The 144,179-nt window shown below is 43.2% G+C and overlaps 1 protein-coding gene across 4 annotated transcripts; it reads right to left on the bottom strand.

The window, feature by feature from the left end:
- Positions 1-28,255: 28,255 nt before the first annotated feature.
- Positions 28,256-124,430, bottom strand: BCL11B (BCL11 transcription factor B). Of its 4 annotated transcripts, none has more exons than XM_086748985.1 (4): positions 124,008-124,430; positions 110,175-110,543; positions 81,942-82,157; positions 28,256-35,433 (listed from the first exon to the last, which is right to left on the bottom strand). In XM_086748985.1, exons 1-4 carry the CDS (start codon positions 124,063-124,065, stop codon positions 33,422-33,424), a joined length of 2,655 nt encoding a protein of 884 aa, XP_086605111.1. In that variant the 5' UTR covers positions 124,066-124,430; the 3' UTR covers positions 28,256-33,421. The 4 variants fall into 4 exon arrangements, with proteins under 4 accessions (XP_086605111.1, XP_086605112.1, XP_086605113.1 ...); XM_086748986.1 differs by having other exon boundaries at positions 110,175-110,540; XM_086748987.1 differs by lacking the exon at positions 81,942-82,157.
- Positions 124,431-144,179: the final 19,749 nt, after the last annotated feature.

Below are 144,179 nucleotides of genomic sequence, written 5' to 3'. Positions count from 1 at the left end.
AACATTTGTTTCATATTCATCTAGTTTTGTTCTATTTATTTATTTCTTTAGAAGGAAGGTTTTTTTCTGATAAGGAATCTCTTACTTAAGGAACAGCTATAATTTTGTTTAGGGAAGATGAAAGACCTCCTCAGAGATCAAGGAAAAGAAACAGGGAAAGAAACGAAGCTGAAATCAACCCAGGTGATTTTTTCTCAGAGCCTTCCAATACAATGCCTTGGCGAGGAAAAGCAAAGACAGATATGAGACATCGATCACTGTATTCTCCCACAGATCACAGAAAAAGATTTCAGAATCAAAGAGCATTCGGCTATCTTCCAGGCAAGAGATGGCTGCTTTGCTTAGATGGTCTCCACTAAAACAGAGTGTGACAACTTCTCAGGTACAAAATTGGCTTGTTATGTGGGCTTTAAAATAAGCCAAAAGGAGAAGCTTTTACTTAATCCAAAGAATCAAGTGTGTGCTTTTAACACACAGAATAAGACAGAAGTTGAGGATCTGAAATAGAAGATGAATAATAAAAGTACTAAAGTCATAAAGTGGCTTTATGTGGATGGAAATGCTGTGTGGGAAACAAGCAAGAATAACTAGAAGTATCACTAAATAATGGAAAGTATGAGTGTGAGTAAAACCTTGTAAAATGATTCTCATAACCAGAATATCAGTACAGACAGGTTCAATTTATATAGAAGAGATACAACGGGAAGAGACAGAGGAGGGATGGTTTTGTATGTGAAAAACATCTCCAATGCCAGCAGACGACAATATGAAAATGGAGAATAGGGTAGTGAAATTCTTGGATAAAGACAAAAGGAATGAAAATCAAAGGGGAACCTACAGGAGGTAAATGCTATAGATCACCAAGACTGGAGGAAAGCAAGAATAATAATTCTTGGACCAACTCTCAAGATACTTGTAACCACAGGATACCCTCCCCATTGGAGAGTTTAATTTCCCAGATATTTGCTGTGCAGCTAGAGCAAGATACAGGCTACATCAAAGGGATTTTTAAATTGTGTGGGAGCTTCATAATCCTGACAGGAGAGATTCCAACCAGTGGAAAAGTCAACCTGGAAGTAATTCTTCCTCAGAGGCTTGAATTAATCATGTAGAAGCAACCAGTAAAGAAACTTAGAACCAGTTAACTACCATCTTCTTTCCCTGAGAGGAAGGGATTCATGGCAAGGCATACATTTTAAGAAGCCATATTCTGGATAGGAATGTTAATTTAAACCCAATCCTCTTACCTTCAAATCAGTGACAAAGCAACCATTGATTTTGTTCTTTGATGCTGGTTTCATCTTCATCTTGATATCAATTCACATTGAGGCAATAATTTGCAGCACACCAGCAATTCTGCACAAAGGGAAAGGGATTCACCTATGAGATATTACAGAGGCATCATCTGAGACACCAAACCCAGGTGCCAAATCACGCTGCCTAATCAAGAGAGAGACATCTCCCCAAGGTGCTTCAACCCGCCGAAGATCTGATTGCCCTCTGGGTACGACTAGGCTTCTATGTGAAGCATCTTAGGCACCTACAGTTAGGGAGAGTTAATCCCCTGTTCGATCCTCACGTGGATGCTGTTATGCTCCCACTAAGAATATTTTCATGTGAAGTAGCTTACTCTGGCAGTATCCATATGGAGAGCGGGTAGGAAATAGTTTCAGTGTTGCATACTGTATGCTACTTTTCCTACCTAAAGAAGACTGATGGATATATTAAAATTCATCTGTGAGAAAGCAAGCTATGAAATCTCAAAGAATACCAGAAGTTATTGTTTTTCGGGTCTACACGTAGCTTTCAGCCGTTGTTTGACCACAGAATCGTGGTCTGGGTGATCCTGATACCATTTTTGCTTGTGAGGTTAGAAATAATGCCCTCAGGAAGGAGGGCTGAGACAGAACAGTAGCTTCTCTTGACGAGCTCTTTCAGTCTCTTTTCCTGAAACAGGTTGCTTCTCTGTCTTCTCCCCGGTAGATTCCCCTGTACATTTCCCCTCCTCCCCACCTCCGTTTAAATTAATCTTGACTCAGTAATAGTGAACAGAATTGCATTGTACACCCAGAGATTGTTCTCGTGCCATATGCAGCATCAATATTTTGCTGTTTCTACTAGGTGTGTCTTACCTAGGATTTCATGTGCCTTTTTCACAGCCACATCATTGCCAACGCATTAGGCACACCTCTGTGTGTTAGTCTGCAACACCTGAGATGCAGACATTTGTCTTCTGTCTAAACGAGTCTTCTTTTTCTAGCAGAAATTCTTGTTATTGTTTCCTAAGTGAAGTACTTTGCACTTTGTACTACTAAATTTAAACCATTTTCTAGTACTGATATTCTCCAGACCATTTGTATTTCTCCTTCTCCTAGCTTTTACAAGCATAGTGCCAGTTATACAGCGATGATGGAAACTCTCATGGTTTCTTGTAGCATGAAATCTGGGGCTAGCAGTAAAGCCCAGAACACAGAGAAAAATCTTCAGACTGTGTAAATCAACAAAGCTCCTTTGATTCAGTTTTTAGAAGGATGTGGCTCCAAATCTCTAGCATGTGTTCAAAAAATGTAGTCCAGTTAATGTGGAAGAAAATCCAAGTGCTATTGTTATTTTGAAGACTTAAGATTATTATTCATGAAATGCATTGGGGCAAGAGAAATCTCATAAAGAAATAGCAAACCAAGGGAAAAAAAAAAACAAAACAAAACAAATATGTAACATTTAAAATTAACTTGAAGATTTTTATCTTAATATGAAAAACAATTTTTCTACCATAGATTTGAGATGTTAACAAGTTTTCCTTTATGCAGACTAACTTGAAAAGAATACAAATGTCATAATCTGGGTTAAAATCATTCCTACTCTATTTGAGATATACATCTCGTAATCAAGAACATCCAGGTCCCCCTTTGACAGGCACTGCTACATTCCCCAGGGGTTTTCCATGCTGAAGTTAACTTATGCAGGTAGAAAATTTAGACGCAGTGAGACTTGGAGCACCAACATGCAGGGCATGAATCTGTATACCTGAAAAATGGATGAACTCATTTTAAAACTGATTTTGCTAGATGCATACTGCCTCTTAAGGGCTGTCTCTGGCCTCTCCCGGGTTCTCAGAGCTCTCTGTGAGTTCAGAGTTGCAGTTCCTTACTGGATAATCACCAAGGCAGCTTGTGATAAGTATCACGCACAGTGATGGAAGCAGTTCAGAGTTTCTGAAGGTAAGGTAAATACTTTTCCATTAATTGGAAAGAGCACTCTTTAATTACTTTTCTAGTCTGGACTAGCCTATTCTAATATATATCATAATTCAGAATACAGTATACTAACTAATGTCTACAGAATTTTCATTACAAAGGGTGAAGAGCTAACTCTTTTGGAGCCAAAGGTAGCTATGCCATTGATTTTAACAAGGTCAAGAATTCACCACAGATAGATAAAATTATCTCTGACTAGCACTCTGTGCTTGTGTGAACAAGAGCAAATCACTTCTCCAGGCTCCAGTGGTCTCTCCCACACCTTGTTTTTATGCTCAAGCCCATTAGCACAGGGACTGTCTCCCAGATTTGTTTGACTGGACCTAAGAGGGTGGGAAAGGCAGCGCATAAAAGGTCTCAGGTGGTAAAAAAAAACCTAATAAAATAATAAAATAAATCTAGTATAAGACAAGATGTCTAAGCAGCAGACACCTAAGAACATAAAACCCATCCTGGATCAGACAGCAATCTGCCCAGCCTGTGCCCAGCTTGGGGAAACAGCAGAGGTGGGGCTCCAAGACGGACCTTGTTTACCTTCCCAGCTTCCTTCAATCAGTTTTAAAGACCCCATGAAGCAAAGTTTACTTCTAAAACATATGGTTTCACAACCACCACTGGACTTCATTGAATAAGTCTAATTCTTTTTTAAACTCATTTTTACTTTCCGCTTCCACTGTATCATATCCCATTTTCCATTTTGATTATGCACAGCACAACAAAAAGGGAAAGTTTTGTTTGTTTTAAACCTAATAATTTCACTGGACTGTGAAGAACAGAGCCCTCCCTAATCACATTCTCTGCAATGTTAGTTATATTATAGGCTTTTGTCCTATCCCCTCGGAAGTTCTCTTCCAAGCTGAAAAGTCCAACTCTTTCCCATCCACAGTGTATGAAAGGCATTCCTGCATCTGGTAAAACACATCACATTTCTCCGTATGGTGTTCAGATACCTTTGTCTCGTTTGAGACAGGATTACCAGAACTGCATTGTGTATTTAAGACACAGTAATGTCATGAACATGCATAATAATATAATGGTGGTTTACATTTTTTCCTCCATTCTTTGCCTAGTTGTTCCTAATAGTCCTTTTGCCTTTCTTGAGCTGATCCTTTTACACCCAAATGATTTCAACATCTCTGGGTACCTATACCATCCTGTCCATAGATATAAACAGACAAAGATTTTAGGAGGGATTCCTACTTCTGCACAACCACTTTGCAGTTACCACCTCTGAATTTCATTTGCCATCTTAAAACACAATCTCTCTGGATCATGGGATCCTTCAATCAAAGCTACTAAATGAATGCTAGTCAAAAATTACTTTTTGCAGATGAAACTTTTAATAATTTTCCTTTATAATAATTGATACTACTGTAACCAACTCAACTCCAAGTTATTCAGGAGTCTGACAAGGTTGCAGAGTCTCACGAGAGTTCCCATTGAAAATGAGAAGTAATATTGATGGCACAATGGATCATACTGAGGCAATCTTATAGGAGCAGACAGCGTACAAGAGGACACAGTTGATGCTCCATGTGGCAATTACAGAATTTAGCTGTAACACTTCGGTTGAATACTTGTACCATCTCCTAATTAAATGATTCCACTTCACAGGGCAGCCATACAGTCCTCTGATTGAGTAAATAAAGGATTGTACAAACACCTACCATCTTAGCAAAGTTTTTTTCCTTTTCTTCTTTTCCATTTGGTCTAAGATGATCCCTCTGCTTCTACACCTATCATAAGGTAGGAAATATAAGAACAGGAAAGAGTTCTGAAGAATAAGTAAGATAAGATGTTATGGAACTCAGTGTCCCTGTGGCACGTAATTTTTTTTAAAAAGGCACCCCAAGATATCCTTACTTAATTATATGTTAAATTTTTCCTGCTTCTGATTAAAGAAAGCTTACATCCTTTTCCAAAAATTAAAATATTTTATATATATAAAATATATAATAGATTATATATATATATGAGTATAATCTAGGATAACTGACGGAGAATATTCTCCCAGCACTGAGCCAAGGAGAGAATCATTGGGTAAGTATCAGCAGGAGCCTAGTGCCATCCCTCCACTGCATAAGCTACCAGCCAAAGAGCACCACACAGCTGCAGTTTTACAGGAGGATTTTTGGAGTTCTGTGACAATAAAAATAAAAAAAAAAAAAAAATTTGTTTTCCACTTGTACTCTCAAGAAAGCAAGAGCTTTTCTGACATTTTATTATATTTATAAAGATACATTCTAAACTAACATAACCACGTTGGTTTTTACGAATATAGATATAATAATATACACATAAAATAGATGGTTATGCTTTTGTAGATATAAATAAGTCTACAGGGATTCTATAGGGCCTCTATGAAAACATAGGAAAATTATCAACTGCAATGCAAGGGACTAAAGAAGTTATGCCCATGATATCCTGTTATTTAATAATTTTATATGGAACACATCAGTTATATAGCTAGTGGAAAAATATGAAGGGATCACAGCTCTTAACTTATTTAGAAACTACCAACATATATGACATCCCATCACTCTTAGGCTGTTACTTTAGCACGAAAAAAGAGTGAGCCAAATTCACCTCTTCTGGCACATCACCGAATTGCATGATGGGTGAATGTTTGTAGCTTTTGCTATGCTTACACATCACACAAGGTTCATAGCTTACTGGCAATTTTATTTTAAAACAAGCCTCATGATCTATTTAGAATGCATCAGTAATTGCAACTTTTAGTGCATAGCCTGAGACTGGCTTTTGCAAATTTGCAAATTTACCTTGCAAATCTGGAGAACCCCAAAATTAGGTTCTCCTCCTCTGTTTACAGAAGAGAAACGACACATGTGGTTTACAAAATGTTTCCCCAGAAGGAGAGTGCTAAACATCTGAGTAATGCATGAGATTTACAAACTAAAGCCTATGAAAGTGGTTTTCCAAGAGCAGCAATGATTAACACAACCCGTCAGAGCTTTATTTATTAGTTGGGTTCTCTGTGCCAACTCCAACCACAGAGTTGGAGGCATGCGCATGCGTACACTCACACACGCGTGCACACGCACACACAATGCACTTGTTGTTGCAACATGCTATTAAGATATTTCCTTCCTTTTGTATAGAAAGCATTATAGAATATTAACCCGCTCTCCCCTTTTCTTCCCAGCACATTGTGATTCTTCAGGCTCAGAATTCGTGTAATTCTGAAATTCAAACTGGAGGAGGTTTTCCACATTCTTTGCAGATCAAAGGCAAACAGGGAAAAAAACCAAAATTACGCCTCGTGTACAATGCAAGGGCCTCTTCATTTCTAAGTTATGCAGATGACCCCTCTGCAAAAATTACAATCTCTAGGAACTTGGAAGAAGAAACTGTAGTCCCAGTTGCTTTGACCTAAATAAAGTGTCTGTGTAATTATCTTCAACAGGGCTTGCCAAAACATCATTTTATACTGTTCAAATGCATATTCTAAGAGGGGATGGAAATTTGAGGGACAGGATGGCAAGCAAAGTACATTTTATTTCTCTGAACAATTAGAAAGATTATAATAATACAGCAAATACTGTGCATCCTGCCACTATATGCCATCTTCTGTCCCAAAGGATCTCAAAGCGACTTGTCACTAATTCCATTTTTCTCGTTCCAAAAAATAACATGTCAACTTTTAACTATTTTGTTCCATACAGTACAATACATGCTTAAATTTCCTACTTCCCTTTTCATTCTCATGAAACTGACAATGTGCATTTGTTTGTATTTTTTTTTCCGGTGACTTGGGATTCCATGCAGTCGTGATAAACAGGCATCTTTGCTCAAATACAAGCCAAATTTTGCTCATAAATCATACCTTCCTTCTTCATTGCAGACATTTTGCAAACCTTTTACTCAAATATTGGAGACAATTAGGCAATTTTAGTTAGGCAATAAGAAAACTGATAAAATCTTATTTTGAAAAGATTTGCATGAAAACAAAATCTCCGTTCAGTCAGGGAAAACTGAGGAATGAGAAGTGAGAAATTTTTTTTTATAAATACCTTTTTTTTAAATTGAACTTTTGATCAAAATGTCTATTAAACAAACAAACAAAGCTATTTTAAATTGATAATTCATTACACTGGAAAACATTATTTACAGAATGATGTAAGAGTTCAATACCATAACATCTTTTTTCATGATAGAAGTACAGATTGATTTGTGAGATACACACCCCAACAGCTGCCTGAAACAGAGGATATGTCAAAAAAAAAGCCCAGGAGAAACATATTCAGCATTCCAAAATGTTTTGCAGATTTTTAATAAAACCTGAAGTCCTATTTCCTCAAAATTTAGGGGAAAAAAAATAGAAAAAAGAAATAAACATCTCAGGCTTTCCCCTCTTTATCTTAAGCTGACATTTCCTTAACCTGACAAATTAAATTCAAGAGTCTTTAGGACTTGACTGTTTATAACTTCGACAAGGATTTTTATAGACAGAAAATTATTCCCTGACTTGGAGTCTGGCCAGGGCACTGCAGAGAGCAGCATCTTGAGAAAAAGAGATCTGGTCAAAACAAGGGATACGCTCATGCTAAATTGTTTAATATAAAACCCTCCTCCTGGAAATGAGACGAGCTGTCAGACACTACCACAGTGACCATCCCAAACAAAGCAGTAAAGCATTTCATCACAAGTGTTATCCCATACTGTGTAATTTCAGACAAAAGGCACTGGTTTGTTCACAATGAGCTTGAGCAATTTACCAGGAAATGTGAAAGCTGGTCAAGTAGAGAAAGGAAAAAGTTTCCAGCCTATTATAGAAAACCTTAGTGAGGAAAAAAATAGAGGGAGAGGATCTCTCACATGCAAGACCTTACTGGATTGATACCTAGGTGCATGCCAATAGTCCCTGTGTTGTTAGAGCTTTATTAGAGCTAACAGCGAAAGGATAAGTGAGACAAAAACTGAGACTTCTGGAGTTCAAAGCACACAATAGCTGATGATCTAGCGACATCTCAAAACTACCATCACGAGACCCTGTTGGGATCAAATGTAACCTCAGGAGAAATAATATATTTGTGAGAAAGATACATGTGTTGATCAGATAAAGCTTCAATCATGTAGCACAGCAGTGGCTGGGCATATTGTTCACAAATATCACAGATACACGCTCATTACGAACTCAGGATATTAGCATGAAGGTGGTACTGAGACTCTGTCAGCAGGATGTGGAAAGGAAGATAGCAGACAAACAACCAGTAAATATCAGAGCAGACTTTCAAAATACCCCGGTAACAGAAGAACCAAGTACAAGCCAGTCTCTTATCATCACAAGAATAAATTGCATTGGCACCAACATCAAGATGCCTGCAAGGTAAACACAAGACTTTGTACAATACTGGCATGAAAGAAGTAACTCTCTTAAACCCAGAAGAAAACACCTTAATTCTCCAAGCGAGCTGGAAGCTCACAAAAACTATAAAAGAAAGAACTTGGTGTGAAACAATGTTGAGTTATATAATTGATGAGAATTTTAAGTGTATAAGAAAGTTGTGCTAACTGCATTTAATGTTGCTATTTTAAGTATTGCAAAAAGTACATTGGGAAAGTTGGCTTCCCAACAAGGGATATTCTGTTTTGATACGCTGCTTATGTGATACATTTATGTCTGATATCTTCGAAAACTCTGCTTTCAAGAAGTGCCTCATGAGAGAGGACTGTATGTGTAGGGAGGACTAAAATCTGACCTATGCACCGCTTTGGCTCTCACTCTTTTTGTGCTTGAACATCAAACACCAAGGACATCACTTCACTTTTAGTTCACCTTTTTAGCTTACCCGATAACCCTTAACACTTCCTTTCAGGGAAGTATATCTTCTAGGTGCTGCCTCTTCTCCTTCCTTCCCATGAGTGCAGTAAAGATGAAGCTACTAATGTCCTTCAAATGAAATGACAACAGCTGTAAAAGAGAAGGCATTGTCTGGGGTTCTGAAGAGACATGTTACTTGTCACCTTTGTGTGTTACCTGTTAGTGCTGTGCTGACTTATTGCTTTTTTCCTCTTTAAAGTGGATTTCACATTTTTCTCTAGTAGCTCCTTTGGCTTCTGCAGGCCTTTGTTTTGTTGTTTATTTTGTTTTTATCTACAGGAACAATGCATGCTGTTTTTCCCATAGTGTTTTTGTACACAGTGACCCAAAATCTAACACTTCCACTTCTTATTATCTGCAACAGAAAATTCCAATATTTTGAATTAACTTTTCTGTTGAGACCAACCTCTTCCCAGCATAGGAATAATCATGTAGCATATTTATGTACTGATGTGCTGTATCGTGGGTAGACATGAACACTCTACCTGTGTGCTAAGCCAACCACACTCCGCTCAGCCACAGCTAGCGAAGCATTAAACCTGACATAATAATTCCAGCTGATAATGAACCCAAATATGCTGACTGCAAGAAGGCAGATGACTATCCCATTGCTTACAATGTCCCATTCTTTCAGCTCAGCAGGGTTATGTCCTCTCACATGTCAAATGAGTGTGCAGCTCACGCACCGCATCAAGGCATCCACCTCTGAGAGGAAACCAAGCCAATGGATTCATTCTGTATATCTACAGCCACTAAATATTTGCAGTCAGCTAAAACACACATTCAGATTACAGCTTTCCTCTGCTACGACTCATGTTTAAATAATTTTCAACTTCCTTTTTAATTATGTGCCTCAGAGCCCACTTTCCAGATTGAATCTTGATGCTATGCAGACTGGATCTATGCTGGAACAGTGTCTTATTTCAGCAGGTGTCTGGTTGGAGGTGTCACCCAGAAAGCCAGCTGTCTTCTGCAGGGGAGGATGAAACACAAAAGAACAAAACTGGGGGGCTGAGGACCCCAGTACAAGCAAACACAACAGGCAGATTCAGATACATGTGGCATACCTGCCCAGCAGCCTGGGCGAGCAGAGCCTCTGATTCTCAGCCCCAGGCAGCAAGGACACCTTGCAACGAGGAGGGAACTAGAGCCAGGCTCGGTCTTCTGAGGCCAGACCTTGCCCTGTTTCAACTCAAATACAAAAAGACCAGCAAGGAAGCTGCTGCAGATGTCCTGATTTTTTGGCCTGTCCTTTTAGAACAATGTAAATCATGTGAGAGGAATCATCTGAGGAAGTGAAGGAGACAGGCGGCTCCTGTGCTAACCAATAACCCTCTCAGGCCTTCCCAGTACACATCTCCGCAAAACCCACCAACTGAGGCAATGCTCAGAGGGACAAAGAAATTCATTAATTCTTTTCCCCAGAATATGTCACAAACATCTCTTGCCCAGTGAATCACTCTCTTGTACACCTTGAAAAATCACAAAGTCTGATCATCAGAACCTGTAAAAAGCATCACGTTCAGCAATCTCAACAGTACCACCATGGCTGAAGATTGGATCTGATATGTCTGATGGTTATAGGGAGCAAATTCCAAAAACCCTTTATCGTTTCGGTTCTCCCTGTGTGATTTATGTGAGACTGTATTAATTGATGGCTGTTGGTTGTCTGAAGTTTGATTTCCAGAAGGATTCTCATCAAAGCTCCACTTCCAAAAAGCAAGTAAGAAATTTGTTTTCCCCACTGAAAACACCTCCTGATTTGGGGGAGTATTGGAATCGGTTATTATTAAGCCTTCTGTGTGAAAATTGTCTCCCATACAGAAGTAGTCATATCAGGTGCCAACAATATGCACCCACATACTTCCAGTCACTCAGTATGGGAGCGAAACTGAAGAACTTCTTCCTTCAGTCACAATAATTTTTTTCCCTCTGCCTAACTATAGCTTTCTCTGTAGGGAAAGTTATATTTGCTGTCATAGCTTTAGCCGCACTATGTAAGTTAAAAACATGCCTTGTCTCCATTACATGATTACAGGCAGACTTTCAAGTCTGATAGTCTATGAGCTAAAGTCAAGGAACGTGCGCCAGCTGTTACAAAACAGTTTTCCTGGAAAATAGCCACCGGACCAGCAGTCAAACTAGGACATTCTACATACAAGGAAGAATAAAATTAAAAAAAAAAAAGCACAGCAATACAACACATGATTTTAATAAAGTCAGGAATGCCATGAAATGTCCAGAAGAAAACATGTCTATACTAACCACTAAATTTGATGATCCATGAACATTTGCTGCAAGAAGAGTACTGGGGCGCTGAAACACTCACCTCAGCATCTTCACTTTCCATTGAAATCTGTTGCAGAAATTCAGGTGTCTTTCTGTCCTGTCGCAACTTGGATATTTGCTCATCTGAGTATCTGAGGACATCACATTATGTGATGTGTCTCACATCCATCACATGTTCTTTGTTCTCTCATCATCTCCCCATGGAGGAGGAGTATGTGGCGCCAGGCCTCTTGTTTTCCTAGGGATTTTTTTTTTCTGGTTTTGTCTGCACATGTTGCTGCATACTGGATAAAGCAAGGTCACAAAGCATGTCTCACACTTGGAGTGGAAGACTGTGAGGTTTGTGATGGTCCTTAGCTTCTTAGGTTTTTGTTTTAGTTGACAGAGAGCTTTCCTAAGGCTGTGTTTCCTTCACAGACAAGATTTACCCAAATGGAAGTGTGCTCTCTTGATCCAGAAGAGCAAAACTATCAGTGTCCACCAGCAGAACGCCATTTATGTAGCTTCCTACAAACTTCAGTGGATAAATCACAGGTGTACCCAAGAGAATTCAAGTGAGGAGTTGTGTCTTGGGCCTATTTCTGATCAGAAATGGCTAAGCCTAATGATCCTTATACTATGAACCATGACAACAAGAGGAAATACAGGTACTGTAACTTTATTTAACACCTGGAGCCAGCTCTGCAACAAATGGTCACACCATTTAACTTCAGGAAAGAGCTTTGGTGACTAAGTTAAGACTGAACACCCATGTGTCCAGAGGCTAGGGATTCAGAGCTAGGAGCCTACTTGTTCTTCCGGACGCCTGGGCTCTTACTAGACTCGGCTCTCTCCAGACCATAATGTTATGTAAAACCCAGCAGGAGCAGTCACAAGATGTGACAACACTGGCATGTAGAGAGGAACGAGGATGTTTAGTCAGCTTGTCCAGGATGTATTGAGAGCTGTTGGCAGCTGGGAAGGACAGTTTTGGGCAGTCGTCAGGGAAATTGCAGATGGATTAAACATTTTGGAGGGTCTGGGTATCTGAGTTGCAGGAGGATGAACAGCTGGGAGGAGAAGGGGCCTGTGAGGCTGGGAGGTGCTTCTGTGGGACTGTCTCCGGTTGACCCTGTGCGTTTTGATGGCAAAGCAAAACCATTCTGCCATGCAGGAGTGACGGTGCAGAAACCAAGGCGTACAGGAGGGCATTGCTTCTTCTTTGGGTTTAGCATTTTGGTTTTTCTGTTGCAAAATTACCCAAAGGAACTGCTGTTCCTAGTGGCTGAGGTTCACAGCGTGGGACTGAAGACCTAAGTAAAGGAAAAGGAGGAATGTGTGTGTGTGTGCGAGTGTAAATATGCATATTAGCTACCCTGAAGTTTCAAAACAGAATTAATTGTTCTAGAAGCAAGAAAGCTTACATTTAAGACAATGAAAACAATGTCAGGCCACCAAGAAAAAAGAGAGAATCACGTTTAGCATATGCATATCAAGGTTTTTAATGTTATCAGAAGGGAAGTTCTTTCAAGAAATGCAAAGTATCCTGATTTAGCTTGAACATAAGTATTCCCTTAGAAATGCTAATCAGTTAGGTAAAAATCTACAGAATATTTTGTACAGATCTTTTGTCCTAGATATGGGTGAAACAGGAATGATTTCATTATGAGATATATACTGTGTTCCCAAACAGGGCTCAGTATAGCATCAGTTCTAGCTCTGCCTTCATCCATGAAAGTATCCCTCATAGTTTTTTTTTATTAGTACAGGCTTGAGCATTTCACTGTACACTGCAAGCATCGTTTCAAGGCATCGTATTCATGTTGTTCTTTGAAACATGCACAGACATGTTTGGACAAGGCAATACGGGTTAATTGTAACTTTAACAGTTATATCTTGCAAACAAAACACTGACAATAAAACAAGAGACAGAAAATCAATATGGTGTCAGACAAATTAATTATCAATGGTATATGGAGTTAAAAATAATGGAATGAGATCATCCACTTAGTTATTTTCAATGGTCTGCCTCTCTGCGATCCGCTTCTGAGTTTAGAAAATTCTCCATAGGTTTTCAAAAGCAGAATAATTTCCTGTTCAATCAAGCTTCTTTCTCCACCTGCTTCTGCAGTGAAAACTCAAACGCACTCCACCAGCACCATTCATAGCCCTTTGCTTCAGATCATACCACTGCCGATCTTGCTGGGGTCTCCTAGTGCTCTTACACATTATTGTCCCAACTGGGCAACGAGTACTTCCAATTTCCAAATGTTTCCCGAACTCCCACTTCCCACTCTGATGCCCAGCACTGAAACCCACCTAACCACTCTGCTGATCCTCACCTCCCACAAAGCCCTGCTCTTTCCTCAGGGCTCCTTGCCTAATGCCTCACTGTTCTCTCATTTCTCTAGCCTGGATTTTGTTCCCATGCATTCCTTGTTCTCTCCTTGCTACTTTTGGTCTGACTCCTGTTTTGCATCTTCCACATTGCCCAGGTTTTCTGAACCCTTTCTTCAAACATCGAGGTGACAGCATCGGTGGACAAGGGACGAGCAACGGATATCAACTACCTGGACTTGTGCAAAGCGTTTGACACTGTCCCGCACGACATCCTTCTCTCTAAACTAGAGAGGCATGGGTTTGATGGACAAACCACTCGGTGGATAAGGAGTTGGCTGGATGGCCGCACTCAGAGAGTGGTGGTCAACGGCTCAATGTCCAAGTGGAGACATCGTCCAAGTGGCGTCCCTCAGGGGTCCGTGTTAGGCCCGGCCATGTTCAACATCTTTGTCGGCGACATGGACAGTGGGATAGAGTGCACCCTCAGCAAGTTCACGGATGACACCAAGCTGTGTGGTGCCGTCGACACGCTGGAAGGGAGGGATGCCATCCAGAGGGACCTTGACAGGCTGGAGAGGTGGGCCCGTGCCAACCTCATGAAGTTCAACCAGGCCAAGTGCAAGGTCCTGCACCTGGGTCGTGGCAATCCCAGGCACAAATACAGGCTGGGTGGAGAATGGATTGAGAGCAGCCCTGAGGAGAAGGACTTGGGAGTGCTGGTGGACGAGAAGCTCAACATGAGCCGGCAATGCGCCCTTGCGGCCCAGAAGGCCAACCGCATCCTGGGCTGCATCAAGAGGAGCGTGGCCAGCAGGTCGAGGGAGGTGATTCTCCCCCTCTACTCTGCCCTGGTAAGACTGTGTCCAGTTCTGGAGCCCCCAACATAAGGACATGGACCAGTTGGAGAACGTCCAGAGGAGGGCCACAAAGATGATAAGAGGGCTGGAGGACCTCTCCTATGAGGACAGGCTGAGAGAGTTGGGGATGTTCAGCCTGGAGAAGAGGAGGCTCCGGGGAGACCTGATAGCAGTCTTCCAGTACCTCAAGGGGGCCTAGAAGAAAGATGGGGAAAGGCTGTTCAGTAGGGCCTATTGTGATAGGACAAGGGGTAATGGTTTTAAAATAAAGGGAGGTAGATTTAGATTGGATATTAGGAAAAAATTTTTACGATGAGGGTGGTAGAACAGTGGAACAGGTTGCCCAGAGAGGTGGTGGAAGCCCCATCCCTGGAAACGTTCAAGGCTAGGCTGGATGAGGCTCTGAGCAACCTGATCTAGTCGGGCATGTCCCTGCTCCTTGTAGGGGGGTTGGACTAGATGACCTTTGAAGGTCCCTTCCAACTCTAACCATTCTGTGATTCTATGATTCTATAAACCTGTTTGAAGGGCTTCCACAGCTCCATCCTACCTGCAGCTCCTATGATCTCCTGTGCTTCATGCCGTTAGACCAGATTTCCAGCTGGAATGATACAGTTACAGACTGTCCCTTTCTCAAGACAAAAGCAAATATCTTTGGCCCAAATCCTAAACTGATATGCATCAGTTTGGCTCCCCTGATTTCAGAGGAAGGGTGCAGGCTCAGGGCAGCTGAACAGCTCATTCGCAGCGTCGCCGTAGGGGATGGCTGCAGCACATCGCACTGAGAGTTGAGAAGGTTCTCATTACCCCAGTAATGGCTACAGCTAGTTCTGCCTAGAAGCCAAAGACGGGAGCTGGTATATTGTGTTTTTATAGTTGTGGGTCATTCACAGTTCTGTCAGATACATAATAATCACAACAGACTTTGGCTGTTTTCAAAAACTTGGAATTGCTTGAGGGGAAAGGAGTGAAAAGCAACAAAAGGACTTAATTAAAGCGCATTCACTGAGGTCACCAAGTTATGACACATACATTTGGTTAAACAATTACATTTTTGTTCATTGTCGCAAAAACTGGCAGTTCAGATTTACAAGGCCAGTGTCTGTCTGTTAACTCTGCTGTTCTGTCTGGAGATTCCCCTGGTGTCAGCATCTGAAAGCAGTGGCCTCCAATAGCCAACGTTTACATAGGACAAAATGTGATTTTTCAGGTCCTTCTCCCTCCTTGATTACCAACCTTTAATTAACAGGACTCAGAGGTCAGTTACTCAGACTTTCTGCACTGTGAGACCCTTTAATCAAAAAATTATGGCTTAGATCACACCTCCAGGCACAGCCCTGGGACGGCAGTAGGTGATGATGACAAGTCGGCCCAGGAGCAGCCCTGGGAGGCTGAGTGGCTCACAGCCAGCCCCAGCAGCACGCAGTCCCCCTCCTGCCCCTTCCTTGGAGTAGAAAGGGCTATCTACCAGCAGCCTCTTCCAGCAGCAGCCCATAGCCCTCCCGTGACAGCTCAGCCATCCCTTGGAGCCGCTGCCCACAGAGCTGCCCGTGGGAGAGGGAAGGAGCTGAGGAGCTCCACCCATAGCACCGCACACCTGGGCGCAGGCAGGTTCACCGTATCCGTCCTCCTCTGCACGGACACATAAATCTGCCCCAACAGGTTTCTCTCCCCAGCTGCAAAATGACTGAAATGTTCTGCAGATGATAGGTCTCTGAGCAAGATAAATGAATTAACAGCCAGGGCCAAACCCTCAGTGGGGGAAATTTAGAGCCATGCTGATTTGATGCAATAGGGAGATTTGCTCTTTTTTCTCCCCCCCTGCATTTCCCTGCAAACCAAAGGTGTTGTCCAGCAGCTTCTTCTTGCACTACACTTAGACTAGAGATTATTCTATTGCTTTGGTCATTCTTCTTTTTCACACCCTTCTTTTTTATACATTTTAACCTTATATCTTCTAAATAAAAAATTCAGTGCTTGCATAACTTCCTGTGTGCCATCCTGACTAATGAAAGCCAGCAAATGTCAGAGCAATACCCGTATAACTAAAGGTGCCACAAATGAAGAAATAGAAGACACTTAGCAGAAAGTTGCCAAGAGAAGCTGCGAGATGCCAGATAAAAGCCAGGGATGTATCTGAGGAAACAAGGCAACTGCAAGAGATAAGAAGGCAGATAGAGAGATTTAAGCCCAAGAAATAAAGCAGATTCTTTAAAATCAGGACAACGATATAAAGACAAAGATGAGAGAGGAAACCAGGAAGAACAATATTGAATTTATCAAGACAACAAAGAACAAACAAAACAAAACTTAAAAGTACAGTAGTAGGAAGAAAGCACAAGAGAGGGAAATATTTTATTGCAGTGCTGGGAAAAAGAACTGTGTAAGTGACAGGGCACAAATCATTAAAAGGAGTGGAGTATTCTACAGAGACTTAGAGTCCTGCGTTTAGAGCAACTAGCCAAGAAAAGAGTTTTTGCCTTCAAAAAGCACCTCTGAAATCACAAATGAATGAAATGCGTGACCTGACCAAAGCATACAGTAGGTCAAGGCACTGGCAGGCAGTTGCCTTTGATAATCCATGGAGCAGCCTGTCAGACAGCAGTGTGCCCTTTGTGATGTCTGTTTGGTGTCCTGTATAAAAAGAGCTGTTGGTTCCCCTTGCAGGAGATGTTTGTCTCTCTCACAAAAAAAAACACCAGGGCAGTTGGCGCGACTGATTCTCTGAGCAGAGATGCTGAGAGCTGACTGGACACAAAGGAATATTTTTTTTGTATAATATGGGCCAAGGAAGTAGAGATATTCTGAGTGAAAAAATACAACATCACAGTTGCAAACATGCAAGATGTGCCCAACTACTAGGGCTTTTGAAGATTTCTTAAAAAAAATTTCAGAAAGGTGCCAGGAGAAGTGTACACCAACCTATAACACTAGCCACATCGATGTGACCGTCAGCACCTGAGTATGACCGTGGCAGCGGTATGGGATCAAAACTAACGTCTGCATCTTCTTTGTTCAACAGTACCCAAAAACAAGTGTATATGAAGCATCTAAGATCAAAGCAACATGTATGGTATTTCTCCAAATAGTCTTCCAGTCTCCGGCCATTTGCAGCTCAGCAACTGTCCAGACCAGAGAGGATCTTTGTATATTCAGGAATCTTCACGGAGTTTCTCTTCTGTGAGCTTGCAAACCCTCCCCTTTAAGGCATGTGAACTTATAGAAACATACAGCAAGGAGTTCTGCAGCTTACCTGGACACGAGGTGAAAAAATACTTCTGATATTTCCCAGCTAGCAGCATTTCACCCATCTCAATCCACCCACATGATTTTACACACCTCAGATATCTCTTTCACAGTCTAAAGACACTTAGTTTTCTGAATTGTCCTCTTTCCACATCTTGGATCTTCCCTGTGGACCTTCTCCTAATAGGGAGATTCATGCTGAACCACTTAAAAAAGCAAGCACCATCAATGGTCTTTGTAGCTGATCTGTGGACCATTGGAAAACAATTTTGTATTGGAATTAATGTTGGGGTTTTTTTTAAGGATGGAAGGGAGCAGAATGGAAAACATTGTTTCTTTAAGGAAAAGAAGGCAAGGGAGAGTTGAGCGTACATTGAAATTAACTTAATTGGGACCAACACACGTGTAGATATGCAGTGCAAGTGTAACATAGAATTTCTGTGATAGAAGTGGCCTGTAAAACCAGAAGGGGAGAAGAATCCTCCTCGACCCTTTTGAAGCCACATGGCTCTGAAGCAGACCAGCAGAGTGGGCAGAAGGTGCCAGATCTCAGACCAGCCCTTCTTCCCTACTGTCTTACCACACTGGCCCACACTGCCACCGGACCAAAAGCCGAAACCCCTGAAGGACGTCAACAAAATATACGTTCCTCCTAATGAGCAGGAGGGCATTTCTGAGCTACCTGGGCAGCTTCATTCCTCCCCTTACTCTAATCCTAAATTATTCTCAGAGGAGGTGATTTTGTACTGCCCTCCTCTTAACCTCCATTAAACCATCTTTAACCCTACAGTGCCCCTTCGTTTTAGTGAGATCAGCCACAGAGAAAGACACTATACCTGCCCTCCGCTTTTGCCTCCGAGAAACAAAGCCTGGGAAAATATTTCAGAGCTGATACCTGTTACCTCTGCCTCCCAGGTATTTAAGAGGCCAGTCTAGCCTAAGCAATCAAGTGCTATCCTGCCTGGGGAGCATAGCAGCTCTGGCAGAGAACTCGTGGATGGCTATTCACAGAGAAATCAAGAGAAAACCAAGACAAAATGCTTGCAAATCCTTAAATCTCCTTTAACATCACCTACAACCCTCTCCCGCAAATGCCACAGTAATTACTAACACTATGGGTATGGGCTCCAATTAGGTGGTCTGCAGAGGGTAAACACTTGGGCCAGACCTTAGAGCTTCTGCTGGTTTTTAGCAGCTACAGATCTGGCTTGGGATCTGCTGTTTACCCGAGACAAAAGCAAGAAAGTGTATGTCTTATACGTCCTGTTAGCACTCGAGCAGACATTGTGTGTCTGTGTGTGTGTTTAATATTAGAAGCCAGTATGCATGTGGTTGCTTAGGAATGAGAAACATCCCTTCGATATGCTCTCCGATACGCACTGGGTTGCTGTGGGATGTTTTTGTGCATTCTACTTGAGCAGTTACCAGGGTCTGGAGTCCACGGGAACATGACATTGTAATCTTGGTCATGTTTTATTTATGGGAAGTAGTGCAGCAGATAGGGTGTGTTAACAAACAAAGATGATTGCTTCAGGGGCACTCTCTCGTCCTGAGGTAATTAAAACAAAGTAGTTTCACTGGTTGGGGGATTCGTGCTGCAGACAACCTTTCCCTTGCTAAAATGATCTGCAGCAACCAGGCCAAAAAGGCTAAATCAGAAGCAACACGGGTAATGTTTTATCTTTGGTTAAAGGTGCATCATTAAATGGCACTGGCATAAATTATACTTCTTAAAAATCCATATAACATTAAAAACTATTGAGAAGAAAATGTCAGACTCAGAGACGTGCAGATTTTCAGCTGGAGAAATACCCAAAGAATTGCTGCTGTGGCCATGCATCTCTTTCGCGGCCTGAACTGAAAACAGCGACTGTCACCAAGGCCACCCTAACCGCAAACCCTGAGAGATGCTGGCCTGACAAAACATGTAAACTCGGAGTCAGGCTCAGCTGTCAAAAAATCTCAGCATCACAAGGGAAATCTATTTCACCATCAAAGGTCACAGCTCAGAGACTTATGGCTGCTCACATTTGTTGGTTATTTGCAAACTGTACGACTGTGATCACAGCTCTGCAGTACTCACTCCAGAGGAACTCACAGAAATATTGACAAGGCACGGTGCAGGTTTCACCAGGAAATATGCTAAGACCCTCCTCCTTGCCCATCGCCTCTTCTCCCTTCTTTTGTCTCTAGCATCATTACTTCCACTGCAGCAAGTCCAGCAGGAAAACTCCATCCAGCTCCTTCTTGCTCTCCACGGCAGGTCAGGCTCTCCTGGTGATGGGCAGGTGTGTTGGTTGGCCCTTGTGGTCCAACATGGTCATGCTGTGCTCCTCCCCGACAGCGGAGGATGGCCTTGCAGTTTTTAGCTGACCCATTAAAACAAATGAGAGATTTTTTCACTGACTTGGACAAACTCTAGGTGAAGCTGATATGGAAAATCATATTTTCTCACACCTTCAGGTGTCGCTTGCCATAACAACACATTTACTGAAGGATGGATTTTCCTTTATGACTGAGGAACAATATAAAAACTCACCAGAGCTGGACTCAGGAGATCTGCACAAAAATTCTGGTTACTTCACAGAGTTTTTTGTATGACCCTGAACAAATAACTTGATGTTTCTGTGCTTCAGATCCCCATTCATAAAGCTACTATAATAACCATTTTTTTTCTTACTGTTTATATGTGCTGCCCAAAGATATTAAGTCTCTCAAAAAGCCAGAGGTAGCAAACTCCAGCATTGCTTTTCTGAGACCATGGAGTATTTCAGAACCATCAACAGTAAAGTATTTCATTTTCAGGATTCCCCATCTTTCACTAATAGGCTACATTTGCTATGTAGGATGCTTACAGCAGTGTTGCTGTCTTCTGTTACCATTAACCCAGAAGAGTGGTCTGCTCAAATGAGAGACAATTTGAAAGAAAATAATAAATACACTTAATGAAACCTGACAGGTACCTTTCACACCTTTCCAGGGAAAGACATTAATTGCCCCTTTTGCTTTTAACTGTCCTACGTTGATATTTTAAAATAGATCAATATAGTATAAAACCAGTATCTTGATTGCTTGAACTGTATGTTTAATTAGGCTAATTTGCATTTTTCTCTGAGTTAAATTAAGGGCTAAATTCAGGTCTGATGGAAGAAGGAGGAACTCTTTCAAAGGTTATGTTGCACTAGCTTACACCAGGTCTGAATCTGGTCCACAGGTCTCTACACATGTTTGAGAAATCCTGGGTGAAGGTAAGTGTTGCCACTGAACTCTGTTGTTTAGTAAACAGTTTAAAAAATCTTTCCTCTTTTAAGATGCCGATCAAGGGAGCCATGACCACTAATTTGTGAGGAAAGAAAGGTTTGCCAAGAAAAGGATTTGAGAGTTGCATAAGGTGAAATTCCTTGTGAAGGTGCAGTGGATATGTTTCTTCTTCCAGGTACTGTGGAGGCATATGAAAGTGTGGAGGGCGAGAACATCTTTACAACATGTTTTTCCCTACTTGAGAAGAGGTATCTCCCTCCTTCACTTTGGCTCCTGCTGCTTTTTTTTTTTAGAATGAACAATCAAAATTATTTCAATATTTCCTCATCAAACATACACTGTAGACTTCTGATCATTTCTTTCGTTCCCTTCAGGACAACCCTCCAACTGGCCTACTTTCTTCTTGAATTGTAAGAACTGAACTCACAACTGGATGTCCAAAGTACACACCAGTGCTGGCCGGAGTGTCATTTGCAGGCTACTCTTGTGTTGATACATCCCATGGTCGTAGCTGCCTTTTTTTTTTGCAACAGCATGTTGTTGTTGTGATCCTTTATACCCTTTTTTTCTGACCAATGGCTATTTAGAGAAGTTAGTGAGATATTAAAATAAGTTTGAACACCACCATCAACCTTCAACGCACTTTTGATGTCTCCTAACTTGATTTGGTGTGCAAATATAGTAAGTGTTGTCTCTAGCCCAACATCTCAGGCTTTAATGAAACATTGCACAGAACCGTTCCCAGTACTGACCCCTTAAAATCTGCTCTGTCTTGAGAGTGGCTCCTCCAAGATGGCTTTGTTCGCCTCAGGCTATACGTCTCTTTCTCTCTCTGAACAGAAACGGTACCCTGAACAGAAAATCAGGAGCATGTAGGAATTCAAACAAACTGAAATATGATATGTGGCTGGTAGACACAGAGGCAAGCCAAGCAACACTTTACTTGTAGGTATGAAGGTTGTTCTGGTGTCCTTTGTGCTCAGAGGGTCTGAATTCATTTTTGCTTAAGCTCCTATTTTGCTTAAGCGGCTGTTGTGTGGGAGAACTGCAGAAGCAGATCACCAGTCCTCTGGGCCAGGAGTGTTTCACAGGAACCAAGAAACTTCCCTTGGGGCATAATTACCTGTACAAATTAGTTCACTTAACAGTTTGGGGAAAAGTCAATGTCCAGTCTTGCCTGACCAGAGGAAGAATGACCAAGACCTCACCTGTGGGAAAACAGCATGGTGAAAAGAAACATGCTGGTTTTACATTGAGGAATCACTCATCACCAGGATTAAAGTGGTAACATGAAATCACGTCTGAGTAACAGCTAACAAAAGAAACAGTCTCTGAGTGTGGAGAATCATGTGAACTCTGTGGCCAGAGTTTCTGCATATGAAGACAAGTATATACTTCTGGGAAAAACTGCTTGAGAGATTACGTCAGACTGAAAGACAAAAAAGCTACTTAATTCTGCTGGGTGATCATTCACATACATCACAGAAGTTCCTACTGACATGCACAGTCTACTTAATTTACCGAGAGCTACTGCTTCCTACTGCTCTTTTTGAGGATTGACTTACAGGGGAAGTCACACTCAGTATCACAAATAAATCAAGGTAATTTTGTTTAAAAACTCACTTTAAAAAATCTGAAGAATATCTCAGTCTTTTTGAAAAGTATTTCAGATATTAAAACCATTTAACAAGCTGGGGTGGATAGCACAAATTTGAAAATAACTCTCAGGTGATAAGTAAGTAAACCTAGCTGCCTTGGCACAACAGATCAATGCTGATTTACACCAGGCAATGTCCCATTTTGGTTTGCTCCCTCACAAAGTAGAATTAGAAAATGCAGTTCTCTAACATGCTACTAAAAAAGATCTGCTTTCAGATCCATATCTGAGAAGAGAATCCATCTTCTTAAACATTTCTGCATCTCCATTTGTTATTACCCCTGTTCTGCATACATCTGCTGTGGGGTATCATAGCATTGTGGATGGACAAGACATTCTACAGCCATGGTAAAACATCCTTTGCAGAACAAGATGGGCCAATTGCAATTGTACTGCTGAGGTCCTCTCCTCTTCTCAGACTAGCTTGCTCTGTCAGCAGAGAACTGGTTATTCTACATGACTTTACACTAGAATGGATGAGGAGCACCTGTGCAAGATATCCTGCAACTTTTTTTACAGTTAATACATCCCAGAGGAGTAAACTGTAAATATTTCACATATCAAACTTCAAAACTAGCACATACAGAGAGACAATTTAGTCAGCGAACATTTTTCATACAGACACATGACTTTTTACTCAAAATGTGTTTTCCTCAACCAAAAAGTTCATGTTGTTAGTCAGTGGTAGTTTGGGCCTTTTAAATAGCTACAGTTTCATACTATTATTTCAAGATTCTTTGCAATGAGCCAAGTTAAGGATCCAAATTTGAACCTCCTGCAGGTAGAGAGGTTTCCACCAGGGTGTCATGTCCAGAGTTTCTCCATAGGACTACTGGAACACTTAAGAGCGTATTGACCTAGAAATGACTCTGCAGTCTTTCCTCTCTAGTGAAATGGTTAGACCACTGTCCTGGCCATGCGCTCTTTACCCTGAATTAGTGCTATCTGTTGGGTACAGTTACGGGTTTCCAGACCTGAAGTATAGGGAGTTAGGAGTTATCTCTCTTTTGCAAAGATGAGGCTAAACCATAAACTGAGATAGGATAAGTTTGGCATTACAGTTTCTCTATATTCAAAAATGTTCAGGTATTAAAAGTAATCATTTAAGCCATTGGATAATGAGCCAAATAATACCTATGACAGGAGATTTTTGTCCAAAAAAACTTTGAACCACTGCCTTATTTTCAAAAGTCATTGGGAAATGCAAGGCTTTTTAAAATCAGTAGGTCTTAGAACTCAAGTTACCTCTAAAATGTGATTTAAACTCCCATTTTACTTAGGTATTTTGAAATATCTAACAGGCTTGATTCATCAATGATCCTCCAACACATTCCTTTCATCTGAACATTATTACCATGTGAAACATGATTTTCTCCCTTGTTTGTATCTCTTAACATCTCCTTCCCTCTCCTCTTCTAATTCTGTAATTGCACCATTTCATGCTGTCGGTCATTTGGGGGTATTTTGCAGGAATAGTGCTTTTCTCAGTCAAGTTGCATTATGTTACATCATTGCTAAGAATTCAAAGTATTCTGTGATAAGTACTTGGTTTCTGATTAGATTGCTACAGCCACATCCTGAATAGAAACTACTATTGCTATCAATATCAATTTTCCCTGTTTTTGCTGATGGTTCACATCGGGAATATATCATATGAAGACTTTACTCCTTTGGCCTCCTTATTCACTCCAAAAATTCTTCTCATTGTCACACCATGGAGAGGTAAATTATGGTAGTTCGTTCTGGAGTGTTCCCATGTCTGCTCAGCTTTTGTAATTTATCTTAGTTTTGCTCATCTCTCCACATCTCACACCAGTGTGAAGACCCACGCAGCATGACAAGGGAAATCCCACATCCCCCAAACACACAGGTAGTTATATCCATCTTTTCATATAAATTAATTAATATTGTGAGAAAAAGAATTATAAACATAATATGTTTTTATGTTGGTACTTTGGTACTGTGAAAACTTCAAATGCCCCAGATTAGTCTGGCTAGTCACTTAATTTTGCTTTATGATCTATTCATTTCTAGCAAAAAACAGCATCTTAGGGATTTTAATAGTGCCTACTAGAATACTGTATGGGCATTGCCCGCATGCAATGGCTACTCCAGTTGCAATTTCTAGAAGGGAAGTGAGGGGTCTTCATTTATCACTGTAATATCCACTTTAAATCAGCTTTGCTAAAGTAGCTGGCAATCTTAAGGATATAGTGCTGTGGACTAAAATGAGACCAGTTACACTTGTCTGTTAATTGGGAGAAATTCAAACGAAATCAATATTATACTCTAGCTTTTTACAAGTACACTGGAAGTTTGAATCTAAGTTATGTACACGGGGATGTATACCTAGTTTTTGCACACTCACAGACATATACAGTTATTGTACATCCTTTCTTTATGTTTAAAACATTTTTGAAGAACAAAGTGTATTTTTTTTTTCATTATTGGAATTCCTAGCCAGTTTGTAGGAATCATTAAAACATGGTTGTTTTCCTTCACATTTTTGTTAGCTTTTATGTTCTCTGATGATACCTATGACTTCTACCATAATCAGTACTGGCACTTGCCAACTCCATATGAAAATATGTAAGTGGTCTTCACTTGCACAGGAGCTATTTCACAGGTATCCTGTCAGAATAAGAAATAAATAAAATGATACACGTAAAATGAAACCTACTTCTAACTTTTGTGTAGAACAAGTAGTCTGTAAATCAGTACATTCTCTGTATAACACAATGGGGTCCTGATTAGAATGAGAAAGAGAAGAATTAGAACGTCTTTTGGAACTAGCCTTATCCTCAAACTACAGTCCAACCAAGCCATGAAGCATGTGTCTGTTCTCAGTAAATGTAGTACCATATTATTATATCCTATGATTAAACCCATGGGGAAATGGACAGTGACAAAACTGGATGAAGAACCTTTTCTTACCAGCCAATTTTTTTTTCAGTGGGTAGATATAAAATTATATTTGGTTCTGTTCTGCATAAGGTTCTGTTAAGGAAATGTACTGAAAAGAATAATCAACATTGGTAGTGGATGGGCAAAAGGAGTGAATAAGTCTTTTCCATCTCTAACGCGTGTGATCCCAGAGACTGGTCTGTCATCTGTCAGACAGTGAAATGCCTGTTGTCATTGTGTAGCTAAAGGTCAGTGTTTAGCTGAGCTAGGAGAATAATTCAGAGCAAATCAACTATTAGGCAAATATTGCCTCTTTTTTGCTTACAAGTTGTCTGCAAATAGATCACAATTTTCTCAAATATATTCATTATTCAGAATTATTTCCTGAATGATTTTGGTGTATAATTATTGGTCTGTTCACAAGCCTTTCATTTTGAGTGCTCAGTTTTCAAGCTGTTATAATTGGACGTACATATGGTATCTTTCTGCCCTTTGATAGGGTAAATAGAACTTTTTTACACCACTTTCAGGTGGAAACACCTCAATTATGGAGTTAGAGTTCAATGGCCACTGCTATTCTGTTACATGTTCTTATCATTTATGTAAAGTTTTTGTACATAAAACCACTAAGCCAGATTTAGTCCAAAGTATATTTATGAGAATCTGGAGTAAATCTGTTGAATCCGAAGAAGTAATACAGTGCAGAATTAGTGTGAGGAATCAGGCCCTTGAGAAATTAAATCACCTTTATAACACGTTTCTTCATTATAATAATTGTAATGCTGACTTAAAGTTCTTCTTGTTTCATACCAAAGTTTGAACTCCATTGGTTTGATTTGGATTTCACAAAAGATTTTTTTAAACACTTTTCCTTTCCTGGGTATATTAAAGTTCTTCTTGGGTTGCATAAGCATGTGTGAAACAGGAGTATCCAGTCTGAGGATGCTGCAAAGAGACTCGTTTGGATTCAGTTGTTTGCAGCCTTGTTTGTGCGATTTCTCACATTTCCTCTGTCAAAAGAGCCTAATCCTGCTTTTGCCCTCATGCCAATGTGTGTGAGTAATCAGGGCCCTGACAGACAAGCTCTAGCAGATCCAACAGTGATTATTTAAGGCATTACCACTTCCAGGCGGCCGATGCTTCTCCATGCCAGGCAGATACCGCCTCCCCTAACAGAGGCAGTGGACAGAAAGAAAGTCCTCTCACGCCTCCAAACCCTCCCGGCCACAGGCCAGGATGCACAGCAGGGGCTGCGGCCGCATCATCTTCAAACACCACGTCAACATCTGCAAGGCCACGACGCCGTTAAAGCTGACAAAATGACACAGTGGTGTAAAGCTCTGCTAGAGTGAAGTCATGTTTATGGGGTGTCAAAAACACCCCCTTCAAATGCAAACTGTACGAAATTTAGGAGTAAAATGTGACAGCCTTTACAGCTCACTGCAGAAGGCATTCGAAACCAATGTGGCATTTTGGGAATTACAGCGTGAACTATTGCCCAATATAATTGTCAGCATCGGGTTCTGATTTCATTTTCACTGTTTTTTTTAACGAGTGCAACTTTTCAAAGCCTGTAACTTTTATATCACTCTGAAGTCTTGATCCAGCAAAGCACTTATACACATATACCTAAATTTAGATTCTAGATTCAGGGAGCCTGAGATCAGGAAGGGACCATCTGTAGGAGCTCTTCTGTAGCACAAACCACTTTGCTTCCCCTCCTGACTTCTGAGTTGAGCCAAATACTTTAAAGTCCAGGAGCAGTTCCTTTGAAATGAATTTCAATTACCCACCTGCTTTGAATCACAAGCCTGTTACATGGTTTGTTGGACCAGGCCTCCAGGAAATCAAGATCTGGTCTCCGACACTCCAAATCTTTCCTGAGCTTTCCAATAACGGTTTGAATAACAATTCTCTCATTTAGTATTTCCATGCATTTGTTAACAGGTTGGCTTGATAAAGAGTATCAGGACAGTGAACTGCCTGTAGCGTCAGCTCCTATCCTCAAACTGCAAATTGTGCAAAATTCTGCCTTTAACACATTTGTCCCTAGCTGAAGAGGAGGAGCAGATGTTTAGCTGAAGTTATATTTTGGTGCTTCTCATGTAATAATACACAGTCTATGGCCCAAACTCAGCTCCTGGTTAAATCAGTAAGTGTTCTCCCTGTTTATGTTGGCATCCAAGAAAGAAAGCACATTAACAAACGTAGGTGCATACAGCACACAGTTAAGTTTATGAGAATGGAAAGAAACACAAGACCAAGGTTGTTCTCACTGTCTTCAGAAAATGGCGCTAATCACCCCAAATGTCGCATCATTTCATATGAGAAATTTGACTGGTTCAAGCATTATTCTACCACTTCCTACTTAGGAAATACTTTACATTATATTTAAGTCCTGGGGACGTAAGCAGGACTTGAGCACCTGCTTAGCATCACTCAGGTGCTCACATGTCCTCCCCAAATAAGAATTGTCTCCTGATTGACTCTCATGGGAACCAACAGAAAATACTGCACAAACTCTGTCATCTGTACTAAAGCGTCAACTCCTCACTCCCTTTTTTTTTCATCTTCCCACCCCTCAATTAAAAAAAAAAAAAACAGGAAAGACAAGATTTGGAGATCAAGTCAAATGTCCAATTTATTTTTATAACTTGAAACTGGAACAAACGTTGTTTTGAACGAGCGTACAAATGAAATGGTAGACACATGCTGAACTCAACATTGTGACAATAAGGGAAAAAAAAAAAAAGAGGCCAAAAATCTTGTACAGAGAATAAAAGGAACAATAAATATTTCACTAAGCCATATTGAAATGACCTCCAGCCATCTCAACATTTTATCCATAATAAAAAAAAAGTGCTCTCGTTTTTTAAACAGAGCACAAATACCAAGCAATAATAAATAGTTCCAAACTTGTAGTAAAAGACAAAACCTCCAAGTAAACAACAAAAGCTCATACAATAAGTAATAGAAAAAGGTAATAAAAATATTTTGCCTTGCCGGTACAAATGCAAACAACTTAAATCAACGTTACTTTGCTTTGCAGTTCTAAAATACAAAGAGCACCATAAAAATGAGTTTGCCTGTGATAAACAAAACCTTGGACTGTCTTTTACATAGGACTGGGATGAAATGCTGATTTTTTTACCCTTTCCTTAAAAATCAGTATTTTTCTTTCTAAAACCAGGTTCTCAAACCTGTCCTGTTGACAAGGGAGTCAACTGGAGTTTTGCTCTGGACTTCAAAGGCAGCAGGATTAGATACAATGGAAGTAATAAACTCAATCTTATAATAATAAAAAAAATATTTAAATTGTGAAGAGAACTATGGCAGCATTCTAGCTATTTTATGTCTGTGTTGTATTGTGCTTATGGCCCAGTAAACTACAGTTCTTCTAAGCAAGAAGAAAAGGAGGGCCATTTCATTATCACTACAGTCTGCAGAAACACAATCCTTGTGCTTTTGGATGACTTATTGTTAGTTTCAGTGATCTAAGTCACAAAATTAGACAACTGCTGGTGTTAGCTATCCTGGATAATTAAAAACAACAGGGAGACCAGAGCTCCTAAGCAACTTCCATTAAAATGAAAGGTAAAATTCTTTCTCAGATCAACAAATTGTGGACTGAAAATACATGGGTAACCTCTGATCTTCGTTACACAGCTGCATGTCCAAGGCATTCTGCTGAGTTCTGTGACATGACTTTGGAGTCACGTGAACATCAGAGATCTGAATTTTCACCAAAAAGTGAAAATGTGCCTTTAAGGGACCAGATTCCAGCCTCAGCTATGCTGGAGTGATCCAGGGCTAAGAGTGATGAATAATTCCTGATTTGTATCAGTTTCACTGAGATCCAGAATTTGTCCAGAAGTCTTAAGGGTACGTTGTTCAAGCCAGGAAGACATGTATCTATCTGTTAGGTAGCTGGATCAAATTCTCCCTGCTGTCACACCCATGCCTCTCAAATTGCTCCAGCAGCTCTGCACCGATGAAAGCAGAAGAAGAATTTGGCATGGAAGTTTTCTTTTTTGTTGTTGTGTTTTAGTTTTACTGTCATTTCCTGCAAGAGCAATGAGCATTTTCTCGTTCTCCCCTTCACTAGAGCATCAGTGCCTCTTCTGCCACCTGTCTTCCCCTTGACCCAAAATGGAGAGAGCATGAGAGAGAGAGAGAGAAGAAGAACAGCAAAGAAGAGAGAAATCAAAAGGCACAGGATTTCATCCCAGTCCCTCAAACATTCAGAAATTTATGGAATGTACAATTAGGAGTGAACAGCAGCAAAGCAGCTAATAACATGGACTGGCAAGACCTGTACACGGAGTAGGTCCTGTTCTGACAGGGAAGAGGAGTGCTGTGCCTGGACCAATTTTACTTCAACCTGGTTACAGCTGTACCAACAGCAGCCCATTTTACCATTTTATGTCAAAGTGGATGCAACAGCTCTCACTGTTTGCTATAAAATTACTTTCTTCCAGAGGGCAGTGACAAGGTGCGGGGAGCAGTGAGTAGTGGGTGGCCAGGAGAGGGAAGATGTGTTGCACATCTTCTTGTTTGGAAGGGGCGAAAAAAATCTCCTCTCTCTCTCTCGAATCTGTGGGGAAGCTGTGGGATGTCACCCCAGACACCTTTATGGGAAGGCAATTTCATTTCACACATATAGGCAATAACCGTCCAGTCTGGTTCAACCATACCTGGTAAAACCTTGATGCAAGGGGTCCAGGCAACTTTGAAGTTATTTAGAACCCTGTGGGAACAGCACTTTTTTGTAGGCCATTTCTGACAAAAAAAAAAAATATAGCTACAACTAAAATTATTTGTGAACAACAACAACAAAAATAAAAATAAAAAAAGCACTTAATTATTCTGTTTTGTTTCTTTTACTCAAAGGTCGTCTAACAACCCCCTTTTTTCCTGTACAATAAGGACTTCACATACAAATTTTTTTTTATTTTTGCAATATTTTATCCTGCCAAATTAAAAAAATATATTATGGCAGCCTGTTTGTTTGTTTTTATTTTTATTTCCAAATTCACTAACAAAAAGGTACATTAAATCCCTTTAAAAGGACAAGCGTACAGTTAAAAAATTACAAGCTTCAGTAAAAATACAGCAAGTGCCTACATCATATGAATCAACCAATATCAATATCCATTCCAGAAGGGGAAGGGAAGGGGGGAAAGGGAGAAAAAAAAGAGAAAAATAGGTACAGGTCAGAAACGTGATTTTTTTTTTTTTTCTGCAAAGCAATAACAATATTAAGCACTTTTTTCTACATACTTTTTCTACATGGTGTAGCAATCACCTTTTAATCCCCAAATACAGGATTCTATACATTTTTTGAAATAAAAATTCAACACCCAAGGCAGAAAAAAATTTACTAAAACTCAAGACTTTACAGTTACAGTGACAAGAACAAATTTATAGACCCACCATTTAAATTTTACTGCAACATTTTCAAGGAAAAAAGAAAAGGGTTTTTTTTTTTTCTTTCTGGTTTTGTAAAATGCCCAGGCATTCTCCATTATTACAAATACTGGTCCACTTTTACAGTAATCAAGAAATTTTAATATATATAATATATACTAAAACCCCGTCACCAAAAGAAAACAATATACACATGGCCATTATGGCGTTTCTTTTAATAACCTATTAAGCAAACTTTGAAAAAAAAAAAAGATTGCTCAAACACACATACACACAATTTCTTTTTTACCCTTGTATGTATTCAATACTGTAAACGTATTTTAAGACAGAGTGCACTAAATTTAACTTTTAAAAAAAATTAGCCGTTGTTCCTGAATTGTTTTTTTCTCATTCAATGATAACAACTTGTAATTTGTGTCATTTGAGTTTTAATTCAGCAGTAAATCATTTCCATTCCATTTCCTAAGCAGCGTTGTCCTGAAAAAAAAAAAAAGGCTGAGAATAATTCAGCTAATGGATGTCCGAAGTTGTGCTGGGTATACATCTTCATTTGATTGGGTCTTATGGCATTTTCATGTCCACTATCTTCAACCAGTAATTTTTTTTTTTAAGTAAATGTGGCTCTTTTTTTCTAAAGAATGTACTTTTCTTGTTTTACTTTTTTTTTTTAAAAGTCTTTTCATTTCACAAAAACATTTTGCATTTGTCTCAAGAGACTCAAATAGGAAGATCAGTTTTCAAGGCACTCACATCAAATTGAATGGCAGTAGAAAAACTGTCCAATAAATTATTTTTATTTATTTTTCTTTATAGTGCCAGTATTGTGAATGCCATGCTTAGCAACACTGACACTTAATCTCAGCTGTTCCCTTACAGTTTAACCCACCTTTGGGCCAAGTAGAAGAATATGATGTAATTTCTTGTTGAGAAGCCATTTTTCTCTTAATCACAAACAAAAGCTTTAAAGTGCGGGTCAACATAATTAAAATCTCTAGCCATAATTGTCTACTGTTTGTTAATAGTAAAAGTTTTTTTGAAATTTGGAATTTCAAAGTAGAGCAGGTGCATATTCCTTTTCTTTACTTTTTTCTGTCATAATGCTTTTCTCTGAATACAATTCCATTCTGCTCCTAATTTTGTCAAGGGTAAAACTCTTCACGACTTCAGTAAGAGCAGAATCTTACCAAGACCGGTAAACCAACTAGAATTTATTTTTCCCTTCCTTATAATAACATCATTGTACATAATATAAGATAGTTCTAATACTTCTGTTCGTAAACCAAATACCTATGAGTGAGTGAGGCTTTTCATTGAGAAATTCACTTTCCCATCCTCTGGTAATTATTTTAACTACAACAAATCTGGACTAAAGTAAATGTACTGAACTCAGATTTATGAATAAAGATGGCATTTGGGTGCTCCAGGGTTTGAAAAGAATATTACAACACTCAAGATGTATTTTTACTGTCTCTGGGAAGAGTGGCAGGAGGGGAAGAGAGAGGGAAAGAAACCCCAAAAAGTGACAAAATGGCACTATTATGTTGGCATAGCTTTAACAACAAGAAGAAATCATCCAATGGTAATGCACAATTGAGAACGTTTCTGGGTTTTGGATGTAGCTGCCTTCTGCACCTATGTCTTTTTTGTTGCCATAATTTTAGTGATGAAATCCATCTAGAAAAGGCCTCTATCGTCAGCGACATTGTCAGTGCTACATGTTTGATCCAATTCCAAAAGAAAGTGCTAATTTTAAAGATTGTTATCCGCTGTACAATTTTGTTTTCCCTAAACTTCAGGGTTATTTAAGAAAAGGAAAGGAAAAAAAAAAAAAAGAAAGGAAATGAAAAAAAAAGAAAGATTTCTGTTGGAATGCTGGCTTCTTCACAAGAAATTACACACGCTTACCTTAAATTTCAACAAAGCAGCGGCCCAAAAATTATAATTTAAAAAGATATGTTTCTCCCCTACAATGCAAGTAATCTCAGGCTACGACTGGGTAAAATTAAAAAGGCATACCCAACAAAATTTTAAAAGAAATTTAAACAGAAAGAATAAAAAAAAGTACCTGCACATGCCAAAAAATTACAAAAACCCAATAAATACAGAAATTATTGCACAGTTAAAAGGCTCCACAATTTTTACTGCCTTAATCAACCCTTGGGTTTAATAGAACTTTGTAGACACAGGTTATATTTAAGTGCCAAAGTCTGGCACCTACCATAGTTATGCTAAGTTATGTTTACGGAGGCAAGTTAGGTCATCTTTTCTCAGTTGGCAATAGTTAAACTGTACAAATAAAATGTTACCTAGACCCCTGAAATTTAACCTAGCGGGGGCGGGGAGGGGAGGGTGGTGGGGGGCCTTAGCTTCTTTCTGCCTGCTCAATTTTGACGTCATTTGTCAGCAAATGTTCTCCATGCCACTTTTTCATGTGTTTCTCCAGGGTGCTGTAAACACTGAAGGGCATCTGGCAAATGTCGCAGCGGTAGACCTCCTTCCCTATCTGGCCATGCGTTTTCATATGGCGCGTCAGCTTACTGCTCTGGGCACATGCATAGTTGCAGAGCTCGCATTTGTAAGGCCGCTCTCCAGTGTGGCTCCGACGGTGCACCGTCAAATTGCTGCAGTTCTTAAAGACCTTGCCACAGTACTCACATGTATCGCTCCTGCGCCCTTCCTTCGAACTCGGTCGCCCGGGGCCGGGACCACTGATGTGGGGGGTGCTGCCTCCGCTCGCTGTGCCGCTGCGCCCTGAGAGCCCCCCATCCAGCATGTCCCCCGGTGGGGTGGAGAAACGCAGGCTCCCATTCTCTGACGAGTGCTCAGAAGAGGTTGCGAAGGGGGATTGTCGGGAGTCTGTGAATCCGAGAAACGGATCCTTCATGAAGTGCCGCGATGCTGCGTACCCTACCAGCCACTGGGAGTAAACGTTTTCAGAAGGTATTATCGTTGCTGGTGGCAAGTCCAAATCTTTCTCTACCTTTATTCTTTTAGAGGAATTGTTTAAACTGGGGCTCGTGATAGGTGTTGGCTTGCGGGGGAACAAGTTTGGGAAGGGTTCGCCTGGGCCAAAGTTTCTTCCATTGACCGTCCCTTCCTCAGTGCGGTCCAGCTCTCCTACTACTGAGTCTTCATCGCCTGGATCTCTCTGACAGAGGTCTCGAGGACACAAGTCTCGCTGGTCAGAAGACCTTTTCATGAAGCTACTCCTCTTCTGTTTTTCAGCTAGCATGTCATTATATTGCTGGATGGCACCTAGACTTACATTCTCGATGACTTTTCCCAGGACAAGGGACTTCTCGTCTGGCAGCGACTTGGAACCATTTTCTCGGTTACGACTCAGCTCCGAGTCCATACTGAAGCTCGACTCTGGCCGGCTCTCATTTTCGAGCTCCTCTTCCTCCTCCTCCTCCTCTTCCTCTTCTTCATTGTCATGGCCCAGGGAAGGATCACTCTCATTCCTGAAATCTGCCTCACTGGATTTCAGTCCCTCTCCAGTGAGCTCGCTTGTGCCCGGCTCAGGGGAACTAGTGGTGGACAGTCCATCGTCTGACCTGCCTGTCATGGAGCCAGCTTTATGCATATGCGTTTTCATGTGGCGTTTTAGTTTGCTGGCCTGGGAGCAAGCATGGTCACAGAGCTGACACTTGTAGGGCTTTTCTCCTGTGTGACTGCGCCGGTGCACAATAAGGTTACTCTGGAACTTGAATGTTTTCCCACAAAATTCACAGGACTTGCTCTTGGCCTGAGGCTGGGGAGGCGTAGTGCTGCTGGGAGGCATGGGGGGCAGTGGTGGGGTGCTCAAAAAAGGTGATTTAGGACTCGGCTGAAAAGGATTCAACAGGCGATGCATAGGGTTGGTGCGACTGGGCGAGACTGGTGGAGGAGTGGAACTGTTTCCTGCCAGCTCTCGAAGCCTTCTGGAGAAATCCATCGCTGGAGACTCAATTGCCATGGGGTTTAAACGCATAACTCTGTCAAAGGCACTGGGATGCTGGGCAACTAACCCCATTTCTTCGGCACTAAGGCGATGTGGATCCAGATGATGACGAGGTGGTGGGCTGAACAGCGGAGGCGTGTTTGGGAGCCGACCCTCACCAAAGCCAGGGTGTTCACGCAAGATGGGTCCTGTCATCCGCAAAAGATTGAAAGGGTTGTTGTCTCCAAGGAAATTCATCAGCGGGGACTGTGCAACAGTCTCCGGTCCCAGAGGAGGAGGGATGGTGATACGTGGAGTAAGGGAACTGTTTGAAGGGCTTGTTTCCAGGTAGATGCGGAATCCATGTGTGTTCTGGGCATGCTGAAGCAAGAACCAAGCGCTATTAAAAGGCTGCTTGCATGTTGTGCAAATATAGCTTGAAGGCTCATCTTTACCTATAAAAGAAAAACAGAAAGAACACTCAAAAAATAATACAGCGGAGAACATTTAAATACAGTTGGCATGCACTTTATTTTGCTAACACATTTCCTCCTTGGCATTTCTGAAAGAAGGACTTAATTGCAATGTATTGACTGATACAAATTGTTGAACAGCACATTTACTCACCACACTTATTCACTTAACATGTATGACAAGTATCACGCATACGCATTGGTGCTATATACATTTATATCCTCTAACTTGAAAATAAAACCTTCCTTTATGATGCATATGGATCCAAATCCTTTCACATGTTTATTCCACAAAAAGGAATTTGTTTCAAGGGATTTATGACTACAGACGAAAACCAAGGAAAAGGCAGTGTGGTAGGCTTTACAAGGCACCTGCAAGGAGCTTCAGTGTAATTTTCACTCTTTCATTTTATATTTTTATATACTTCATGCAGCAGTCCCCTGAGATCTTGCTGAATTTAATTTATACATGCTTCAGCCATGCCAGCATTTCCATTTTTAAAATACTACGTAGGTATTTAGCTGCACAAGTCCTATTCAAGTCAACAGGAGCTTGGAAAATGTACCCTTGCATGAACCACTTTGACATTCTTTTTGCCAAAACACCAAGAAGCCACTCAAATGAAACATCCGGTAATCAAAGCCGACAGCACAGTTGCAATTAACAGTAACAAATGTCGGGCCATGCTTGAACTGTGTCCCAAGAATTTCTGAGCCTGAGCCTGCCCTCCAATGCAGAAATGCTCACCAGAGCCAAAAACATTGTTCTGTTTGCCTTTCTAGCCTCTTTGAACGGCTGCATAAAGGTGGAAAGCATTCCTTTAACCTTGATTCAGCTTTACATAAAGGACAGGTGTGGACAAGTTTGCACTACAGTCATAATTTTGCTAGCTAGAAAATTCCAGCCCTGGGCACAATATAAAATACGTGCTATCTTCAAAAAGCACTTTCCCCCCCTCCCCCTTTTTTCAATGCCTCTGCAATACTCTGATAAATTCATAAATATGCATCAAATTGAAAATCATGATCCAGGATTTGGTTGTTTTTTGTTGTTGTTGCTTTTTTTAAATGAAGTGGAGGTTTCCAGAAAAACAACTACCCATTTTGGAAAACCTAAAATTAATTTCTTGCTCATTTGTTTGTTTATGAAAGCACATATTTTGGCTAGCAATGGCCCCACTGCACCTAAAGGCACTAAACTTCCTGAAAGTTCAAAGCCTGAACCAAGCTTCCCGTCTGACCCGTATCTACATAGCTGTCCTGGTTTCGACTGGGATTAAGCTAATTTTCCTCTCAGTAGTGGCCATGTTTCAGATTAACTATAGGATTTAGTATGCAAAGAATGTTGATAAGCACACTGATATTATGAGTTGTTGCTTAAGAGACCAAGGACACTGCCTGGCTTCCCAGGTCTCGCTAATTTGCAGATGCAGGAAGCTGGGAGAAAGACAGACAGAATAATTGACCCAAACTGGCCAAAGAGAGTATTCCATGCCATAAACATCATGCTCAGTATTTAAGTGGGGTTGGCTGGTGGGACATCTCTCTCTTGCTCCTTTGCTTGCTGCTCAGTTTTATTTTCCCTGATCAGTGCTCGGGACTGGCTGTGTCAGTCATTGGGACACTGGGTGGTGAGAAATCATGCATTGTTTATTTTGTATATTTTAGTATCCTTATATTGTGTTATTATTGTCATTTTCCTTTGCTATTCTAGTATTCTTTATCTCAACTCATGAGTTCTCCTCTCTTCCCAGTTCTCTCCACCATCCAGCTGGGGAGGTGGAGGCGGGGAGAGTGAGCAATTGTATGGTGACTAGGGCTAAACCACAACAATAATGACCCAAACGAAGCGCGATTCCAGCCCCTCCACAGAAGCTCAGACCCAATGCTGAACTACACAACCCCTTTCTAAACAAGGGGGACTGCGATTCACAGAAATCTGTTGCTTGAGCTTGAAAATGAAAGAGTTTATAAGGTGAACAGAACTGTATTACCGAAAACTACCTTTGTAAAGAGAAATGACTCATAGCAGTAGAAAAAAAAAAAAAAGAAAAAACACATAAAACTCAGGCACACCAGGCAAAACAGGATTTCTGCTGACCGAATTCCCCTCTTCTGGCTGTTGCAGGAATGGCTGCTGCTAACAAAACCTACAAAACCTTATAGAAGGAGGCTAGAAGATTATCTGCCTACCTATCAGCCTGTCAGTCTATCTAATCTTATCACCCAATGAACATCCATAAAAGCGTAAAGGGAAGGGAATCTATGAGACTGAGACTTATTTACAAAGGTAGGTGATAAATGTGGTGCAGCTCCTCACGCTCCTATTGATTTAGTAGGGCTATTGCTGTGGGTAGCAGCTTCAGACCCCAATTTCAGAGAAGCCGGCTCTCCACAGCCAAGAAAAACTGTACACAGTATGGCGGGCACTTCTGCTGGGCTGGCATGGCCCCCCTGCCCCAGCCCCGCGTGCTACATTGTACGGGGTGGATGCAGTTGCTTTGATAAATCTCTAACAACTGCTATTGGAAAAAAAACACAAGTTTGGGAACTGTACTCAGCTCAGAAAAACTGCCTGTGATTGCTATTGACATTAATGAAAGCCACACACAAACATGGAAAGGAACTGATACATTATCCCTTAAAAATCTACTCAGCATTGAGACAGTTAGGGAGTTTTATGTCAGCTCTGCAGCCAAAGCAACAGTAAATGCTCCCATTATTACTTCAAATATTTAAATTTCTGTTTCTTACAGAAATATGATGAAAATGTCTAGACCTTTAACTCTTCTTGCACAGCAACATGTGTAGTATAAAAAGTGACAGAAATCACTGAAGCAGACTAAAGTATATAACATACTCTGTCAAAAGCTTTTTTTAACAATATGTTTTACCTCAACTCACCCTAGAATAGATTTTAATAAAGCCCCTTCTGAAGTGTGATCTAATAGCAAATGAAGTGCAGCATCTTACAAGGTCATATATTTTCAAATAAAAGAGTGCTCTGCACCCTTCACCTTCATTTTATCCACTCTAATTAATCGATTTATTACCCACAGCTGTTCGATTCTTTCATTTTTAAAGTCACAGCATGCATTCTTTTTGTTGTGGGATTTTTTTTTCTTTAAAAAAATAAAGTTAGTGAGTGTGTGTGTGTGTGTGCATGCATTCTCCTTGCTTAGCTCAAGAGCTGTCAGGAGGAAGAAAGCAGCTGTGTATTAGACGACGACGACGACAATAACAGCAACACGTTTACTTCAGCAAAGGCACATACGTAAGGAGAAAAATTCCTGAGCAGGCTGAGGATCAAGGCCAATCTAAAACTGAAATGGCTGATTAAAAAAATTACCCTCAAAATGGCAGCTGGCTGGATGCTTGCTACTACATGTTACGTGGAACTGAGATGTTTTGTTTTGTTCTCCAAAACTTCACCTCCGTGAAATTCAAGTGAGGAAAGTAAATCCCCTTCCTTTTTAGTTTTCTTTCAAACACAGCAAGTTAGTGCTATTAGTGATAAGATTTACAAGCTAGCAGTCATAAAACTTCTCTTCCTTTTTGGTTTGTTTAGCTTTTATGCTCCTTAACACTCCTCTTCAGGAGACCCTGACACGACGGCAAAATTGACTGCAGGCTACCTAGCTACCAATCTCTGACTGCTTCAGGAGTGTTCATGTGTGCATGTGTCTGTGTGTGTATACATACTTTCACAGCCCTCTAAAATTCTCCCTAAACTCCCCGTTTAAAAGAAAATGAAAATAATAAAACAAAATGTTCATTTCCATATTATCACTTCATGGTTATCTTGCCTAAAAGTTGCCCTGAGCAGTGTGGATGCTCACTTTTAAGAACAGAACAATGTCAAAAAGTCTTTGAAGGTCTACTTCGAACATTTTTATATTCAAAACTTGCTAAATATTTTAAACATGCCCAGAAACAGCCATGTATTGCTCAGGAATGATCCTTATAGTTAATAATGCAGTGCACCTACACTATAAAACTCTTTGTTATAAGGCTACTTTTGATATATGGCTGTCTTAATCCCTTGCCACCTGCACTGAAGTCTGTCTAAATACCCACTTTATGACAACCAGCTATATAGGTTCTGCCATATGCAGTCTTTATCACTTTAGCATGTGCTTGACTTTGAGCATGTGAGTAATCAACATCAGTGAAACTTAAGCATAGGCTGAAGTGCTCTGTTGGACAGAGATGAAATTATTCATATGCTTAGAGTTAAGCACAAGCCAAGACTTCATTAATACTGTTCAATGAATTGCACATGGATTCAGCCCTACAGTCTGTATCTACGCATGATTTTCGGGGCTGATGGCTCAAGTATAATTTTTTATCTCTACATTAGTTTGTAGATATGGTGTATGTACTGAGATGAGACATCCAGGCTGCAAGCCCTGAGCAGTCAATAGTAGCTTCAAGTTTGCTCTAAAGCCAAACAAATATTGCCACTGCAGTTCAAACATAAGACATGTTTGTAGGGCTGGATCCTACTGAGACATAGGTGAATAGGTTCAGAAATACCGAAGGCTAGGAAGGACCTTGAAATTAAAGAATAAGAGGGTTGCCTTTGTCCAATTCCTCACCCAGGAGATATCCACATCTGTGCATCTATTAATGTCTATGGCAGATGCTCTATTATCCCACTTCAAAGGCCATTCAGACAGAGAATCAATGTCTACCTCACTCCTTCTCTCCTTTACCATCATGAAGGTATCCTGAATGCCTCATCTAAATCTTTCTTCCTCCAATTTAAGATCATAATATTTTGTCCTACCTACATGTACATGAAAAACATAGGAAACAATTTAGTCTGTACTGCATATCATCCAGCTCAGTGATTTGTAGTTGAACCACTTCATATCTTTTAGTACCCCCTTCTCCCAGGTCTACTTGGAAATGCCAAGTGAGAGAGAACTCACTATGTATCAGAGTAGTCTGTGGCAAGGGTTGACTATTTTCAGTATTAAAAAACCTGTCTTCCTTCCAATTTGAATTCCTGAGTTCAACTGCCAACCATTGGATCTTGTTATGTTTTTATCTGGCAGATTAGAAATCTCTCTGGTATATTCTCCCTAAGCAGGTAATTGTAAACTATGAACTTATTGAACACTCCTGCCTTTTCTGCGTATTATGACAAAAGATGGTCTTTTCCAGAAATATTAAAATGTGTTCCCTCCATTACTGCAGGACAGATTATGTTTCGTTCAAAATGTCAAAGCAATAATGAGCTTTTTTCTCTTTCACGAACAGCACGAAACAAAGCTAAATGCAGATCCTGCCTCCCACATTCTGCCCTTACAGGGGGCAGTGAGAAAAGACAGGTCAGTTTACGCAGCCCCAAACAAGAGTAGCCTGGCTCTGTGGACACTCATCCCACTTCAGCAGCCTGAATCCCCTGACTTATCTGTCCTCTGCAGTCTGACTTGTATCATTTAGTGATATGCAGATCTTCCTTGCCCGATTGGTACATGACTTTCCATACACCCTGAATGCTTAGCGCCTTTGCCCTGGAGATAAATTTCCCTCAAAATATCCTCAGTTATTCTGGATACCATCAAACAATAATCAGTGTGAGATAAGAACTGTTGAGAATTCATTATTTTCTGCTGGGCTACAGTGACATCCAGAGTCTTACGGATCCTCCCCTCAGCATGCCTGAATAATTCCATTAGCTGTAACAGAGAACGATCTCCCCCGCTTTTTAATCACCCACCCATAACCCCTGCCAAGACTGCGGTGAGGACCTGCAATCAGGTCCACATAACCACTGCCATTCTTTACCTCTAGCAATACTTTCCAGATAATGTTTCTGGTTCCCTTCACAAAGTTACAACAGCAGCAATAAAAATGTTAAGGAATTTTAATGCTGCTTTACTGCAGCTTTAGAAGTTCAGGAAAAGTAGAAACTTGCAAGCTTTAAAGAAAGGACAATTTTTATTGTAGCACTCAGGAACAGACATGTATCAGGTTCCTACAATCTTTCCATCACTGTTACTTGCTTCTCCACCACTCAATTTTTAATGAGCATTTAAATAATTACTCCTTGTTATTATGATGGTTGCTCTAATAATACCAATAAAGGTAGTGTGGATGCTCCATAAAAAACACACCTTTAATTGAATTATTATTAAATTAAAATGCCATAATTGAGAACACTAGTTTAACAAGTCTCCTTATAAGACCAGCTGACATTAAAGAGACGGGCATTAAATACTGGAAAGATTTAGTGTTTCACACTGAAGAAAATATATGGTTATATGTGGTTTGACAGGTCACCTAGACAAGGGCCAAATACTTTCCAGGTGTCTGTAGTGTGGATCTGCAGTGTGAACAGTCTCAGTAAAAAAGACAGAAGTGTGAAGTAGAGTCCAAGCCTGGGTGAGGATCACCACTGCCAGTCCAATGCTAGTCACTAGTTTTAAACACCAAATGCAGAAGAACCATTTCTCTTTGTACCTCTCTTCATTTTAATTTTGTTTTGATAGCAACACAAGCTGAATATGTAAAACAAGCACAGCTCCTCTCTCCGTCCCCAGAGCTAACACAGTGCATTCATCCCTGCACAGCCTTGTATAAAGAAAGGGCTCAAAGGAGTCTTGCAGCAGGTCCTGCTGAGGATGACGGGGACTATCACCAACAATTCGTAAAGTAAGCATTAACTGGCAACTAAAGTTGGTGTTTTATGACTTAGCAAGATGCCTGCAGTCTCACAACCTAAGCATCTCCAGTTCTTCACCCTCTTGTAAAAGCTCAGCTGACCTGAAGTGCATCTCAGTCAAGAAGAGGAGATGAAGGTTTAGGTGCAAGAGCCCAAGCATGAGGGGCCACAGAGCCTGTCATCATCTGGGAATGGGGAATGTCAGGATGCGGTCAGTGAAAGGAAAGAATGTGACAGGGAAACAAAATTAAATGTTTTTAAGAGGTGGATGGAAAAGTAAGAGTGTCTGAAGAAAGGAGAGGTAACCAAGCCGTGTTACTTCTTAGTGACAGAATCTTGTTTCCCCCCATACTATGCCCTCTTCTCTCTTTCTACCTTGCCTCTTCAATAGCCTGTCTCCTCCATCTGCAAACAGAAGAAAAATCACAACTTCATGCAGTATTCTTCTCCCACACACTGCCTATGTGTTTTACAGCCTTCCCCACCCTTTTTCTACCTTGACTAGTAAGACTGCAAGTTCTCTACAGAGATTATTCAAGAAGCTTTATGCCAAGGGAACCTACAAATCCACAAGACCCTCTCACTCCCAGCACTGATTTTAATTAGTGATGTGAATATTCTCGAGAGCATTTTCTACCTGTTGAAAAAGATCTACAATAGCACTGGTTGACACCAATATTACAATATGTTAATATTACACTACTATTAGTAATGCACCATTAATTCTTTCTATGCTAAAGCCAACTGCCAAACTCTGTCTTTGGTGGATTAAATGCTGCCCCACTTTTGGGAGCCTATTTTATTTTCTGAAGCCAATTGTGCTTTTCAGCAGTGTTCCTTTTTGATTAGGCAGGACAGCAAATTGTCTCTTTATCATTCTTGTAATAATAAATACAGTTTTTTGTCAAATGAACTGTTTTATCATACAAGTAGAAAACCAAACAGATTAACTACCAATCACATAGTCAAGAAGTCAGACCGTCATGCTGTTTGTCTACAGACAATCCTTTCATAATTCCAAGAACAAAGAGCATGAATCCTTGAAAGACTTAGAGATATCAATCCGATACCTTAAAAACATACTCTTAGCCAAACTCTGACTGGAATTAACCTGCTATGAATTCAAAGTAGTTCCAATGATCACCATTGCAAACTTCAATTTCTTCCAGATAAGCTATACCAGCTTATCACAAACAAGGATCTTAACTAGGCTTTTATGAATATACCAAATTGTGATTTTTTTTTTTCATTAAACTTTCCCCAGAAGCATTTTATGTGTCCTCTCTGGCATTTATACTTACAAAAAAGAAGGAGACTGCAGGCAGACTACAGCCATGCATAACACAAACAGATGCTTCCTGCTTCTTAATGGGCACAGGCGACCTTTGGCTGAAGATGCAGCTTGTGTTCAGTAGTCCCATTTTCTGTGAGACTTAATCATACCTCAGATCTGTGCTGCCAGATTCACATAAATGAGCCAAATGCACAGCTCAGTTTCATTTCTAGTGCATTACAAAATGGCAATGTTATATTTTTAGGTATAAAATATCAATAGTCATTTTTGGCAACTTCCTTCTGGATGTCCAATTTCTCATTCCTTAAAAGAGCTTGTGGCTTACTGGAAGTCAATGTTCAGCCTACAGAAGTATAAGAAGTGCTTTTACTTAGTGCAGAAAAAGAAAGAAAAATGCATGGCAAAAATTGGAACTCATGCTACAGGGATTTTGACCGAGAAGCACTATTAAAATGGAAGATAAAAAACATGTTTGTCATCTCTGAACACTTTCTTCTAATTGGTGTTAAATTCTAAAATACAAAGGCAATTTATAAAGCAGAGAAAGGGAGAAGTGTGAAAAGAAGCAAACAGGAAAATCAATATTAAAAGATCAATAGTGAATGAGTTAACTTTTAAATTAGCCCTTTGTGATACAACAGTTTCAATTGAATCCACCTTTAGCATCTAAACAGCTTTGTGTCTTTTAGTTAGTTTCTCTGAACCTAAGACATCAGCTAGCAGACTGAAAGGATGCTTTACAAACCTGCTGTATAAAACGGCGAAAACTATTAGTGAAAATGCGGAATGCAATACGGGTGGGAAGCATACCCACTCGTGAGATTAAAAGGCCATGGGACTACCCATGGCTGGTGGTTTCATATATAGGATCCCATTTATAGCATTCATGAAAAACCCTTGTACTGCTCAAGGACACTTTCAGGCCTTTTCTTTGCATAAGGTATTCAAATGCATTTGAAATAATGTCAGTCTTTTCTACAACATATGAAATATGCCAGCAGCTTCCCTTTAAATCGGTTTCCTGTAAGTAGTTTTGTTTGAAAACTGGCAAGTGCTGGGATTTTTTTTTTTCCACAGACTTTTCTAAGGTGCCATTTTCTCATCTTACAAGCAAGAATTCTCAGTAATCTGAATAGGAACTTAAAGGAGGATACATAAAGGAAATTGCCCATGTCATATAATGGAAAAATAAAGAGTAAATTAGGAAACAATAAAAAAAGCCAAAGGGTGAAAACAAATTTTCCTGTTTTCTTCCCTAGGAGTACTTCAGTCTGGTTTACTACAATTATTTCTTAAGGGTATTAGGTGCCTATTCATAGTTAGTAAATGAAATAGCATTTTTGTTTTAATTCATTGCTTCTTTAACAAATGCTAGCTCCCATCTCTGCTTCTTTAAATCCACAAAATCTCCACGTTCAATCCTAAGAAGTATTATAAAGGCTGTAAATCTTGTTTTAATGGAATGTACATTTAGCTATGAGGAGATAATTGACGTTATGGAGGGCCTAGATGCTGAATTATATAGGTTATCTAATACAAAGGGGACTCATTACTGAAGCACTACAAACAAGTAGTAATATATGTATATTGTTCTGAGTGGCGTTATAGCAAAAGTGTTCGGGTCTGCCGGGATTTATAAAACACAAGAAAACAGCAGACATGCACTTGTAAATTTGTCTCATTTGTCTCTGAAGTTAAAGGTTATTCCCTTGATCTGAATTTGTAATAAAAACATGCTAGACTAAGGTTTGTAGAGAATGTTTGAATATGTAAATTGTGTATAATGATAGGCAATTATAGGGTAAAAACTGGACCTTATGAATGTTACAGAATTGCATGGAGCATCAAAGTATTTTCCTTCAGATGAAATATTTATCTTTTATGCATGTTATAAGCACTTTTTCAAAGGTATTCAGCAACCTATTTGAGTGGAGAGTTGACAAAAATCAAACCATTACAACCAACTAAGACTGTGGGCTTATGCACAGGAGAAGCCACAGCTTTTTACAGAATATACATAATAAATCTCTTGAACTAATGGTTCCGGAGATGGATCCTCAAGGACAAGTTCCACTGATTTTCACTCCCTTAAATGAAAGCTGGTCAGATGTTTCTGGATTTTTTTTAAGAAGACGTTTAAGTGTGGAGAGGGAGACTGAGAAGAGAAAAACTAGGTAAGAATGGGAATTTTCTTGGACTGATTCAATGTAGCCACATTTCCCCTCCAGATCGTTGGCTGCTGTTTTCAGGGAATAATATACAAATATATTTTTAAAAAAAAAAAAAAAAAAGGATGCTGCATCGAGATAGGAAGGAGTAAAGCTGGGAGATGATACTGTAGTTTATGCTGCTGGAGATAAGGTTTTCTCCTTCTCTGAGCACGACAGTCTGTTCAGGTTAACCAACTGCAGTGTTAGAATAACTCCAGCCGACTTGTCACAGAGTACAAAAGTCATCAGCAACTGAATGTTCTTTTCTGCACCGCAATTAAGACGAATCAATACGACGTGCCACAAATGGTATTTTACTCTCAATAAGAACTCGGGCTGAGTTTATTCAGAATATTTTAGCGCTTCCCCAGGGGATTTTGGTCCGACGCAGATGGCAAATAAAGTACTCAGCCTAGGGCTAGAGCACATTATGCTAATTCTAATGTCAGATGTACTTTAATATACAGCTCTATTTAATCACCCCATTATTTCACATTTCCATATGAAAAACCTGCGGCACTTCTGCAGAGCTTTCACTCTGCGACAATGCCAGCTTCCTTCAGCTAGCTCCCTGCGAAAGAGAAAAGAAGACTGGTCATTCTCGCCAGTCAAAATGTTACAGTTTCAAAGTTTCAGTGTTCCTGAATTTAAAGTGGGTCTTCCAGTGCAATTAGCAAATCGCTCAGCTAGAATGCTGATATGTACAAAATGCTAAGGAGGTGCGATTGGAAAAAAAATAAAAATAACAGCCCTCCCTTTCTACCTCATCTGCTCACGCGCGCAGACATAGCTGGGCGTATATATCTCAAATCTGCTCGCAAATAATAAAAATGATGAAAATATTTTCATAGTGCAATTCAACCAATATTCTCAGCACTTGTCACCGAAGCACTGCGATTCCGGCTGCATGGCTTCCGTTACATTAGAAGAACAGACATGGCTGGCACAGCTGCCAACCTACAGATGTCTCCGAATAAAACCTTCCTTGTGTAACAATAATTTTTGCCTGCCACAAACTACACCTCTAATTAGGTTTAGAAGCCTTCAGCATGGGCCACTATCCAAATTATCTGCAAATTTACCTTGATACCTCATCTCTGGTGACCATAGTATTTAAACCTATGGACTTGAAGGTAAAATAATTCAAACCTGGATTTTCATTGAAAGGAATGAAGGAAAAAACTCTGCTCTGGGGCTGTTTTTCAAGCCACGAAGGCTCTTGCTGTGCAAACAGGAAAAGCAGAAGCAGTCCTTGGAGCACCTCTTCAGCATTCCAGCTTTCCCTTCAAAGTAATTCTGTGAAGGACCCTTAATTCAGCATTCATGTACAGTCACCAGTGAAATGAGTTTCACAGTCTCAACAAAATCTTCTGCCAGTCTGGCATAACTGGGGCTCCATGACAACTAGTACTGCACATCGGGGGAGCCAGGACAGGACCAGATTATACCGAGCTGCTATTAGAGGAATGTACGAAGCTTAAGTCGATCATTTTTTTAATCATTGTGTTAAACTTACAACATATTTCACACACACACACAAAAAAAATCTATTTAGAAAAAGACCTACTTTTTTCCTCCTCCAGCCACCCAGTCTGCATCCTTTAAAAATTGTTCAGCAATGCATGCAGCAGCCAGCACCTGGGGCCAGATCTCACCTGGTTTCACTGTTATGCATCCACATTTAAAGATACAGAACTGTGCTGCTGTGTCTTTACACGGCATATGCCACAACTTCCATGTCCTAGTTTGAACACAGCAGATGATAACCCTCACATTCAAGGCAGAAGTCCTTACATTTTCAAGCTTTCTTGTATTTATATTTATATGTGTGTGTGTGTCTGTGTGTATATATGTGTACATATATATATTATTTGCTCTCTGTAAGACTGGCTGTGAATACAGCACTATGCGTAAAGGAGAAAGGGCACTGAGTACATGGCAGAGGTCTGTCCTTCCCCAGCTATTCCAACTAGAGCTTCAGAAGCACAATCTTATCTTGGTAGAAGCATATACAACAGTTTCAACCTACTGGAAGTTTTGCCTGAATCGTAAATATAGCACAAGTTAATTCAGTAAATTAGAGCAACTTTAAGATTTGTTTAAAGGAGAGAGTATCTCACCCTGAAAATAAATAGCTACATTCAAAAGAAGATGAGGAAACGAATGTTTAATATCCCAATATAAAGCCCCCCAAAGTCAATACGAATCTTTCTGCTGGCTTCAATGGGCTCTGGATGAGGGTCTTCTTCCACTTTGGGATTTGTTAGTCTCAAGACACTGTCTTCAATGTAGGGATAAATCTGGTTTGTGGTGGTGTAGTTAAAAGAAGAGAACCGAGTTCACAGCAGCTGTAAGCCTAAAGAACTCAGTTGTAAGTATTTTAGAGGAATTAATGGAAACATATCTAGTAAAGTATCTTTTGTATCTTTAGTTAAAAGAAAAACAGTTGAAATGCATAAACAGAGAAATGCATAAACTGAAATTAATCCTTGACAATTCTGTTCCTGGTTTTTTATCCTGATATTATGTTGGTTTTTGGAAGTAAAAAAGGATAATAATAATTCTCCATAGATTTATCCTATTTCTTTAGCTCACTTCAGATAAACTGACTGCATTCTTAAACTCCATTATTAAGAATTCTTTGAAAAAATTGTAGCTGAGACTAGCAAAACAATTTTTTTTAATAACATATTTATTCTTGGCAATAAACAAATTTGTGGAATCCCATTCCATTTCCATCATTATGGAAATTTTTTGAATGCCAGAATGTCTGCAGACACATCTTACACTAAAGGGTTCCTACAGGACTCAAAAGTCCTGTAAAGGAAAATCCCAGACTAGGTGAACAAAGAACAAACGAGCAGAAGCTTTAAAAGGCTAAATATTGGGGGATGAGGGGCAGGCGAGAGAAGGAAAAAGGTATAAAATACTTTAGATGAAAAATAAAACCCATCAGTTACAGAGGCAGGGATCTTGGGGGTTGCTCTAGATTAAGCAGTTAAATTGCAATCGACGACTATGAAGTCGAGAGAGATGAATCTCCAATCATACTTCCTGTAGTGCAAAGATAAAAATACAATTTTTGCTCCTTAAATAGGTAGTGTTTTATGCCGCTGTAACACTGCAGAAAATAATGCCAATGTTGGCTTAAAAGAAGATCCTAAAAACTTCCTATTTTATTTCTATCAGTCCAGATTGATCACCTAAGAGAAGCACAATTAAACAATGCTAAGCATCCTAAGCCCTTTGAGAATCTGCAGCCGAAAAATATTTTTAGAACAATCACTGTAGTAATTCTTCTTAGTTGTAGAAACACTCCAAATCAGAAAGTCAATTTTTCCTCTATTTGCAGAAGTGTGCTGGTTTTCACTGGAAAGGCGCCTGTGTTTTGTTTGGCTGCTGTTCATATACTGCCTTGGCAGGATTTCCTTGGATTGCTTACAGTGAACATTGCTCTTGCATACAGTAGCACTCCCATTTTAACCGTCCCAGCCACACGTTTTCTAATAACACACGGAGAGCTGCAAAATCCCTATAAGCACAGCTCTTTAAAGCAGCAACAGAAGGGGGTGGGGGCGGAGGACTGGAGCTGGGGGGAGGCTCTGCCCCCTTCAAAATCCAGCGCTGCAAACAGAGGATAGTCCTTCTAAAAAACAACCAATGTGAATTGTGCTTAAGGAGCAGCTTTCCAGGAAAAGAAAAAAAAACATCTCTGAGAAGAGGGTCTGATTCAGCTGATTCACTGAATCCAATCTGCGCTGGCTGGGCTCCGAGCGTCACTGAATTCAGTCCTAAGTACCGTTTATTTTCTTTTTCTAATTTTTTCCTCCCCTTCTGAGGGGCGTGCAGATAACTTAATAACTCCTGGTATTACTTTGTGTGTTTGAGACCCTGCACCTGAGCCTGTGTTCCTCGTGCATCCAAATTTTCCACCCCATCATGGGGAGGCTGGGGTGCACGGGGAACACAGGGCTCCACTGTGGGAATGAAACGGGCAGGCGAGATGAAAAAGGAGGACATCTATCTCGCTGAAATAGTCGCGGGAAACAAATGCAGCATTTCTACCTACGGCTGAGAGAGAACAAGAGAAAGCCAATAACAAAACCGTTATTCAGCTCCGTGCCCTTTACAAATAGGACTGACTTGTTAGTGGACAGCTGCGGCTCAGCCCCCCTCCACGCCATTCCAACTTGCTGCCTTTGCCACCCTGCTTTTGGAGATCGACGGCAATTTGCATCTCCATGCATCTCATTTCTCGTTAACTAAGTTGATTAATTTGGACAAGGGAAGTTGTCATTCAAAAAACCAGAAATTTCCACTGGCATTATTTCTGCCTTTCAAAATTCGCCAGTCTCCCCCTCACCGGTCCAGCCCCCTCTTCACACCTCTCTTTCTCCCTGTCCCTTTCTTCCCCCTTCCTACTCCCTCCCTCTCTCTCCCTCTTTCTCCCTGTTGTTTACAAAGGTTTCATTATGTTTTCAACTAATCAGAAAGGCCTACTAATACACAATTAACATGTGACTATAAAAAAAATAGCTTTCAGAAGAAGGAAAAGTAATTAAGTAGAGAATGCTTTTCAGTAAGTGCTCGCTTTAACCCATCGTCAGAGAACAGAGTCTAGGTTAGTCCACAATGGATGGAACAGATGCCAAGGGCGAAATGTTAAAAGCAAATAAAAAAGGACATTATTTTCTTTGGGAATAATAACTATCAATGCCACAAAAACGAACATCAGACTGCAGTTGTTTTTATCTGACCTCCTCCTCTTTCCTCCACTTTTCTAAACTGCCTTTGTGTGTTTCATTAAAATAAATATAAAAATAAAAGTATCACTTATTTCATCTTTGCTTCCAAGGTGACAGGAAATCAAGTAATCAGCATCACCATCAAAATGGTACGATGCTGTAGTTATTTAAAAGATTTTACTTTAAAACATTTTGGGCCTGAACATACACATAAGCTAAGCTCTCAGAAAAGTTGGTAGGAATTCTGCCCAAGCAATGACAAGGGGTGTTGAACCCTCTACAAGTTGTGCTGTATTATCACAACATGTGGGAACTATAGGAGACAGTTTTAAAGGTTGTAGTATTTGCAGCACTTCAGTTATTAATTTTGGATCTATCTGCTGACACTGTCCTCAGCCTGAAAGTAGCCACACAAGTTGGCAGCCTGAGGACACTATCATATATATAATATACACTATGTATCTGTATGTGTGTGGAGGGGGTGTAAATTAAAATGTTATCTAAATAGATTCAGCTTTTTTTTTTTATACAGGGAATGTCAAAATATGTCCAAGTGCTCCTTGTGTTCTTGATGCATTCAGCTAACCTCCACAGGAAAAATGGTTCCCTTTGGAAAAATATATATTCCTCTAGATGTCTGTCCTTGGAGTGGAGCATTTTTTATTTCTGTTCCCCTCCCTCAAATGAATTCTAAAACAAATACACGCTTAGTTGTGTATATTGAAAACCAAATTCTGCAAGGAGCTGAGTGTTTTCAGCAAGACGATAAACACCACTTCGGTCTCACTGAAATCAAGAGGCAGCTGAGGGGTGGTGGGAGGAACAGGTCCTCCAAAGTCACAAAGGACTGCATGCAATAACATCTCCTTTTCCTTACATCCCTCCCACCAATGAATTTATATTCCAAACTATTTATCACATACAGAGTATTTTTTACTATCCAAAATCCCATTAGTTTCATTGGCACTTTAGGTAATAAGATTTGCATGGTAAAAATTCCATTTCTATTAGATTGGGTCCATAGGACTCACCAGCCTGATATGATTGTCAGAGGAAAGGGGGGATCTGTGGGTTTCCTACAATATGAGGATTTGTCCACACAGAATTTGGCACCGGTTTAATCAAAAGGACTCACTTTAACCAGTACAAACCCCAGTATAGCTGCTATTTCTGTCAGCTTAAAACTGGCTGTATCAGGAAATTTCTCACTGTAAATTTATATAGGTACGCTAAAACAGGCCAGCTAAACTAGAGTGGCAATCTACACCCTGAAGTATTCTGGATTATGGGTCTGAAGGACCCCTTTAATTAAACTAGTGGAAGAGGGAGTTTAGGCCAGCCCCAAATGCTGCATTGGCTTCACACAGGAAGCCTGTAGTGATGGCATCTGGGGCTGAAACCTCCAGGTCTCTTTCAGGATAGAGTGAAATCACTGAGACTCCCACCAGCCAGATGTTGCCACTCGTGCTCACACAAGAAGATAAAACCCTTGGGTCAGGCCCACATGCAGGACCCTGTTTTCAACCATGGCCACCAGCAGAAGTGTAGGCAAAGAGCATGTGGATCAAAGTTGAAAAAGGTTCACAATTAGACCCTATCCAGACCTCCCAACTCGTAGCAATCAATGATTTAGTCATTCAGTGCCAGGGGCTGACCCAGACAGGATCAGCATTTTTATTAACCACTCACTGACCAGTCTCCCTGATTTTGCCCAATCCTTTTCTGGAACCGTTCATTACTTTTAGCCCCTACAATGTCCTGCAGCAATGAGTTCTACACCTTGGTTTGCTGTGAGCCAGAAACTACCTCTGTCTGCTTTAGATCTACTGCCTGACTCACGGGGCATTTAACAGGGACACTTGCACTGACAAGTGCAACCTGAGTGTGTCACAAGAGCAGACAATCACTGCCATACCTCCTAGCAATATGCACAACAGCATCAGACTCTCTGCTTTCACACAAATCTTACTTCAGCCAAATCCTTACTGATTCCATAGGAGACTGTCTTCTAACTAACAGTCAATGGAAAACTTCGGGATTGGGCACAAGTCATATATGGCAGCTCCTTCCTAAACCATCCTTCCTTTAGTTTGTTTGCTTTTGATTTCTCATCAACTGAGTAGTTTCTTGTTCTGTTCCCAGTCTAGGTCTAATGTCTAATATAGGTTTAAATGTCTCAGACAAAGGAGACGTACCTACCAAAAGCTGGGAGATGGGTTTATGAGTACTTTGCTGAAACTTGGCATTTTTCCACCTCTTAAGAACACTCTACAACTGAAAATTAGTCATGGTCTGGAAGTTTTTCCTAATGCTCATTTCACACATAGTTCAGCCTGCCTATTATTCATGGCTGTAGCTCTCATTCTGAAAATGCACCTGGTGCGTAGCATCAAGCAAATACTGAAGCCCCATTGGCTTCAACGAATTATAACTTCACTCCAACCCTTCTGAAAATGGTGAAGCTGCAGCACGTGTCGCACTAGTGAATCACCTCCAATGTTCCTTCTTACTTGAATCATATTCCCTTCTACCTGCTCCTTATTTAATTTGCTCATATATATTTTGGTTCTTTTAATCTTTCCCTGTGAAACGATCCTGCCAACATTTTAATCACTTTTGTTCTTCTCTGAATTACCTACAGTTTGACAACACCCTCCAATTAGCAAGGTGTACAGAATTATACACGGTCTTGGGTCATTGTTCTGTGGAAAAATAGTTTTGCAATTAGTCTTGCTAAGATTCTGACTTCAAGATTCAGATTCAGATTGCTGAATTCAGATGCTAAGATCCAGATTCTGACTTCAAGAACACCCTGGGATGGTGAAACTGAGGACTGACATAGGCATAACAAAGGCTGACTGAACTGTACAAATTGAGAAGAAAGGGTATTTTCCACAGCTTGGTGTCATCGTCCCTGGATCAAGCAGTGATCAAGAGCCTTCCCTCCTCTATGACCCCTGAGACCAGCAGATGGAGATGGGTGATGAATGGATTAATTGGCAACCTTTAGTCTGGACTGTTTTGCCTTTATCAATCTCAGGCAGATGCTTAACTCTATGGAAAAGTTATTTTCTAACCAAAACATCATGGCATGCCAGATTTACAAAAAAAAATGCTATTGAGGGATATGGGAGGCAGGCAGCAAGGGCCCCAGACATGCACAGAGCAGACAGCAATCAGGCTGACTTATAGTCAGAGTTTGGCGGGAGGCTCCAGATAAGCATCCAGGAGTGTCTGACAGGGGACAGATAGTGAGGATGCCAAGGAATTGTTTGGGTGATCCCACTGGGGTATAACAAGAAGTAATGTGGTTTAATTGGGCCAGTGACAGTGTAGGCCAATCATCAGGAAAACATTTCCTAACTCTGAGGCTGACAAATCCATAAGAAAAGCCCTAAGCCAACAGCGTCTCAGACCAGGAGGAGCACTTAGGAGTACATGACAAAAAAAAATAATGTTGCATTGCCAGCATCAGGGCAGCATTATGAAACAGGCATTTTCTACTTTCTAAATTTATGGCTGTGATTCACAAAAATGAATTGGGTTGCTCCAAATACCCCATTTAGAAACACTGGACTCAGCATGAGCTGTACACACCCCCTCCAACCTCAATGAAGGCTGTGCTGTAAGGGAGCCTGGGTGCACCCTAGAAATGAATGTTATCGATATCAGTCACTAAGAGATCGAGTCAAAACGGTTAATATCTCATCAGTCATGCAAACTGCATCTCTTTCCCAACACACACCTACAGATTTACTATTAGGGTACTTCAGCTCTTTTGTATTTTTAAATCAAGCTAATTCACATACTTTAACAGTCACTATACAATTAAAAATATATGACGGTAAAAGGTTTTTTTCCTAACTCATTAGGAAATACATAGGGTATCTATTTATAAATTACATATTATCATCTTTTTAGACCTAATGATGTATGCTTTCTCAGGCAAGATGACCTGTTACTCAGACTAATTGATCCCATTTCATATCTACAAGCACAAAGTATTTTTATCTAAGCTTGGTCATTTGGCTCTATCCATAAAACATGTTCTTTGGGTTTTGCTGGGAGGGGGTTGCGAGGGAAAGAAGATTGAACACTTGAGTCAATATTTATCCCTTTGTCAAGATGGATGAGGAATGGATAAATCTGGTGTATATGCTTTGTCTACTGAACTTGGCAACGTGGACTCTGCTGAGCAGACCCATCAAAGTCAACAAATACTGTCCCAATTAACTAACAGTGAATGCTAGGTACAAGACATACAGAGAAGTCCTGACTGCTTCAGTGAATAACATGAACTTTCACAATAACAAAATGAGAAGCCTTATCCACTCCCACAAGAGGTGAGATAAACACTCAAGGTCATGGAAGTGCTGGGAGAAATAACCAAATAATTTTTGAGGTATTGATTCAAAAATGCCTGTTTCTAGAGTCACTTTCTCCACCAAGGAAGACCCCCTACATTTAGTGGACTTCAGTCCTTCCAAGCCCCAATGCATGCACAATTGTTCTCAACTGCACTCTTGTGTTTGAAAAAATAAATTGGAGTTATGCATAAACCTTGCCTTCCTGAAGACTAAAAGGGGACAGAGGCATAAAAGCTCCCCTAATTCTCTATAGCCTTCAAAGAATGAAAAGGGACTTGCGTCTTTTTATTCTTCAAATCAAAGAGGACTTAAATCAAAGTGGTCACTCCTGCTTCAGCCTCCGGTCCTGACCTTCCTTGCAGATTCGGAGCGATTTGTCACATTTCCTGCACAGTGTGGGGTGCTCTGAAAACACCGACCGGCAAAGGCTGGAGCCGTATTTCACACAGCTCCACACTGACAGTTCTCCCTCTCCTGGGTACACCAAAATGTTTGTGTCAGGTTTTGGAGCTGGAGGCTGATGGAATGCACATCAAGTTTCTCTGCACCTCAGCCATGCACTGCCCCTGTCGCAGCCATTACCAGATCTGCAAGGAGGAGAGTCTGTGGCCATGGCACACACACATTCAGCAGGATGGGGCAGGGCTGGGAAGCAGCATGGGGACTGTGAAAGGTAACTGAGGTACTGCCTGCAATAAAGCCATCGGGCTCTGACAAGGGAATCCAAATGGCAGTGAAGGATGTCCACAGAAAAGGACCGTGAAACTCCATTGAAGCTACTGGGAACTAGAGATCTGAATTCCTCCCTTCCAATCTCACTGTGTGACACACACTCCATTCCTATCTTTTCCTCACTAATTATCCTTCTCTCCTTTGCCAGCTTCCCCTTTGTTTTACCTCCTATCATCAAGCTCTCTTCTGGTGGCTGCTGTTTAATTTTTCCACTGCTGAAGTATCAGTCGGAAATGAAGCAGACCGAATTTTGCCCTATAGGAAATCTACCAGAGCCTTTTACCAGAGATAAATGTAGCCCTGCAGACGCAATAGGGTGCAACGGAGTGGCATGTGGAGAGATCTGATTTTCATTGCTATAAGGATACAGACAATGCAGTTATGTGGTGATTATTATATAACCCACACCTCTATAATGGACAAACGGGAGTCAAACTTGTGCACTTAAGCAGTAAAAGGTTTACAAATGGGCCTCTTCTATTAATGTAAATAGCCTTCTCTGTTTTATTAAGACCCATCTATTGTACGGTGCACTGAGCTAACAAGCAATCTTCAGTTGCCACCTCGCATGTCTGCATCGCATAGTACAATTCCTCCTAGATAAATATCTCGAGAGAAGCAGGAAAACAATTAAAACTAGAAGGTAATAAATGATGAAAAAGCCTATGAACAGCATGCTGGCCCTCTTCCCAGTCTTCATTCATGCATCAAAAAATCCCATAGCTCTGAGTTTTAAGAGGGCAGCTGGGCAGTAGGGATGTCCACAGTAATATAAATGGGAATTTGATATGATCGAATGTGCTCGTTGCACTTTCAACAGCACATGTAATCTTCTCCCCCCTTTCCTCCAGTTCCCTCACCTCTCACCCTGCTACCAGAAAAGATGACAAATGATCCTGTAACCAAGCAACTGGGCAACTGAAGAGTTTCAAAGTTCCAGTACATGATAGTTTAGCTACGATCATTTGGATGATCAGGCTCTGACTGGAGATGCCATCCCTATTTTCTAGGTTAAATACCTTTCTCTCTCCGAATAGTTTTACCCTGGCAAGGGCTTGCAAGGATTGGCAGAGGTAGAATTTCGTCCTCAGAGCTTAGCAGCTCTGTACATTACTTCTGCTGCTCCCTGACACACTCAAGAAGCTGACCACCACAGAGGAAATGAAGATGCACCTACTTGATGGTCACCTGCACGGCAGCAATGGAGGGAGTCCATTTAATACAGCCTTGGTGATATTCCATCAGTGATACCCCAATGAGATTTCATCTCCAGCTAGTGACTGCTCATACAGAGTCCATCAGTAGGTACGCTTTGCACAGTTTAATCCACCACCACTATTCTATTTCTTTGCATAATGCCATAACATTATGTGTAAGAATTAAGCCACTGAAAACATTTTAAAATACCTAAATCTTTTTCATGGGCCTATTCTAACTGCAGTAGCCCTTTCCACTGGGGGATGGATTGTGAGATAATTGATTTTGATGCCACCACGTGCGCCCTTGCTTTAGACTCAGGACACATAACTCACATGGAGGTCAATTATCTCATAGTACAGTCCCCAGTGGCAGAGACTATGGCTTAAAAAGATCCTATGCTAGAAAAAGTATACCATTATCACAGGCTGGCATTTGTTTACAAACAAAAATGTCATGGTAAAATTACATATATTGCCTATCCACATATACATGTGTGTATAAAATATATATTAAATATAAAATAAGTATGTTGAATGTATGTCTGTTTGTACAGTCATGTCTGTAACTCATGACTACAGTACCTTTGATGTAGATGTAGAAAAATATACAGAAAGGATTTTTAACTCTTGCATTGTAAAGAGAATGTCTGCAGTGAGGACAGTTAGTTCTATCCATTTGAATAAAAAAGGCAAATAAATGTCTTTGAAAGAAACACAGCCCAAAGGATGCTAATTGTTTTTAAACTCTGAGCTGTATTAAGCCTTCTCAAATCCTTGAGTATCCTGGCAGTATTGAGTCAGCATTCCCATATCATCCATAATTGTTAACTAGCCACTGCAGATGAAAACTATTTGTAATAAAACTCGACCCTATTAGGTTGACCCAAGATTAAGTTTTCTGGCTGATCGCTGAATGGGAGTGGTCAGACATGCATTTGTACATCTCCATTTAGCAACAGGGGCCCAGAAGAATGTGGCAGTATTCTAAAGAAAACTAGTCAGAGGTAACTAAACCCCCCACAAAAGACTTGGCAGGGCACCCTGAGATCACACTGCCAAATTACAAAGAAGGGTGATTGCTTTCCAATCCCCAGCAAGCATTCAGGTTATACTTTTCGGTGAGGTAGAGGTTAAATAAGTATCAGGTAGACAAAATTAATGCAAACAGTGGCATATTTACCAGGCTGGCATTCTAGGCTTCCCAGTAAGAGGTAGCTTGCAGGTAAGGCGATATGGCAGGAAAATCAGTCAACTGGAAAATATCACATACCCTTTCTTCATTCCAGCTCCTTGGTGCCTCTCCATAAGCACACTCATCCATTCTCAGATTTTAAGTTACGTCCAATTTCTGACCTCAGGAGAATATTTAAAGTGTTCACACCTTACCACTTACAACTCCATTTGTTTTTTACTGCCTTAAACCCACAGAATATAGCCTCAGCCATTTGAATACCAAGCCTCAAGTCGATGTTAGCCCCAGTGAGAGATTTGCCAGTGGGACTGAGACGCGCCTCAAAGAGAAGACAGTGAAAGAAATTACGAAAGCTATCTTGGGAATATGCATCACTGGGACACTTTAAAGCTAAATGAGACCTATGTTCCTGTTCAAAGTCAGGCTAAAAATCAAAGAGCTTCAAGTGAGAAAACACACACTTTGGGAAATTAAGAGGTTAGTGCAGCTGGAGTTTTTCATCACCGCTGCTTAGTGTAGGTTTATTGGCCACTTTTAAGTAGAGAAAAGAATCTCTAGCAAAGATCATCTCCAGCACGCAGAGCTTCAAACCTGGAACTATTAGCATCTTCTTCAGGGTGAATAACTGCAATCAATAAATTCACCCTCTTCATCCATGCTAGAATTACTGTGGCCATGGATAGTGCAGATATGCTGCAGGGATTTGGGGAGTAGCCCTCCCCACTGCACTGCTCTCACTGAATTTACATCTCATTGTATTAGGCAGTAATTAACAAAAATAAAAAGACTAAAAAAAAAAAAATTACCAAAAAAAAAGGATCACAAAACCAAAAGAAAAACCCCTCCAGATCTTGTGAACTATAGGAGTGCAGGAGGCCAGGTCCCTGTAGGGCCTGGCTGGTTTAATAACACTAGTAAGAAAACAAGAGTGGTAAAAAGAACGATCAGAGTGTTCAAGAGCAGCGAACAGAATATCAATCACAGAGCAACTGCCAAACGCTGCCCGTTCTCCTCCTTGCCGAGACACTAACCCTGAACAATTTGCTGCAGCAAAAGACTAGATTTAATGAAATAACATGGCTGGAAGGGTTGCGGTGGCAGGACGCCCAGCAGACCCTGCTACATGGCGCTCAGGCACTGGTGCAGGGCAGCACTTGGGCTCCCACTTCCTAGCAGGGGCTGATCCCCTCCTCTGCTCCTCAGCGAGAGTCCCAGAGCACCCCTGCAAGAGGCAGAGCCATGAGTCCACCCTCTCCTGCTCCCTCCACCCTTTCTCCTCTGGACCAAACCCTGGGGAGGCAGCTGGCGCACTCCAGAGCCACGCTGGCACTGGAAATGCTGATGTGAGCTGAAGCAGGAGAGGAAAGGAGGACGCTCTACTTCTCACACAGTGGTGTTGGGAGAGACCTCGCTCTTCCCTTACAAAAACCATTTGGAACCTTCCACAGATGCTGACTTTGCTCCACAAAACACTGATCTTCAGGAAGACCTATTTGCAAACAAACTGTCCCTTGGCAGGGTGAAAGGACTCAAGCCCAGTGGGCTCTGCATGACCAACTTGAAACTTTCAGTAACCTTGGCTTCTGTCCCAAAATGTGCCCTCCTAAGTTTGAACACAGGTGACCAGCATGTCTTACGTCTACGATTATTATTCCTGCTCAATTTACAAAGCGCTCTGTCTCCCTGAGCGTGCCCCACAGCCCCACACGCTGCATGCGGAGCACCGCGGGCCCACAGTGGAGTGATGTTTTGCACCGGGTTATTGTCCACAAACCATTATTTGTTGAAAAACAAACAAAAGGAGAACATTGGAGATACTTTTACATGACACTTTTCTGGTTCCTGAAAATGTGAGATAATGAATAAAAATGTTCATTACAGAATTATTCACTTTTCTCCATGATTCACGTCCCAGTAATTACCGTGACCAGCCTAATAAAAACTGCTACAAAACGAAGGTCAACTAGCAGTTAGAAGTGTTCATTTTCATTTCAATGTATTCATCTCTGGCTCCTAATGGCCTCATTTTCTCCTATGCTCTTTAATAAATACCACTGAATTACAGGTTAAATAGCTAAATTAAATTATTGCAATTACAGCGTGCGGAGCACTGAAACTGGTTTACCTTTCCCAGTTCAATTAGAGGGGAAGTTTCAACAGCCTGAGACTCCTGATTGCTGTCAATATTCTGAATCACTAGGAATCTGCACTAAAGGCCAAGTTATTTGGTTACAGACTGGGTAATTTCTACACCTCTCTTCCCTCCTGTATAAAGAGGAATGACTTGAGCGCTCTCAGCTAAAACAAAATGAGGCAATCAAAGTATTTTGGGGGAAAGCAACCACAATGCATAATTGATTCTTTTTGACTGAAGAGAAGGAAGCCTTGAAGTGGCTCAGGGTGAGGGAGAGTATAGGAAACGACAACCTTCTTCCTCTAAAGGAGAGGCAAGTACATTTTAATAAATATGAATGCTTAACCTGCCATCAGCCCACAATTATTTTACATGTACAAATTAAAGATGTTCTTCATTATTTAAATATATTCCAGCATTTGTTGATGTTGCCCCTTCCACAGGCTTAATTATTTAACATCCCTTTATAAGAATGAATATCTTAATAATAAGGACTGTTGGAAGACAAATTTGAAAAAAAAAAAAGGTTTGTTTCCAAAAGATCCCAGAGCATGCAGCGATATTTGTTGTGGAAGAGCTCCCCCTTACTTCTTCACTCTCATGTTTGCAAAAAGCACCAAAAAAAAGCTATAAAGGATGCAGGATTCTTTCCTGCAATGATAACAGGACATGAAATACAGGCACACTCAAATACAGTTAGAATGAGAGACTGAAATATTTTGACTGCTTAGTGCTATCGCTATTTCTAGCGTCAAGGGGAGAGGAAATCTGTTTGTCTTCCACCAAATTCACATGTTCAAAGCCGCATGTTATGTACTACACTTAAATGGAGAAATGATACTGTCACTGTGAGAAAAGTGAGGTGGACCTTGCAGCTAAATCACTCACAGGCTTGGATTATTCCTTCTTAGGACATCTATGGGAAGTAGCAAGAAAGGGAGTTACTTTGTGCCAAGTTGAGGAGCCACATTAAAATGTCTCTACAGCCAAAGTAAAAATATATATACTCATTAAGGTCATTGGGAACACAGAATCCTCTTCTTTTATTATCTCATCTTTAATAGGTTTTGCCACTACAAGTATTTAATTCCTAGTAAGCAACTGGGTGTAAGTAAGACAGAAAATGGTCAACACACCAAAACAGAAGTTGGAATTAATATGAATTTTCGAGAATGGGACACTGTTAGGGACAGAACTGAGAATTAAAAATGCCACTGAGTCCTTGTACATGCCACATCAAGACTGTGCAACATAAATATGACTTTGCCTACTGGATTTCAGGTTGAGGTTTTTTCGGACATGGATCCTGACGCAAATGGCCTTAACGAGCTACAGTATTGCATTGGTGTTTATTCTCAGTAGATTGAGCAGAACTGTATCTCCATCATATTTTCTATGAATTATAAACCACATTTCTCATAAACTTGGTAGAGACACAGATTTCACATGTGAATTACCAAGAGAAGATCAAATCTGCAACAAGGTAACCTACAATGCAGGACAGATCCTGAATGCACTTTATAACAATGCAAGAGATAATTAATGCCAGCACTGAGAGCCCCGAAGGAGAGGAAAGCACTGTATAGCACTTTGGGTGACTCAGCAGAGAAAGTCAGAAACACAAATAGAGAGAAAGTATTACCAGGATAACTATGAAGTCCGGAGTAAAGAGTACTAAAGGGCTCAGTGCACATGTGAGTAGAGGAAGAGGATGAGGAGTTCTGAAGGTGTGAATTTCTGAGACTCATCCCTCTAAGCAAACTTGAAAGGTTTGATTCTCCACCCACCCTTCCTCAGCCTGAAAGCAGGGTTCAGTTCTCATATAACCTTGTGAACTGAACCCTGCAGGGCTTGAACAGTTCTAGCCAAAACTGTAGCAATGGAAATGAAATGAGTGTTTTGTGATAGCTGACAAATTAGGTTACATCTCTCCAACTGTGAAGAGCATTCACTCTACAAGATGTGTTTCCACTGCTTCCCTCCTAGGTCTAAGAGGGCATCCGTAACACCCCAGGGCTGAGTGACCCATATCTGGACTTTCAGATCCCATTTGGAATCTATCTGGGATACGCAGGGCATGGAAGAGACAATTGGAAGGCTTTTCTTATGTCTATCACATTGAAAAAGCTCTTGGAGGATAACTGTAGCAGCCAAGCAATGTAGTCAATGTATAAAGTCCATTCCTTTTCACAGGTCTCCACAGATGCAATCTTACAGATTTGACTTAAAAAGTTAAAGTTAAAATGAGTTTGAAGACCATGGGCTAGAGCTGCTCAGAACGCTTTTACCAAAGAGTCTTGACAGCTAAGATGACTTGTGTTAAGAGCTGAGTTTCAGTGACGTTTCATCAAAAGGTTGCCTAGTAGTCAGTGAATGGCCCCTATTGACTCCTTTTGTCAAACTGCAAATGATCTGGGAGAAAGATGCTAAAACAACATTGATTCTGACCCAGAAGCCATCGAGTTTGAACCAAAATATCATGGTTTTGCCTAAACAACTGAAAACAAAATTCCATTTCTCAGAAATGTTTACATTTCAGTTTCATTCTAGTAGGAAGAAAAACACAATTTGAAACTTTCATAATTGATGCAAAGTAAACATTTGTTATTCTTCTCAATTCTTAGGACAGAAATTCTTACAAGAAACCTGACAGAAGTCATCTTGAAGTTTCTAGCGTGCTGAACAGACCACAATTTCACACCTAGATCATGTGGGGTTTTTTTCAGAACACCAGTGCTAGCACCTGAAAAAATGAGGGAAGTTGAATTTTTCTGGGCAATTTCAAGGTTTTATATCACTATGAATTTCAAGTTTCCTCAACTAGAAGCCAAATAGGAAGGAATACTAGTGCATTAGTAACAGACGGTAAAAGGAAACGTAAAATGTATTTCTACAATTCCGTGAATTACTGAAACTGATGAAAGCTCAGATGACTTGGAAACATGAGCCAGCGCCAGCTTCTATTTTACTTTTTCTGTTTTACTCTGTGAAGTACAATTTATAGCCTCTAGGGTGAAACCATTATTATACTCCCTAGGGAAGAAACACCAGCTTGCTAAAGTAACTCATTCTCTTATAGCTGAATTGCCACTCCCTTCTTCAAGGTGAAGAGAAAGGGCATCATCACCATAGTGCACTATTGAGATCTCAAGAATTTCAAGAGACTCCAAACCAGCTTCTCAGGGCTGGTGGCAAATGGCATTGCCTGAGGGAGGGTAGAGATAAAGTCTAGAGACTTCTCCCAGGCTGACAACTGTACCACTGCAGTCAGATGCAATTATGGACTGGAGCAGCTAGCAGGAAAAGGGGATTGACAGTGACCAAGAGAGTGGAAAGGCCTGGGAGAAAGCAGGCCAAACACTAGCAATGCAAAGTCAATGCCTAGATTGCTAAATCTATGTGTTACACAAAGGACCTCCTTTGGCAACCGCTACTCAAGATGACTAATGTTTGCTCATGCTGACTTCAACGAAAATTAAATGCCTGAGAAACTGCTACCTAGGGTGAGGAAGAGTATGTCTACATGGTATCTGGCAAGTCGACAAAGGCTCACCCTGCCTGCACTTCAACCCGGCCAGATGCAAGCCAGCACCAACGCAGAGGACATGTCGCTGTGGTTAGTAGAACCCCAAATCCGTGTTAACAAGCCCTGCAGAGAGACGGGGCTGGGGCTCAACATCCTTGCTCATACAGCTGTATGGCTTCCGGTGCAGGCCTGGCTTGTGTCCAGTTGGCTTGAAGCATGGGCAGAACAAGCTCATGTCTGCTTGCAAAATACTGTGCACACCTACCTTCACACAGCTCTGACTTTCGCCCAGGAGGCTGAAGAAATGAAGAAATCCCACATAAAGCAGCCATTCTGGATTCTTGGCTTCTTCAAAACCTGGAGATTCGCACTGTAGAGCCAACCCTGGTTTGCTTTCCTAGCGGGCTCCAGGTATCAAGCACTTCATCTCAACAAGATAAAATTAGTTGTATTTAAATCTTTCAGGTCTCTCTCCTCTGCTTTTAATTTATTTTGCCTGTTCTCAGTCACAGCAAAATTTAAAAGCTTAGCAGATCCCATGATTTCACCAGAAACGCTCCAGTATCTCCATGCACACGTTTTAGTCTTCCTAAGTAGGGATTTTAAGCATACTTTTGTCATACATTTCAATTCTGACTACCTTGGACCAAAATACTCTTATCTTCTGCAAGACAACTTGATAAATGCTGACCTGGATTACGGGTCTAATCCAAACCCAAAGCAAATCACTTTCAACTGTACATTCATTTTATGCCTGTTGTTAATGTAGCAACATGACCAGACCTGATTTCTAGAGACCAGGAACCTACTAACCAAGTCTGTGCCCAAGTCCTCTTTTTTTTCCTGCCTGTAAAATGGTCATACTCACCTGTGAGGGCCGATGAGGAGAAACCACAAAAAAGAACCATGCTACACAATCTCAGGCAAGTTGCAGCATTTTTCAGGATTATCACTCCATTTGTAAACCACCAAAAGACTACACTTCAGAGAGCAGAGGAGTCAAGAAACACTATACTCCCTGATCCCTACACAGCTTAAATTCTTAGGAATATACATGTAAACGTGATGGCCAGTATTCCTTCCTAAGTAACAAACCTGGCCACTGTACCCTGGTGCTTTCCAATCAAACGAGATCACTACACCCATTGCCAAAAACAATGACTAATTAAATGACTAAGAGGGATGGGTAACTGAAAAGAGAGACTGCAGGAGGAGTGACACAATACTGCGAAGTATTAATTCTGTCAGGGAGTCTGGCACTGTTTGAGTATTTTATATCCTTTCGTCTTTGAGAACACAATACCAATCCAGTCTGGTCATTTTATTACAGAGGAGAGGGGAATTCCTTCTTGCAGCAGGAACATCATTGCTGCAAAGGAAAAAGTAAAGTCATCCAGAGGAACAGAATGTTAAAGTAAGCCCGTGTATTAGAGCTTAAAGTGGGACTCAGAAAGGCAGCAAATGACAACTGAATCAGAATCTTCTCTTGCTACTTAGGGTTCACAGACATAAAAAGAGAGAGAAGTGAGACAGGAGCATGGCGATGACAAAAAAATGAGTGGACTGTGCCGAACTTTCTATTACTACCCTTGCCAAAATGCCCTGTTTTCTCCTGAAATACAACTTAATGGCAGTCAGGGAGCAAGAAGTCTGATCTAAAGCTCACTGAATCAATAGCAATTGATTTTTCTGATAACTCCCATGGACTTCGTCTGTGTCCTGCCCTGAAAGAGTTCATTTGTTCCCTCGCTATTTGATCGTATTTCTTCCTAGAGTGGATCTCCAAGGGTTGAATTTCTCTGAACATACAAGTCTATTTGAAATAATCCTGTTTAGGTTCTTTCTCTCCTTGCTTTATCCGCGTACCTGTTTGCCTGAAATTAAGCCTCACATGTTATTAGCCCTTCCACATCCCTGCTACAGAGAAAAATCGGGAGGAAAAGGAGTTGTCCAGATTCACAGAAGGACTGTGTGGTGGGGGCAGCAGCAAGAAACCTCAGTTTCCACTGGCTTCCCAGGTTGGCATTTGAGCTGCAAAACTATCCTGGCTGTAATGACTCGTATTTTATTGTTTATTGTTTGCTCACTCTTCAAATTAGAAGTGCTCTGGGCTCCTTGGGATGAAAGGTTCTAGCTAAGTACCTGTTGTTGTTCTTATTGTTGTTATTATTATCATTAAGATTATTCACAAATAGAAGTGTCAAGGTAGACTGAAAACAAGTTCTGCTGAGCCTCATATATCTTCCAGGCATCTATCCGTGCTGTTATATAGCATTAAGGTGTGAACAGGAAAAATCATGTACCCAGTCAGCACTGCATTTAAGTGGTCTGCCAATTCCAGCTAATCACCAAGTTATTTACTTCCAGTTTATTAGGCCGAAACTGCCACTAGCTGTTGGCAGCCTCTAATATTTACACCTTACTTTCCTGGGGTCTCTTCAAGCACTGCTGTAATAAAAAAGCCATTTCTTCCAGGTTTAGATGCAAGAATTAACACACAGAGCACCACGCAAGGCCAAGTCAAATTCTGATCTCAGTTACAAATGTGCAACCCCATTGATTTCCAATGGCTTAATTTGCAATGGTCTTGAGCGGCTGTACCTGAGAGCACAATTTGATCCACCGTTTTCACAGAGAGGAGTAACAGCAGTACCTCTTACACACTTGTGAGTATTTTAAATACAGTAGCTGTTGGACAAACATCAATCACCATCAATGACCCTCCGTCTCATTTCCATCACATTTAATAAAACCCAGGACAAGCAATTCCCCAAAAATTAGGCTAAATTATTCTCATTCATTTTATACACTTCTGGAGCTTTTAAATATTTTAGTATTTGGGCACCTCAGAAACTTCCACATCTTTATCCTCATAATACCTCCATCAGAGAGTGAAGAGTTGGAATTCCTTACTGAATTGGTGGGAGACTTTCCATGGATAAATTAAGGGACTTCTCCAAGATCACAGGGAAAATTCAATGGAGAAACAAGGCTTGAATTTAGATTTCCCAAACTGTAGGGAATAGGACATGAGATATATGAATCTCCTCCTATTATTACTTTTCACTGGATAGCAATAAAAGCATACAGCAAATTCTTAAATCCACTCACAATATTTTTCAATCTGGATTTTCCTTTTTTAGTCCAATACAGGGTCCTTTCGCTGATATCACTAGAGACCCCTGGATAGGAATGCTTTCTTTTCTCCAGCTGTAAAGCAAGCTTGTTGTTGGTCTCCTAAAGCTGTCTTTTCTGATGAACACTCCCTGTACAGTGTTCTCCTTTGATTTTAGACGCATGATTAAAACTCACAGCCATGCCCTCAGTTGTGTAAGGCCAACTGAGTATCTGCCCATGCAGAGCAAACACGAGATTCCTGATGCTGAGCCTGGGATGTGCATTGAGCTATGTACTCCACATGAAGTTCCCAACCCCTTTACACCTTCACACTGCCAACACGAGGGAGTTCCACAATTTGCTCAGGGCCAGGCACACCTTTATTCGTAGGAAAACCTGCTAAGAAGCAGCCAGAGCAAACCAATACTGACTCATACCACATGTGTACTTGCTCAAGTGACCACTTCCAGAAACAATAAAATACTGCCGACAAGCCCTGTCCTGCAAAAATTACACATTTGCAGCTCATGCGGCAGGCTGGGTTCATTGCAATAAGGAAAGCCACCATGTTACAAAGGATAGCTTTCTTTACACATTTCTTCAAGGATATGGGAACACACCCCACATAAGGACATGGGAACAACCAGTCAGGAGACTACACCAAGAGAAACTGTGAGTTATTTTGCTGACTGAACCGTAAGCTGTGCTCCATCTCTTGACTTCAGTCCTGGCTCTCCTCCACAGAAATGAAGTTTACCATGCACTATAGACTGACCAGTAATAATATCCGCCACATGAGTATCTCACCAGCTTAATTCAGGGTAGTTGTATTTGCATCAGTCACATTTCTTCCCTATGAGAAAAGAAAGCTAAGAAAAGAGTGGAGAAAGAAAGGGAAATAAAGGAAAACAAAAAGCAGGTTTTGTAATAATATAATAGTAATAGTATCTTTTTGCAATGGTATAATAGTAATAGCATTTTTTTTAAATAACTTGAAAGTATTACCTGTTAGGAAGAGAGTTACTATTTCTTTTATTTTAGTTCACTTTCAGATTTCCAGTCACTTTATGAGGTATATCTGTTGGGAACTGTTGACATTACAGCAGAGCCATGTAGATACGGGTCAGGAAAAATAATCAGAAACAATCTAAAAGCCAGGTTTTACCTCAGTAAAGTGTAGTTACTTTAACTGAAAAAGTCTTGCTGCTTAGTTCAGTACCGTCTCTGAAACAAAACCCAAGGATTTTAAGAAATAACTATATTTGAAATTAATGTCATTATAGTTACACTCCAATTGGCGAAGCCAGGTAAGTGTAAAACCAGTCTCTCCTCTGTTCTCACCTGCCTGTTGTATGTAGAGTCCTATTCAGGTACCAGAGGAATGGAAGGTCCCACTGGAAGTACTCTTCTTTGCTGTAATTTTTACATGACTACAGTACAGACACCGATGTAGCCCAAGCTCTAGGTACCAGTACCTATCCTTCTCCATGACTCCAAGTCCTTTCTCCATCCCTTTCATCGTCCTTCTCCTCTCCTCTCCTCTCTCCCTCTCTCCTGCCATACACACGTATCCCAAAACAGGCTGATCTACAGACAGCAAGGACGATTTTTGTTGGTCTTTACATCTCCCTCTGTCCATCTGTGAAATAGTTTTCTAGTCTTGGTATTACCTGAATGATTATTCAATTAAAAAAAAATGCAAATGTCATTTCATGAAAAAAAACCAAAGTGACTAAATCTGTTAACTATTTTTTCTCTTTTGTTCACAATAATACCGGTGAACATTTAAAGAGTCCAGGAAAGATTTTTAAAAGAGGCTTTAAAAACCAAGCTTTCTCTGTTTTTTGGAAACACTGTCAAACCTGCTGCCATTATCAGAAATGCCTGCCCTTGGCCAAAATTTCTTCTCCCCTACTCTGACACGCACTGGCTGCTAACCTGCTGTTACACGCTGGCTGGACAGGCGTACTCCAACTGCCAGGAGAGCATGGCTTGTGAAAGGACTGTAAAGCATCGTGCATTACTAAACTGGAGAGCCCACGCGAAAAGATCCCGTTTATACCTGCTTTTATCTGAAAAGCTATTGTGCTTATTGTATGCAGGTATACGTCAAAGTTGGCTGGACGCTACAAATACTGATCCTGTGCCCAGGCAATTCAGTCTTTTGCTCCTTTTACTGTCTGCTCTCCACAGGTCTGCATGAACTCCAGCTAGCAAACTCTGAAAAGCATTTGGGCTGGCTTGCCAGAAATGCTTGAGCACCTAGCCAGTCCACAAATAGAAAAGAGAACAGTATCAGCTTCTTTATTTTTTTATGAGTTGAACTGACTTCAGAATCAGCACTGCGTGTGCAATAGCACTGGAAACTGAACTTACCTGCCCTCGGACAACATCTCAACGCTGCTCCCTGAGTGAAAACTGAGATGCAAAGTCCTGGTTGTAATCAATTCACAGTGCCTTCTCCTGAACTGGAGCTTGTCAAGTACTTCTGACAATTTGAGGTTAACACTGTCCTGTGTATAGATATTTCACAAGCAGAGAAAAAAAAAACTACCTGGGATACATTATTTGTTAACTATTCACTCAGCTCGTGATAGGTGTGTGACTCTGAACTGTATTTGGCATCTAGCATCTCTCTTTTGATAAATAGCAATATCTCAGCAGCCTGCTCTCTGAGCCAGTGCAGACAAGAAATGGGCAGCACACGTTCATCAAACTAACATCTGCTTTCAATTCTCATTTATAGATGTGGAATCCTTTCAACTGGACATTAATCATTCTCTACAGCAGCAATTAGATACTTGAAACAGATCAGAACAAATCAAATTAGCCTTATTTATTAAACAAAAAAAAAAAATCCTAAGGAGTAAATAAAAAGGACACCAGACCATTCTTTGCAGCAACACAAAAAGAAAATTAAGATACTGACACACAGGAGTCTAAAAGCTTTCAGGTGCTATTTTCAAAGCCTCAACTGTAACCAAATAGCAGAGGGCTCCACTGCAGAATGCCTCATGGATTATTTTAGCAATAAGGTGTAATTGGAAGGATTATCATGAATGTAATGTTTCCCTTCCAAAAATTCCAGGAATGCAAAAATGACTCTCATCTGCACTGCGTGACTCATGTTTTTAATGCTGGAACTTCATTTTCACTCATGAGGAATTCAAGCTCAGGGAAATGTTACCACAGAAATCCTCATTCGATCAACAAAGGAAAATCTCTCTTTGTTTTGCTGCAGTTAAACAAAGTCTAAGAATCGTATCTTTAAAGAGTCTGGCTTGGTTCAACTTTGGGCAATGGACACCCTGCACACCGGGGAGAGACACTGCTGTCCCTGAGGGATCAAGCAGATCACCCTGAAGATCTCCAGTTCTCCAGACTAGCTTCAACCAAGCAGAGCAGCTTCCTCGTGCTGGGTTCCCCTGGCTTAACATGGCAGACAGCTTTCTGCAAGCAAAGTGGGAGACACTACCACGTTCACTTGAAAATTAATAGCAAAATATCTGTCGATCACAAGAAAAATCTGGACTGGTCTAGGGGAAGGTGTGCAGCTGTCGACCAAACACCTGATACTCTCTTTCTCAATTTGTCCTTCAATTGCATTTTCCAAAAATTTATTTTATTTTTTAATAAGGAAACAAAGTAACATGGTTGTTACAGAAAATCGGCAATGCCTAAGTGAAGAAGAGCTCTCGTCATCTAGATTACATGTATCAGCAACATTTCAGGCTTTTTTTTCAAGAGGGCTAAACGTTAACCAGATGAGAAGTTTCATGAAAGAATATGTCTGAGTACAGCAAGGAAAATACACACAAAATTATCTTTTCTGTCTGTGCCATAGATCATGAAGCCGATCATCTGCTCCCATCCAGAAAGACCCATCCCATGCCGGACTGCTTTCGCTGCTGGAAAGCACCACGGTGGGACGAGGAGGTCCAGAGGAAATGTGGTTCTGCTGCACACCGTGAAAAAATGTGCTGCTTTATCGCCTCTCCTCTCAGCACCTACTCAGGGTGTCCATGGGTGGGATGGAGGCTCGCGTGGGAAAGAGGAAGATGCTTTTTCCAGTGAACCCATCACGTACTGGCATCAGAACCCTCCTCCTCCTCCAATATCCACAGCCTCCCATGCTGATCCTTCCCTCTTCCTTCCCCAGCTCTGCATACACCTGACTGTAATAACAGCAGAGATACCATCTGGGGTTAGCTCATTACATGTTTATTACTCCTTTATTTATTCCTTCATAAATATAAACTGTTGTTACCTGTGCAAGCTGGTGCATCTAGCCCAGTTCTGGTGAGCCTTAGAAGCCCCAAATTGAAAATAGCCCGAAGATGTGAAGAATCACAGCCAGCATCGCAGCCCAAAAGGCAGCCAGTTAGCCGAGGTATGGAGAGAGAACCATTGCAACATGCAGCATGCAGGGATGGGTTTATATTTCAGATTTCCTGGCTCAGAGGTACTGTGTTAGCTAGTTAGATGTGGTTATAAATAGAAGCGCCTGCTGACATTAATCACAATAATTTGGTGATGTGGCTACCGATGTGAAATTACAAAAGGGACAGGTACCTTGCAAAGCTAAGCCCAGTTTATCGTTGGCCAGATCATTTATCAGCCAGAGAAAATAACCTTTCCTCCGTGTTCTGTGATCTCATGCAAACAAGAATCTGAGTGAGAGAGGGAGGAAGGGGCACTGGTTTTTTATTTGATTTGATTTTTCATTTGGTTCAATGTAACTTTAAGAAATATTAATCTGCTCCTTCATTTAATTTCATCTGTACCACTGGCCAAGAGAAATGCACTAATTTATAAGTTGAAGCAAGCCTTGAGATAATGTCACCCACCATTCATCCAAATTTGTCACTAGCATCCCATTAAAGCCGTAATTATTTTTTAATTAAAACTAAGGAAGCTGGCATGCGTGTGCCTACTTTATACATCTGTTATGGGTTAAAATAGCTTTTAAAAAATGTTTTTTTAGACCGCAGTCTTTTGTGGCCATGGCCTATGCCAAAGAAAACGCAAACTTGCTTATTTTCTCCATGGGGCGCAACACTGCCTATGTGTGCCTGAACAGATTCGACTGGCCGTGAAAAGAATTCTAAATAAAACACAAACATGGAATTTGGCAACGCCACAGAAGCGAGCTTAAGACTAATTCCAGCATGCGGACGGCTCTCACACAGCAAGTCTGGCTCCACTATAAATGAAACCAGGCTCTGTAAAATCGCCAGTAAAGTTTGAGTTAGGATTTAAAGAGACAGGACTCTTATTCCAAGGTTTAAGGTGAAAAAAACACACGTGCGTGCTCGTGCACACAGTCGCATACCCCAGCTTATTAAGGAAATTCATGCTGGCCCAATAAGTCTGCACGTTGCAAGCTGTGTTTACTTTCAGCAGTAATTTCCTTTTTTTTTTTTTTAAAAAAAGTGAAGTTAAAATAAAAAAAAACACAAAAAAACCCAGCAAATTCACTCTGGACTTGATTTTTAGGAAAAAAAAATGCTGCAATTATTACTGCAGGGACCAGTGGCAGAGAGAGCAACGAATGAAGGACCTACCTGATGGCAAAGTTGAAATGATAATATCAAAAAAAAAGAAAGAACTATGGAAGTTTGGGGCAGAGCAGAGGAAAGGGAAGGTGCAGATGGGGATAAGCTCCATGGCCAGGGTGGCCACGGACAGAGCAGCCTGTTCCCATCAGACAGCCCAGCAAGCAGGACGGTGACTCGCTGGGACGTGCTGGGAGAGAGCTGTATGCAATACAGCCCCGTGCTGCCATGGAGAGGGGCAAATCTAACCCCAAGGCAATGCAACCCCCTGGGTAACACCTCCCCACGGGTCCCAACCAGCCCCAGAGAGTAAAGACAACTGTGACGAAAGAGTGAGGAGAAAGCAAGAAATGGCATTTACTCATCTTTACCTATTAAGGAGAAGACAAATTTAAGAAATCCCAGTTTATAATCACACGACGTGGCCCGGCAAACTTAACAGGAAAGGGCAAGGAGCAAATTATTTAAGGCAGTGATGGTAATGTCTCCCACACACCCCTTACAGCTCTGGATGGTATCAGGCCACAGAATTAAAATTAAACCTCAAGTGCCCACCTCAAACTCTGACCATAAATTTTTTTCCTCAAAACAGGGAGAGCAGAAGGAAAGATTTGCTGGCTGGAGGGCTCTGAATAGGGGAAGAGCTCAGACATTTATGAGTGAGCTGAACTGCACTAATGAACGTTGACAGTGGTGGTGGAGGCAGGAGCTAGCACCGCTGCAGCTTTCACACAGCTCCTCATGGAAAACCTCCAGAGAAAGTAAGAAGGCAACTGGGAGGAAGCTTACAGCAATTTCACAAGATTTTGTACAACTATTCTATGCATCTACTGATAATGACAGCAAAGGGTTTGGCTCCAGTAGGTGACAGAGTTTTTAAGACTCTACTTCGACTTTACAATGGAGGTATTTGTTCGGTTTAAGGAGAATCCAGAAAAAAAATAACTAAAGACCATCTCTTTTTTTTTAATCGTATTTTATAAGGTTTTGCAGAAAGGTAAAGTTGCTCACTAATCTTGTCCTCACTGTAGGCAAAACCACAATGATCCTATTCCCAGTTTAATCAACAGTTCACACATTTTTATAAAGGATTTGGATTAATCAATCCGTAAACACTCAGACCTAATTTTTGGACAGACTTTGCATTATAAGCCTGTCTGTGTCATAATAAATGAACTTACTCTCTCCCTGTTCAACCATGGGAGAGGAGAAAATAACCCAAATCTCTGTTAGAAGATGCAAACTGAAAAAATAGTTTCCCCACAGGCAAAGGACGCGGCTGCCATGTTGAGGTCTTACTATATTCCATGAATTTTTTTGTTTTTCACCCTGAATGCCTTGAACAATTGTAAATAGTACATATTTCCCAACAATACTTTGATTCTTACTTAAATTTCTGCACATTCCTGAATTTCATAGACCATCTTCACAACTGGCACAACAGTACATCACTGAAGTCAGAAAACACCTCACAGAAAGATGCTCAGCTAAGATCCCTCAGCAGTCCCTAACCCAACCCACAGTGGGCTGCTGGCACAACATCCTCTGGCAGCACCACACCTGTCATGCAGCCATGGAAGAGACATAAGGATCAGGTTTAGATCTGGGCCTCATGTGAAGTAATCGAAGTCAATATAGGACGTATAAGGAGACAGTCTGACACACAGAAAGGGCAGGATGCTCCCCTCACATTGCCAGGGGACCAACTGAAAATAATACATTTACAATTAGCTCCAAATAGCCAAGTGGTGTTTAAAAAAGCATAAAAGCTGCAGGTATGTTGTGCAAACTGGCCTCTCTCAAACCAGAGATTCCTTATGTTAACAGGAAAGATAATAATTTAGAGAGCACTGTTTCATGGCGTGATTCCAGCGTCTACATCTCCCCACTGACTTGCTTAGTGCCTGCATTAACCTCATTCCAGAAGTCCCAGGACCTCTGACTCTTACAGCTGAATTCATACAAAATGTAAGCCCTCCCTGTGTGGGATTTTTGCCTGCTTCCTCCAAGTGAACGTTTTACTGACTCATTGAACCTGGCTCCCCTGGCTTGTGCTACGGCAGGTTGTGTTAGCTGGAACAGGGACCCACAGAAATGGCTTGATTAAGACAAAAGCAAGAGGGAAATAAAGATAGCAAAGGCAAGTACCATACTCCAGTCTACCAGATTTCTGTATGTACTGCAAAAATACTTGGAAAAACCCTGTCCAAAAGAAGGCAAACAGCATAAAAACATATGTTGCTAACAGTTGCTCAGCTGTTTACTGCTCAGCAGAAAGAAGGACCAACATGCAGCACACAGGAGCCCAGTGGGGCACAAGTGAGGTGCATCAGCATGGCTTCTTTGACTCAAATCCTTTTCTGAACATAAAGCGTCCCATCTAAGCACAGCACTCTTCCTTTCATCTATTTTTATGAAGCACTCAGAAAAGAAAAATGAACCCAGGTCCTCTGAATTAGGCAGCTCTGAAGGGGCATGGGGTAATTTTTTGCAGTTCTCTGGCCTAAACCTGAGCCACTCCAGGAATATGTGGTTCAATTCCTTTAAAAAACAAACAAACAAACAAACAAACAAAAACAACACTAAACAAAATAAAGGTATTTCACTACAAAATGTACAACATCTTGCTGTTGCCTCCACCTCTCCCATTCTGGCTTGTGAACTAAAGAGGGGTTCTCATCACAACTACCTACACCATGCCCCATAGCTCGCCCTACTTCCTTTGACTCTGCGCGTTGTATTTGTGCACAAGAGATTTATCTCTGTTCTCACAAACTGAACAGCCCAATTCAATTCCTGGCTCAGAGACACAGACACATCCGCACTTATCTGACAGAAAGCGAGAAGAAAAGTGACGACAAAAAACTACTGCTGAAGGGGCAGGACAGAACTCCATCTTGAATGTGCCAGGTGAGGCTGTACAAGTGAACTGTTTAGCATATGTTATGTACAAATGAATGGCAATTTACTGAGAGAAAGAAATAATAATTGCAAACATTTATGCCTTGTGTATGTGTATTAAGAAAAAATAAATCAGCTCTTAGAAAGCTGGTGTGTTGCCCAACCAAAAGGCGAGGCACCTGACAAACACTACCCCTAATTTTGTTGCTTTGTAGGTGATTGCTTCCTTCCTTCTCTTCCTGCAGTTGATTTCTTCCCTTTTTAGGAAGTGTTCACCAAGAGGCATTCAACTCCCTGAAGAGGGTGGGAAGGAGGTGGCAGCAGGCGAGGCTGGTCCTATCTTGCAAACCATCCCTGGTGGTTACTCTGCTGCAGAAACATGAAAGCCATTCCTGTCCCTTTGCTGAATAAGAACACGCACCGTACTACAACTTCAAAAACCGGTCTGCTCCTCCTTCAGACAACCAAGGTGTTTCTGGGTCTAACAGCCACTGAAAGTTCCAGCAGTGCCCAAACCTTGCATACTGTGCCCCGTTAAAACAGTCTTTATTTATGTTGGTGTCTTCTGGAAAGTACTGCACAAATACCCAGAACACAGGAGACACTGTGATTTGTTTGGGTCTTCCGTCAGAATAACGGGCACCTTGCCATCAGTGGCAACTCTCTATAACCAAGCTACTCCCTCTCCCTTCCAAACTACTGACACTCCCAAATATTTACTGAATCAAGGGGAAAAAATGGGGCTTATTAGCAATGAGAACAACAAGGCACAAGAAAGGAGCCCTGTAAAAAAAACTTGTTCAACAAGATAGATAGAGCAGAAATGTCCTTCCCTTGCTTTCCTATAACCTCCCCTTTTGCCTCTTCTCCCACCTGGTACCACCAAAGCCTGTTTGTGCTCTAACAAAGATGGATCAGCTGCTGTGCGGTCCCCTGGTGCTTACCTATACTCTGAAGTCACCTACTTCTAACCTAGCCATCACTCAGCAGACTCTAAAAGGAAATAAATTTGTTCATTCCAATAAGCAAATTATAAAATCACCTTCATCCATCTTGTTCCTATATTTTTAAATTTGATTGTGGCCAGAGAATTGCTAGCTGGGAATTACCCTCCCCCCACTCGCGCATACATCCTTTAAAAATGCAAAATCTAGCCCTCTATTTCAATATTTCTGATGTCAGTGACCGGTGTCGGCTCTCCCCATACAGTAACTGCTTTAAAGCGCTGCATACAGCACTGCATTAAAAATTAATTACACATGCTATTTTATTGATAGTGCATAATGTAATGAGCACCAGCTGTGCTAAACATCCAAACTCCTTTTTAAGACAGCTATAAAAAAAGAAAGAAACTGCACTTCCAAATGCTTCTCCTGTCAGCGGAGAAAAACAGCAACATCTTGGATGGATTTGAAACAGGATTCTTTGATTTAGCTCTCCATTTGGAGCGTTTGAAGAGTTCAGACTCTCGGGCTCAGCGTAGTGGTATGCGATCGAGTTAACTCTCTCAATGTTGGAGCCATTGTCTTTACTGCAGGAAACGTCGCCTTGAACGCCTTTGTCCCTAGACTACCAGAATCAGTTCCACCCGTTAATATTGCAATTAAGGGCTTTTCTTTTTTCCTGGGATGTCTGGAAATGGCAGGCATCCACTTTAAAGCACCTTTAAATGTTGCTATTGCTCCTACTGGTTCTTAACTTGACATAATTAGGACTTACAAAGTTATAGTGATCGGGCGCCTGTCTAGAACAAAGCCTCAGCCACGCTCAAATTGCCAGCGCCGCTGCCCCATGCAGCACCCTGATTTTAGCTGCCTCTTTGCCGTCCTAATGTCTCTTTGCCGCCTCTTGACAAACACGCCGTTCAGTCAAAAAATCAGTTTGTGATTAGATCCATCTATTTTGAGTTTGGATCTGATTTTAATATCTGGTGAGACAGAGCTGCATAGACAGACAGGTCACATATGATTTTAATACTTGGATAGATGGATGAACACATAGATTGATAGACAGACGAAAAGATGGATGCATACACAGACTGATGCATTACCTTTTTTAGTATATACATCTCTCACACATCCCTGCGCTCTGTAAGTACTGTCCACAAAGTCAATTCTGTGATAGAATGCATTAAATATTTCACTAAAACAAATAAACACATGTAACCATGACTAATAGGGATATCTCTCCAGAATGTTAGCTGGTACTTTATGCAAACCTCTTCTTTATGCAGTAAAATGAAAAGACACATTTACAAAGGGTCTCAGGGAAACTAAAGGCCTTTGCCCTCAGACATATATATCCAATTCCTCTTTCTACTCTTGAAAAAGCACCCAGTGCTGATCAGAAATCCAAGTTTTAGTGGACTTTTTTTTTTTTTTTGAGGTTCCACTCAACAAAAAACGAAGAGTAGAGCATCAGCCATCATACTGGGACTTGATGAGTTAGGAGGTTTTTACTGGATGAGTTCGCATTCTCCACTCTGATTACTGTTTTGTTTTCCATTGATCCTCTTGTGTTAATAAAATCCAGTCTGGAGTGAACAAAAGCTTGCTTCTTGCTCTAGTAAGAAATGTGCCGAGTGCATACCATATCATTTACATAAAAGTTTTTGAAATAATACTGCTTTCTAGAGAGACTGTATTAATTGCATCAAGCTTTTTACAGCAGGGTGGTCTGATCTAGCTCTTCTTACTGGTTGACTCCAGTCACAGAACCAACACAAAACGAATACAGTGATATAATTGAAAAAGGGAAAAGTATTCCTTTAAAACCTATTATTTACTTACAGGTGCTTATTTTATCTTTACTGTCACCTTAACCTTTTGCAAAGAAAACATCATACTAGTTAAATGATGCAGTAGCCAAGCAAATTGATATCAACTTTACAAGATGACCGTGCGATTTTCAGAATGTCCTAATGAGTAGTACAGCTCATTTCTTGAATTAACAGGAGTTTGTTCCACTCTTGTGGCTATGGCCCCATGCCTTCCTCTATTTTAAACCTTAAACTTCACAGCCCTGTCCATTAATCACTGCTGTCCATGCCCACTTGCTGTTTTTATATATGCAACTAAGTATCGTAATTGCTTTCCACCTCCTTCCATCAGCCTACATGTGGGAAGGAAGCAGTTTCACTGGTTAACTGAATATATGTGTACTGGACAGATTTAATTATCTTTACAGAGGTATATAAAACCTTATTCGTGGGCCCAGGTCCAAAGATTTTGGATATCTGAATGCAGGCGTAGGGGATAAATTATTATCTGTGCCATTACAATCCACTTCGTCTTATGCTGATTATAATTCCATTTCTGGGGCTTTTGCACTGTAGGATCTGTAGGGCACAGACTTTTTTCTTTGGAGAGCACACTGTAAAGTGCCATGCACTTCTGCACTGAGATTTTCAAAGCTCATTTCTCGTTAACTTTAATGGGAAATGGGCATCCAAATCTCTTAGGCAGCTTTGACAATTTAAGGCTTAATGTACAATATTAATAAATCAGCATCATAAAAAGGGCCTTATGAAGATGTATTGTGAAAAACTCGCCCCACGAAAAGCATTGCAGTGTATGTGTGCATGCATACAGGCATATACTTTTCCTTACATAATTACATCTCCCAATAAACATTTGCATGTCTCTGTTACGCAAAAAAAAAAAACCCTGTTTGTGTTTTACAGTTACTCTGAGCAGTTGCAATTCATTGAAACAAAATAAAAAGCAAGCTCAAAAAAGCACCCTAGTCTGGCAAGGGGTAAAGCAAAAGGAATACTTTGCCCATTCATATTTTAGATCCAAGCTACATAAACCTGTGAATTTCATTATTCTATTCTAACTTCTAATTAAATAGGCACTAAAAACATTTAAACAGGAGAACCCAATTCAACAGACAGAAGCCTCTGAGGCAAGAAAAAATAATTAAATAAGGAGACTGACAGAGAGATTGTTCCAGTGGCAGACTTTTTTTTTTAAATCATATGGAAAAACATAGACCTTTACTCACAAATTCCTCATCCTGTGGTGCCCTGCACATAAAGAATTTAACAAAGACAGCGGAGTCCACGACCAGGACCTACTGAGCGACACACTGGACACCCAAGTGGACTTCCCAGCATCATTTACTGTGATTGAAACTACTATCAGCAGCAGATTTTCTAAAGATCAGCTCTGAATGACGCAGGTAGACTCCCCCTGTGCATAACTGAATGCTACTCAGCCTGGTGATTGCTCTTATCTGGATTAGAGATTTCCAAATGCAGTTTTCACACGTGCATACCCCAGGTCCCACCGGCAGCCAGAAGTTTAGGTTCTCCAGCACAAAACTGCTGGGACTCTTGAGGGCCCAATTTGTGAGTGCCTAGCAGAGATTTGGGAGTACCTGCAACTTCAAGCCTTCAGAGTCACAGCCTGCTTGAGAACTGCACGGAAAAACTCCAGGTCCTGAATTAAATGAATGCTGAAAAACAGGAAAGGTAAGAAATGAGGAAGGAGGAGGAGAGGCGGGAACTGCTGATGGCTTTTGTTCAAAGAAGGAAACAATTCCTCAGAAGCAAGAACGGGGCTGACAGAATAAAAGGCTAATCAAGTCAGAGAGACAAGCAGATCTCTAAAGCTGTAGCAAGTGACTGTTGTAAATGTCTATATTAAGAAAGAGGGCATAATGCAGGGATCATCACTAGATTATTAGTCAACACAAAGAACTTACTTTCCTTTCATTTCCACAAAACATTTCAGGGGCTAGAAAGATCCTGTAACCCTTGCCAAGGGGTTTAAACCATGCCCAGACTCATATACAGTGAAAACTTGGGAGCTAAGAAAGTGTTAAGTAGACACAATCTCCTTTTTCGAGGGAAGAAAATGTTTCTTTCAAGCAGAACTTGACCAACTACTGTCACAAACATGTAGCATGCACTTTGATATAACCTATTCTCTAAGTGCCGCAGACTGCAACAGTAATTACAGGAAGCCATGATAACAGGTCTCTCTCTCCGCAGAGCTGGCATCGCTCTCCCTGCAAACAGGCAATTCTGAAAACTCACAGCGCATAACTCCAAAGTGAGAACTCAAAGTACACAAAGTACAAAAGCCTCGCCTTCCCACATTCTTTAATAAGTTATTCCTTCCTTCCTTTTCTATTTTTAGTTGTACTTGCTTCCTTCCCCACTAGCTGCTGGCATCAGAAGCAACAGGGAACCAGGGCATCCAGTTCACTGTTACAACTACCTGCCTACCACAGGCACCTGCGTGCATACTGCATCAGTGAAGAGAGAGAACAGCAAAACGTGAGATCAGCTCCAGTTTGGTTTACTGGTAACGGGAAGAAGGGAGGCAGGGGAGCTATCTGACTTTCCGATCCAGCCCTCACCATTCGGAAGGGCCCACATCTACACCCGACTCAGGCCAGTTGGTCAATCTGCTGAGGTTGATGAAGCAGAGCCAGACTAAAACAGCATCCTCCCCATGCTGCGTACAGCAGCTCAGTTAGGAATTCTGACCAAACCTCCTGGACATGCTGATTGCACCACACCACACAGTGCATTGCTGCAAGCCCAATGCCTGCACCCTGGCACAGGAGCCTTCCCTGCACGCCCTGAGCTTTACCCAGGGTTGAAACAGGACCCTGTGGAGTGCCCTCAGCCTCCTCCCAAAAGTATTTTCTCTTCCAAGACCAAAGTTTCCAAGATGTAAAGTTTCTTGAAAAACTTTTTGTCTTGCTTTATTACAACAACAAGAGATGTACAGGGACATTCTCATGAGACATAGCGTACTGCGGCCAGGTGGTACCACTGCTTGTGGAAGGAAAAAGCTGAGCACAGCAAAGTTTTGCCAGCTCCAGGGGGACGTGAGAAGCCATTTCCCAGAGGTATTACACGTGACAGTCGTCGCTGTCTCTCTAAATCCTCTGGTCCTCATGCATCATTTTGGGAACTTCTTATTAAAACTCCATGCACGTTAGCATGAATGAAGGCTGCAGGGTCTGGCCCACCACAGTGAGACTCCTTAAATGCTTGTGGATTTTGCCACAGCTGTATTTTCTTTTAAGCCCTCCCCATTTTCACCTCTCCAGCCCGCAGCTCATCATAGACCCAATCTTGCAACTGAGCCATCCTCAGAAACACCCACTGATTTCAAAGAGATTGCTGGGTCTGAAGTGATGGGGTCTGGTGACAATATGTCCATGTCCTCTTTGGCTAGCTCGGTGTGCCCTCATTTCCACATCACTTTCCCCTCCTCGCGGTGACAAAAGTCAGGCATCCAAAAGGAATAAAGGAAAAGAAAAGCTGACAGGGGAGAGGCGAGGGATGCATGGCACGTTACCAAGGAGCATTTTCTCAAAGCAAAGGAGAAAACAGCATGGAGCACATACATCCTGTGTGCACATGGATGCGGAGGAGAGCCTTTAATACAAATGATTTGGGGGAGGAGAGAAAAAAAAAAGACAAAAAAAAAGACCTCAGATGTTAAATGTTATCCAATTAAGCTTAAAATAAACAGCCCAGAGAGATGAAATCTTGATACCAGGGTATCACATTCTGTGAGAAGTCTCAGACATTTGTTCACAATGTGGCACAAACGGCCCGGCAGCGGCCACCTGTGACAGCTGAAGGTGGGCAGGCAGGAGAGGAGGGATGGGGAAATGGAGGAAGCCGCACGCCCTTTCCTGCTCCCCATCCTCCACCGGGGTGGAGGGGGAAGGAGGATGGGGAATGGGGTGGTTTAGGGCATTTTCTCTGCCTTCCCCACGCGACCCAGCGAAGGCAACTCTCCCACAGCAAAGACGATATCACTTGGCAGCACTACTGACCTTCAGATAGCAACAAAAAAAAAAAAAGTTTCTATTACCTGACAACTGACAATGACATCCAAATGTGCCTGAAGTCTCAGTCTGAATCTCAGTCTGAGTCCCGCCAACTGAGACTGCACGTGCACCACAGCAGGGCAGGCTAAGGCAGGGCGGGAGGGAGGCCAGTGCGCGGAGAGGTGACGTGATCACGGATGTGTGAGGGTGGGAGGAGGCAGCTATGGGAGCCCCCGGCAGGTTTGCAGGCCTGGACGGCCCTGGAGAAAAAACAATAGAAAAAACTGTCAGTCGGATCTAAGTTTGAAGGGACAGAAGGAGGCATCATCAGGAGAAATAGGTGAGGCGGGGGCTGGCTGCCTAACGCGCGACACGCTTGGTGTGAACCCCTCTCTGGGTCCGGCTGAGGCTGGCGGGTTCGTGCTGGGCTGGGGAAGAGCAAGAAGAGACCTGGGGGATCCACGAACCTGGGCGGGGGACCTGCGGGGGGCACAGAGAGGGGCGAAGTGGTGGGGACAGCCAGCCCTGGCATGGAGCAGAGCTGGAGGTGGCAGACGTCGCCACCGGCGCTTGCTCAGGGACCGAATCAAAAGAAGGATTATTGTTTTATGGCTGTGTTAATACATTGAGCCGACACAAAACTGGGCAGGCTTTCTGCCGAGCTGCCGCTGAAGCGGGCTCCACACACCAGCCTAGACAAAGTGCGGTGACTTAGAGCTCAAACGGCTTCAGAGAGGTGCCAGGAGCCGAGCTCCCAGAAGGAAGCGTTGGCGGCCGCTGTGCTGCCTTCCCGCTTGAGCTGTGGCCAGTTGTGCATTTTGCATGCCCTGATTACACAGGCTGCTTCCCTATCGAGCCTGTGAAGAAGGAGCAACCTTTTTTTCCTGGTAGCTAAAATATGATATTGTAACCTCTAACCATTCTATTTCTTTTTAACCCCTCTAGGAATCACCTGCCATGTAAAAGCTGTATTTAAGAGTTTTCACCTGCTCTGTCAGAAATGCTTACTCCTCCTGGCACTAGTCCAAACTGAGCTCCGTGGCTTAGAAAAACTAAGATACAAGTCTTAAACATCAATATACACTTGCACAAATACAGATACGCACAAACATACACACACACACAGAGAATCAAGTAGAAGTTACATTTTTGGCTGGGACAAAATTAGCAGAGATTAAAGGAAAGTTGAGTGAATGGCACTGCTTTACGTCCACCAAGAATCCCACTCCCTTCATTTAAAACTATGCTTGCCACTTCATTATTAAATAAAGGGTAGCTACTAATCAAGGGCAGTTTCTAAATGAAGATATGTGGTGGAGTGGTCACCGTTAAAAAGCTGGCATTTGCCAATAGTTACCACACAGTGGTAGATCAGAAACCACAGTTTCCCCCTGTATTTAGATCAGGAAATATGTGTGTTAATTGTGGGGTATCTTCTGGCAAATGCTCTCTTTTTTTTTAATAGTGCCAATTCTGGCTGTGCATGCATGTGCACTTTGTAGATAGATGCAAATACCATGGCAGCAAGGAGAAATATTTATCTATGTTCCCTCCAACTCTAGAAAAAACAACATTTTCTAAGGGAGCCTACACTGTGGCAGCAAGAAGAAATATTTATCCATGCTCCCTCCAACCCTAAAAACACAACATTTTCCAAGAGAGCGTTTGCACCTTGAGAATCCTGATTCAGAAACTAGGCCTGCATGTTGATCTGACAGCTACACATGTGAGGCAAACGGGGATACTTCATCCTTGGCACAACATCCAGTGCTCCAGTCTGCAAGGACTGCATTTGATTTTGTCGTTTATCTTAAATGGCTAAGAGACCACCAGTGCAAAACATTTCTGTGAAGCTTTTGCCAAAACCACAAGTGAAGAGTCTAAATTCCCTATGTAAATACTTGAGCTTCAAGCATCAAGGATAAAATTTGTGCTCTTTTGTGAGGACTGGTTTTAAATAGAAGCCATCTCTGTGGCTCATGGGACAAGGAAGGATATTTTATTTTGGGGGCTCAGTTGCTTGGCTTTTGTAACTCTTTGATCTCCCTGGAAGTACTACACAGGCAGGTAACGGTAACTACTATCCAGATCCTACCTACGTTGCATTTGGGGCAGGACTGTGCACTAGGCATGTGGAAACTGATATCAGTCGTGGATTTCTAGGTGTGTATGAACCACTGAAACACGTATGAATAATAAGTTTGGTTTTTTCACAGAACAAACAAAAAGTAACAGAGATTCCCTCTATTGACTTAACAATTGTACCTTATATTCCTAATATTATAAAAATAACTAGGCTACCGTAGGCTATGTTGAGCTGCCTGGGCACTCGTCCTTGTTGGGAAAGTTGTGAGCTTGAAACTGGGGATTTAGAGTAGGACCACAGAGCAGCTACATCTCAGGTCACCTAGACATGCCTGTGGCCCACCATGACTAAGGGCACAGGTCCTGCTGTCACTTGGCCCTCTGCACATCACAGTGCCACCCTACAGGTTTTGAAGGAGCTCATAACACAGAGCAACCATATGAAACCCACCTAGTGCAGCATCAACCACTACTGCAAGGGGTTTTAATGTGGAGGTGCACGAGTCCTAGCACGCAACACTGCCCTGAAAGCAACAGCCTCTACTCCAGTTCTGGTGAGTCTCACCTATTCATTGGCAATGAATTTAATACAATCTGCACAGCCCTGAAGCATCCGAGAAGAGGCTAAGAGCTCACCAAGTGGGTATAGGGAGGCTGTCCTTGCTGTCATCCAATACATCTCCTCTAGGGTGGAAAGGGAATTAAGGTTTCAAATAGGAGGTTTCTAACCATCTGGGCAAAGGGATCCTGTAAAAGCCTTCCAACAGAGGTAGGCAAGCAAGCCAGCAATCTGCTTTAACGAGGTGCCTAACAAATTTATGAGGACTATATGAACCAGTTGCCAGTTATTGGATAGAACTGAATGTGTCACTCAGAAGGTCGTCTTCTGTCCTTTGATGTATATATGAGGAAATCTAAAAAGTGCTAACCTAGCATCAGAAAGGAAAGGGTTGCTAAGGGAGAAGAAGAATGGACAAAGAGAGACTCTGGCAGATGCTCAGGGAGTCTCACCACCATTCCTGACTCCAGCACTAAGAGACAAAGATCATGGGGCTGTCAGACCAGGAGGCTGAGTCTGCCCCTACAAGCAAAGTCAAATCAGGTGATTCCTCCTCCTGTTTGCTACCACTTTAGGGTTTGCTTCTTCGTCACAAATCAGGTCAGTCCTATAGAATCAGATGAAGTGGCAAATCATGAAGAGGGAAAGTGTATACCTTGGCTTCGAGGAAAGGCATAGAGAAAAGGAGTGCTCCACTATTATGTACACAATACCTCTTCATAGCTATAGAAAGAATAACTGTGGTGCTCAGAAAGGCTCAGCTTGTGTTTGCTGAGAACATGCCCATGTTTTACCTCTCCAGCTCCTCTTCTGTGGGATTTTTCCCCATAAAGGCTTTATTTAAATCTGAAAATGAAGACGATGGCTCTACCGTTCTTCAACTTAACTGCTACAAGTCATGGACAAACACAAAATGAACAAACAAATAAAAAGATAAACAGATATAGGTAGATAGACAGATGGTATCCTAAGGTGGCACTGAGAGTTTTCTGCTCAGCCCATGCGGCACTAGGTGAGAGAGGGGAGTCAACCTCTGGAATTCTATGGCCGATCAAGCACATCATGTTGTACATAGGTTTCAAAAAGAAAACACTCCTGTGAGCCCTTGACTACCACAAAGGGCACAGCCACAACCAGGACTAAAGGAAAGCAGGCCGCAAGAACTGCATTGCAGTTTTTGCAGAGGCAAAAATCCGATCCAACTGGGGTGAGCGGGCACACGCACACAGCTCTGTGTCACTCAGACATCACTGACATGATATGTGAAGCTTGATTTTCCTCTTGGGTCAGCACTGGGAAATCACTCACCTGCACTGCAGATCTCAATTATATATTCTGCATTCATTCTGCACGGATGCGAAGGGGAGTTTTGCACGTAGCATGAGTGTGAAACATGCAGAGGGACTGTCACCATGTAAATAAAAGATCTGCATTGCTGATGGTAAAGGAGGATTTTGTCCTCATGTTTTGAACAGGCTCAGCATATGCTCAGTGCCTGTTCGTGGCAGTAGCTCACAGGTTACGTTGACTCCCAGGCACTGCTAAGAGTAGTTTTTTTGCTCTCTGCTATTTTTAAATTTGCAAAGAAGAAAGTAAGGTAAATTGGACATGACCCCAGAAGACAGAAATGAGCATAAGAGCCTAGATGAACATTACAAAAGCCACAATCAAGGCATAAATTGCATCCTTTTGTTGTCCCTCTCCCTGAGCCTAGGCATGACTGGCCATATGATATGGTATATGTAAAACACCACACTCCCCTGGCGCATCTGCAGAAAAGTCCCTCAGCAAAGCACGAGGATGGAGCCACAAGCAGCATTCACAATGTCCCACCTCAGTGTGGTTCAGACCAGGGGACCCAATCTAAGTTTAAGAGATCTTGCTTTACGTCTCATGTCGTGTAGCTGTGCAGCTGGTGCATCCCGGGGTGGCGGGTGGGGGGCGGGGAGTGGGGGGGTGTTATTGTCTGGGTGGGTGCCTGGGTGCATATCTGTTCACAGGCAGACCCGTAAGACATTTAACAGGGCACGAGCCAAGTTTTTCTGTATGTGTTTCTGTGCCTGTCTGGTGATGGAAAATCAATCAATAGCTGGTTAGAGACTAAAGGTCAGTTCCATTATTAAAAAACTCTCTGTCAATAAAAAGAGAAACATCTGTTCAAACAGTGTATGGCTACAAATTCAGAGTGCAGGCTGCAGCCTCATCCCTGCCCTGTGCCCGTCATGTTCAGAGAGAGTACTGCAGATGTTTTGAAATGGGTTTTACATGTACCATTGCAGCAGCCTTGAACAGACACGTCCAAGAGTGAAAGGCAGATCTATTCACTAATCTTTCCAACAGATTTTTTATTTTTCCCGAAGCTTTTCCTGAAACAAGTTGTCTCATCTGTGTTACACCCTCTCACACGGGCTGCTCCCACCTGATACTATTATCTTCCTACCGTGGCTTTTTACACAGACACCAACAGGGCTGGCGGAGCAAACATGAAGAGCCACACATGTGTACACACACAGAGTGCACAGAGACACAAACATTTCCAACAGCAGCTACCAGAGCAATGCACGCACACCCTGCAAGTGCTGGACACGCACAGCATCCCCCGGGAAAGGCAGCAGGACTCAGTGGTAGAGGAAGACACGCTATTGCACACGCTCACACACGGAGCCCGGCGCGCAGCCAGACACACCTGCACACCAGCCTTTACCTCTTCCCCCAGCACACACACAGCGGTTTTGGAGCCGTTCCCTCGCATCCACTTATGATGCTAAGAGTAAAACTTTGCCCGAGCTGGAAAGGGAAAGGCTGCAGTGGGGAAAGAAGAAGGAGGGCAGGGAAGGGATTTCTTGTTATATTTTGCTCAGGGATTTTTTTTTTTTTGGCAGACAAGGATTCCCTTTGAATTGATATATTTCTTTCTCCCAAGAATTTCAAATGATAATGCATAAATGAGTCATAGATCAAGAATAGCGACGTGGTGAGCAAGAAGGAGAAAGAGTGTGAGTGAGGGGCACTGGCATAGAAATTTGACAGTACCCCAACTCCCCCCCTCCTTCCCCCCATGCCAAGACATTAATTCTCACAAGTCGGAGAAAATTACTATGCATGAATGCAAAAAGCATGATCAGGAGTAATTAACATGGCTTCATATGCAAATTTTATTAATGCAGAAGTACAAAGTCATTATGCAAATGAAACTTACGTCAACTCTCTTGACAAATATTCATCTCTAAAGCTCAAGTTTCTCCCTTCTAATTTTTTTTAATTTTTTGGTGTAAAACCAAAAAAAAAAAAAGTGACGAGGACTGTTTGACAAGTTTGCAAAGTTGTTTTTCAACCGGAGAAATTTATTCTTGCATTGTTGATTTTTTTTGTTGTTGTTGTTGTTGGCAGGTACACGACAGCTCATGGAGGAGAGCTGGAGGATGGGGGACGTGGGCTACCAGCAGCAGGCAGCCAATCAAAACGCCAGCGGCTGTAATGAGCGCGATTGATGACTGTTTGGCTTTACTGCAGGGTAATGAACTAGAATCCAGTCTGAGGAGGAAAAAAATATGAATATTCATGAAGCTGTGCTCCTGCCTTTGATGATTAAAGAAATTTTTAATATTCAAATAAGCGCTTGCCAAGTGATTAACAAAGAACAAGCACGCAGGAATATGGAAATGGAGCTGTGGAAGATTTGGGAGTCACAGTCTGTGCAGAAAAGACAGCACAAAATTTCATAAACAAGATAGGCAGATAACCCAATTCAAATATGAGCAAATAAAGGGGGAAAAAAATCCCGTTCTTTTTCATCAGTTTGGATATTGTATCAGTCACTTTGTTTTAGAGTGCGAAGGAGAATAAAAGCAACCAATGCAAGAAGACGGGCGGAAAAATCCAAACCCTGAGAAACCCAACCCAGCAATTACAAAGTAAGAATTCTGGGTGAGAAACCGATAGGAAAATTATGGCTAAGTCCACCGTCTGCTATGGGCTATAGCTTTTCAAAAGCAGGAGCCTGCCTGATGCTGAGAGCCTGCCGGCTGCTGAGAACTGCCAGCTTGTGGTATACGACAGGCAGGACTCGAAAGTATTTCAAAATAACCAAGACCAGTCCCTGCCATTAAATCCTTTTCCTTGGCTAAAGGATGCACCGTGGGGCTTGACCGCTGTCTGGGAGTGGAGGAAGGGAGTGTAACAGAAAGAAGAAATATTATTGCCAGGAAAGAAAAGAAAAAGAAAAAAGTGCAAAGGGAAGGTGCAAGAAGGTGTCAGCTGCCCACCCTGCTAATCAGTTGGTAAGAAATGTGTTTTCTCTGTCTGAGCCAGAAAGGTCCTCCACTCCCCACAGGTTTCTGAACAAGGATACAAAAATCCAGCCACGTTACAAAATGTCTGATAAGTTCAGGCTCTCAGTTTAATAGCTTCACTAAGGATTCACACTGAAGCACATAATAACAATATCAGCTGCTAAAACGACTTTGCAGTTAAAATACATCTAATTAGCAGCCAGTAACATCCTTTTTTTGGAAAAACAGTTAACTTCAGGGCTGCCTTATACCAGGATGAAATGTGGTTGAGCTCTTTCTGTTACTCAAAAGCCAGAGTAAGGATGTCTTCAAACTCTTGGGGTGCTGGAAAACCGACTCACCTGCTTTGTTATTAGATCCTGGGGTTTCACAGGCCTGTTTGGCTTTTCTGCAGATCTTTAAAACCTCTGGTTAATTATTTCCTATTTTATAATCTAAAGAAAGCATAGTCTAGGTACCATTTAAAAATTAGCTGGTGTCTTCAGAATGTAACATTTCAACTCTACTTAAAAAAAAATAATAATAATAATAATAACAGCATGAGGACAATGCTACAAAACGCACAAAATAGCCATGACGGGAACCTTCAGAGCCGCCGTGAAAATACATCATGGAGCTAATGGGATTTTTCCCCTCATATCTGCACCATTTTTGGAGATACAAAAATACCCATTATTGATGTACCATAGGAAAGAAAAGGGGAAAAAAAAAAAAAAAAGAGAGAGAAGGGAAGTAGAAAAAAAAAAAAAAGAAATGCCTAAACTTAAGTAAAGATAAGGTTAAACACCATGCAGGGGTATTGCTGGGAGTCTTTCCTCTGAATAATGCCAAGACCTTTCGAAGACGCCTGTTGTCTCTAGGTGCGTGTGGGTGGGTGAAGTGCTACATTACATAACGCACAGACGGCAGCGGCTGTGCACAACCGCGCCGATCAGAACGCTCGGCTGTGAAACTCAGCTCTCCATTTCCTGGGCTGTTCGTAGCTCGTCTCAGGCCCTTGAACACCGCAAATGTTATCATTTGTCTATGAGATTCCTTGGCTTTATTTTAATCAATGCATTTTCTTTCTTAATGACAGAGAAGCAACTACCAGCTCATAGAGTTGGTTGCTTTGAAGCCCTTCTTAAATGGAAGTTGAGCTCTACCATATAAATGTGAATACTTAATATTTATGTCACATTTTCTTCCTTTCTTCAAAAGCACCCCATTTACATATTTTTGGAGAATAATGATACTTCAGCAGGGCAGGTGAACACACATTTCAGCATATGGAGTCAATGGGAAAAAGTATTAAGAGCCAATATTGTAAAAATCAGCCCCTAAATTTAAGTGGCTTGAATTGAGCATGCAGCTGTGGTTGCCTGTCAGTAGTTAGATGCTGTAATAATAATAATAATAACAACAACAACAACAATAATAACAATAATAATAATAATATGCCTTTCATTTTTCTAGTGCCTTCCATGCAAAGATCTGGAAGCACTTTACAAAGATAAATAAACTGAGCTTGGAACACCCCATGTGGTTAATAAACATCCTAATATATCTAAATATCCGGTTTTGAGCATGTAACTCTTCTCACTGCGTAAAAATCCACATTTTTAGGTCATCCACATATTTGCGCATGGCATCCTGGAGGCTCAGACGTCGAGGGCAGGCTCTGGAGATTTTTACTTACCTAAGAGACTATGTGGATTCCCAGAAGTAGCCCACACTATGCCTGCAAGATTGAGCATGCAGTGAAAAAAACCTGTCTTTTAGAAAATGGGGGTGTGGGTTGTCACTGGACCCACTCAAGGGACATGTTGGGAGGCCTGGGGGATGTCCAGATGCTGCACAGAAGCATCAGCAGCATCCTGGCAGCATCCCGACGAGCCAGGGCCCCATGGGGGGCTCCTGCAGGACCACTCGTCACCCCTCCCACCTGATGCTCATCCAAACCTGCTCCTGGCCCCTTATCTGTGCTTTGTACACAAAGCTAAGGGGAAAAAAAAATGAAACATCTTGGCTCACTCCCATTAAACATACAAGAAAAAGGACTCTCGCCCACCCTGAGACAGCATTCATTACTTCCTCCCACCGTGTCCTCTGCCCACCCAACCGATGCAAGGCTCTGCTCCAGGAAGATCCTATCTCTTTGCTATGACAGCAAGCAGGAGCAAGAGGAGGGGAAACAAGGGCAAGATTGGACCTAAAACTTTATAAGGGATAAGTAAACACAGCATATCAACAGATGTGACAGAACACACGGAACCAGAGCATTTTCTCATCTCAGGAGGGTGGTCTTGCAGACAGGGCTCTGGGCTGGAGAGGGGGCCGAGGCACACACCCCAGCGCACACCCCTATGGCACATCCCCTCCTGGAGCTCGTCTTTCCCCTTCCCACCATCTGCCTGTCTGGTCTGTTCAGCCCCGAAACGCTTCCAAGCAGAGCCCAGCTCTCGCTCCGGGGGTGCAGAGTGCCTAACACAATGGTGCCCTGATCTGAACTGCAATGTCCAGAAGCTACCACAATAAGCTAACAAATAACAATAATCACCCTGATTTGTGGAGTTTGTTTTCCAAGCAGCATAAAGGGTTGACAATAAACAGTTCATCAGTTTTCCCAAGTTTGTTCCCCAACTCTTGTAATTAAGTCCTGGGGAGTTTCAATGGTTGTAAAAATCCTTATGGGGATTAAAATTTTTAGTCCTGATTATACCGTGAATATTTCTCTATACCAGCAAATATTCCTGATGTAATTGAAACATATAACCACCCCAATAGAGAAGCACAGCAAATTAACAGGACCTGGAATTAATAAAGGAACTCAGTGGATGGAAAGAGCTGTTTCAAAGGGCAAAATAATATATACAGGCAGCTAGAGAGAGAAATGCCACTACAGTTAATCTGAGAGCTTGAGCACAAGAGCACGGTCAAGAGGCTAAAATGAAGGGAGTGAAGTGGCCAAGGAAGAGCTCCAGATGGGCAGGAGTCGGTAACACTGGTGGACTTCTCTGCTTTGGCCATTTGGGACTGAGCCCTGCTCACTCTGCAGACGCTGCCTACACGTATACTTGGGCAGGATACGGCCCTGGAAAAGACAACAGCAGGCTTTGCTCCTCAAGTAAGTATCTTTTCCTTGCTTCAAAGTTTGCATATTACTAGTATTTTTTAATTTTTTCCCTAGCCTACACTAAAAAAAAAAAAAAAAAACAAAAAAACAGTGGTGGAATTAGGGAGGATGAGGCTTTAGCAGCTCTTCAGCTGTTGGGTAGCAAAAACAATTCCTGGAAGGGGAGGGAATTTGGGGAAAGAGAGGCAGATTAAGTCACTCTGCCCCCCTGTGCCTCAGTCTCCCCGTGTGTGAAAATCAGCTAATGACATTTACCTGATTTCGTTAAATGTCCTGGAAACTAAAAAGACTCTACAACAGCAATATATTAAGCAGCAGCACTGTTAACTGTTTCACTACTGAAAATGCGGAGGACCATCAGGTGATGCCGATGTCCCTGCAAAGCACAGATGGACAAACTTAATCTACAGACACAAATGGCTTTGGGAGAGAATCGCAGCTCCTGTATTTTCAGCTCACCTCTCGCCAAAAGCAATGTAAATGTAGGCATTTTATAAGTGCTGAATTTCAATGTGAAAAAAATAGTCTACCCGCCTAGTGTCAATGCACACATTACACTTCAAGAAATATAACAGTGTTTGGGGGGGGTCCTATTAACGTGCACATTTGTAATTTGCAAATTTTCCCTTGTGCATGGAACACATTCACGCTCAGCAGAGCATTTCACTAACACAGAGCAAACTTAAACAAGCAAAGCAGGGCAAGCGATCGTAGAGGGGGAAAAAGCAACGAGGATTTTTAAAATAAGGATTCCCTTTGAGTTTTGGAGCTCTCAGAGGAAAACCAATCCAGCTGCATGTGTACAAGCAGGCCCAAGTCTGATAACTGAATCTGTCAAATTAAATGAGCAGAGCAATCAACTGGAGATGGTAAAACAATTCACCAAACAAGGGGAACCCTGAGGATCTAAAGCTTCAGACCTCAATTTACGGGACACTGGCACAACTGAGTAAATACTGCTCTCTGAATGGAAAAAAAAAGCCTAGAAAATTAACTAGCTTTTAAATAACGAGAGGAAGCAGACAGATAAACCAGCAACCAGGAATCTAATTGAGACTATACTGTAAGTTAAAAAAGGGAAATAATAAACTGACATTTCATTTGCACATCGAAGCATGTTGCAAACCTGCACCCAATGCTGCTGCTAAATAGCACAATGAAAAGTTTCACCCAAAGAGATAGATTCAAGCAGAATTTGGCCAGACACAAGTGCTAATTAGACAGGATAACTGAATCCTACACCAGGAGAGGTAAAAGACAAGTACGGTACAAAAAGAACCCCTTACTCCTTTCACTATGACACAAAGCTAAGAGCTAAGCCAACTACAAGAAACCAAGAACCCCCTGTATACAGGACATTTTTTCTGAGGTATATTTTTTCTGGATCAGATTTCCCCATAACTCCCAATTCACCCATTTATCTGTACAGAATGGCATCCTTCTCCATAAGATAAAAGTATAAGACACAAAAAGGCTTTTTATTATCAGGTCTGCTTGAAATGAAAGCTGAAGTCGCTTACTCAGGAAAGTCTATTAAAAAAAAAAATTAGAACAAAACAGAGACACTGTACAAACCGAGGTAAAGCAAAATAATTCTTTCAAAGATCCATGGTCAGGATAAGGAAACGATATTAAATTCATACCTATCACCCCAGTAAAATAAAGGCTAGTGGGTTTTTGTTTTGTTTCTGACAAAAATGCCAATATAGTCAAACGGCAGCTTATTGCTGTATATCACAGCCTAACCAAATCTTTCTATAACCTCTTGCATTACAAGCAAAATCTCTAAAATGTCACCAACTAAAAAACTGAACTAGCTTGTAATTAGTTTCCACAAAGCAGTCCTTTTAACCCTAATTTTCTAGATGTAGATGGCATTTCCGAAGTAAGCGTTATGAACCTTCCTTAAGGACAAGCAGAATCAAATTGTAAAATCATAAGCAGCGATCTAGCAATTCTTCCTCTAAGCAAGCCTTTTATTTCCTTGTAATAAATTCAAATACAGTCTTCAGTCTCTTAATAGGTGATCAGAGGAAATACGCATGCACACCTAAACCGCTACAACAAACTTTATTTTTTAAATAACACTTCCATCACTAATACAATAAAGACTGCTATAACACGTTAGCACTGGTATCATTATTCCTTATGATTCAATATTCTAATGACTGGCTGTAACAGAGGTTTATGTTCTGCCGAGGTTTATACCGTTATTTAATGTAATTAAGCAAACTGGCAGCCAATGCCTCTATGGAAATATCATTTCTATCGCAAAGTATTCCCACCAGAAATTCAGAGGAATCCTAACATACAAACTTTGATTCTGTTTATTTTTTCCCCTGTTCTGAAACTGATCTAGCATTTCTCAGACTTAGTATAGTGGGAGAAGGAATTAATTTGGCTTCTGGAGACGTGTTGTTATTGACAATACTAATAATCTATGACAAATGGGCCATCCCCGCTCCTGTCTTTCAGCAGGCATTGCAGCCTGCAAGGTTGCTTTGCAAAACCCCAGAGCTGGTCTTTCCTCATGCGGGAGTCCTGTGCGTGCATCAGCAGTGGGGTTTTCAGTAAGCCATTAAAATGCTAATATTCATCACGGGCCAGATCCCTGTTACCACTGAAAGCAGAACTAAAGCTCCTCCGGAGACAGGATAAGGCCCTTCCAATGTGATCAAAGAGTAAATACATGCAAAGCTCCGATGGGAAAAAGGATCTTTTTTCTAAATTTAAAACCAAACAGGGAGAGTCCACCAGGCTCGTAATCCGTGTTACAGTCACATCTGGGATCACTGACATCTGGGATAACAGCAGCACGGAGAATGGGTCCAAGATGAAAAGTTGCCACCTGAGGTCAAAGAGGAGTGCTTAATACCCAGGACTGCATCGAAACAGAGTAAGTTACCTTTCGGGCTACGTTTCCCTCCGCTCAACACAGCTCTGCCAACGACAGCAGATGTGCCACATATATATAAAGACACATACAGCTATGCATGGCTTTTTCACGTCTGCATTCAGCCCCCCTTGCAAAGGCAGCTCAGCTCCTCCAGCAGCCCGCACTCAAACAAGAGGTTTATGTGGCTGCCCAGGAGCACAGGGTCCGGAGCAGAATTCGGCCCCGACAACCGGAGTTCACTCGCTCTGCAACAGCAGTGCTCCCGAGCTGACTTGATTAAAATGAAACCTCTCCCTCCCAGCTGTGAAGCCCTCTGCAGAGGGAAAAAAAAAAAAAAAAAAAACACAACACTGAAACAAAACCCACATCCATTTGTGGGGGGGGGGCAATGGGACAAGGAATGATAATGAGAAAGGGAAAATGTCTGGTTCCTATTATTGCTATCTCCAGTGCTTTCACCTCCACAAACAGCTTAAAGCAGGGCTTCTGGAACAGAAGTTCAACTTTCTTTAATCGAGGCTCTTAAACTGCCAGGATCTGGTTACATTTTCTCCTTCTCCAGATTTTAGTACTTTTATTTTATATTTTAATACGGAGGAAGGAAGGGGGAGAATCTCAGTGTCACTGTAAGAAAGAAGTCACCGGGTTTTGCGATCCAGCAGCTTCCTTGGCAGAGGGAACTGCTGGTTGGCATAATCCACTCGTTTGACAAAACTACTATTTCTGGGCACGGGCTCAAAAACAGGTAGGAAGCAAATGCTGAGAAATAAGGAAGTAAAAACAGCCAACAGATTTTTCACTACCAAGAACGCCAAGAGTAAACATGATTTATTTAGCTGTGTTTAACATGTCTCTTCTGCACTAGACTGCAGAAATCTGCTTGCATTTAGAGCAGGAGGAGGAGGAGGCGGGGGGAGGGGATGAAAAGGGAATCCATTACGGCACTCCGCTGGTACTTTCTGAATTGTTCAGTCAAACAGTTTTATTGAGTACAAGTATTTTCTAGCCCAAAATATATTCATGTGTCAGAAGAAAGCAGCACTAATCTGCTGTTAATTAACAAGCTGCTGCTAACAAAAGATGAAGGACCCAATTCATACAAACAATATTTACGTGGGTGTCGCATGATTTTGTCACAGATCTTTTCTTTTCTTCCTCCCTCCTCCCTTTCCTCCCTGCCTCCTCCTCTTCCTCAGCACCCAGTTGCAGGTATGTAGCGTGAAAGAGTCCCGGCTTTTCTTGGGACCGGCACCCACGGCAGCGGTGAGGACACCCACCCTCATCCGGACCAAGCCAAACTCAAACACAATCTTGCTTGAGGCACCCAGCTCCGGGGCTCCCATCTCCAGGAATGAGGAAGGGCCGTATTGCATGCTCGCAAGTGAAATTTCCTTAGATCCTTATTCAATTACAAGGCAGAAGCCATCTTCCAGCACCATGCCGACAGTGGGTACGCTGCTGAGGATCTGGGAAGTGGCACGAAGCCTCCCATCCTCCATCCGTTCTCACCCACCATGCACAGGCTGCGAGATGGGACGGGCAAGATCACTGGCCTCCCCAGTGCCCTGCCTGTGATTTCATATTTGTTTAATCCAACCTTCTTGCCGAGGAGTTTGGGGAGGGAAGGAACATGCTAACAGCATGGAGATCCGAAGGGATTTGGGCTTGTTCTAAAATATCAATGCATGCACAAAAGGGTAAGGCTGTGAGCAGTGAACCAGAGGGCAGGCTCTCCTGGCGACAGCCCCACTGCCGTCACCCGCTCCCTGCTGTCATTTTGGACGGGAGCGCTTGTGGCTTCGTTCAGAAGGGTGCTGAGCACAGCAGGCTGCCCCAAGCCCCCGCCGGACACAGCCAGGCAGTTTGGAAAATCAAGCCATTCACATATTTTCTGCCTCAACTGAGAAATGAGAGTGCCTATCTGCATATCTCCTGTGGGCGGCTTAAAGCTGGCACTGACAGAGAGATGGGAGGGTTAAAACCAACAGCAGCTAAAAATTCCTGGACTTGCTCCACTCCTGGGAACAAAGGTGGGATTGCAGGGTTGGAGAAAGAGCTGATGGTCTCCTGCGCTTTACCCATCAAACCCTGCAGACGTGCCCTAGAGAGGGGTTACAGGGGACAGGGTTTAGGCTCTGCTCAGCACTGCCATCACACAGCCAGGGCTGGGAGAAGTGTAGAAGTATTCAGGCGAGATTTTGGAAGTGCCAAGGTTCTTCCATGATGGCATGCTGGGGTGGTATTTCTGCTAGTACAGTGCTCTGCACACCCCAGTCAGTGTCTCGCCTGAAGGCCACCATTTCCTCAGTAAGAAACAAACTCCACTGGAGCATACGCACATCTGCCCCGACAGGTTTTTCTCTCTGTACTCTTACCCTGTTCCCCAAAGCATGGGTTTTTCACTGCAAAAGTCACAGCCAGCCACTCAGCACACCCCCCTCTGGGCACCCTCGCCAGCATCCAGCCCCACTTACTGGCCACAGCCCTTCCCTGATGCTGGACCTGCTCTGGGCAGGACCTGCTCTGGGCTCTGCCCCAGCAGCAGCCTTCAACAGGGACCAGCCCTGGATGTAGAGTAGCACTCCCGCATCTTCCCCTCTTTGTGCACATCCAGAATCACCTTTGACACTTCTAGACCTGCTTTTTAATAAAGTCCTGGCCTAGGCTTTTTCAAAGATCTTTGTTTTTACAGTGATATTTGAAACACTGACATTTACATTTTGAAAAGCAAAGCGAACACATTTAAACAAGCATCTTAAAAAAGGAGGTGAAAGTTTCTCTTTCATTACATCTCTTTCATACAATAGAGATCCATCTGTGTTGTATTCTCCACCCTCTATCACTCTAAAAAATAAACCTTTCCAGACAGTAGGGAAGTCTCCCAACAGCAAAGACAACAGGAGTTCCCAAGCTTCCCGTGAAGGGAGTGAGGACAACCTACTTGTCAGTGCACCACCCCACCCAGGTAACGCCTGCTGCAAGCTGCCGGTCACCAGCCCAAACCCTCGCCTGAGCATCAGCAAGGCACCAGTGCCGTTGGAGACCTCACCAATCCAGCCTATTGCTCCTTCCAATGTAAGCAGGTGTCTTTGCTAGGGGTCTCTGAGACATTGCTGCATCCATAACCTCCCCCTGCTCAAATATTTCTAATGAAAGTTAATTGTCAGATAGGGAGGATTGAGAGTGTTTTTCCTCATCTACAGAACAGACGTGGTAAGGATGAGGCCAATCCAAGACAATGCACTGTCAAAAGCCCCCTGATCTGAGGGATGGGTGCTTCTGGGGACCAGCAAAGATGTCCTTCACTCCTGTGTTCTAGTGCTGCTAACAGAAAACTACCTTGTGCATCTCTTTCAAGAAACAGCTCCCATCAGCTATGATTGGTCAGCTTCAAAATCAAAAATAAAGTGCATCATCTGAAATAATGGACTTTGCACAACAAGGACAGCAGCCTTCAGTGGAGCCTGAGAGGCTGGAGCGGCAGCTCAGGGATTTTTTTAGGGAGATTTAGGGGTTACTGTTTCAACTTCTTTCTGCAAGAAAGCCCTGTACCATAAACATTAATCAAACACTATATTCTGCCTTTTAGTCTTGAACAATTATGAGTACAGTTTTGTGATCTTTAGCCATATTTACTGATACTCAAAGGCAGATTCTATCTTGTTAGATTGTTATAAATGGGACTCCAGGGAATCGGCACACAGGCAGAGGCAGATGTGAGAGAGCCTTCTCAGAGCTCGGGTGTGCTTCAGTTTTCTGCTGCCGAAATTATGAATGCTTTGGAGAAAAAAAAAAAAAACTTTAGATTCCTCTGCCAGATCATTATAAAGAGTGGTCCGTAGCCTTAAAAAAAAAAAAAAAAAAAAAGTTCAGTTTTGCTGAACTTAAGATTTTTTAAGGTTAACTGTTGAATTTCAAAGCGTGGTTTGCACATGCTGGCCACTTGTATGCACAGAAGTTTCAGAGACAGACACAGAAAAGGTTTCTGGTTATAAACCATTAAAGAAAGAAACCCACAAATTCTATCTCATTCTCTCTTAGTTAAATATATTGTTTCTGCTCCAGATCTGTTTCATAATACCATAAAATAGAGGCATGTTTCCGACACTAGGTTTGAGAAGCTGTCACATTAAAGGTAAACTTTTAATCTGCTGTAGACAAACAGCACACATTTTTATTTCCTGAGTAACAGCTCTGGAGAAACGTTTAAACAAGAATTTAAGAGCTTTGTGGTAAAGCCACATATAGGGGTCTCAGACAGCTACTGGGTTTGAGCTTCTTTTCTTTATTGTTGTCCTTTTTTAATTCTTTAAATAACCTACTCAAAAGTAGGCTTCCAGGAGCAGAGTAGCCAAGAGGCAGGGTAAAGTGATCCTCTAGGCTTGCTTTTATTTCTAGTTAATAAAAAAGAAATGTTCAAACTGAAAGGCAGGCCTGAATTTCTAGCTATTCATCCCCATCTTTTTTATTTTCTTGGGACTCACAATCGAATACTTTTAAGAAGTTAATTGTGTCACAATTAGTAACACATTAGTCCTCTGATATTTTTAATAGCAACTCAGGTTTTTCCCCAAGGCACTTAAAAATGGCAGGCTCGGCTATACTCTCCTTTTTTTAAAACTCCCATACACTTTCTTCTTTAAAAACCTCCCACATGCATTTCACTTGGTCTGAAAATACCAGCACAGATCTTAATCCTGCCAACACTTACAGACATGCTTAACTTTGTGCACATCAGTAATCCCGCTGCCTGCAAGGGGACTGCTGGCATACCTACAGCTCGGTGCAGGCGAAGGACAAAATCCTGCCTTGACTAAAGCCAATGGCAAAACCTCCATTGACGTCAATCAGGTTATGCTTTGACATCTAGTTTGTTGCAGGATTGGGACCATCCTGGTACCATCAAGGTACTTTCCCAAACTCTTGTTGGTCTTTTTTTCTCCTTTTTATTTCCTGCTCTTTCTCCCCCTCACCTCCCACACTCACTCTTGTGGGGCCCCACAATGAGACCACTTGAAAACTTCTGCCTTTCAAATCTCTCCGCGAGGGAAACCCCCTCGCTGAGATGGGAAACATCCTTTTCAGGTAAAGCTGAAAGAAACTATTTTGCCCCACTGCATGTGTTCGAGTAAATTAATTAAAACCTGGGAACTTGGGTTCCAAACGATGCCAAGAAGTAATCGTTAATATGAGCTGAAGTGAAATAGGAAGCTCCAGACATTTAAAATTAGCTGTAGGGAAAAAAACGGGGGAAAAAAAAGAGAGAAAAAAAAAGTGGAGGGAAAGAATTTTTTAATAATTTTACTGTAAAGTCAACTCAGTGCAGCTTGGACTGCATGAGGTTAAAATAAATTTCAGGAGGATGCTGTACAGTGAGGGGGATGCTGTACAGTGATGGGTGAAAGCACTGCCGAAAGGCAGGGGAAAGGGAAGCAGCGGCAGCGGGCTGGGAAGCGCTGCAGTGCTGCGAAGAACAGGCAGAAGTGAGCAAACCAGCTGAACCGCTTGCAGAATTAATCAGTAACAAAGAGGCTGGAGCTGTTGGCGGGCTTCAGCCCTTGAACCTGGACTCTGCTCTATAAATTTCAACTTGGAATGGCTCTCTACTTGTTGAAAGACAGGTTGGCTCCAGGCCAAGCCATAGGGGCAAAAAAAAAAAAAAAAAAGGCCAAAAAAAAGAATTCCTTCTGCGCAGGAAACTTCTCTTCAGTTTCTAACTCTTTTTATGAGCTAGTAATAGGGCACTCTAGAAAACGGGAAACGAAAAGCGGGTATTGAAAGGAAAAAATGAGCCAGGAGTTGGTTTAATAAAGAAAATAAAACAAGTAAGTGCTAAATTCAAATCTGGATTTTGCCTGCGCACAAGTACATCAGCTATAATAGAAGACTTCAGAGTGCCTTGCCAATAATTCAAAGGAGACTTTTAGAGTTATATTAGCTGGCTACAGGTTTGACTCTGAAAATAATAAATGTCTTTAAAAAAGAAGAGGGCTGTTTAATCCCTGTCTGCAGTCTCGTCTTGTTCTCTCCTCCCCCACCACTCCACCTTCTTTAAATGACCATTACGAAAGCAGTGTGGTATAAAAGACATGCAGAACCATCATTTATTCAGCAGCATCTCTCTCCTTTCTTATTTTTCCGTGCTTCAAACAGGGGTGCGGGGAAGAACCAACGTTCTCCTCAGCCTCTGCTCCTTGCCAAGGCAGTTTCAGGCACAAATCCCTCTCTGCCGCGCTGCTTTCCCAGCGTGAGCAGACAAGGAGTGGGCTGGGGCAGAGTGAGGGGCTGGAGTGCGGAGAGGGGGAGCTGTCAAAGTGAGAAGAAAGAAGGCAAACATCTATTCAGAGGCCAGACACGCTGAGCAAGGTCAGCTGCAGAGACGCAGCCCCTTGCCGCAGCTATGCAATTACGTCCAAAGTCTGCACAGCACCAAGAGTCCCTCAACCTGCATGCAAGGGCTGGAGCAGAGGATCTAGGGCAGCTGGAAGAAGGTGTATAATGATTTTAATTGCTCTTCCAAGATGCTCTTTAGCTAGAGCAGGGGGCTGATGCTCTATACTGCCTGTAAGAATACGTGCAGATAAAATACCCTAATGAGAGAGTGGAGAGAGAAATACAGTAAGTGCCAGCCGTGATCAAAAGGTGAAATAAAATATTGAGATAAAATGCAGCCTAATCAGAGTGTGGAGGACAGGGATACACAATCTCTTCAGCAAAAGTGGCTGTTAAGGTAAATTAGATTAATCACTCCCACCTCCCTTCCTCCTCAAGCTCCCTTGTTTTTAATGAAGGGGCTTACTCCTGTACGGCTGAACGCCGTCCAAGGCTGCCGGACATTTAAAGCTGTGTACGTAACACGCCTGTGACAGCCACGCATCCTGTGCTTCCACTTTCCAAGAAAACTGGGATCTGCTACTTGGTAGGTCTTTTCCATCTGCAGCTTTTATGACCCTGCTGAGGGACCAGTGAGAAATGTGCCCCTTTTCTCGCTCAAGAAATACGCTACCAAATTCCAGGAGAAAGAGCGAGTTTAAGAGCTGTTGGGCTGAACAGTGGTTTGCATTGATCGTGCTCGAATCTTTCTGCAGAGACATACACGCAAAGAGGAAAAAACAACAACCGCTAAGTAACCACTTCACATCTGCCATTAAGATTATTAAACTCCTTACAAGCAGTATCTACCCCACCTTCCCCACTGCACACAAACATACACACACCCCCAAGCTCTCCAGCACGGCAACTAGGAGCCAAAACGGCTCGCCTCTCCCTGCTGCAGCAACCACATTTGTTCCTGTTAAGGGGTTAACGATTCGTTTCCACTACTTCTCTCGAGAAAACCTACAATGAAAACATTGGCTCACGAAAGCGTTCTCACTGCCAGAATGCCACAGCGCGAGTGAAAAGTCCGTTTTGTTTTCATTACATCTCTGGGATTTCCGGCTTAACTCCTGAGCTTAGACACCAAATCCCTAGATACCCCACCCACCCACTTTTTCTTCTTCCCTTTTTTTTTTTTTGTAACATTTATACTGCACAGCCCACCAATTACCGTGTGGAGGGTGGGAGGGAACAGGGAGAAGGAACCATGCTGAAAAGGATGCTGTCACCAGAGTGAGCACATGCATCTCCCAAGCCGAGAGCTACCCAGTTTCTCCAGGCTTCCAGGGTTGTCCACTGAGAAACACAGTTTTATTTCTATACCTGCCCTCCCTCCTCTATTTCTTACCCTCCAGGCTTCCGTCTTCCCACTGGGACACCAAAGCCAGCGCTGAAACTCAGCCCCAAATCTATGCCCTTTGAAGTTATGTGACATGACACAGAAATCCAAGCCTTTCTTGTACAAAAAAGTATGATTACTTCACATGTCTTTTTTTTTTTCTCCAGTTATGATAGAAAAATGTCCCAATCTCAAAAAAAAAAAAAAACCTAGAAAGGTTCAACCTTTATGTCACAGTCGATTTGGTCACTGTGTGTATAGGCAGCACAGTTCAAACATGGGCTGAGAAAGAAAAACAATCTATGGAAAAGACATGAAGGGAGGCTCCCTTATGCTGTAGCAGCACTTCTGTCCTTCTGAAGCAAAGGAACCACTTCTGTGCCTTTATGTATTTATTCACTGCACGAGAGGAACAGCATTTTCTTCTATCTATATGGGAGCTTTTCTGCTTCATAGTACTTCCACGCAACCAGCATTCATTCTGCAACATCCCAGTGCAAAATTCCCCTGCGAATGCAAACAAACTCCTTTCTTGCAGTCAATACTCGACCAAGCACAAGCCTATTGCTATTAGTCGCAGTAGGCTTGTGCTTGGTGGAGTATTGACACAAATGCCAAAGCAGCCTGCAGGATGGTTGGGCACTACTTTTACTTTGCTCCTAACAGTTGCCTGCAAAGTTGTCTAGAAAAATGAGTAATGACTGGCTGACCAGTGCTTTTTCATCACTTACCATTAGTGTCGTCTAAAAAAATCTACCAATCTTTCCATGCTAATAATAATCTGAGAAATACACATGGTTTCTGGTCTCCCACACATGGCTCAAGTAATTTCACAAGACAGCCCAAATAAAGGCAAAAAACTGCTTCGCTGGGTGACATTTTGACTGGGCTCTACCTCTGAGTAAGTCCAGAGTCCTTCCACTGAATTAAAAGAGGGTAACGGCAGTGCCAACCTGATGCAAACAAGCAAGTTTAGCTCTTAAAGAGTGACTCCTGATACGCATCCACCCCGGAGCGAGAAGACTCTGGCCATGTGTATGGAATGACCTTCTTAAATCCCCTTTCATCAGCTTGCAAAATGGCACTTCTGTCGAAAAGGTTTTACCTAGCGTTGTCACATGTAAAACCGAAGATGAGTATAAATAAGAGAGATTAGAGAGAGAGAAAATAACAGCAGTGAGCTCCTGTTTGCAATTCGGCACCCTGTGCATTCGGGGACAGGTCCCCGCTTGCGCCACCCAGCATGCCCAACCTTGCGATCCAGCATGGCACTGCCAGTTTCAGGGGAGTTACCCCAGGTGAAATCAGGGTGGAGTAGAGCGAGCCGGACCCCCCACCACTCCTTCACCCACCATCCCGGCCTCGTGAGAATCCAGCTAACCACACACAGGGCGCAGAAAATAACTTTGAAAAACAGGATGGTGAGAGGAACAAAACAAAAAGCTAAAATCGTCAAGGAGAATCGAGGGCATAATAATCCCCTGTGATTAATTTTACACTTGAGTCTAGCAGATGCCAGGAAAGCCTTGCTGCCTGGCAGGCCGGACCCCAAGCAGGACATGGTGGGGCACAAGCTGAGATGGCGGCGGGGAGAGGGTGGCTGGTGGCCCCCGGCCAGGGCTGAGCAGAGGGCGCTGGAGCCGAGCCCCATGGGTGTGGTGGAGTTCAAGCAAGGGGAAGAAAGGATTTTGCAATCGGCAGGTTTTTCACCTTTAACTCTTGCCGAGATTAGCAGGCTGCTCACCGCTGCCTTGGCAGCAGACACTGTGGCCGCAGCCCTGCCATCCCTCCCTGCTGACCTGGGGCTGCACTGACAACAGGGGACTGCCAAGCCACCCCTGGCACCCTCCAAGCCACCCCCCTTAGGATTCCCCGAAGAGGTGATCATGTTCCCCTGGAGAGCCCCACTCTGGTCTCCACCTGGCCTCACTGGCAGCCTTCAAATTTTAAACCATCAGTATTTCCGCAGCCCCTCGTCATGCTTGAAGCCGCAGCGAGCCGGGGAGGGCAGCTGCCGTGGCAAGCCCCTCCCGTGGGCTGCGGGTGCCATGTTCCCCCGAGGAGAGCCAGGCTCCCCTGCCCTGCCCCGGGTGCCAGCAGGTCCCTGGGTGAGATAGCCCAGCTTGTTTTTCTCCCCAGCGATCCAAGTCAGGACCTCAGCCGAGGTCCCGGCGGGGAGGATTGCTTGTTAGCCCTGCTCTCAGCAGAGCTGTGGCCAGCACCTTCCCTGTGTGTCCCTCACGCTGCCCAGCCGCACTAATTAGCTAAACACATTGCTAAATACCTGGTGAAGCTGCAAAGGAGGAGGAGGAGGCCAGGTAACTCCTCTGCACTCAGGAAAAGCCTGGCAGAAGTGAGGAAAGAAACAAGCCTGGAAAAGCCTCATGGAAAGGATTTCAGCTGCAACACAAGATTCTCAGGCTCTGTTACCACACGCTTCTGGAAGCCTCTTCTTCCTCGTGTAGCATTTTTCCTGGCCTGGCTTTGACAAGTCTCTCCGGCAAGACCCACGGCCCTGGGGAGGTGCTGGCAGCAGGACTTGGTGCCATGGTGGCCTAAGGAAGGGGGCAGCCTCCATGCCCCATGCCGGCTTAGCACTGCTTTGGACACCTCTTTCCAACCTGCCTGACATCGCTGCCACGGGCCTCAGGTTGTTTTAGTTCGTGTTTCCATCCCCTCACGTGTGAAGGCATCACGATGGCTGTCTGAGTCCTACAGTTAATATGGGTGCACGGGTCCATAATGGTACATTGTAAGTGAATGTCTCAGGGTAGACAGCAATAATAATTAGCTGTCATGATTTGAAAAAAGGATAATCCATGCCATTGAGTTAACAATCACTCACACAACACACATGGATTTAACTAATCTTAATTTGGAGAAAAATAACAATTCTAAATATATCAAATAGCCTATTTCATGGCAACCTGCGGCGGTGTTTATCTCTGGCTTCCAGCACATGCGAGTTATTTAGTTTCTCTCACTGGCAGTTTTACCATTCAAAAGCCTGAAATGAACATTCATGGAGCAGGGGTTGCAGTTAAATCCTGCCTCTGACAGGGAGCCTTTTTTCACGATGCACATCTAGTTCAAGTACATAATGTATGGAGCCCAACACTGACGATCAGGATGGGATGAAGAAGGAATTCCAATCAACCCCTTCCCCTTTCCTAGCACTGTCTTGCAGAAATTAACTATGCTGTCTTCATGAACCTCTGCTGCTGGTGCGGTTCTCTGTCTGCAAGAGTATGCTGCCCAAAGCATGCAGACCAGCCAGTGAACCTGGGAAAGGTCTGGTCCAAGTGGTGCCTGCCCCACCAAGGCTCCCTCCTCTGCCAGAGCTCTCTGAAACCATCCAGCACTAAAAACAAGATGACTGGTACTTTTTCTTTAATCTGGATAGTTGCAGAGAGCTGTGCTGAACAGCCTGGTGGCCCACGAGCCCAGCAGGGTGGTGAGGGCAGGAGATACCATCAGTTAAAGGACAGTGGAAGCCACCTCCCCAGGGCCTTCCTCAGCCAGGACAAGTCACCTGCTTATGCCCAAGATCTGATAAATATGAAAGATAAGAAGAGGTATAAAATACAACAGTGGTCTATTTTTTTCCAAAATACCTGCCAGTGGTGAAGTGAAAGAAGCAGTGACTGATAACTCCTAGCCAAGTCATTGGCCTGACTGTGCTTTGCTGTATGACAATCTGGTACATCTATTTGATACTATCACACCTTCTGTACAAGAGGCAGAACTGATTTTCAAACAGGTCAGCCAATCTGAAAAAAAAAAAAAGAACTTTACAGGACAAACTGCTCCTAAGCAAGTCACGCCCTCTGAGTGCCAACTAACACATACAGTGGTAACTCAGTAAAAGCGCCTTGAAAAGTGTGGATTTGCAAGTTACTAGTCTGGGAAAGATGATCGACTTCATTACCCAAAGGTTTTTAAAAGCTGATTGCGGAGATAAAGTTGCCTTTGTCTCTAGAAATGTCAGTTGGAGATCTGCACTGTATGCATGCAAATTCTTGCAGATTCCTGAGGTCTCCCTGCCTCCCTCGAAGCGGCACAGGGTCTGTTATGTGGTCAAGAGTCATTCAGTGATCACAGCAAGTGGAGTTATCGAGAAAGAAAGAAAGGTAAAAACAAAGATAGAAGGACACCAGAGCACCCTGTGCCAGGGTGAAAGCTCAGTGCAGTGCTGCATCCCAGCATCCTCACACCCAGAGGAAAGAGAGGTGCAATGGCAGAGCCAAGCTCAGCGCTGACATACCCTCCCTACACTCAACCAGGGGAAGCTGTAAGGTTTGGCAGCTTAGTCACACCGCAGAGGGACATACAAATCATTTCAATCAAATAAGAAGGTCTACAAAAATAACACAAGATCAAGGAGAGGAGCTGAAACCTATTTGAGGGCAGCAGCGGCAGCAGCATATTTCAGGGAGCCAGAGTGGCAAGTGGGTGATTTCTGGTTTCCTTCTTCAAATATAAAGACTCAATTATCTTTGAACAGCTTGCTTTACACATGAATTGACACATTTATTTTACAATAAATAACGGAAAGTTATCTATGTTTCCTTTACTGTTAATCTACACAAAGAAATAATAAACAGAGCTTGTCTACAAAAATGCAACTACTGCAGTCCTCAGAATTCAATTAAGCTAAAATAATTAATGCTTCCACCATATTAAATTACTTTATACATTTGAGCCACTGAAGTTTTTTTCATTCTTTAATCTTTTTCGCCTTTTTATTTAATAAAAAAAAAAAAGTTAGTTTCAAAGTGGGGGGGGGCTGGCTAGAAGGGGGGAAAAGAGCATGATTTGCTGTTAAAATGTAATGGTCTCCTTTAGCTGACACAGCATGTAGAGTGTTTTGTGCCTTTGATTAAAATAACATTTTAAATGCTTTGAACAAACATATCTCCCCATACTTCTAAGGGATTATTTTACATATTTCTTGGTGGAATAAAGAAATTCATTCTTCCTGTCGCAGTACAGAAAGGCTAAGAATATCTTTCGTCACATATAAAGTAAAAATACTGTAGGCTGTTGCATTATTACAAAAAAAATAAAAAAATAAAGGGAGGGGGTGGCGGGGTGGGAGAAAGCTGCCTTAGAGATTAAGTTTCCCTTTTATGAAATCGTATTTAGTCTCTTTTTTTAACAAATCTAACAACAATGCTCTACAGCCGCTCACTGGGAAATACCTTTAATGTTAAATGCAGATTCTGATTTTCTTGGCTAATGCAGAAAGCCTTTCTATTGAAATATAAATAAGGGGTTTGGTATATCCCACTAAAGCCTTTCCAGTGAATGACTTCTGTGGGTTTTTCATGGCTACCCTCCATGGCTGTAATGTGAGGCTTTTATCCTACTATTGAAAACTATCCGTTGCTATTAAAAAAAAATATGGAAGGACACTGCACTTTTTTATCTTGGAGCTGGGCTCCTAATTGAGAAAGCATTATTACTGCACTGTTTAGTGGATGTCCCTATCTCCGTGCACTGCTGAGAAAATGCCAATCAAATGATAAACCCTTTTATTTTTCTCAATTCAAAATCTTTCCTACATATTTTCATTTGATATTCAGTTTAGTCTGAAGGAGATTAGGTGCTCCAGATTGGCTTTAAAAAAAAAAATGTAATGCCTTTTCCACATGTGAACATCCCCTTCACCACTTCTCCCAGCAGATTTTCTCTATGGCAAAAGTGTTAGTTACTTTGATGCTGACCCCCAGAAGCTGGGATGGAGCAGCACCCTCTGCGCTGGGTGTAACCATTAAGCTCTTTCACTACGGACTGAACTTGGGCACAGATTAGTCAGAGGTGAGATCTGGACTGCAAGTACAGCAAAGGTCTGCTGGATCAACCTTACTGAGCATTGGGCACCCTCTGCAAGGGGCTGAGCACCATCAGCTCGCACAGAGATCAACAGCTTTTGCGAGTGCTCAGCACCATTCAGAAGCCCTTCAGCGGACTCGGGGAGAAGGTCCTGAATACTTCTCTTCTGCTTCTACTGAACGGGAAGAAAACCTAGCCCTCAAAGCTGCTACACCATGACGTAGTCATCTCTGCCAAGAAATGCATTCACAACTGCAGAAGGACGAGGAAAGCTGAAAGAAGAGGAGGAAAGTGGGGGGGGTCGAGTCTTACAGTAGGGTTGCTTACAACACTGCAGCACAGGCTGCCACTGCTAATGCCCCCAAAGCTACCAGCTGCCCCATGCCAAGATGGTGCCTGCACCCGAAAAGGGTTCCTAAAAGACAACAAGGTAGTCAATGGGTGGCAAATGCCATCTCCTAAGAGGCAGAATCATCTGAAGATCTGAAGGCTTCAGCAGTTCAAAGCCCACATCCTCATTTATGTGATGGCCAAGCCCGTCAGAGATGTTGGGGACTGACCCAGAGACCTCCAATGCTGAAAGCGGGAATCTCTTATGCTTCAATTGTAAAGATAGAAGCTTCTCACAAGTCTTCTGGGGATCCCCTTGTGGGAACATCTCTACTACAGGCAGGATCCTGGACCATCAGATCTAATCCCATAGGACAATTCCTAGAGAAATTGGGATAGTGGCAGCAAAGACAAATTGCCACAGGTTTTTGGTGTGGGATACAGTCAATTTGAACAAAAAAAGGCCTGTTTGAGGGGAGATCCTGCTGTGTAACACAAAACCCCTACTCACTAGCAGGGAGCAGAGCCTTCCTTTCACCACTGCAGAGGAACGACACACCACTGCAGAGCAGAGAAACACCCTGCGCGACGGAAGCGGCCCCACGCCGGGTGCTCTGCAGAAACCACTGCAGAGCAGCTCACCCAGGTGGATACCAGCACCCGCCTGCCCACCTCTGAGCCGGGGGAACATCTGCTGAGTAAATGTTAACTGCACCGCATCCGAGAGTTTTAGAAAAAAAAAATGCCTGCAATTTGCTTGCCCAGGCCAGCCTGTACTCTTGTCTCCTCTTTCCAAAGCCCCATTTGGGTCCTGCTTGTGAATGGAGGTGTCACCCACCCAACTCCCACCATCTGCAGAGACCTAGGACAGATGGCCAGGCAGCAACACAGACCAGGAAGCTGACATCTACCCCAGCAGAAGGAATAAGCAAGGACTTAATGAACCCTTGCTTTCTCCCCTTGCAATCAAATCCTCTTCCCACTGCGGTCAGTGGGAAGAGGACTTTTCCACTGACTTCATTGGGGTTGGGATTTGGTCCTTCCTAGCAGGTCTGCATGTTACGAAGGGTGTCTGAACTGGACTGAACAGAGCATCTCACCAAAGTCCCCTATCCATCAACCACTGCTACCTGCTTAAAGACTCTCTTGAAATGGTTTCTAACTCCAGCCTTCTGCTTTTTCCTACATGTACAGGCTGCCCCTTGGCTCTCCCGGAGGACTGAGAGTCCCCTCTCTCCAGGAGCTGGCCCTGTGTAGAGACCTACATGGAATTAAACACAGAGTGGACAGCTGGACAGCCCTGCTGAGCCCTGCAGGGCCGTGAGGATCCTCCAAACCGATGGCTCCTATAAAGACCTGTTACTGAAGCCTCTGTTTCATGGCACTTTCTAAAGGGCCCTCGTTAAAAGATTACCTAGGCAGTTGATTGAGTGTAAAACATGCTGTACCTGCAATGTTCTCCTGCTTGGGGCAAATTCCTTTTGTAGGCGTGAGAAGACGGTCTTCTTCATCGGGTGTGACTTGGATCCCGATTTCCACTGGCTCTGACACTTTCCTGAGCTCGGCGCGTGAGGAGGGGGGAGGGCTGCTCTTATCCATGCTCTTTTCATAGCAGGCACCACCAGTGCCATTGCACTGTTTTCTCTTGTGCTCTATAAAAACCAAGATGTCTCCCAGCGGGAAGTTCATCTGACACTGTCCACAGGTTAACAAGTCGGGGTCTGTCCCGCCTGCGGCGATGCTGATGCCGCCCGGCTCTGCTATTGCCAGGCTCTCATCCTCGTCGGCGAGTGCCGGTTCCACATGGTCAGCCTCTGCTTTACATGGACAAGGAGAAAGAGGAAAGGGGCGAGGGGAGAAGAGAAAGAGATTGCTTTGAATGTTCACAGACTCTGAAGGATGCATCACGAGAGGCCCAGCTTCCACCCTCCCCCCCGCCCCGAAAGAAGCCAAGCTTGATTAGATCTTTCTTTTATTTTTCAGCTTTTCCGCTCTCCCAGAATGATTTCAACATATTTTGCAACCAAGCCTGCCTGAAACAAAATGGAAAGGCTGACCTGGCATAGCTCTCCTGACAGCTCCTTCCCACTGCTGCCAGCGCTGCCAGGATATCAGCAAAGATCCATTTTGCAAACGTTCGAGCCCCGAGTCACTTTCTGAAATAGTTCCTCTCTTTTTATTCCACCTTCTCATTCCCACCGCATCTCCCAGCCATCTGGCCAAGGCCCCATCCAGCAAAGCTTATGTACCCGAACCTCTCCTCCTGCTTGAGAGAGAGGGGGGAAAAAGTGCTTGCATGCTCCGAACAAGCAGGATCAGGCTCCATGTGGCATACAAAATTAGTACCACCTTGTCCCGTTGCAATGATACCGGCAAGGTTAAACGACCACCCGTCAGCACGAATTACAGCAAATTGTTTGCAAGAGTAAGGTAAGCAGGATACGGTCTCATGAGGAGTTAAGGGGTTTCAGAAGTGCGTACAGTGGGAAAGAGAATGAGACACTTATTTAACATACTGGAATATTGGCTGAGCCCGAGATCTTCCACTTGTTTTCTTGATGTCAAATACCCGTGCCGTTGCTCTATAGGTGAATAAAAGTTTTTTGTTTAAATCTTGTCCACAGACCTGACGGATTTCATACCATTACCCCCAAAGACTGGGAAAGCATTTCTGAGTGACCTGCATCAGTTTCTAAGAAATAAGTAGCTTCTCATTTCACAATTGATAAAACACAGTGCATTTTTAATGGGTATTTTGAAGATAATTCTTACATTATAAAATAATTACGGATCACAATCTATTTCTGGGGCAAAACGTGTTTTTTGGTTTGTTTTCTCTTGTTCTGCCGTGTAACTGCCAAATCATACAAACCTTGGTCTTTACTCGGGCAAAATTTCCACTGACTTTTGCCTAAGGCTGTTTTGCCTCTGCAAGGACTGTAGGATTTGGGCTGAACAAAACAGAGGAACTAACAGTATGTAAATCAGCAAGCAAGACCTCTAATCGAATCAGGATTAAAGGAATAGGAGGAAAAATGTTCTCTATTAGCCTGAGCGGTTTGCTTATGGATTTTCTGGGGAAAGTAAGTCACACAAATATCTAAAAGAAGTGAGGTTGAGATAAACAGATGTTATAATCCAGATCTGGATTCTCCTTCTGGCCAAAAACAAAAGGAGTTTGGTCCCACTTTTCACCAAATTGCCAAAAACCCACATAGGAAAGGGACAAGAGGTAGAAGCTGAAATGTGTTACCTGGCAATAAAAATGGCAAAGTCTTGAAAAAGGCACTTTAGAAAAAGAATCGCCCCCATTTTTCCCTTCCAGAATAAGCAATTGATTGGTCTACCAGCTGTATTCCCAGTTGCATTAGAGTTCACTAAAGCAAGGAGGAGAGCAGCAGCAGCACCAGCGGCAGCAGGAGAAGGACGGGGACCCCAGAGATGTGTCCGAGCACGGACCGTGCTGCTGGAGCAGACGACAGGCACGAGAAGGCTTCGGTTTCCTAACTCACACCAAGCTTACCAAATACACAGCACAATGCTTCTCCTGAAAACCATTCATTACCTTTTCCGCCTTAATCTAAGTTTAAAAGGAGCTTGAAGACAATACTAGGTAATTAATTCACCAATTTATATCATGAAAAGATGCCTCCTTGCCTTAGTGAAAATGTAACCATAACCCCGCACTGAACAGGGACTGCTGGGAAGGGAGCGGATGCCTGCAAACAGTGTGTCACGATGCAAAAGGTAATTATTTAGTGCTGCGGTTCCCTTTAATGATCTAACATTGAGCAATATTGTTTATATTGAAGAGAGCTTGCACCTTTAATTACCAATTACATATACATCATTTTAAAGCCAAAAGAAAAGGACTGTGAAAAGGGTCCTTTAGAAATGTGCGCGTTATTTCTAGGAAGAATTCCTATTAAGGGGGAGCAGAGTGTCAAAATATTAAAAAAAAACCCCACACACAGAGAGGCGCACACAGGCACGCAGAGACACACGCAGGAGATGGGACAAAGAGCTGGAAAAGACAACATGAAAACAGTAACAGACCAAGGATTATAAGGAAAAAAGGTGGCGGAGGGGAAAAATGCTTGTTACTGCTTTCACCTAACATTCATGTAAGGCTTCCGATTAAAGTCTCTCTCTCAAATTACAAAGGTTAAATTTTGGCATTTATATATATATATATAACAAATAAAAAGAAAAGCACAGATCTCAACTTTACTATCTTTTTGATGTGAGAGTTTCTTATTTTTTGCCTGCGATTTAAATTGCGTTCTTCAGAAAACGAAGCAAAACTGCTGCTTTTGATAAGGGTCCTGACCAGGCGTCTGCGGAAACATGAAGGAGGTTTGAACAGCTAAACTGTTGCGAATTCTTTCTTTTCAGTTCTACACTTCGTTTGAATATTAGTTAAATCCACATATGCCTATTCACTTGCACTCGCTCACTCTCTCTTTCCAAGGACTCTGCAATGGCACTTTTTTAAAATAACATCTGGTATTCCTTCATATTTTGGCAGTCATTGCATTACCAAAAATCAGCTTTTTTTTCGTTTTCCTGGTACGCCGAGCCCTCATTATCAGTAGTAATTGGGTTTCAAACTATCAAAAGATTTTTTTTTGCTTGACTCTATTTCTGATTTAAGCTTAATAAATCACCAAGCATGAGGCTAGCCGTACACCCAACAATGCAGAGGCTATATTACATCCCCTTATTCGGGACGTGGAAAACAGACATAAAAGAATGAAAAACAAAATACTGAATAGATCTTCAAATGCATTTTATCCATGTCAATTTGCATTTTTTTTTTACTCTGAATAAAAAAAAAAAAAGAAAAGGCTTCCTATTGACAACTCAATTAAGCCATTAAAAACCTACATTCAAGTAACATTACAGGAGAGATTTAAAACCCACAAAGGAAAAGAGAAAAAAGCCTGCAAGTCCAGCCCATAACGCATCGGGTCATGCCTGGTTAATACAACAGCCAAGATCTTAGGCTGTTTAAGGAGTCCTTTAATACCAACGGGGCAATTTAGGCCAGTCTCAATCTAAAGTTCTGACTCCACTTGTGTCTGTGGGTTTCAAATGAGTCGCTTCACATTATTTGAATTTAACTCTGTGGTTTTATTGCTGTTTGTTGGTAGCTGAGTTTGGGGGAAGGAGGGTGTTTCCTCATGAGTATTTATTTTATTTTATTTTATTTTATTTTATTTTATTTTAAGAAGGAGAAGCCACACGGAAAAGGAGAATGGAAAACATCTCATCTCCCTTACGTGGGAAAAGGGAAAAAAAATGCAAACGAACTATTTCCAGCCAGGACTCGTGCCCTGGTTCTTCCAGGTGTGTTAAGGTGTGCCCAGCATTTTCCCTGCACCCAGAGATTCCTCTGATGAGGATTGCCTCGGTAGTGCCTGCCAAGGGACCACAGAGAGTCGGGGACAGGTGATCTATGAGGACATGAGTGACGCTGTTGTTAGCCGATGGCTTCATGAGGTTAATGCAACTGGACAATCTAAATCATTTGTTTTACTTTGAAAAGCGTTACACTTGCTGGATGCACTCTAAGCAGCATCTCCAAGCACTCTGGCTGCCTACCAGACCAAAATACAGTGGACAAACTCGTTAATTCCATACAGGCACTGTCGCAAAACTACCAGCGCTCCTACTTCAGCGTGGTGACATCATTAGAGCATATGTGCCTCATGCAAACAATACTCTCATGCCCACTGCTAAAGCGAATGCACATGCTAACTACTTTCTGACTGTCAGATGTCTCAAAATCATACCCATTAACAGTACTGTGTTACTAAAAATCATTTCCAAGGCCTCAAAGGACAGAACTGTAGATGCTTGTTTACAGGATTTTGGTGAGGCTGCGTCCCAGCAGCAGTAATTTATTTTCTTGCCATTTTGTTGAACTTCAGAACCAAGGTAAGAAGGGATCTCAAAGTTGCCAGCCTATTCTCGTCCTTATTTTTCCCATCCCACAGTGTCAAAAGGAGGCAAAGAAAGGGGGAAGAGGGAATGGTTTGGTGCCGGGCCAAAGTGTTGCGTGTGAAACCTCTCTTCTACAGTCAGCTTCTGCACAAAACGATAATGGGGAGGGGCGGGGGGGTATTAAGGAAAGCACTGCCAGTGCCTTTGCCACAGATGGTGGGTGGGTGCCCTGCTTACCCCAGCACCCCACCACAGCCGCTACCTGCCCTTGTGCCCAGCTGGGCGATGGAGCACAGGCTACCTCAGGGGTCACTCATCTCTGGGACAAGCTGGAGCTGCCTGGGATCTGCCGTGGGTCACGGCATCTGGCACCCAGGCACGGGAAGCCGCCCGCAAGCGTGCCGCAGCATGCCAAGCACGCTGTTCTCCGCACACAGTTGCTGCTGTCTTGAAGGCACATCCAGAAAGAGCTCAGCCTAGTTTGGGAGTGAGCACAAAGAAGTGACTCGCTCTTCAGGGTGTTGGCCCAAAGCAGGCCTGAAAACGATGTCCCTTCAATCAACACCCACATGTCACATTTACTGTAACATCAACATGCTTAACGGAAATAGCTCAGATCACACGCTCTCTAGCTGGGTTATCGCCGAGATCGGTGTCAGGATCCGCGCTGCACAAAGACTAACGCTGCTCAAAGCGGGTGCCGTGGCTCCTCGCCGCCAAAGTTTATCAATAACCTGTTTCCAGAGCCTCCCCGCAGCTCCCCGCAGCTGCAAGGTGCAGAGTTGAGCTTATGCCTACACATTGCATCAGCATCACACTCAGCGGCACCAGGCACCGCTTATCTCCCATCAGTTTTTAATTTTTCCGAGCACTGTAAAACAATTGTTGGAGTATGTTGTATTTTAAAAAAAAAAAAAAAAAAACAAAAGTGTGAGGCTGAGTTGGCCAAAAGAAGCAACTTGAGGGCCCAGAGATGCCAAGGCCCGCAGATCTTCCTCGCTTTCCCAGCAATTCCCAGGCATCTGCCAGGAGCACAAAGGCGGTGAGAGCGGGAGCGGCGGCCAACAACCGGTCGCGCTGGCCCCGCTGCAGCTGCCGAGCCGCCGCCGTCCGGTCGCCGCCGTCCAGTCACCGCTGCCACCCCACCGGGAGCATGGGGAAAAGAACTGGCTGCGCTCCTCGGCAAAGCCCCCCCCCCCCCCCCCCCGCCCCTGCAGAGCTGGGAGTGAGAGGACCCTTCCTGCAGCTACCAGTACCGGGCACCTTTGGCAGAAGTTGCCCGCATCTCTCAGCAAGCGCTTCAACCCCCAGTACGCACCTGAGGCGGAGCAAGCCCCCAGAACCACCACAAAGAGCTGGGACCCGCATCAGGGTTTAGGGAAAAGATGAAGGAAAACGGCACAATAACCACGCCAGACCCAAAGGGAACAAAAGCCAAGAATATCCAAGGATCCGCACAAATCTCCACCACTTGTCAGATGTTATTTCATCAGAAACGATGTACAGTGCTAAAGAAGGGAGTGGCGTGGCTCCCCTTAAGTAAACTATACATTCATAAAAATATATTTACTGCTTTTGAAAGCGTAAAATGCATAGGCTCTTCTATAGACTGCAGGAGCTGTAAATCTCCACAGATAAAATGGGATGTGATGATGTGATATAAAAGCATTCTTTGTTCCCCAGTGAATACATTTGTTTTATTTAAAACTAAACAACAACCAAGGAGAGAAAGGAGCGCTCGGTGCCACAAAAGGAGAAGGAGCAGTATTTGGGTACAGGCTTTGAACTGGTGTAGAAAAGGATATTGGAAGCACGGATTCTTACCCAAGGATTTAAAAGGCATGACCAAAATTAAGTAATTAGTTTTGAACATGTATTAAGCACACAACAGCTCTGTTCTCTTCTTAAATATCAGGCTCAAAAGAGACTGTGTTCCTCAATTGTGTATGGCACACTGTTGCTCATATACAATTTTCTTAAGCCTTTTTTCTTACTTTCATTGAAGCATATTCATTATAACATTCAGCGAATTTATGGCTTCTTCCAGTGGCTTAGTAAAAGGGGTCATAAAAAAGTTAAGTAAACCAGTGTGTTTTTTCCCCTCTCCCTTAACTTTGGATTCCTTTTTTATACTATGCTGCCTAGTGCTTAGTCTTTGGAAAGTACCTTGGGCATATCCAGCACACACACAAATTATCAGCTGCTCCAGGAAAAAAAAAAAGAAGGAAAAAAAAAAAAAAGGAATTTCTTGCACTGAGGCAACTACACGAAAGACTTACATATGTCAAAAATACACAACTAAGTCTCTGAGAATGCTGCACCATTAATCAAATCCCCGATCTGGTGTCACTTTTGCCAGTAAAATGATGATATTCTTCTAACCTCCTTCTACTGACGTGTGCCTGCAACGCATGAAGTGTGTCCTTCTGCTTTAATTTGTTTTCAAATAGCCTGCTTTAGGCATTTTTTATATATTCCTTGGGAAAAAAAAAAAAAAAAAAAAGAAGGAAAAAAAAAAAGAGAAACTGCTACTTAAAGCTCCAGCAAGGGTCTACAGTACAGAGCAGGCAACAGCTTTTTGGGAGGGAGAGCAGACAGTAAGCAAATTTAACTGATGTTCAGAAGCTGAACACACAGCTGCCTCTGAGGCTGTAACCGTGGGTGCTGAGGAACGGTGTGCAGCCTGCCCAGATACATTTTAAGAAAGTAGATAAACACAAGAGAGGAAGGTGCTGTAGTAAGAGCAGCTGAATGAATCACACATTTATCAATGCACGCAGTTATTGATGTCTTTTCCCTCCCTCGTTAAAAAGATACATATATATAAATCTGTCTACAGCCAATGCTGATGCTTCACCAAGCGCTTTTACAGTATTGCTAACTTTAAAGCAGGCAGTAACCCCCAGCCCCCGTTTTATTTTTCCCTGTGCTTTTTCTGGAGGCTACCGAGGGGAGACCAAATTCAATGAACAACTGCAACACAGCCCTGGAGAAACCGAACTGCAACCAAAAAGAAGGAAATGCTCTGGCAAGGAGGCAGAGAGCCATTTGGGGGTAGCAGGTCTCCACAGGGAGACTTTTTCACCAGGCTTCGACCTGGGGGAGTGGGACAGCTGGGAGGCAGAGGACGGAGCGGGAGGAAGGGGAGCGTGGGTGTGCATAGGCTGGGTGGGCAGCGGTGACAGGGAGGAGGAGAAGGAGATCGTTGTTTCTCTTAGTAAAAGTTAACAGTCGTGGAATGGAAGGAAAGCCACAGTCGGCAAAGTCTGAGGTTTCAGGAGGGGAGAAGGGAAGACTTTCCCCGTGGCTGGGGAACACTAGCATCAGCAGCGGCCCAGCCGCTGTGCTCTTCAGCTTACCGCTCAGTCAAATGAGCTGGCTGCTCTCTATATGCTTCCAACTCGCTCAATTCAAATATTAAATGAAGTAGAGAAATCATCAGATAAATTGCTGGCCCTCTCTACCCAAGAGTGAAGGGTTTTTGTACAGGTGGTGACAGCCCTGATCTTTTGTCTGACCTCATTTACTTCTCTTTCAGGTTAAAATAAAGCGTGCTTTCCTGTCACGGGATAACCTCCATCCACATATTGCACCCTAAAAATAAGACTACATTTGTGCTATGTTAACAATCCCATAACTTGACAAATTTCTCAGGCTGAGTGAAATAAGCATCCACTGATCAAAGCTTCCCGTGGGTACACCATGAAATTATATGTTTGGGCAAGAAAGCGTCCCACTAAAGTCCGTCCACAACGCGCAAGCCGACTGCAGCAGAGAGCAGCACAAGCCCAGCGGAGCTGCCTGTGAGCTGCTCAGCAGCAACTTCTACATGAGAGATATGATTTTGTGTTTATTTCTGTAGGAAAAAGATGCTTATTTTCATTTGCAGGGACTGCAGATTTTTTGCTATAAGGACCTAAGGATCAAAGTACGGCAAACTATCTAATATCAGATCCTCTCGGCAGGGGTACATGTGGCTTTCTGACATGTAATCAATGCCAAATTATGTACGTGTATGTCTGCTTTATTGCTGTACACACCTTCTCCTAGAACCTAGCTTCCTCGCTCTGTGTTTTTACATTCACTGGAACAAACAAACGGATCTCTGTGGGTTCCCCCCCCCCCGGAAACTCCTTCATGTACAGGTATCATTACCCCAATCACTATCCGACAACAACAAATTGATAATTTAAACATTGCACGTTGACAATAAAAGGCATTGTTAAAAACTAATTTCAATTTAAAACTCCTGTCCACCCGAGTCAATTAAATCAGCGATTTAGCTAAAAATAGATTTGTCTCCCTCGCAGCCCCTCTCAGCTAGCGCTAGCTAGATCTTCGCATGAAAATCAATACTACAACTTTACACTGGAAACATTTTGCAGCAAGGTAAACTGGCTGAGCTGAGGCTGTGATTTCCTGGGGCAGAGCATCCCAAGCCGGAGCCAGCCCTGCCATCATACAGGCTATGAGCTCCCCCTAGTCGTCAGAGCTCGCCACTCGCAGCCGGGGCCACAAGGCTGGCTTGCGAGGCAAGTGGGGAGGGAAAAAAAAAAAAAAAAAAAAGCCAGGAAAGTTTATTTTGGAATGTATTTTCCGTCACCGAACAACATAGAGCGCGAAGCAACCCAGGTGGGAAAGTGGAAGAGAAGCGAAGATCTTGTGCGAGGCATTTTTAAAGCAAGATTTGCTAGCAGCAAGCTCAGCCCTGGGAAGAGCAGCTGAAGAGGTGTCAGCTGAAGTCGGTAACTGATATCAATAATTTCTACTACTTCTACCAGCACACACTCCTTTAAGTCGTAATTATTGTCAAATATGCCACAAGACAACCCCTTGTTCTGCAGGGAATCGTACATTTTGCACAACACAAAGGCTCCCACCATTCCTATTAAAGGCAGCCAGGTTGTAAAATCTTGAAGACTTTTATTTCTCAACATTTAAATAAGCCTGACAAAATATGCTCTGCATCTGCCGACCAGCAAAAAAAAAATGCAAAGTGATTTCTCACCCGCTGTACGTCTATTTAAGCCACTGAGCACATCAACCAAAAAGGATAGAACAACCTAGGTCTGCAATCTAGTTACCCTGCGCCAGTTGTTAAAAAATATTTTACAAGACCAGAAACTATGAAAATGTGACAGTATTCTTTTTTAATCTTGAAGGCCAATACAAATATATTCAAATGAAAGGCAACCTGGAAGTCAACAGCACAAAACCTTTTTTTTTTTCCTGTCCTATTTAAAGCGAACACATGTAACATCTTTTAAAAGAACGTTAAGCTTTTCTGTGCACAACTATGCAGGTATTAAAAAAAAAAAAAAAGTCAGCCATCTGCGAAATAATAATAATTTCCTCTTTAATTCTTCGGTCACAACTTATGTTCTCTTTGTATTAAGAGTTTATTGTATTGGTGTGGGTTTTCTTCTGTAGGAAAAAGTGCATTAACTGCACTAAATCTAAATGCATTTTAAAAGCAGCTCCTTGAAGCATTTGACATGCAAAAAAAAAATTGTAGGGTTTTTAAAAAATGTTTTTAATTACTATGTACAAAGACGAAGTGATAAAGGAAATTATTACTCTTCCTAGGGAACCTGTTGACCAGGTATTGAAGAGTCTCCTTGAGAAACCTGGCTCTCTACCTGGAATTGTATTATTTTACTGTGCCTTTCCCTCCTAATCTTTACTGCTGTTCTACAGAAATTTTCTTGCTTTGCCGCCTTCTGCAAAACTGCTACCAGCGAGCTTTTCACATGCTTTCGCCTTTCACATTTCCTCCAAATGCAAAATGCAGGTCTAGTTTGAAAACAGATTTCTCGAGTTAAAAAAAAAAAAAAAAAGATCTTAAGCTGGAAAATCGGCAATTTGAATCAAACCAAAATAACGTTTCTTTGCACAGAGCAGCTCAACAGCTCAGCCTCCTCTTCTCTACATAATCACCTCTTTTGCTTTGTCCACCCGTTTACGTGAGCTCGGCTACCAAGTTTGTTCTGTCCATCACCACTGAAGAAGGATCCAGAGCTGCTCCTTTCTCTCCATGTGTTCCCCCCTCTTTCTGTCCCGCACATGCACCCATTCCAGGGCTGCCCAGGCCACCCTGGCAAGGACAAGCAGGCCACTGGGGTTTACAGTCCGAGGGACCACGGTGCTCACCAGAGGCTGCAACTCTGGAGCACAACTACACTGCAGCCTCTCTGCTTTTTGTGTCTGTTTGTTTGTTTGTCTTACACGCAAGATCTAAACGTTTCTCTGAACACCAAGAGCATGAAACCCAATAAACTCCAGCTGAGCGGTGTCAGAAAACCCTTCTCCTTCTCTCTCTCCCCCCTCAATCTCTCTTTCCTTGCCTGGCACAGACCTCCAATCCATCCTGAAATGCAACTCTCCTGACAGATGCCAAAAAGGGAGAGAGAGAGGAAAAAAGCCCAAGTTATCCTGACAGAAATGCAAGATTTCAGGAACCAGTATCGATTCCTCCCAGCTTTGGGGGTTTGGCTCGGGGTTGGCTTTATTTTGTTGAAGTGTTTTGGTTTCCCATTCCATTGCCCGTTACTTTCCAAACTCCCCCTTGCAGAGGACACTCTCCCCGGCTGCTTTTCTCCCCCGAATGACACCTTCCCGAGGAGTGAGGGGACTGCGAACCTTCCCCCACACACACACCCCCGCCCAAGCCTGCAGCTGAGGCTCCGCGGCTGTTCTCTGAAATCCCTGCGCTTCCTGCTCCCCAACCCCAGCCACCCCCACCCCGGCTCCCACCCCCTCCTCCCCTGGATACCTTTTTTTTTTTTTTTTTCTGCCACTGTTCAGTATGCAGCCTGATTTCTCCGCCAGTTTCCTCAGGATGGACAGATAGATAAATACAAGAAGGGAGGGAGGGAAGCTTTGCTCTCCATTCCTCCCCAGCCTGCCCGCTAAACCCATTGTACACGCAGCTCCTCGGCACCTTTTAATGCTCTCCTGCCTCATTATTTACTTTCGAGTAAAGCGATCGGAAAAGGAGATCAAATTGGAAGAACAAACCTACCTGGCTCTCTTCTCCACCCCACCTCCCCCCCACCCCCAGCAGCAACAGTAGCGAGAAAAGAAATGTTTCACCCCCTTTAAACAAATTCAGACGTGTAGAACAAACCAGATTTTCCGCACACCCCCCTTTTAACACCCCACATCTCCTGTAACTGAGACAGAAAAGAAGTGGGAGAAATTGCACAGGGCGATTTAGAGGGGTTATTGATGCTTTTTTTATATATAAAAAAATGTAAAAACCCCAAAAAGGGAAAAAAATATTAAGAAGACACCCACAAAAAGGGAAACGCATTTTCCAAAACGGATGGTTAAAAACAAAAATGCAATTAACGAAGGGGAGGGAGTGGGGGGGGGGATATCCACCTTTTATGGTGGTGCAAATCTGGCTCCAAAATAACAATGAATTAAAAACAAACCCCCTAGAAAGAGCTGAATACCAGATGCATCTTCATTTGTGTTCCACCAGCTGATGGGCTGGGGGGGGCGGGGAGGAACGGGTTAAAAAATAAAGGCGCACGCCGAAAAAAAAAAAAAAAAGGAAAGACAGAGCGAAAGAAATTGAAATTTCGGGACCCAAACCGTCCCCCCACAACCCTTCACTACAAAAAGAAAAAAAAATCTCACAGGAGGTGGAAAAATTATATACACATATCTCTCACGATTCCCAAGGAAATCTTAGAAACAGAAATTTATCACCGGTAACAAAGAAAGAGAGGAGCTCGCAAGCACCAAATGCTCCTGGCAGATGGCTCCTATTCTTGGCTTTCAGGGGAGGGGAGAGAAGCCGGGGGAATATTTTATTTATTTATTTAAATTCTTTAAAATCTCAACATAAATATTCGGATCCGCCGCGGCTCAGGCTCAGCCCCGGGCCGGCTCCTCGCGCGCCGCCTCCCCTCCGCAGCACCGCAACTTGCGGACTCGTCTTGGGGGGGGGCGGGGGGGGTGTCCGGCCGGCCATCACGGGGGGGTAAGGGGCCCCATCCCCGCCTCCGCAGCCCCCAAACCTCCCCTCGGCGCGCCGGGCATTTTCTACCAGCCCCCGCCCCAAACGGGTCCGATGCTAAAGGAGGGAAATGAGGACTCCCTCCCACCGTCCCCCGCCTCGTGCTCCGGTGGCGGCGGAGCAGCGGGGAGCAGCAGGGGTGCGGGGGTCCCGCGCCCCGAGAGCCGCTCCCCCCTCACTCCAGTCCCCCCACTCCCCCCGCGGCAGAAGCCCCGCGGGGACGGGAGCGGCGGAGGAGCGGCGCGGGGCGGCCGGCGCGGGGACCGGCCCCCGGCTCCGGCTGCTGCCGCTCGCCCCTCTCCCGGGGCTTTGGGGGTGGGAACGGGGAGGAGGGGTGATGCTGGAGTTGGGGGGGGGGGGGGCCTCCTTCCCTCCCCTCGCTTTATCTTTCCCTGTTTTATATTTCTGGGGGGTGGGGGGTTACGTGTGTGTTTTCATTTCACAATGGGAGCTCCGGCAAAGTGAAGCCTCCACTCCTGCCCCGGCACCCGAGCCTCTCTGCCCGGCCCGCATTTCCTGCCCCTGCAGCCCCGTCCCCCTCCTCGGCTCTCCCCGCGCCCCACGCCAGACACCCTCCGTCCGCCCCCGGCGCCTCTACCGCCCGAGCCGAGCTGAGCCCCCTCCCCGATTTGGCCGAGAGCTCTCCCCCCCGCAACCGGGGCGGGAAGAGCGCACGCTGCCCCTCTACCTGCCCGCCCCGGCCCACCGCCTCCATGTGCTTCCCGTGGAGTCCCCCCCCCGGTCCGCTCCGCTTCTCACCCGCCCTCCCCCCCACCCCATCGCTGCCCACCTTGATCCGCCCCCCCCCGCCCCGGCCCGGCTGTCACGCCGCGGCAAGGCGCTCGGCCAACTTTTCGCACCGCTCCGCGCTGCCCCCGGAGCGGGGAAGGAGAAGGGAGCCGGCGGGGGGAGCGACGGAGCCCCGGCGAGGTGGCCCGACCCGGCCCGGCGAGCTCCGCTCCGCCGCCCCCTGCACACGCACCCGCTGCCCGTGGGAGCCCCGCGCCGCCCCACGCCGCGCCGCGCTCTCCCTGCCCCGCTCCGCGCCGCCTTGCCCGCCCGCCTCACCTCCGCACCGCTGCAAAAACGCACAGCAAACTTCGGGCTTCTCCCCCCCTCCACCCCCAGCCCATCCCCCCTAGCCACACACCCCCCTCCCCTCTTTAATTCCCTTCTCCTCTCCCTCTCTCTGAAGTCATTTACCAGCTTTGGTTGCTCCTGGAGTCTCCCCCCCCCCCCAACCGCTTCCTCCCCTTCCCTAATTTTGCTCCTCGATTTCGGCTCGGTTTGGTTCCAAGTTCAAACTTACGTGTGATAATCTCTCTTTGTGACAAGTGCTGCGGGTTTCCCTGCTTGCGACGGGACATTGCCCTGGCATTTACACTGGCATCGCCTGGAGAGCTGCACTGGTCTGGGGGGATGTGCTGGGGGGGCGATCCTCCTCCTCTTTTTTTTTTTCCTCTTTCTTCTTCTTCTTCTTTCTCGAGTTCTTCTTAAAAAAAAAAAAAAAAAAAAAAAAAGGAAAAAAAGCCTCCTTTTTGCTGCTGCTGTGGTGCACTGGATGGGATCTCCTCTCAATTAAAAATCATCATCATCATCATCAGGAAAAGCTCTTTCTCGCTCTTTTTTTTCCTCTCTGTTTCACACACTGTCTTTTCTCCACTGCTTCTGCCACTTGGACTTCCAGATCTCTTCTTGAACTTAGGAGGATATGCACCGCCAGTGACACTTTTCTCTGTCCCTCTTTCCAGAGTGCTTGGCAAATTGGCAAGTGCGCTTTTCCACCAGGAGGGTAAAAAAAAAAAAAAAAAAAAGAAAGAAAAGAAAAAAAAAAAAGAAAAAAAAAGAAAAAAATTAAAGCAAAAAAAATCAGGAATATATATTTTTAAAAAGTACTAGAATTGGAATTGCCCCACGCACAAAAATTGCCAAAAAAAAAAAAAATGTTTTTCAGAGATTGACCCTTGCTGGGTAGATTAATGTAGAGAGATTTTTTTGAAAAGGGGTAGCCAAAACTGTGTCTCCTCTTTCCCAGTTCAAGTGGCACTGCTTTGCCCTGGTGCTTTTGGATTGCCAGTGCTCCTGCACCACTTTGCACTCTTCCCCCGTCGCCTGGCACCGGGACTGGAAGGAAGGAAGCCCCCAGTGCAGCTGGGCTGGTGCTGGCTATTACTATTATATATTGCAATGTGAAGATGGCGGAGTCCTGGTTCTCTGGGAGCGCTCTGTCTCTCTATGGCTGGGGCTGCCTCTGTACAATGGGATAAAATTCAAGTTCAAGTGCGGACGTGACGTTTAATCTGCACTAGAGACAAAAAGACCCAGAGAGTAGGAGCACTGGGGGCGACTAGCGGTGGCTTTTTAACATTGTACCCTGCGAGAGAACAAGAAACGCCACTCGCGCACCCCGCACACACCCGCACTCGCACACGCACACACACGCGCGCACACACTCGCACACAAACTACAGCACCCGCCGGGCTCGGCAGCCGCTCCGGGCTTTGTGCGGCGCCGCTCCCTCGGGTACCCGGGGTGCCGGCAGCCGGGGAAAGCGGGGCGGAGGTGGAGGGGGGGATGAATCCCCCATCTTCCTCCCGCACGGCCAAACTTCCCCGAGCCCGGCGCCGGCCACTGCGGGGGCGGCCCACGGCGGGGGCTGCTCCGGGGGCCCGGGGGCGGGGGCGCGATGCCCGCCGGTGCTGCCGCCTCGCCGTTACTCATCGCCGCCGCCGCTCCCTGGCTGGGCCGGGCGGAGGGCGCTGGGCGGTGGACCGCGCTCGCCGCCGGCCCGGACCGCAGTTCCCGAGGGGTCTCGGTCTGCGCTTCCCTCCGACGGCGAGCGCGTTCCCCCCGCGTTGCTTTCCAACAGTTTTACACCATCAATATCTGTGTGGGCTGGGGAGAGGGGTTTGGTTTGGTTTGGTTTGGGTTTTTTTTTTTTTTTTTCCCTCCCTCCTCTCTCCCTACCCGAAGTGTGATGGTAGCGGGACACGCACACTCCCGATCCGCACACGCAAACGCGCTCCGACCTTCTTCTCCCACCCCCCTGCCTCCCCCCTCCTTCACTTAAAATCCTGGCAGAGAGGATTTTTTCCCTGGAGGAATTAAGTCCCAGCCACGAATCGAGAGACGCCGAGTTCCCAGGGACGGCATCCCAGTGCACTTTTCCTCCTGTTTCACACGCAGGTAAATGCCCACAACTGCGTGCGCTCCTAACTTGGGAGATTCTTGGAAACCAACTTTTCCCCCTCTACCTCCGCTCTCCCAGCCCATCTCCTGCCATTATTATTATTATCATTATTTTTCCGTCTTTCTCTCCCCCTAGACGAGGAAATTGTTCGGTGCAAACAGCTTTTCAGCACCAGCTCTGGACAGGGCGAGGGGAACGGGGAGGGGGTGGGGGGCTGGGGTTTGGAGGCAGATGGAGCAGCAGCCCAGGAAACGCAGCCTCCACCCGGAGCCGGCTGGGAGAGCCGCTCTGCAGCCGTGTCATTTACTTTCCATGTTAAATGAACAAATTATTTTTTTTTTTTTATTAAATCGCATGAGAGCGTTGGGTGGGGGACCAGAATTCATCTCGGTGCCCTTAATCAGCTTTTGAGTAGAATTTGGCTAAACAGCATCGCTCTCCCCTCCTCCAGCAAATCTGCCTTTTCCTCCTCCCCACACCCGCCCGCCCGCTCACAGCCTCGCATTTCGGCGCTGGCGGCCCCCCGGAGCCCGGCCCGACGGCAACCGGACACCCCCACCACCACCACCCCCTCACCACCACCACCCTCCCCCCCCGCCCCCAGCACTCAGGCCGGGCGGTGGGCGCCGGCCCAGCCGTGGAGTGCCCTTCCCTGCCCCAGCTCAGCACCTCCCTCCCCCCGCCTCTATCAGCGCACGGCAAACGCGTTAAAAGACGTTTAACGGCGCTTTAGATTCTTCGCCGTGTGTGTTTCGGTTGGTTTTGCAGGGTCCTGCGAAGAAAAATGAGCGTGGTGATGGCGGGGGCGGGAGGGGACCCCCAGGCGCTCCCCCCGGGGCCGCAGCGTTGTCCGAGCCCGCGGGGGCCGGGATGCGGTACTCTCGGGAAAGGGGGGGCTCCCCTCTACTGAGCTCCGCACCCGCGGGGACGGGGGCCCGGGCAGGTGCGGGGGCTGCCGTCGTTTCTCTCCCCGCGTTGCTCCCTCTGCTCCCGGGCCTCTGTGTGGCTGTGCCTGCCGGCCCGGGGGCCACTCCGCGGGGCTGCGGCCGCGTTCACGGTGGGGAAGGGGATGGGGAATGGGCGGGGGTCACTCTCCACCCGCGGGGTGCACAGTCCGGCTGGCAGCGGCTGCGGCCGCTCCTCGGGCAGCTGCGGGAAGCTGCAGCCCTTCGGAGCGCGGCTTATCGGGAAGTCACTGGACATCATCTGTTGATTAACCAGTGTCTTCCAGTGGGCACTGGGAGCAGGAGATAAGGGCCGGCAACGATCGACCGGACGGGCGCCCCGGCTGCGGTGTCGGAGCCTCCCTCCCGCCCGCACCCCCTCGCAGCGCCCTCGCAGCGCCCTCGCAGCACCCCCTCCGAAAATACATCCCGATAGGGGGAGGGGAAAAAAAAAAAACCCACAAAAATTCCAAAGTGATTTCTCAGTCTCCTCTTTCCTCCCCTGTCTGGCACTTGTGATCATTAGCACTGAAAGCTGTTAATGTCTTGTCTCACAGCTCCCCCTTTAGTCTCTCTGCTCTCCCTGTCTCGCGTTCAAAGCCGGATCAATAGCAGGCTCTTTCTAACCTTGACCTATCCCTCGACCCCCTCCATCTGCAGCCGGCCCTGCGTTTCTGCATCCCTCCTCCCCTCACCGCAGCCGGTGGCCGCAGCCCCCAAGCGGGGCCGAGGTCCCCGACGGCTGGCCCAGGCGGGGGGGCTCCCCGTATCGCCCCGCTTTGTCCCAGACTGGGTGGCCGTGCTGGGTGCCCACTGCCGGGAAAGGGGGTCTGGGGGTCTGGGCCTCCCACTCACAGTCCCTGGCACAGCCCCGGCCTCGCCACCGTCTTGCAAACCAGGAGCCACAGCTCCCTGTAGAAAAACAACCCCCAAAAACAAGAACAAAAACATCCCCCAAATAAAGAAAAAAAGTGGGCAAAATGGGAGCATAACCTACAAGAAGAGAACGAGCTTTATGCTAGCTGTAAAGGTGCTGTAGCCCCTCATTTTAAATCAGGTGGAGAAAAGTGCTCTCCTGCACAAAATATCTTGTATTAAGGTAATCAGCTTTTCTGTCTTCATAATATACCATGGATTTGAGGAGTCCTCATCTAGAAACACCGTCCTTATCATAGGTGGAAACAAGTGAATACGATGTTCAATATTCCATTTTATCCTATATACAACAAGGCATGCTGAGTCAAGAACTCTCCGCACACACATGTTCAGCTTCTGGGTTTCTCTTTTTTTTTTTTTTTTAAATCATGCAATGTCTTTAGCTAAAATTTGGCACGGATATAGATACATAAATAACAGTGGCTTCACTGTAAAGAGGAAGTCCCGATATCCTCATGGAGGATAAGCTTGATGTGTCACTTGGACACATTTTGAATGCATTTCCACTTTCTCCCCATTTGCTCAAATAACTTTTCAGTGGAAGAAAAATTGGAGCAGCAGATTCTGTGTGATGTGATTTTAGTTTCTTCCCAGTCTTTACTGAGAAAGCTCATGCTAAGTTAGAAGTAAATTGTTTTTGATACAGATCTGGGAGTTGAGGGGGGGAGAAGGGAGGGAAGGAAGGAAGGAAGGAGGTTTGAGACGATCTTGACATAAATGAGGCTGCTGTCCTCATTCTCTTTGAATCTTTGAATGTTGCTGCTTGGGAAGAAAAAAAAAATGAAAAGGAATAAACACAGGGCGTTGATCTGATCGGCTTAGTTAGCCGCTCCACCTTGTGAAAAGACACAGAAGCACAGGATCTAACCAGATCATATTTACATACATATTAATAAAGCTCCCGAGGTGGCAGTTCAGCCTTCGCATACAGTGCAAGGATCTCTGCGAGTTCTCATTTTAGACCCATAAAAAAAAGATAAAAAGAGGTCTTTTGGGCTTCCCTGAATATTTTTCTGCTGTGGTTTTATATCATTTCTGAAAATTACATAGTTAAGTGGCATCAAATTTCTGGGTGATATAATAACTCAAAATGTGTATTTTTTTTTTTTATCAAATCACTTTGCAGCCATAAACAGGGCTTCAGAACCTCAATCAGAGGAATGATTTGGTAGGGTTTTTCATTTATGGCAAACAGTAAAATTGTTATCTATTCAAATATATATAAATTGCAACATTTATTGACTTGCTTTTTTTTTTTTTCCATGACACTGGTATATTTGAGGGTGCGGTGAAATGAAGACTTAAGAGGATAATGTGTTATCCCCCTTCCCCATTCCTAAGACTTTTTGGAGAGAGGCAGACGCGATGCCGATTTTGCGGTGTTTTCAAGACATTCTGTATCCCCTTATTTTTGGTGACTGTCACTTGCTGATGTTTCAAAGAGTGAATTTAGAAAATGAGATTTCCTCAACATTTACATTCTAAACCTTCCCTGGAGTCCCCTGCTTAGTCAATGGTCTGTGGGGCTTTTTTTGTTTGTTTTGTGTTGGGGTTTTTTTCCCTGCAGAGTCCCTTGCTTTTCCACCTCTTTCCAAGAGTTAAACATTAAACGGGCCCAGTTTTCTCCCACACCTTTTTCCAACTAAAATAAACATCAAAACATACCTCTCCCCTCGCCCCCCTTCCCTCCCAATCATTGAACCAGCAAGTAAGAGCAGACGAAAAACACCTTTTTTTTTTTTTTAATAAGACAAAATGCAGGATTGGGCCCTGTTTTCCTTCTTCAGTTTAAAGGGGCATCCCTAAAGGCAGAATTTGGTCTGTTTAAGCTTCAGACTTTCTCTGACAGGAGAGATTCACTGGAATCGCTGGTAGAACCCTCAGGGACTGCAGTGAGAGCAAGACCTGCCTCTACGTTTGTACATCGAGGGTCTTTCTGAAAGTCAGGTAACAAATCTCTGCAGCACCCTCTCTCGTTCTGCAACTGACCACCTGCATCTGCGTGCACACGCCAACAGGCAAAGGTAGAGGGGAACACACTTTACAAGTAGCCAAAGTAAATAGGAGCCAAGCCTCCCAACAGCTACCTGTGCTCCATCCCACTAAGGATGCCCCTCGGGCATCCCCATAACCCCCAGGTTAGGATTGTTATTTACCAAAAGGAAAAAAATTGAAGGAAGAGGGACAAAATCCACTGTTGCTGGGGAGGCTTTTTTAAAAAAAAGCCAGCACGTATTCCCAAATGAATTCAATCCAAGGATTGTTGTGTCTTTGGAAAACAAATGCCATCATTGCTTGATGCAATAAGCTGAGTTTTGTGAACACACACTAGTACCTGTGCTGTAAAAAAAAAAAAAAAAAATCCTTGAAAAACTCCTAGAAATTGAGGGATATTTTCATCTGAAGAGGTACTTCTAAAACTTGTTCCATTATGGAAACACATAACATTGCCTCTCTCTAGAGATTCATGTGTAACTCAGCTTGCATTTGGAGGGGGCAAAGAACCCCTCCTGCATAGATGCTCCTCAGAACTTATACAACCTGAAATTTGGGATCCATACAGCTCTCCACTGCTTTCAAGTGCAAGTTTCAGCCAATTTCTTCCCTTTCCCTTCTCAGATGATTTTAAGAGGCCTTGAAATCTTTAGATTGTTTAAAATAACAAAAGCCTCTAAGCTCTGAACGTGGCAATGAAATCTTCAGCTTGAACTCATGACAGAAACGATCCAGCCTGTCTCTTGTGAATCATGAAAATTCAAATCTGAACATCAGAAGAGAAGAGCACCACATTCATTCTTGTTCTTTATTCCTCTATGTTCTTCCTACTTTATTTTATTTAAATCAGGTATATCCATAGTAACCTATTAGCATTGTTGTTATTACTATTATTTTTATTATTTTAACTTGGGCAACGGAACTGAAACAGGGAAATTCATCAGTTTCAGGATTCACTACCAGCCTCTGCAGTTTCATTATTCCTGTTGACAATTACGGATCGGAGAAGTACAGATGCCTGGCCTGGGAGTGCTTGTGTATTGCACCCAAATTACACATTCCTGTTCATAAAGAGTGGAGAAAAGTATGAATGTGAACGTCATTGCTCATGTCTCAGGCAACTACTCACATTTTAATTGAAAATGATCAAATTCCCTTCGACGAACAAGTGACAATGCATCGCCATGCTCATTGAAGGAGGTTGAGCTGAAAAGCCGGGGCAACAGCCGGTGTTAGCTGTAACACCCTGAGAGCACACGCCTGCGCGCGCGCACACACGCACGCCCCAGACCTGGCTTGTGTTTCCTTCCAGCTCAGTTTCTTCAAGGGTGCTGCTCGTCACTCCAGGATCATCCTTGCCACTTTCCCAGTTTTGATTTTGCCATCTCCTCAGCCACCTCGCTTTTCCTTTTGTGTGTAAGCTGCAGGTCAGTCCCACAACAGCAGATCCATTGTTCTTCTCACCTCCATTGACACTTTGAAGTGCAATTTAGGATGATCAGGCCACCTCAGCGCTGGGTGGACCAGAGGTTTGACAGCACCCTACTCAAAGGCTACAGAGATGCAAAGCATTTATGGAGCAGCAAATGAAGCCTTTTCTGAGCCAACTGTTCCACCTGGACCCCACTACAAATTATTGTTTTCAATTACCACCTGTGTACTCCTTCCCATGCAACTTATTGATGTAAAATTACAACAACACTGGTATAAATAAGTTATGCTGCGGTTGTAAAATGGAAGAAATTTTGTTGTAGCAATTATGTTCAGCAAGATGACAAAATAAATTTCCAGTGCTGTGCTTGCAGTAACCTGGGGAATTTAAACCTCATAATTTCCATTCATTTCAGATAATTTGGAGTAATTTCTATATGTAATAACTTTGTAATGAAAAACACAGCGGTACTGAAGTGATTTCAACTCTTTTTTTTTTTTTCCTATGGTATACATGGCACAAAATAAATAATAAAAATAATATTTCCTTTTTGTATGTGTTTGGTAATTCTTTCAGCAAAATCATAAACTAATACCAGGACTAAATCTCTGTCCATGAAATGAAAAATAAATTGAGTTAAAGAAAGTGAAAAAGTATGAAAGGCCTTGGATGTTTTATTGTGACTTTATTAAATTGTGTCATCTCTATGCTCTATGGTATCCCTAGGGGTTACTGTTCTGGAGAAGGGCAGAGAGTTAGACAGGTACATGTCCCTAGATCAAAAGCAGAGATGGTTGGAGGAAATTCGTATGAAAGTGTTTAAATCAGACCTTTAATTTTAAAAATGGAAACTGGAAGTAATAATAAAAAAAAATTAAAATGAGGGATGTGTGGGATGGTACAGGACAAAAGGCACAAGTCGCTTTGGGGCACTGATTTTCATTAGTGTATTTGATGGTAAGTTACTTAAGAGACTGTAAACGTGTAATCACAGAATATGTTTCAATACAAGGGAATAGCATTTAATTAAAGATAAGAAAGAGTACTGTACATCACTGAAAAGCTGTATCTGTGTCCTACTTACCATCACAACGCGAGACTATTATTACACAATAAACAAGAAATCATGTGCTCCACTTTGTGGAAAACAGTGATTTCCTTGGGAAAAATAATAATACAATACCAATAATATTATTTTTGCATTTATGTCTCACTTGCATCTCCAGGTGATCCACAAAGGTGGGTAACAATTGGGATATTTTTCCTATTGATGAGCAAAAGGAGGCATAACAGGTGTTCCTATAACCCTGGCAGGTTACCCAGCCACCCTGTGGGACAGAAGCAAAAATGCAAGATAACAAAGGCTAAAAGCCAGTTCTCTTAACTCCGGAAAATCCGTCTCCCAGTATCCTCACTACCTCTCTTTTTCAATGATAGAAATATTAAAATGTTACGTTATTACTCAGTATTAGGCTACCACGCTGTACAAGCAGGGGGTCAGTTTTCTTAGGTCCTCCCAATGTCGTGTGTGGATGGTACTCAGGGTTTGCGTCTGTACCTGCACACCCTTGAATTTGCCAACGCTCAGTGACTGCAGGGTCTCACTCCCTTGCTGGCTTCCCGTGGCCTGTGCCGTAACCCAGGCTGCCTGAAGATCACATGAAAGACACATGACTGAAGATTTATGACAATGCACTGGAAACATTGTCCGGAGATCATGCAACAGTGGCGCAGGGATGAGCAAAACCACTGTCTGCTCAGAGGGGAGGAAAGAAAAAGGCATTTAGGAAAGACTCTGATTTTGAAGGGGACACATCAAGCCACAGGAAAATTAATGCACAGATTTTCAATTTGGGGCTTGCCTGCTACTGAAATCAGTGGTCGTTAGGTGCCTAAATAATTCCTGAGGCTCTGCTGCCAATGTGATCAAGTCAGGATTTGCCATACAACAGTTTATGTCCCAGGTCACCAGGATGTGTGGGTCCAGAGGCCATACTCCAGCAGATACTTTGGACAATTCAGATCTTGTAACACAAGAGAAAATACAAGGGAGGTGAAAGTCAGCCACAGTACAACAGCACACAGCAGCTGGCACCAAGGTTTTAAAAACACAGATTCCCATCCCCAACCTTCACACTAAAGAAATGGAAATAGAAACAAAGTTCTGAAAGCTAAAAGCAGGTAGAGGTCAACAGCAACATGTAATGGCAGGGAGCTGAAAAACTCTGATCCCTTTATCAAAAGCAGCCTCAGAAGCAAGGACCAAAATAGAACCCAGTGTGGCCACAAAGTTGAGGGGCTACATTTGAATAGCGGCTCCTGCGTCTCTGTATCTTCATGTAATGATGTTGCAGCTACGAAGAAGAGGGAGCTGCCTGCTGCTGCTCAGAGCCTCCGCACTAAAGCCCAGGAATGTTTTTTGAAATCTATTTTTTAAACATATATATGCATGTGTGTATGTGTGTGTATATATATATATATATATATATATATATGCATTCTACTTTTCAAGAATTTTCTGATCTCCCTTCAGAATTACAGGTAGTTGCACTGCCTTCCACTAAATTGCTCAAAAATTCAGTGGATGCTTTCCCAAATACAACTGTTTAAGAGGGCAAGTTAATGCCCATAAGCAAAGCAAACAATCATCTATGAAATATGTACCTACATTGTTCTGAGTCACATTAAGACAAATCTTTCCAAATAGCAGTGCCCTTGCGTATCAGCTGCCATTCGAAGCCTGACCCTTCCTGAGCCTTTCTGGCTAGAGAAGGTGTCGGGTATTGAATCTTAGCTGGAACAGGGCACAAGTTAACTTTATTTGTTTTACTGAAGATATATAGATGAGATTAGCCTCTAAATTGAGATTTAAAAAAAAAAAATCACTATCTTTTCTGTATTCAAATTTTAATTGAGGTACTGAGCACAGACTAGCTATCCAGAATCAAAAGTATACTGGGAGGGGGAAGGAAAGAGAGATGAAGACAAAAGCAGGTGTCATTTTGAGTATATTGCTGAGTCCTCTTGCTTTTTAGATTATTCATGTGTTTGCAGAATCAGGGCCTTAGACTGAAGTACACCCAAAGCCACATTTGCCTATATGCACAGCGATGAGCACGCTACCAGCGTTTGCCATGCAAAGGAGCACATCGAATAAGAATAAAACAATGCCAACAAAATCCCCCTCACCCCATGCGCAAATTAAATTCATGATGAGCAGGCCTGAGGGAGGGAAGCAGCAGTGGAGGCCTGGCATGCCATGTTAAACTGAATCTCCCTTCTGCCTACTCCTCCACCTCTTTCTTTTCCTCCTCCTCGCCATGTGGCATCCTACTCTCCTGCTGCTTGCCTGCTACGCCTCTGCATCCCCTCCGTGAAGCACCGTACGGTAGCAGTAGCAGCAGCGGGAGCACGCTGCCAGTCCCTGCCTAATCATCCCCCACTGTTCCATCCAGGAAAACCTGCTCACCCCCCGCCTCCTGTCCCACCGACCATCACGCAACTAATTGGGGGAAGTCAGGCACCAGCACCGCAGCCGGAGCGCCCGGGCACCTTCTGGACTCGCTGTGGTTGAGGACACAGGCGTTAGGCAGCTGATGGATATTTTCCCCTGACAAAGATCCTGCCGCGGCTGTCGTTGCTGCCATGCCTGCAATTTATCGGGCAGTTTGGAAGGCAATCTCAAAGAGCCTTCATGAGGCACTTGGACCTAGTATCCCCTGTCCTTGGGGTCCCCCTATGGCATCTTGCTGAGCTGTTGAGCTGTTCTGTGCCCCTTTTTCAGGATGAAACCTCACAGACAGATTGTTCAGGGTGGATTTTGCTCTGGTTAACCCCGTGCCGGTCACTCATCATGACAGCTGTTGCTTTATTGCCCTCTATCACGGCCACACTGCTTGGGCAGTTCCTGGTGGTGATAGGTGAACTTTGCTGAACTTCTCCACACTTCCCCTTGGCTGTGGAGAAAGTCAGAGAAGGAGCTGTGGGACTAACAGGAGGGGAGGTGGGGTGCTCCAGACCATGGGTACGGGCCAGCAACACCGGTGGTAATACTTTTACTGCTCTGACAAACAGAGAGACACCTTATCTCTGAACCTAGGTACAGCATATCTGTTTGCTGCAGGCTGGACATTGTTCTGAGATGACCAACCCATGCAAATCAATTTACAGTTTCAGCGTGATACATCCTGCTGATATTACAAAGGATATAAAATATGACCACAGTAAAACCATCATGTCTAAAAGCCTCTGTATACATCAACTTTCCACAGATAAAACCTGCAAATACTCTCACCCCTGTACACCTTCCTGGTGTTTGCAGACAGGCATTCAGATGCGCTGCTGAGGGCTGGGCGTGCCTGTGGGCTCCGCACAGGCAGCTTCTGCCTGTAGGCAGCCATGGTGGGCAAGCATCGCTCTTCCCAGCGCAGGGCTGGACCGTCCTGCTGGAGACGCAGGGCTTGCCAGCGCAGCCACCGACCCTGCCGGACCCAAACTGCCAAGTCGTGAGTCCTTACAAACTCAGCTTAGCAGTGGGCTTGGGATCTCTTCAGTGACACAAACCTGCCCCAGAAGCTGTAGTCATAGCCCTGCTGCTGTTTCGTTGCTGCCACCTTCAGATTTTATTAAGATTTGGGCATTTTTTTTTCATGAAAACTGTTCACAGTTAAAAAAAGAGCTTTTCCTCACTGCAGAGAGAAAAAAATTTAAATGTGCCAAAAGCCGAAACTGTGCCAACCAAAAGGCTCAGCATTCCAGAGAAAAAAAGGACACTTTACTAAACACAATAAAAGGAACCGAAACAGCAAATGCTTCTTCAGTTGCACACACACCGCTCCAGCTCACCTCATGAAGCCCACGCGCCTGTGGTTACCATCTTGCTCCTCTCTGTCAGCTCAGGCTTCACATGCTTTCGAGAGCATGAACCCTGAAACCATTCCCCAGCTGGCCAGTATTCACCGACACAGAGACCTGCGGAGCTGGGGGGCTTTGGGTGACCAGAAACCATCTTCCAGGGCACAGCAATTATGAGCGCAGTAACTAAGGCTGCAGTGAAAGCCTGATGGGTCGCATGAGGGTCAAAGGTCAAACTTCAGCCACGCTCCTCTCACCTTGCAGAGTTCAGCAGGTGAGCTTCAGTGCAGGAAAGCGGATGGGAAGCCCAAGGCTGGCCTGGATCAGCCCGGCATTGGCCTAGCTTTGGCTTCTCCAGCCGCTTGCATCACGCGGTGCTGTGCAGAAGAGTCTGCTGCACCCTGACGCAGCGTAGGTGCACTTGTATGCTGCTGGGTACCGCTTGGGTTTAACTTTAAGTCACCACAGGCACATTCCTGTGTTCTTCAGGTCTTAATTTTTATGACGGATATGGGGAAACGTTAGGATTCCCCAAGGAGGCTTATTTTGTGGCCATTTGGTATTCAAATCACACGTCTCTGGGACATTTGCAATCCAACCCTTTAAACTTTCGCAGATCTGCCCATTGCTCTGGAGTGCTTGGATTAGCTGGTTTGAAAGCTAGAGGCCACTTGCATAATGCAGGCAGCAGAACCTCAGCCACGCTTTCCAGCAACCAAACCCACAGTTCCCATTTGAATTGCAGAAAGCCACCCAGTCTTGACTTAAGGACAAGTCCGCAACAACTCTCAGTGATTTGTTTCTGTAACACATTGCTTCCCCAATTAAAAAACAACGCACCTTATTGCCAACCTGAATTTGCCCAACTTTAGCTTCCAACCAACTGATCTCACTAACTAACCTGTGCTAGGACATGGAACTGAACCAGTTGTTCCCAATTTCTGTTCACAAAATTTCTGAACTTTCTCACCAATGAATCAGTTAGGGTCCCTCAAGAAAAGATGCAGAATCCAGAATCCAAATCAGCTCCTTACCTCCTTTCTAAACTTTTTCCAGCACTCATAAAATTACGGAAGACTTCCTTTAAAGTGCTAAAAAGAAACAAAACTGATGTTCTCACCTCATGTGCAGAGCCAAAGAAATCAGTCATCAGGAACAAAAATAGACTTATTGTGCATAACAGGCCTAGAGAGCTTGTTGTATTTATTTAAATGGACCAGTGAAGGAAGGACATTCAAAACCCATTTTAGAACCAGAACCGTGCTATAACCAGTCTGCATCAAAGATAGATTTACCGAGGAGGATAGAAAGGCTCAACTCTCGTCCACCCTAATTAGCTCTAATCAGTGGGAGATATTCCTGCCACAGGCTAAGGGAATTGCCATCATTACGGCAGAGCCCCTGTATCCTTATCGCCGCTGCCTTGCATCCTGGTGGGTTCACTGTACCTACCCTCGTCCTCCCTCTCCTTTGGTTATTACCTCCACCTCACTTCAAACCAGAGGATGCTCAGTATTTTTCTGTTTCTACTGAAACAGATATCAACCAGGAACTTCTGCCCCTTGAAGACTCTGCTGAGGTATTAATTACATTTTTAAGGGACATAAACACCTTTCAGGGTCCTGCTGGGCACAGCATAAGGCTGGGACTCATGAGAGGCAGGTGCACAGAGTAACAACCACTGTCAGCATCAGCATCCAGCTTAACAAATTTATCTTCTTTTTTCCTCCTTGTATTCTAGCTTAACTATTACTTAGAGCAGAATGAAGTGACTGTCCTTGGTACACAAGAAATTGATTTGTGCTTTGTAAGCACTTTCTGCAAGAGATTGTCTTCTTGGATCTTGCTCACACCTTGCCAGCACAAAAAAAAAATCACAATTCCCCACTGAAGAATATTGAGAAGCATAATTTTTCAAAGAGAATTAAATACTGTATTTTTATCTACAGTTGTTGCACAGATGTCTTATCTCAGTTCATGCTTCAAAAGTGGTATTTACAAAAGAAAAATAAGTTTGAATATATGTTTTATGCCTTACCTAGTATGCATTGGAATAAAAAAATGTTCAACAAGGCCTTATTTTAAAGCTACATCATCTGTGCTGTCTTGCATCTATTGGAGAGAATGTCCAGCTTAAAATTTTTGTTTGTTCTGCTGTTACTTCTCAAAGATTCTTACAGTCTTTAACACAGTTGAGCTATTCGATGGTGAAAGGCAAACTTCACATAGGTAAGGTTTTGTTACTCATTTTCATTAGAAGAAGGGCAGAGCTGATTCCTCTGAAATTTCAGCTGTTAGGAAGTGATGATTATTGTGTAAGTTATCTTTCTTCTATTGATAATTCTATCATGTCATTTACTTTGAAATATACAGATACCTGCATAGGAACTGCCAGATATTTGTACGCACTGATGCCAAACAAAGAGGCAGTGGGTCCCACTGTGATTGCACTTGAGCTCGTGTAGACAGAGTTGCTTCAGCTGTAGGATGGCACCACTGGTTTTAGAATTCAACCCCATCAACTGCAAGGAGATGTGTGAAAGCACGTGGCTGTGTGCCAGGCTCTTGGCACAGTAGGCAAACCATAAATTTAGCCATCTCTTACAAATACAAGCTGAAGAAATATTTTTTTTTATTATTATATAAATTAGCAGCATGCGATCTATTGTAAAGTATATAATGCACTTTTTGAACAGCAACATGTAAGCTCTGGATCTGATTCATCTCTCTCTGGTACCTTGTGTAGGCATCCAGACATGTCCAAATATGAGTGCTCAAAGCTACCAGGTCAGGACAGAACATTTTATCCCTCCTTTACCCTTTACACATGATGCACAGGGACGTAGAGTCAGGAGGTCTCCGATCACGATGCAGACAGTGTCTTGGCCAGACTCTCTGGGCGATGTTATCTTTTCTGACGTGGCACAGGGAACAGAGCTATGCCCTTTAGTCCTGTTTGAATCCTGGACGTGGCCCACAGACTGTCTGTCTCCGCATACAAGCGGAGGGTACCAAGGGTTTGTACTGTGACCGGAGGAAGGCCGTGCACTGCCCCAGTGCTCTGCCCTGGGTGGTGATCTTGAATGTCAACTGTTATAAACTCTGAGCGATAAAATCTCTTGTTTCATGGATTTATTATCAACAGCCTGCATTACCCATTGACCTCAAGGTGGTTTTATTGTACATGCCCACGATATGGTCACATTTTTCCAGGTTAGAATTGCTGCTTATCGCTTCTTTCAACAACGTCGTGGTGTCGTGACCCACCTGGCTCTGACCTGGCTGTTGATGTAAGGGCAGGCGCGGGTCCCAGAGGCTAGTGGCCGTGCTCCACTGGGTGTGCACACCCCCAAGGTCCCTCCTGCTGCTGAAGGCACACTGCGGGTATCCAAAAGGCATTCCACTTCTTTTTTCCCCAGGGAGTTGCAGGATTGAGGCAAACGGTTTGTTTCTCTGCCTCTCTTGCATCTTTGCCCTTGCCAGGCATTTTTCTTTCGACCTTTCTTGTTGTTTGACTACAGAGCTCCTACACTGGCCTCTGCCGCCTGCATTACTGGTGGGCTGTTCCCTCCCGCTCGCTGCTCCCTTTCCTGTATCGGTTTGACCTTTTCCCGGGATGGCTAGCTGTTCCCTTGCTATCTGGAGGTGTTTCTCTAGGGCTAGATCTCCTCTTTTTATACTTTTCTGTGAGAGGGACTGATGTGTCCTACAGATGATCTTGGCTCCATTTAGGGAATGTTTAACATCTCCAGAGCTACAGACTGTGCAGCGCTGCAAGGCGTGTGTCTATCTCCACTCCTGCTTCTTGGGGTGGGGTGAAAGAGACTATTTCTCCAGAGTCTCATTCTGTCTGCAGGGTCATGATTCTAATCAAACACCTTTATCAGCTATTCCAGTGTTTCAGGCATTATTCCTGGCAACAGCATCTCACTTGCTTCTTGTCCTTTAATTCCCAGTGAGACAGTAAAAATCTTTACCTTCATTTTCTCATCTTTATCTCTCATGGTCAGCTCTGCATACAGACTTGGTTCTGGCTTCCCTGTTACTATATGGGGTTTTTTTGTCTCCCTTCACGTTACTTGTTTGCTCTCTTTCTAGCTACTGCTCTATAAACCTGCTCTTCCTTGCCTGCTGTGGGTTCACTACCTGGGTTCATGTGCCACATGCTGTGTGATCCCATGAGAGGACTGCAATACTTCTAGGTGTGGCTCTCTATTAAGACAATTTCTTTGTTTATGCTGATATGCCATAGACACTGGCTTCCTGGTGCTGATAAACTCTTCTGTCCTGCAACGCATGTCTCCCTGTCATGTTCCCAGGAGGCAGCTGGAAGTGTCCAGCAAGGCATCATCAGTCACAGTATCCTGAGCTGCTGGCAGAGTGGTGGAGTGGGACGTGAAGGGACAGCGGCTCCTTTGCTCTCTCCTTCTCTGTTTGGACACAAAAATGGGTCAAGATCTTTACCAGACAGCAGGATGAAACCAGCCAGACATGATGGGACTGCCGAGACGCAATGGGCAGGACTTGTACAGTCACACACACACACATTTGCAGGGTTTAAACTCTTATCATGGCTGGAGAGAAACGGGCACTATCTAGTGCAATTCATCTCAGCCTAAAATGTATCCAAAGAATTACTCCTCCCAAAAAGCTTGTTTCCCTCTTTCCTTCATCAAAGGAGCAGAATATCTCCAGAATGGAGATAGCGTAAGGTGAGAGTGTTTGGGAAAGAAGGAAGCTTAAAGAAATGACTTACGGAAGAATATTGATTTTGCTCTATTTTGCTGGGAGAAAGACAATAATTCCTTGTTCTTTTGTACTTAAAAAAGAAAACTCTTTCTGCAGTTTGCTGTAAATATTCAGGGTGCAACTCTTCTCTGCTGCAGCCTTTGACGTAGTTGCTGCTTCCCTGACTCAGTGCAGCTATCCCACTATAAGACCAGCAACAGAATAGAGAACCAGGCCATGTATTTTTTGAAAAACAGATGGAAAAAAAAAAAACCCAGATTAATGAAAAGTCCTGCTCTCCCGGTGTTAATGGAAGGCTTCTTTGTATTTTAAACTGTGGAGAAAATTTGTCCAAGAGCAATTAAACAAAATGTAAATATTGCCCCCTACTAGTATAGCCAAGATCAATGAAAAGCTAGATTATCTGCTTCATAAGTGCTACCATTTAAGTCAGATCAATGCTGGGGCTGGTTACATGTACGCACCTGATCTTCCAGTACTTTTCTTTTACGTTTTTTTTTTTTTTTTTGTCATTTCCTCTCAGTGAATGCGCAATGCTGATGAAAGCTCTCAATCCGAGATCTCTGGAAACTGAAGTGATCTTGTTATCAGCAGGTGTGGCACGAGCCTGTCCCTGGGGTGTTTCCAGGAGTCACTCCCAAGCAGCTCCAGTCTGATGCTCTCTGGGCCACTGGTCAGTCTGACAAATACACTTACATGAGTGCAAACTGCAGCACATGTCCATGCCCCAAGGTTTCCTCACTCAGATCAATAGGCTGCAGAGATCACTCCTCACTGTTCATGTAAGCTTAGGTCCTTATTGCTATGTTCAGTTGTTTGGTGAACATGATAAAGAAGTGGAAATTCATTTTCATTGCATACGGACACATTTTTATTAACTTCCACAAACATTTATATAGAAAATGTTTTTGTTTCCTCTGTCCAAGAGCATTCCCAGAAAGTTAAAGCCTTACAGTATCTACCAAGAAAGTTGCACCCCGATCCAGCAAAGCAAAGAAGCATGTGCTTAAAATTAGAAACTATTCCACTGGTTGAAGCACTCTGCCAGAACCAAGACATCTCTCTCCAGTCCTGAATTTTAATTTTGTAATTATAAATCATCAAAGTAACAGAGGACAAGGTAGTGACACAGAGTAGGCTTACACCACAAATGCACAAGCGTCATCCCACACAACCAACCCCAGAACTATTTGGGGCCTGGAAGCACATTTGTGCTTTGCATCACTTCCAGATCCAAACTCTCGCGTCCACTTAGCACTGCCCCTCCAGCCTCCGTCTAGACCCAGAGAGCTTTGCCCACTCACTCCTGGATGACACAGAGCCCATGAGCGTGCCCACAAGCTCCCTACAACACCAGGACTTCCTCTGGGAGAGTTCCTACACATCGACCAGAGAGAAATCAGCACCGATTCTTTGGGAAAATACCCATGAGACTGGCCCCCTACAGCCCCACAGTAACATTTTCAAGCAGCTCAGGACGCAGGCGGTAGTCCCAAAGCTCTACAGGAAATCTGCACTACATGGAGCAAAAACGGTTCAGGACACCTGAGGAGTCTTAAAGCAATATGAAATTTTGTCAAATTTAATCCAATTCCACATATTTTGCCAGTGCTTTCCAAACTTCGTTGTCCTATGAATTTGGCAACTCTTCCTTGTCTACCCTTACAAAACAGGATCAGCTTTCAAAGAGAAATGTGCCCAAGCAAAATCTGCATCTTCCTTGCCAGCAATTATGGGAGCATTTTCCATCTCTTTTGCCTTCTCCCTCCCATTCAGAATAGCCTTTATAGGATATTCGGTCCTTCACCCTGATCTCCTCCAGAAAGACTTACTAGCTAAGGAATTTCCTGAGCTTTCTCTTTTGGAAGCTGAATCTCCATCAAAAAAAAAAAAAGGAACACAGTTTGGAAAATGAGTTTTTACTTATTGCTGAGACAAAATATCTGTCTTCCATAACAGTGATTAAAAGGTGGTATCTCTGACAAAGGTACAATAACCAAACGACCCTCATACAGTCCAACAAAAACTGAAAGAGCAGTGGGCTATATACATACACTGTCACAGGTACATTCATACCTTGCCATCCACTGAGCAGAACCTGAACTGGCAAGTTGTTTTGCCTAAAAGTGCTAAGAATTAAAGGACATTTTCCTTTGGCTCATGTGGTCTGAGTGTTTGTCCTGAGAATCTGAGAACTAGGACCACTGTTATCACAGTACAGCAGCAACTCTGAAGATTCAGTGAGTCAATATTCTTGCAATAGTTTGTATTTTTAGTGCTTTTCCTTGCAGAGATTTTTTTTTAAATCTCATCGGTGAAGGGATTAGGTGGGGTGAGGGGAAAGATAACTATCCAAGAAAGTAAGAATATACATCTGTGAGTCATCACTTGTCTTAACAGACCAGTCCTGAGAGCAAAGAGTGCTATAGAAATGTCTATTTTAGTCCAATAAAAAAAAAAAAGTTTGGAGAAGTGAACATTTCTGCACAGATTGTCACTACTTTGTGAATACTCACTGAAAAAGCCATGAATCTGGTATAGCTCTACAGCAGACAACTTTGGAGGAAAGCTTATTCTCCGGCCGTGAATTATGCACAGATAATTATACTGTTCTTTTTTGGCAGCCCACTCTGTGGTTCCCATCTTGGCACATCATCTTCTGTTCCAAGTCGTACACCCATTAGCTCAAGCCTGAGAGCCCTTCCCCAGGTCACACGCACAACACCCTCTGAAGGAGTGGAACCATGATGACAATTTGTCACATATGATAACTAACAAATTAGTGCCTTGCATCGCCGTCAACGTTTGGGGTTTCTGATACAGTGCATGTAGAGCTATTCATTAGGCATGTTTGACAGGGGGTGGGAGTGGAGAGGTTGTTTTGTCTTCCTTCACTTTTAATTCTGACAATTGCAAATACGCTGTAGGCTTCTCAGCTCAAACGCTCGTTGCACTATCCTGGCTAAATCCTAGTGAGCAGAAGAAATGAGCTCTCTTGGGTGACCACTCCAGTGTGTAGGAGTGAAGTATCCTTTTCATATTCTGTCAGCGCTACAGTAAAAGCAAAAATCTTTCAAAACATCCTTCATGTATATATTCAGATTCCTCATACTTTTATTCCACTTTAGGAACATAAGATCATTGGAGACGTCCTAGTTCTAACAAGTATTGTGGAAATACATTGTCAAAGCCTTTTAAAATGTTCCCTTAGATACCTCATCTTAAGAGGCAGCCGAGCTTTCAGCAGCTGTGAGGTGCTGTAGTTAGCTACAACTGCTACAATTTGTTGCAGCTCAGCCTCCTGGAATAATTCCTGTCAATGAATCATTATGGATTAGGCCATACTTAAAAGGTTAATTTATATACAGCTGCTGGAGCTTG

The sequence above is a fragment of the Chlamydotis macqueenii genome, chromosome 5 (assembly GCF_036417535.1).
Source record: "Chlamydotis macqueenii isolate bChlMac1 chromosome 5, bChlMac1.mat, whole genome shotgun sequence".
Taxonomy (NCBI): domain Eukaryota; kingdom Metazoa; phylum Chordata; class Aves; order Otidiformes; family Otididae; genus Chlamydotis; species Chlamydotis macqueenii.
This window is presented reverse-complemented; position numbering and strand designations above follow the sequence as displayed.

What these genes read in the sequence shown, in the direction of transcription:
- BCL11B (XM_086748985.1), bottom strand. Translation starts at nt 124,065, where the DNA reads ATGTCCCGTCGCAAGCAGGGAAACCCGCAGCACTTGTCACAAAGAGAG. An exon ending in ACAAAGAGAGATTATCACAC is followed by an intron (nt 110,544 to 124,007) that starts GTAAGTTTGAAC and finishes GTCCATGTAAAG; the next exon opens with CAGAGGCTGACCATGTGGAA. An exon ending in CAAGCAGGAGAACATTGCAG is followed by an intron (nt 82,158 to 110,174) that starts GTACAGCATGTT and finishes TTTTTTCTCCAG; the next exon opens with GGCCGTCCAGGCCTGCAAAC.